The following is a 140,105-nucleotide window of genomic DNA, read 5'->3' on the forward strand; positions in this document are numbered from 1 at the left end:
TGCCATTTCCCCCAGTTCTTTTCTGACTGTTTTTTTGGGTGCCTATTCTGACTAACCACTGGGTGAACTCCTGTCCTTATGCCAGAGATTGACCTGGCAGGCTCAGAAAGACTGAATGGGCCAACCCCGATTGGAAATGTGGCACCTCGCCCTTACGGCCATTCAGCCGGTCACAGCGGCCCTGCCAGAGTACCCTTCAACTTCACAGGCAACTCCTGCTTCTCATCCTCCATCAGCCGCAGCTGGAGCTCCAACAAGTCCTTGTCTCCAGGTCCTGTGTCCCAGCCACCAGTTCCTGTCCTCCAGCCCCCCCCTGCCCACACCCATCCTGCTTCACCTTGGCCATCCAACTGGTCCTCATCCTTGGATCTGGCCAATTATGCATCTGCTATATCTTCATTCCCAGAAGACATCATTTTGGTACAGGGTCTGAATCACCCTCCAAAGACCTGGGAAGGGTCTCCAAACAGGCCCTCTGAATGATACACAGCAGCTCACCGAACTGCCAGTGGACCCAGTCTGTGACATCATCCGTATGTAGGACTCAGTGCTAGTGGCTGTGTTGTTCCTTTCCACATTCCTCCACTCCGTGAAGGAACCATGGAAGACACCAGCACAGCTGTAGTCGACATCGTGCCCTTTGGAGAACCTGTACCAGGTCCAGGAGAAGACACATTCCTGGTGTTTCATCTGCAGCTGAACTCGGTTATTGTTGGGTTGGCACGGGGTCAGGCACAGAAGAAACACACCATCCTGGTTGAGATGAAGACCATGGCAAGGAGGGTCTACACAGCAATGGAACTGGACCGCCACATGTCCAGCTACGAGGCAACCATGGTGTCTTCCTGGAGGAGGATTCCTCAGATGAAGAGAGACAGCACAGTGGGCCCCAGACACAGGGACTGTGGCTGCAGATGACTTCCCTGCTCTAAGGGAGCAGCCACATCCCTCTTGGGCAGTCCCTGGGGTTCCTCAAGAGCAAGAGCCAGGGCAGAGAGAAGTCACCCATTAGAAAGGAGGAGTGCATGGCTTCAACAAAAGTCCAGACAGGCTGAATGGGGAGTTTTCCGTGAAACACCACACTGACTTAATTAGTCAGCTTTGCTGACTTAGAGCTGACTATAAATGAGAGCAGACAGAACCTGTCCTTCATGGCAGATAGCAAGCATTGTTCTCCACATTCTCTCATTTTGTTAAAATTAATTGGTATCTGGATTTCTGGCCTGTTTACTGGACATTCTTTCAGAAACTCTGCCTGACTTGAAACTCCGGACACACACAAGAGCCATGGCTCTTGACCTGAACTGACAATTCTTAAGGTAACTCAGACACTGGGCATTTGTGGGGAGGGGCTCCAATTAAAACCAGTTTATCTAGGAAAACCTTCCTGATGACAGGCCCCACCTGGATGCAGAACCCATGTGTATGAAAGCATAGATGACCACTTGAAGAAATCAGTTACAGGTAAGCAAGCTGACCTTACGTGCTTTCTTCCATGCTTACAGATAAAGAGAAGCTAAAAGACATGATCGCAGATCTGTGCACCCTCGCTCGCAAGGGTCAACTCACTGCTCCAGCCTGCCAGGAGGTGCCTCTGATCGATTACCAAATTGCTGTGAAGGCTTCGATGAAGCCATTTGTGTCAGCTAAGCAGATCCTCCGCATGTAGAAGGTGTCCCATGGGAAAAGTGTATGCAGCTCGTTAAGGTGGATTTCCATTCCTGCTGTGGCTCGATTGCTTCCAGGACTAGAGAACCGAATTGCTACAAAGTCCCCTTCCCTGTGGCTCAGCAGATTGACTTCAGAAGGAAAACTGTGGTGGGGGACCGGGGGGGGGGGGGCAGCTGCAGACACTGAATGTACAAATAGGATCACAGTCAAATGATAATGATGTTGTGGGAGATTAAGAACTTTGTTTCTGCACAACCAGGGAATGCTTGTGAGTTTCAGTGCAAAAGGTGAGATGACAGACCACCTTTCACGACCTGCCTTGAGCCGTTCTGCATCCTGGCCACCTTTTCAGTAGAGAAGCTGCAGAAATGGTGCTCTGTGTGTGCACTCCGAATGCCCAGCGCCAACGCTCCCGTGACCTCCTCACCTCTTTTCTGATAATTTATTTATTTTATTTATTAAAACATTTTTATGCCGCCCCATTCGCCGAAGCCTCGGGGCGGCTTACAACAAAAAAATAAAATAACATTTTAAAATACATACAATAAAATACAAATATATAATATAAAACATACACTATAAAACAAGCCGCCCTGGCCAAATAAAATTCAATAATATTAACATTTAAAATACTGCTTAAATAAAAAGGTCTTCGCCTGGCGCCGAAAAACAAATAACGACGGCGCCAGGCGGACCTCTCTGGGGAGCGCATTCCATAACTTAGGCGCCACCGCAGAGAAAGCCCTCCTCCGAGTAACCACCCTCCTAACTTCTTCCATGGAGGGCTCCCGGAGAAGGGCCTCTCCCGCCGATCTCAGGGGGCGGCTGGGCATATAAGGATGTAAGCGCTCCTTCAGGTAACCAGGACCCAAGCCGTTTAGGGCTTTATAGGTCATAACCAACACCTTGAATTGGGCCCGGACTTCAATGGGAAGCCAGTGAAGCTGACGGAGAACTGGAGTCATGTGAACATAACGTCCAGTCCCCGTCAGCAGCCTGGCAGCTCTATTTTGGACCAATTGAAGTATCCGGACCGTCTTCAAGGGTAGCCCCACGTAGAGCGCGTTACAGAAGTCCAAACGGGAAGTCACCAACGCATGTGTCACTGTCGCAAGGCAGTCATTCTCCAGATAGGGGCGCAGCTGATGAATTAGCCGAAGCTGGAGGAAAGCGCTCCTCGCCACTGCTGTTACCTGAGCTTCCAGTGAAAGCTCTGGGTCGAGGAGCACTCCCAAGCTGCGGACCTTGTCCCTAAGAGGGAGTGCAACCCCATTCAGGACAAGGTTCAATTCACCCTCTCCGAAGCCCGATCCGCCAACCAACAGGACCTCCGTCTTGTCTGGATTGAGCTTCAGTTTATTGGCCCTCATCCAGCCCATTACCTCGGCCAGGCACCGGTTCAGCACAGCCACTGCCTCACCTGGATTGGTGGAAAACGAGAGGTAGAGCTGGGTATCATCAGCGTACTGATGGTTCCGCAGCCCACACCTCCTGATGACCTCTCCCAGCGGTTTCATGTATATGTTGAACAGCAAAGGGGACAAAATGGACCCCTGCGGTACTCCATGGCATAGCTGCCATGGTGCAGAGCCATAGTCCCCCAGCACCACCTTCTGGAACCGGCCATTGAGATAGGAGCGGAACCACTGCAAAGCAGTGCCTCCAACCCCCAATCCCGCAAGCCTATCCAGAAGGATACCATGGTCGATGGTATCGAAAGCCGCTGAGAGGTCCAGCAGAACCAACAGGGACGCACTCCCCCTGTCCTTCTCCCTGCACAGGTCATCATACAGGGCGACCAAGGCAGATTCAGTACCGTACCCGGGTCTGAAGCCGGACTGCAATGGGTCCAGATAATCAGTTTCATCCAAGAGTGCTTGGAGTTGTCCCGCCACCACTCGTTCTAACACCTTGCCCAGAAACGGTATGTTGGCCACTGGTCTATAATTAGTGGCCATCTCTGGATCCAGTGACGCCTTCTTCAGGACCGGTCGGACTACCGCCTCCTTCAAAGGGGCAGGCACCCGACCCTCCCTCAGAGAAGCGTTAACCACTTCCAAGATCCAGGTTCCAATCCCGCGCTTGGAATCATTTATTAACCAAGACGGGCAAGGGTCCAAAAAGCAAGTGGTTGGACGTACTCGCCCAAGCACCTTGTCCACATCATCGGGCCGCAATAACTGAAATTCATCCAATAAATCTGGACCAGACGGCAGCGTTGGTGTCTCCTTTGAAACCTCTGAATCAATAGTGGTGTCCAGCTCGTGACGAATCTGAGCGATTTTCTCCCTGAAATGCCTGGCAAAGTCGTCACAGCGGGCCTTTGAGGGTGGAATCAGGTCTTCCTTTGGACCTGGACGGACCAGGCCTTGCACCACTCGAAAGAGCTCCGCCGGACGGCATTGTGAGGAGGCAATGGAAGCGGAAAAGAATCTCTTTTTTGCCGCCCTCACCGCCACAGCATAGGCCCGATAGTGGGCTCGTAAGTGTGTTCGGTCAGATTCATCTCGTGATTTCCTCCACCTACGCTCTAGTCGTCTCCCAACCTGCTTCATCGCCCTCAATTCAGGAGTATACCAAGGGGAAGAGCGGGCTCTGCCCGGTGGGAGAGGACGCTTAGGAGCGATCGTGTCTACAGCCCTGGTCATCTCCCCATTCCACAGTTCGACCAGAGCCTCGACAGGAGCACCCATCTTGTCAGCCGGAAACTCCCCCAGGGCCTTCAGGAATCCTTCTGGATCCATCCGGCTCCGGGGGCGGACCCACATAATCGGGTCCGCACCCTTACAGAGGGAGAAGTCGCTCTCGAGCATAAACCTCACCAGGAAGTGGTGAGCATAAACCTCACCAGGATAATAGAGGGCTTCCACATGGGGTGGAGGTATTTGGTGCTGGACATGGAAGTGGATCACTTTCCTAGCAGGCTTTCCCTCTTGTGCACAACTAATTTATATGTAGCAGCCTTCCCTGACCTGGTGCCCTCCAGTTGCTTTGGACTTCATCTTTCATTAGCTTTAGCTAGCATATCCAGGTTAGGAATCCAGGGAGTGCCAGGGTGGGGAAGGTGCTATCAGAAATCTGCATTTGGCTTTTTATTTTAATTTTTTGTAAAATTTAACAAAACAAATCTGCTTTTGCTATAAATTGGAGGGTTAAGGTACTACTATGTAATATTTCCCTCATGTTAGGCTTTTGATGTACAGACTATAAAAACATGTGAATTTTCTACGGGTCCTTCCCCTCCCATTAAACTCAAGGCCACTTCCTGCCCTACAAGAGTACTCTGACCAATCAGAGTCACTATTGTGACTGTAAATCATCATACTGTACGCGTTCAGTTCACATAACCTGCTCCCGAATAGATACTCAGGCATTCCTCCGCATGCTTCAAGCATGCATCTGTCACAGCAATGCTTGCTGTCAAGCAAGATATGCCTAAATAAACTGGATGTAATTAAAATGGAGATGATTTAATGCCATAAGCTGTCATGTGCAGGGCAGATCTGGCAGGCGCTCCCAGGGACCGTGAGGCTCATCTGGTCGGCCACTTACTGGCTTATCACACCTTTTAATGTAGAATATTTGTCTGTTAGGAGTGGGTTACCTACCATGATGAAGCTGTATTCAGCCCAGGGTTTTTCCCTGAAGTAGCCAGCTTTCAGGTGAGTTTCCAGGTGGCTGTTGTGGGGAGTTCTGTGGGTTGAGGGAGAACCTTGCCAGACCAGATGCAGCCTGCGGGCCTCCAGAGCCCTCTTTCCATTCTGTGTATAATGCACAGAAAGGAAGGGTTTCGAATTGGTTATTCATACAAGATGGCTGTAACTGAAATAAGGGCAAATTGTATTTGACTGCAGACCTGTTCTCGCAGAACCATGTAATGGCCATTGAAATGCCAATAATTTTCATTTCCAATAAAAATTCTCTGGCTCTGATCAGTGATGGTGTTTTTGCTTGGGCTTAGTAATAAGATACGGCACTCTTGAAGCCATTCGGTTCCATAGTGTTGCTGTATGAGCCTCGAATACATTTCATGGTTCTGCTTTCATCATTTGTGTGGTGCTTTTAGGCATTGGATGCAAATCGTGTGACGAGTGGGGGCACATGCACACAATGTAACCTGCTGTACTCATCCTTGACAAAGATACCGGCGCATGAGTTCATTGTAATGAGAGGGTCGATCAATCCCACGCAGATTGGATTCCACATTCAGGCCCACAGAGAAATTTGGCCTTTAATTGAGTGACAAATTAATTTAATTGTCCTAGAAAAATTAGCTATAATTTCTGTAACCCAACAAGTATTCATTGATGGATCAGTCAATTTCATCATCCTACAGTACTTAGAGGCTTGTCTAGCTGTAAATATAAGAACAAGAAAGGGAGGCATGTTCACCTCTGTCATCTCTGAGCCCTCTGTCTTTTGAGCCACCATCTCTTAAGACGGTGAAGTATATCAAGTATGATTCCTTGAAGTATTTTTGTTCTGCTCATCAGCCAAAAAGACTCCCAGAGCAGCTTACATACAACCAGTACAACAGGACAGTCCCTGCCAGCAGGCTTACAATCTAAAACTCAGAGTGTAAGAAAAGAGGGGTGGAGGAAGGAAGAGGGAGGAAGTAAGTCTTTCAATAAAGCTGATGGAATGGGGCTGCTTCTCCCTCTCCTCTCCCTCAGGAAGGCCCCCTGGAATAGGAGGTACCCAGGCTGTAGCAGGCAACACCCTAGCTGCATCCTTCCTTTTCTCACACTGGAAAGAGGGACTGTTCCAGGATGGTGTTTGCTATATGGGGTGAGGGTGCAGCGTCATAATGAGTGCTGAATACTATAAATACTTTTGAAAATCTGCCTGCTGAATCAGTAGATCTAACAAACCAGTTCAAGGCAGCAGTCACAATCTCACGTGCAGATAGAAACCAATCCAACAGCAACGCTTAGAGTTGTAGGACTTTGGTCTAAAGATGCATAGGACTGTGACCTCAATCCTGCAGCTGTAATTTGTCTACTATGCACTCTTCCATCCTTTCTCTTTCAAATTTGCAATGTATGGCTGTGAAAGTTGGACCATAAGGAAGGCTGAGCAGCAAAGAATTGAGGCCTTTGAATTGCGGTGCTGGAGGAGACTCCTGCGAGTCCCTTGGACCGCAAGGCGATCAAACCGGTCAGTCCTAGAGGAGACCAACCCTGACTGCTCTTTAGAAGGCCAGATACTGAAGATGAAACTCAAATACTTTGGCCACCTAATGAGAAGGAAGGACTCCCTGGAGAAAAGCCTAATGCTGGGAACAATAGATGGCAAAAGAAGGAGGGGACGGCAGAGGATGAGGTGGCTGGATGGAGTCACTGAAGCAGTTGGTGTGAGCTTGGATGGACTCCGGGGGATGGGGGAGGACAGGAGAGCCTGGAGGAATGTTGTCCGTGGGGTCATGATGGGTTGGGCACAACTTTGTGACTAAAACTCTTTCAAGTAGAATGTAAGATACTGCCTTTTATCTATACAACAATCTTAGCCAACTAACTCGGGATTGCCTGCTTTGACCGGGGGGGGGGGGGGGGGGTCTTCAGCAAAGTAGTGTCCTGTCCAATCCTTTTAGCTACCAAGCCCAAGAATTGATGCCTGGGAGCCCACACACAGACCCACTACTCTACCACTGAAGTTCGGCTTCTTTCTCAAGAGGAGAGATTACCAATACCAGGTTGTCCAGTATACATGATGAGCTGGAAGTAGCACTTTACTTAAAAGGATAGTGCGTGCCTCAATTTTTTTCCTGCCTGGAGAGTTTGCAGTCTGCTTTCTCTTACTGCTGATAATGGAAGAACTTTCCTCTGTCAATTCAGCAGGTGAGCTGAGGTGCTTGTGCTCTCATTCTGAGCTAAGGCTCAGCATACGCTCGAAAAAACTGCTCCTGCTAAGATAGTTGGCATCATGGCATGCAAGGTAAGTTAGAAGTTCTCCACTGCAGGTCATAAAAAAGAGACCACCAGCTGCAAAAAAGAAGACAAGTTAGTACACAAGTCTTAAGGCTAGCCTCCCCCTATCAGCCATCTTGGCTGGGGATGAAGGGACTTGCAGTCCAACACAGCTGGAGGGTGTGAGGTTGAGCAAAGCCTTTTTCCCTGGAAAAAAAGAAGCAGTTCTGCCCTTTCTTTTATTTAGACTCGTTTGCTCCTGGGGAGGAAAGCTATGGCAAATCTAGACAAGATACTAAAAAGCAGAGACATCAACCTTCTGACAAAACTGCATATAGTCAAGGCCATGGTTTTCCCAGTTGCAATGTATGGCTGCGAAAGTGAGACCATGAGGAAGGCTGAGCACCGAAGAATTGGGGCCTTTGAATTGTGGTGCTGGAGGAGACTCCTGCAAGTCCCTTGGACCGCAAGGCAATCAAGCCGGTCAGTCCCAGAGGAGACCAACCCTGACTGCTCTTTAGAAGGCCAGTTACTGAAGATGAAACTCAAGTACTTTGGCCACCTAATGAGAAGGAAGGACTCCCTGGAGAAGAGTCTAATGCTGGGAACAATGGATGGCAAAAGAAGAAGGGGACGGCAGAGAATGAGGTGGCTGGATGGAGTCACTGAAGCAGTCAGTGTGAGCTTAAGTGGACTCGGGATGGTGGAGGATAGGAACGCCTGGAGGAATGTTGTCCATGGGGTTGTGATGGGTCGGGCACGACTTCTCGACTAACAACAACAAATTATCACAAAGCGATCGCTCTTTGGCTTGCTTCATGGCGGCATCAAGAGGCCAAATCAGAGGGGTTGCAACAAACACTTCAGGCTCTCTCCAGAAAATGAAGAGAAGTGGTAGGCCCCGCAAGTGTCCTTCCTGTACCAGTAGCCTGGACTGTGAGTTTCCAGTGATGCAAATTGGGATGACGTGGAATATTCCAGTAATCGTGCCACTCTTCTTAATAAGAGTGATTTTGTTTTTGCTGACCTTGCCGAAAAAAAGAAAAACTTACCAAGTGCCAACCACCATTGCCAAACCAGAGGAAATTCTTTCATCACTGGGGGAAAAAAATCAGAAAAGTTTGAAATAGCACAGCTATGCTGCAAGGGTTACTTGTTAATAAGGAAGCTCCACGAGCGGACTGGCACATGTGAGTGTTTCATCGTCTTTTCTGCTCGTGTATTAGAGGACCCAAGGCACACTCTGGAACTGTGCTTTGCTCTGCTGGCAAAAATGGCCATCTTTGAGATGGGCGGTGGGAGGAATTGCACGGTTGTGTGATGACCACACAATGTACTTCTAAGCAGCAGAGCTGAACATTGTATGGAGAAGGGCAGAAGATCTTGCAAGGGATCTGATCCAATTCTAATTTAGACCAGGACCACCTGAATTACTTGCCAAAAGAAAAGAAAACCTCCCCCACAAGCGTGTTTTTGGCAGACTCAACACTGTGGCTTGGTTTTTAGTTAGGCCTCCTGTACCTGATGGTGGAGCTTTTGGATGTATGGGACGTGAACATAAGAATAGTCCCACTGGATCAGACCGAAGGTCCATTTAGGGAGGTTCCTCTTTCCCCCAGTAGCTAATTGGCTTCCTCCTTCACAAGTCCATGCACCCTTTCATCCCTGTGGGGGGTTTTCATCAAAAAATCTATTCCCCAGTGTTGCAATTTGCTCCCAAAGGTGCTGTTTCCTGCCGTGGGGGGGTGTTATATGGGGCAATTAGGCACAGCGGGGAGGAAGAACTCTGAATCAGGTAATACTGGGAGCAGGGCAAAGGGACCGTTCCAATTCCTGGTTTAGTGGAGCCCTTGGGCAAGATGATTGTGATAGCCCCATTTTTTTCCTCAGCACTATTAATGTTGCCTCTCCGTCTGGCTCCAGTGCACAACAGCTCCCATAAAGAGAGGAAGAGGCAGGGCCCGGTAGCTCCATGGATTGGCAGTGGGGGCCTTGGCAGATACCCAAAGGTGCTGACCTCCAGCATTTACCCTGCAGCCACCAAGGATTGGCGTCCACTGGCTCCAGCTTCTCTCCTTGCCTTCCAGGGGGGCCGAAATCCTTTCACATGCTGACTGGGCTACTGAAGCGAGTGGCTAGTGCACTGTTCAGGCATGGCAGATCCAATCAGCCTGGCTCATCTTATCATGTGCAAGTCCATCCATCTTCCTGCAACTGCCCCCCATTCCTTGCTTGACTCATCAATCATCTCTTAATTTGCCCATCTTCTTGTACCCATTCACCTCAATCTTGGAGCACAGAGGATCGCCTCCCTTTAAATTGTGAGCCGAAGGGAGGGAGGGAGGGAGGGAGGGAGAGCAAGCAGTGCTTTTGCAACTGAAGCAGCTGCCATTTATCATGCTCCAGCCAGTGCAAACACAAATCATGCCCATGTTGGAGACTGATACCAGGTCCCTAATCAGAAACTACACGGCAAGTGGGCTTGGAAAAAACACGGTCCTTTCCACTCAAGCCCGAGTGTTGGCCACCTCAGCCCCATTTAGCAGAATTGCTTCGTTTATGAATAAGCAATTAGTCTTTCCACAACCCCCCACCTGCCAGCAACCTGAAGGAGGGGCGACTGTAGCTCTCAAAGGGGGGGTGGGGGGGGGCAACGACATAAGTGATGGGTCTCTCTTGTTCTGGTCCATTAGCACCAGTGGGCTGCAGATGGCGATGCCTGTCTTTGCAGCAGTGGCATTACAAGAGAGATGGAAACGGCTTTCCTGTTATCATTGGTTCCAAGATGGGCAGAAAGGAAGAATGGTTCCACATGGCCCTGGGATTAATGGGACAGAACAACAGCGGAGGCAGAGGGAGCAGAAGCAGCTGCAAAAGCAATTGAAAGCTGTTTCAGAGCAACTTTTTCTTCCATGGTAATGTTCATATTTGCTTTAAAGCTGTTTCTGATTTTGAGCTGTCTGGATCATTAGGTTGTGTTCTGGAGTGGGGGAGGTGGTGGCATTCAGTGGCTGTGGGGAGAAGGGGCAGGGCTGGTTGAATCGTCCTGGTGGATCATTCCCTAGCTGTGCCACATCAGCAAAGGCAGGCAGTGTTAAATACTTCCCTAGAGGAGAGGAGCAAAACCTCAGCCAAATCTAGCTTATCTGGGTCCTAATCAGCTACTCCCACACTTCCCAAAGACCTGATCCCTATCCCTGATCATTGATTGCTTGGTATTTTCACATTTTTTGTTCCATGTTCACAAAGGATGAAGAAATGCCTCTTTGTTACTGGCAGTTTTAATCCAAAGGAAGCTGGGTTTTGGCCCTGTCGTCTTTGCCTTTGTTCCCACCCAGCACTGGTCTAGTGTGCATACTTGGTTTAGCATTGTTTGTCCATCTATGGGAGAATGCATTCCTGGTTTTGTGCCAGCCTGTGGCCAAGGAATTCAGCTAATATGTCAAGAGTTCAGCTTTCTCCAGAGGGTGGGTTCTCAGCACTCATGGAAACCATGCTGGAGGGGTGCTGTGTATACCTGGAGCTCTCTGGGACGCATCGGCAGGCATGTCTGTGTGCACAGCTGATGAACCTTGAATAAAATAATTCATGTAGCAATCCTGTACCTAAAATAGCCGGCACCTGTGTATTCTGTTGCCCACTCTGCCACCCCCTTTCGGGGTAGGAAGGCATCTTGTTTACGACTTCATAGATCTGAGCGCATCCACTTCCAGTGTCTCCAAGTTCTTGTGCACCTTCAGGGACAAATACTGCCCTGCTTCTGCACAGCATCAGACAATGGGAAGATACTCGCTGTGTAGCCAGCAAGGTATGTCCAGGATATGCAGAAAGCAGAGCTCCAGATGTTTTGGACTTCAGTTCCTAGAAGTCTCTGCCAAAATGGGCAAAGTTCAGAAATGCTGGGAGTTAAAATCCAAAACATGTAGGGCTCTACCTTCTGACCACCTGGGGTTCAAGAAATCAGTTTTTGTTTCCTAAATTCATTCATTTTCAGTGCTACAGAACAACATTCACTTTGGTGCTTCTGAGTAGCTGCTGTCTTCATTTCCCAAACACTGGATTTTTCCAGGGCATTTCATACATCAAAAGCAGCACCCTGCACCCCGGAATATTGCAGTATGCAGGGGATTCTAGGAAAAGAAAATCTGGACTGCCAGTGCAAGTCACCAGTGAATTCTACGCTTGCTCTGCTGGCAAGGAATTCATCACCAAATGACTCGTAATGGTGGTTTTTCTCACAAAATAAATACATGCCTTAATGATCATACAGGTTGGCCACTTGCCGAGAGTCCGAGACATGGGCCGCAGAATAATAGGCATGAGCACTAGGACCCGGGCACCTAAGCCAGGGTCCAAACATCAGTCCTAGCCAAGTCCAGTAACCCAACATCAGAGCCAGGAGTAGCAGAGGCACAAGACAAAGTACAGTCCACAAGCCACTCATGTAGTCAACGCAAGCAGGAGCAGGAGACTGGGGCAGGAACTTAGCAACAACCAGGAAGCAAGACACACCACAGCAAGTCAGGGAAGCCCCATTGCTGCTGCAGCTTCTGGAGGGAAGAGCCAGTTCCGACATCGCTCTTCCTCCAGAGAGGGTGTGCATGATGGTCCTGGCAGCTGCAATAGACTGTGGGAATATGCCTAACTACCAGGGCCGTTATTCCTGCACTCATCCAGCAGGTGGAGCCCTGAGGCTGCCTCAGATCCTGACACCACCATGAGAAGTGCAGGATCTTGCTGTTAACCTATAAAGTCCCAGCTTCTTGGGACCAGGATAACAAGCAGATAGCATTCCAGACTTGCATGTTAATTAAGAGGAGGTCCTGCTGGTGGTGCTGTGGCCAGCAGACTGCCATCTCACAGCGGTCAGGAAGCAGGCCTTCTTTGTGGTGGCACCCAATTTATGAAATAGTTTCCCCATTTCCATTAGGGGGCACCAACTGAATTGTACTCCAAGCATCAAAGACCCATTTCTTTACCCAGGCCTTCTCTGACAGAATGTGCCCCCAATCTTTCTGTTATTATGGTGTGCTTTGAATTGGTTTGAATGCTTTTATTCACATTTTAGACTAATGCCTTAGCAATGTGTGGGCTTTAATTGTAGCTTAACATATACTACAACTCGTTTTGTTGACTCCTTGAGAGATATGCTCAAATATCTTAGCTGTATGTAAATCAGTCAAATCGTAAATCAATATGTACATAAGGAATTTGTTTTGTAGCCGATGAAAACTGAGTGGTGCGGAGGATGGAACGATGGTACGGCAGCAAATGATGGGCTTACGGTGAAAACACATCACAGGAGGCGAGGACAACCGGGGAGCTAATGCATGGTTGTTCCTGCTTTTTGTTCAGCCGGAGTCTGTGCTGCAGTGCCCAGAGGCGCCCGTGTGCCAGAGACACGCTTCTCGGCCCCCAGCACGCTCCCTGTTTTTTTTTCCATCCTTGCACAGTTTGCTCTGCTACAAATCAAGGGCTGCCCTCCAAAGCCATCTTTCTCCTTAGGAGCAACATTCCCAGGTACTTAGCTTCTTGGGCAAGCTGCTTTCTTTTCATCTCACTGTTCCCCTTCTGGGAAATGAATGTTTCGCGACCGAAATAGCTCCTAAAGGGTAGCTGTTTTGTGAGGGCATCCTTTGCTTCGATGTTGGGAGATTGCACCCTCCCGAATCAGACACCCTTCTGTGTAAACAAGCATTTAAATTGGGGGCCTTTCTACAAAGCTTTCTCAGGCTGTGCCCGCTCTCTCCCCAGCGTGTTGCTTTCAAAAATTCCCTGATGCTTCTCAGCAAGCACAACTCATTCAGCTGAATCCAGGAGTTCCTTCATGTTGTTGTGTCCATGATGCTCTATTGAGCTTCCAGAATTTTGCCCAAACCCAAAAATGTGGGGGAGGGCTTCCCGCCTAAAGTCCTCAACTGCAGAAGTTTCTGGAACTGCGTGTGACGTGCAAGGACCACAAAGAAAAATGTCAAGAGAGTATTTGGCTGTGAGGCGCTTTTACCAGACTTCTGCCAAGCAGCAATGCAGTTGACCCATGGATACTGGTCAGGCACTACAAACTGGATGTCCGGACCTGAGAAGATCACACTGTTGCCCAAGCAGCCCTTCAAAGCTGCAGTGATGACACTTCACCCTCCTCCAGAAAGTCGGTTTCTGACGCGTGTGTACGAGTATGTGTGATGCACAGGGACCACAAAGAAGAAAGACAGGTGGCTTAGCTAGATTGTGGCTCAAGTGGTCATCAGCGCATTGAGTCTGTGCGCTCGAGTTCCATGTTGGTACCGATGTCATCTGTGGCACCGGTGTTGAGGTCTGCCACAACTTTGACACCAAGGCTTCCTCTTGGTTCCAAGGCCACCCCAGGTGGTCTTGGGGGAATGGGTGGGAACTTGCTATGGTCCTATATGCCAGGATGGTGAAAGAGCCACAATTTCTCAGCTATAGGTGCTTCCCAGGTTGAGGTTCCATGTGGGTGCAAAGCCCAGACGTGTGAAGCCTCAGATGAAAACTTGAGGAACTACATTATAAATAAGCAATCTGTCTTTGCAGGGCAGGTTACAATAGAGCAGGGCAATGAGGGGACTGTTTGTTCCGTATAAAAGCCACCTGTCGGCATCATGGTCTCTGGGCAGCCATTACAATATTGCAGCCCACATTACAACCTTTTCTGGGTGGACATTGCTCCAATGAGCAAGTATTTCAGCCTGTTAAAATCTAAACTGGAGATTAGCCTGTCCATGAAGATGGCTGTTGGGAGCATTTGCCTTTTCTGGCTTAAAGATCCCTCCCATTTGGTGTGACTGGCTTGAACTCACCTGCACAGGTCAGCAGGACATGGGCCAAGGTGACGGTGATGGCGTAATCCCAGATCCACCATCTCAACAGCAGGGCAAAGAGGAGGCCACTAATGAAAAAGGTGATCTCCATGGCAAGTACATTTGCTAGGGAAGTGGGAGAAGGAACGAATGTTTAAATGAGGCAGAGTCAAGAAAGAGCGTATATGCAATATATATACAAATTAGAGTATTAGATCTCATTAGTCCCCGCCCCCCCCCATCTGTGAAAGACTGGCGCATGCATGCCCTTAGGAAACAGGGCAGTGGGCAAATTGAACTTCCAGGAGATTATATAATTAGGTAACATTTCTGTCTCTGACAATCCATTAACAATCTTGGCTGCTCCGCTGGGACATTTAGCTTGACATTTTCTGCACCAGGATGGGAAGTTGTTGTTTTTTTTCCGTCAAGAGCATTTGAGGGGCAGAGCCCAAGTGTCCAGGGGTGGGGCCACTATTGCTGCCTTCCCCTTTTGGCTTTCTTCCCAAGCAGTGGGCTGCTAGAAAGAGGACAAGTTTGTGCGACCAGCTGCTTTTTATGGCTCGAAAAGGGCTTTTGGAATTGGGCTAGGAGGTTCCAGAGGTTCCTCCCGCAACCCCCAACCCCCATCACCGCCCCATCTTTGCTGGCTAGGAGGAGCTATCCAGGACATTGAATGAGAGTGATTTTAGGGTTCCACATCTGCCTGCAAAGCAAGCGCTGTATCGCTCCGCCATGGCTCTTCCTCCATATCTGGTTGGAAATAGTGTAAAGTGTACTTTCGACTTATAAGCTACCCCAATGTGGAGGCCGCTAGACTTCAGCTCCCATCAGCCCCAGTCCTTGGCTGGGGGTGGTAGGAATTATAGTCCAAAACATGCGGAAGACACCAAACTGGGGAGGCTGCTCTAGGCAGCATTCACTCCTTTTTAGTTTAGCAGATTTTTCATTCCTCTGTGCCTCCCAAACCTCCTCAGCCAAGAAAAGGGCAGCTTTTTCTTTATGAGCTTTAAAAAAATTCTCTCCGGAAAGTCTGCTCACCCAGATAGCTGGAATTTGAGAAAGATGGCTCTGTTTTAAATCCAAAAGGGATCAGCATGCCAAAGGAATTGATCCTAGAAAGAAGAGAGTAGAACCTGACGTTAAAATGACCACAGAGGTCCCACTCATGGGTTTCTCCACCCGGATTCCCGTTCCCCTTCCAGTGAGCTTCCAGGATGCTTGACAACCCCGTCTTGGTGCATCCGTGCAAAGGCCTGTGTAGGACGGCTGTCTCCCAATCCACTTGCTTCGCATCACGCACAATTTGGGGCACCAGGAGCAGGCCTCCCCTGATTTGCCCTTTCTAAACGGAAAGGGTCCAACGTTGCAAGCCTTCCTCACAGCAGAGGAATCCTCTGCTTAAACTTAAACAGGGAAGAGGGCTGCCACTCTCCATAAGCTCCAGCAGTCACCTCATCTTCTGCTTAAGCTTGCACAGATCTTCCCCTGGGTGCTCTTTTCTGCATCTTCTCCAGCTCTACCATATCTATCTGGAATTGCAGAGACCAGAACTGTATACAAAGCATAGACAACCTGCCTGCGGGCCAAAATCTGCCCCTACACACCTTCTCCTAATTTTTATTTTTTAAAACAGTTTTCTATTCTTTAACCAGCAACTCCAGTTGCGCCAAAGCCAGCAGAGAACCTCTGATTGTTGGCCTCTAATTCTCCCTCATTCTCCCTCTGGACAGGTCCCTTGTTCATTTGATGAGCCATGCCTACCCGTGGTGTCGATTTAATGTTCATGCCCTAAACAGTTTTCCAAATGTTGCCCACAGACCCCAAAGGTCGCTGGCCCCCGTTGCAGACACACTTCTTGGTATGGTTGCACCTTAAATTTATACAAAGGCATAATGGTATTGGCAGTTTCATCGTTCAATTCTTTTCCTAATGATCCCTAACATGCAATTTGCCTTTTGTACTGCTGCAGAGCACTGGTTCATTGTGCATTTAATGTGTCATATAGTTTGGCCCTTTGCAGGTGGCCTTAGGAAAGTCTCTCTCTTAGCTTCTGCAAATCCACTGGCAGGAGTGGAAATTTGCAGTGACTTATGCTAGCAGGTTTTGTAAACAAAGAAGGTAATCTAGTGAAACACACTAAATACTTCAGTGCCCTGATCATTTCCATGTTTACTCAAAAATAAGTCCCACTACTAAACTCACCAGTAGTTGCATATGAAGGATTACTTATTTTAGGATTGTCTGTTGTTTTGATTGATTTTATTCATATCCCTTCCTTTTATCAGCATTTATTTCATTGCTGTGCTGCCCAATGGCTGAACCTCGGAGTGGTTTACAAACATTCACAAAAGCAATACAAAAATGCCATAAAATCTTATCCAAAATGCAAACTTTTTCAGCCAAAAAAAAAGCTTAGAATGCAGTGAAACACTTCCAGGATGGGCCATCTCCTTGAGGCCCTGAATATCCCTCTATGTCTTTAAAGGCCTGGTATGAAGAGCTGTCTTAACCTGGTGCCAAAAAGATGAAAAGATGGAGATGGGTGGACCTCAGTGTGGAGATCATTTTATAAATGAGGGGCCACTACAGAGAAACCCCTCCCTCTTCTCACCCTGCAGGCTTTCCATTAAGTTGGCACTCAGAGAAGGACCCTGAATGTTGAATGTAATTCCCAGGTAGATTGTAGTGGGGAGAGGAGCTCCATCAGGTACTGTAGACCTAAACCATATAAGCCTTTATTGGCTAAAACCAGCACTTTGAATTGAGCTCAGAAGCTACTGTATACATTAGCAAACTTTCACAGAATCTGCACAGCTTGAAAAATGTTGGCCTGCTCCAGCACCCATACTCGGATTTATCTGAATCCATTGTGAATTCCTCTGACATCCCTACTCCAAACTGCAACATTTTGTTATAGGCACCATTTGTTTCATGCTATTGTGATTTATCATCATTTCAGCCCATGTACACAGTCTGTGTATTGCATTTCTTTCCTTGCCACCAAGTTTGTCAGGCAGAGCAACCCTGTAACCTTGAAAATTTAGTCTGCTCCTCCCTGGACAGTCCGAATGTGCAAAATTATTACAGATCACTGCTGCCTTGCCAGACTAGGCAGTTAACCAAGAGCAGGGCTCCAGCTGGGGAATCATAAATCCATCTATCATGGGTGGATTATTGTTCCAATCCTAAATATATTTACTTGAGAGTTAGTCTCATTCATCTCAGTGGCCTTGCATTTCCGAGTTCAGGGGTTTAGGAACACATTCTTAAAAGGTGAAAGTCTCATGAGATTTTCTGGATTGCCCCACTTCAGATTGTGGAGAGGAAGGCATGGCTTTTTCAAACACAGCCTGTAAGCTAGAGTTTGCATGAGTCAGGCAGTGGTCCTGCTTACAAAGGAATAATTGAAGGGATGGGGCAGAGGCAGGGCAGATTCCACTTGCTGCTTCATTGGTTGACTGAATATCATTTTTTTAAACATCTGGAAAAATGGCTTTTGTTAAGAGGTCTTCAGAACAGATCCCAGGAACAGGCTGTCAGGGGTACCTTGTAATAGCAGAGAAGTAAGAAGAAATTAAAATAAATGGCCAACATTGCAATTAGCTACCATGCCGGAACCATTGCTGCACAGTAGAGTGGAAAAGGACATTCCCCGTGGGAACTCAAGTGGGAAGGCGGAACGCTCCTGGGAAACGCGCGCTGCAGCAGCTGCGGATAACATCTATGGTTCAAGGCAAGCGGCCTCACCTGAACGCTCCATAGCAAATGCTCCCGGTCATGTAATACACTGTGTAGAAAATGAGGAGACCCAGCAATGTATGAAGAATGATGACCTGGCAATAGAAGCAAGAGAAAGGAATGAAATGCCCCCCGAGGATCAGCACAGATCTGACATCTGCTGCATTGGTGTTTTCCATTTCTGCTGAGAAAGTTCGGCAATGCCTACCTCAGGGATGAGCGCTGGCCATTGTTTCCAGAAAACTTGGTACCGTGGTAGCTGGCAAAAAGAGTGAAGGGGAGATGGGCTGGAGGTGCCCATTAAGTACATCCTGACAGTTAGGACCCCTAGGCATGGAATGGGCTTCCACAGGAGGTGGTTGAAGCCCCATCAGTGAGGGTGTTCAAGGATAGGCTGGCCATGCATGTGGTACGCATGTCAGGAGCAGGAGCCAGCTGGAGCCGGGGGTCAGACTAGATGGCCTGGGAGACCCTGTCTGACTCACTCAGTTTCTATGTTTCTATTAAGACTGTTCCCAACCCTACAGAACTTAGGGGGTTTCTTGGACATGCAGACAGTTAGAAGTGGCCGTGTGCCCTCTTTTGCAGATGACAGCCCTGTATTTGGAGGGCTGCCAGAAGCCCTTCTTCTGCTTGAAGTGTCCACTGCTTTATGGGCTTTCTGCCTTTCAGAGAAGCAGATAATAAATAAATACATTGCAGCTTAAACATAGGAGACCCTAAGAACTGTTTCCAGCTGAAAAATAAGAGCCCCTACGTACTGTTGGCCTTCAGCACTTACTGTCCGAAGAGGCATGCACATGGGTCATCTGGCCAGGCCCTGTCTGTCAAGATGATGATGATGATGATGATGATGATGATGATGATGATGATAACATTTCTATTTCTATATTTCTAAGATGTACAGGCATTTCTCAATGTGCAGCTCAACATAGCCTAGGCACACGTATGCACACCCTTTCCCTCGTTTTGCAGTGGAGCATTTCCTCTGCTTTGGGAAATGGACCTGCAAGGGAGGAGGAGGTCGGGCTCTGATATGGGGAAGGCTGGAGATGGGGGCTTGCTTGGCATTTGCCAGGAGCGGGACACAGGTAACTTTTAGGAGAACTGGAGGGGTACCAGGTTAGGGAACTATAGTTTCCATGCTGCTTCCAAGGGAGCAATGCTCCGAGGCATTGTAGGGAAATTAAGTGGGCTTGTTGCAAGAGCCTAATGTGGCTTGGTGCCCTGCCGGCGGGTGGAACACGTGGTGGGCAGGACAGGCATCTGGGAGAGGCTTTGCCAGCTGCCCAGACAGCACCAGTCACAGCGGATTGGCTCCCTTTCCAGCACCTCTGTCTATAAAAGTTCACATCTACTTCCGAGAATCCACAGACTGGGGCGTCTAACACAAAACAGTTTTGTTGCTATAATTCACAGTTGTGGCACCCCATCTATGGAAATGACTTCCCAGAGAGATTCATCAAGTGCCATCCTTGTACATATCCCGGTATCAGGATAAGATGTTTTTATTTAAGGAGCATTTTAATTGTTGATTATTTTAATTGTAATTTGATTTTCATTATATTTTAATGTAAATTTTAGTTTTCTTAATTATGACATTTGAGATAATTCCAATCTGTTGTTAAACTATTATTTGGTGTTCCTGCTATGGTGCTATGTTATATTATTTGGTTTTAACTGTCTAAATTGTGCTTAACTGTGTTATATATGATGTTTTATGTTGTTGTTTTATTATGTAAGCCACCTCTATTATGTAGAGAGCCATGTGGTTACAAGACGGTACACAAAGTGTCATATAAATATTTTCTTTAAACTCTTTAAAAAAAAACAACCCTGCCTACAGAGGTGCAGAAAAAATTGATCAAAGTCAACCAGTAAATACACATACTCGTATTTTGTCCAGTGAAAAGCACCGAGGCTGAAGGAGAAGCAATTGGCACGCAGCCAGCTAAGGCAAAATTATTCTCCCACTGTGCTGGAGAATCCACATTTTAGCACCAGCAATCCTTCTACAAGCCCCCAAGGAGCAGGTGGCACGCTGGCTCTCTGCTTGACTGCCAAGTCCGCCTGCCACTGGTTTCATCCCTGACTCGGCTTTGCTTCCCATCCACAGAGGATGTCTAACCCCTGAGGACTTTACCTTGACGGTTGATGCATGGTTGCCTTGCAAGATCATGGGTAGGTAAGCTTCATAACAGCGAAGGAAATATTTCATGGAGCGCAGTCAAAGCCTGCACAAGACAGCTAGAGATTAAGACATCAGCTGCCTGCCAGAGGCCAAGATAAGGGTCAGCAAAGGAGAGCGTGGGGGAAGGGAGAAGGGAAGACGCCTGCGTCAGTTCCTCGACTGGCAAAGCCGGGTGGAATATCAGCTTTTGAAGGGGTAGATGGTGGCATCCCAGCAGTGATTCGCACAGGCTCCTGCAGCTGTCGCCAGATGCAGCTGGTGCTATTTCAACAGCTTTGACAAAATTCTTCTAAATTGGCTAAACCTGCTTCTTGGCTATCCAGTGTTACAGATCACATCCCACTATGGGGGGGATGGCTAAAATGCCTGGAATAACATTCGAAACAACCTTATGGAATGGAAGTGTAGCCTGAATTGTTGAAAATGAAATCATCCCACAGAGATAAATGCAAGGTAAGGTTCTCCTTGGAAGCGCGTGCAAAATCAAAGGTGCAGGCAACCGGTGGCTTGGAAGCAGCACCTGTGAAAAAGATCTCAGGACTGCCATCGCTTATGAGCAGAATACAAGTCTGCAGCATGATGCTCCCGGAAAAATGCAAAATGCAATTGTAGGTTGCACTACTAGAACTATTTCCCCCAAATGCCAAGAAATAGCTCCACTTTATTCTATCCTAAATAAACCTCATCTGGAAAACTGTCCAGATCTAAGCAATTCAGTTTAAGGAGGACAGCAACTGAAGATATTAAAAACAAGCACTATAAGGAAAGATTGTAGGAATTGGATGCATGGGGCATGAAGAAGAAAAGATTGAAGTGGACATGGCTGCATTCTTTGAATACGTGAAGGGTCGCCACATAGAAGAGGGCAAAGCTTCTTCTCCGTGGCCCCAAAAGGCAGAACTGAATGTTCTATAAACTTCCTGGCAATAAGAGTTGTTTGGCAGCTGGACCTGTTGCCTGAAAGTGGATGTTTCTCCTTTGCTGAAGGGCCACAAGCAGTAACCGGTCAGGCCGCCCCCACGTCTGTGGTTCTTTGAGCCTGCTCTGGAATAGGCCTGCTTCAGTCACTCAGGTTTTGAAGGCAACCATGCAACACCTTCATCAAATTGTTGTCGTCCTGTGTTTCCCCCCTGCTGCTTCTGTGCTTTCTCAGGCCATAGAAAATCTGAATTTACAATGAAAAAAAGAAAATCCACCTGGTACATTGCTACCAGGTGGATATCACATTAGTACTATTTGCCCTTTTTGGCAGGAGAATGTGGCTTTAATGTGTAGAATCATGCTTCTATCACATGCTGCCCTTCTAGGTTGTTTCTTCCTCTTCCTCTGGTCAGTGCCCTTTTACTCCTATTTCTACTGAAAACAAAACTAGAGGGTTTTTTTAACATGAAGTAATAGTCTAATAATATTGAATTTGTTTTTTAAAAGCACTGGGGTTCAATTTTTATATGATTTTAAAAACTGGTCACCAAAATGATTCAATTTCCTCCCGTTCACAACTATGTCATGGCCACTGGTGCACACAGAACCTAAAGGATTATATAATGTCAAATGTCACTTGCAGTGTCCCTTAATGATGCATGTCACTTACAAGGAAAGAACAAGGACTAAGTGGCCTTGTGGACTGGAAGGATGGAAGTGGGTTATTCCATGCATTTGAGGACACGGCCACCCAGGGCACTGCTGTCCTTTCCCAGATCCTTCAGCCTGCTGTGAGCTGAGCTTCCTCCTTTGAGCATTCTACTGACCCAAAAGCATAAATCAACCAGGACAGTTCTCTGAGCATGCACAGAGCAATTTGTTGAACCCAATCTAGTAATCACCTCCAGGAACCCTCCTCATGAGCATGCCTGAGCCCCATCCGTTTCTGAGGGGTCTTCTGAAAGTGAGGGTCCTCTCCATGCACCGATCCTCTAATTGGGTGATGCCTTATCATGGGGTCAAAAGCCGCAGCTGCCTGGTCTGCTTCTGAGAAACTCCCATGTCTATGCTCTCCTCCCACCTGCTGTATATTTTGAATATCCCCTGCCTGCCTGCCGGGTCTGGCCTTGAGATAAGCATGTCCACCTCTTCCATCTCCGTGTGATGGCATGGCCCATCTTCCCCAGCTCCCCTTTGATCTGCTTTACATTCCAATTCTGATGAATCCCAGCCAGCAGTCGTTGAGAACAAGTGCCCAAAGCAGCCAGCCTGCACACTCCAAGGTGTGCGGCCAAGGTGTCAGGGTGATGCTCACGAAACTACGAAACACAGCTGCGCATGGATAGCCAGCTGCCCCGAGTCCCTCCCAGCGGGCAGCCACTTTCCCCCTGCCCTAAAGGCTGTGGCTGAGATCACTGCAGCCTCTCCTTCTCCAGCCCTTCTTGGAGGCCAGCTAAGGTCACATAGCGTTTGCAGTGCAGCATAAAATCCGCTGCCTACATTTTGACTTTTGCCTTTTGCCAGTCATTTCTTTACTTGATGGGGAAAGGAATAAAATGGAGGAAACATCATTAGTTAGAAAAATAGGTCCCTGGCTTTGTAGTTAATGAAACTTGGTAGCCTGCAGCCTTATAGAAGATAGAATCTTCCTACCATAGGAAGAAAACAGTTATTCCACCAGGTCTGTCATTTTTTTTGAATACACGGCATTGCTTCTCCCGCCACTTGCAAAATGCACACTGTTTCAAGCACATCAGCAAAGAGCACAGCAGTCAGTGTTTGGTCAGGATCCTGCACTGTGAATGCGTACGTTTCATTGGAGAAGGAAAGGTTAGCTCCTGTGGCTTATTTTCCCAGCCATAGTCATGGGCTGCATAATTATGCTCACTGGGTGTGGCTTCTTGTATCACCCAAATTATATGTATTAGATTTATATTCCTCTTTTTATTTTTTGAAAGAACTTAGAGTGGCTTACATCATTTCATTCTCATGTGCCTCTAGCAACCCTCCAAACTGTACAAGCTGCTGATCGGTTATAAAAGCATCTTGTACAGAATCCATCTTGGTAGGCCCTTTGGAGGCTACCTATAGGCCACATGTATTTCCTGTATGTCTGAATAAACTAAGTGTTCTTCTGATTGTACACCTCTAGAAGACTCTCTTCAGAAATTTTTTCCATTCTTGTCAGGGAAAAAGGGGCTATTCGAATTCCCAGATTTGAGACAGAGCTCTGATCTTGCAACTGGAAACTGGAGCTCTGCCCACCCAGCCCTTGCAGAAGGCGCAGATGAAACTAATCCAGCTGTTCTCCAAGTTTGGGAAAACTACCTCGGAGAGGTGGAGAGGGGACATGTCAGAGGTAGGGTGGGGAAGAGACTGGAGAGGCCAGGAGACAAGGTATCCTGCAGCTATTTCCACCTCCTTCTCTCCCCCTCCAAGATGCTTTAGCAAAATGCAGGCGAGAGAAGAGGGAGGTGGAGGTAAGCTCCCGCTGCCCCTCTCGCTTTGCACTGGATGCCCGCAAGTCCACAAGTTCTGGGGCATCACCGCAGGATTGCACCTAACTGCATCTTCATCAAAAGTATTCTCCAGCTTCCACCCTTTGTAAGGAAGAAGAAAAAGAAATCAGAAATGTTTAAGGGAACAATAGTGCACAAAGAATCCAAAATGTACTTAAAGACCTTCAATTTGTTGTTGTCAGTAAGTATAAGGCTTAGAAACATCATTGCTTCGCCTAAAGCATTATAAAACATCTATTTTATCGTGAAGAAATGTAATGATTAAAAACCGCTCTTCAGGTGCTTGAACAAAGCATCTGGGTTGATTTAGAGGATTGCTGAAGGTTTTATCACAATGCTGTTCATTGTTAAGAGGTGATTTTTATAACGATAATAATGTTGCTATCTGTTAATGCAGGACATTGTCCATTAACATTGTAAAGGAAGAATGCAGAAAACATTGAAAGCCTTTGTATCAGTTCAGCTTTTGTCTGCTCACTGAAGGAGGACTAGGGATGTATGGATTTTGTTATATCCGTTCAATCTGTGTTTTGTAGCTTGTCAGGCATCTTTCACTCATTAACAAAATTCGATTTTTCTCAGTCTTGTGTTTGCCCTGGAAAACGCAAACTTACATGAATGAGGACATCTAAAAATGTACATTTGTGTAAATCTCCCCCCACAATTTGCATTTTAGTACTTCAGCTTACCAGGCAAAAGGCATATTTTCAGTTGTGATTCTTTTAAAATTGTTTAGATTTTTAATATTTTTGTACTATATTTGCATACAATGCCAGAAAGTAAAATAATGGTCCACAAATCCATAGATCTGCACGAGTTATCAAAAGCCAGTCCAGTGCAGAATGCACAGACCGATCCATAAAAATCCCAACATCTGGATCTGTGGCAGACGGTCCTGTAGGAATTGGTTTTCTGGGAAAAAGTTGGTGAAAGCGCCATCTAGTCTAGCATTCTAAGAGCTTGCACTTAAGCTGTAATCCTATGCAAACACCTGGTGTAAAACCCAATGAACAAAGGGCTACATATATGATTGCACTGTTAGTACCTGATTTCTGGGGTCCATAAAATCTTCCCAAGTCACTTTTTCAATACTTTTAAGAGGAGTCCTGCTTTGGTCTTTCCCTCCCTTCCTACTGACTCTATCAATAAACAGAGAAAGCCTGCAGGTTTTTCTCTGACACGGCAGAGATGTAACACCGTCTTAATGTAATCAATTGTTAATACAAGGGATCTCATTTACTCAATAGTTTATTTCCATTCACTGACATACTGTAAGAGTGTTTCCAGACCAGGCCTTTATGGTACCATCATTCCGCCCCATTCCACAATTTTACAGAGGTCTACATGTCATTACCTTTCCCCACTTATTTCATCTTTTTTTCTTATCACAGAAGTTCCATTAAGGAAAAAAAGATGGACTAGCTCCACAAAGCCTCCCGATAGATAAGAATTAAGAACTATCCAAGTGGAATACACATAAGCACACTGACCTCACAAATGAATTATTTAACCTCTAGTGAGCAGTAGCACATGCAGGTTTTGGAATGCGTAACCTATGAAAGAAAGCTCTACTGAGTGCACATAACATAACTTATTTCATTATAAACACATGTCATTTTATTATTTATTATTTATTTAATTTCTCTACCACCCCATAGCTAAAATTCTATGGGCAGTTTACAACAGTAGTAGCATATTAAAAACATCATTTTAAAAACTTATCATGCAAAATTTAAAACCAAATTTAAAACAGATTAAAAAAAAGAAATACAATATTATTATGTTTGTAAATCAATGTATTTTTTGTATTTTTGTATTTAATGGTAATTTATTATGTTCTATTGTATTTCAATGTATTTTATTGTGTTGTAAGCCGCCCCGAGGCTTCAGCAAGGGGCGGCATAGAAATGTTATAATAATAATAATAATAATAATAATAATAATAATAATAATAATAAGAAAACCTGGAGTCCTGTTTAGCAACAGCAAGCCCCACTAAACTAATTGAATACCCTGCAGCAGAGGATGGTCTTTACCTGCTACCAGAAAGATAGTAAGGTTGGTGCCATGGAGGAGTTTGTTCCACAACTGAGAAGCCACCACTGAAAAGGCCCTTCTCCTTGTTCCCACCAACTGAGCCTCCCTTGGAGCTGTCATTCAAAGGCATGCCCCACGCCTGACTGTCGTGCTAGGGCAGATGGCGTTTGAAAGAGATACTTCATCATGAATTATGGTTCCAAGCCCTGTAGGGCTTTATAGGTTAAAACCAGCACCTTGAATTGGGCTTGGAAGGATGTAGGCAGCCAGTGCAAGCAAGCCAGAATTGGTGTTACATGCTCAGGCAGTCTGATCCTTATTAGGCTGCCTAATTTTGCACAAGCTGCAACTTTCGAACAGTTTTCAAGGTAGGTCCAGGCAGAGTTCTTTGCAGTTATCTAGCTTAGAGATCACCAGAGCATAGGCAACTGATAGCAGGCTATCTCCATCTGATGGGGCATAGCTGAACCACCAGCACAAGCTGGTAGAAAGTGCTTCAAAGCCACCTGGGCCTCAAATGACAAATACGGCTCATGGAGCATCTCCAAGCTACAAACCTGCTCCTTCAAAGGGAGTACAACTCTATCTGAAATAGGCCGAATTTCCTCCATCTGGATAGAAAAACCACCCACTAATAGCATTCCATTATTATTATGTGAAACAACCTCTTCTATTTTAAATGGAAGGACAATGGATTTTTTTTTCAAATAAAAGCCATAGGGAATGCATTTTTGGATATATAGTCAAAGCACAAGTACACACGGAATTAAGCAAATTAAGTATTTTCCGTAACAGAGGGAAAGGCAGCTACACCTGTCGAATTTCTGTCTTGCATCCCCTCCCACCCCTTATAAAGGCACCGATCAAAAACACAAAGATGGTGCAAAAAAGGGAGAAATATTGTGAGTGCCTCCTGGGGTGGAGCACATGCCCTGCCCCAGGTGCGTTTCGACTGTAACTCCCATCAGCCCCATGCAAAATAGCCAGTGGAGAAGGCCGGTGAGAGTGGCAAGCGACCCCACGTGCTCCCACGAAAATGGACACATGCGGTACGTCCCCTTTAAGAGGCGCCGCCTCCGCCCGGAGCGGAAAGGCGAGCGAACTTTGAAAGCGTCGCAGCAAAGCATTTCGGGCCCGCCCGCCGCCGCCGTCATGTGACGCCCTGCGTCAGCGCGCACGCGCCTACGTGCGTATGCTACGCCAGCGAGAGAGCGAGCGCCCGCTGCTGCCCGCCCCCGGCGCCCAGTCCGGCAGTGCGTGAATCCGTCGCTTGCAGCAGCGGCCGTCTCGTCGTCGTCCGCGGCGCGGGGTTGTGGGCCCCCGCGGGTTGTGGGGGGAGATGCCTCGGGTCTACATCGGGCGACTCAGTTACCAGGCCCGGGAGCGGGACGTGGAGCGCTTCTTTAAGGGCTACGGGAAAATCCTCGAAGTGGATCTCAAGAACGGGTGAGGCGTGCCGGCTTCCCTCCCCCGGCCCGGCCCAGTCTGGCCCGGCCCGGCCCGGCCCGGCCCTGGCATCATCCCTCGCTTCCTCCTGTCAGCGCGGCCTGCCTTCACGGCGCATGCGCGCCCTTTCTCTGTCCTTTCCCGCGCGCTTTTCTCCCCCCCCCCACCTCCTTCCTGCTGGGTGGGCCTCAGGCTCTTGGGGTGGGGGCAGGCCCCTCTTTTCCTGGTCTGCATGCGGCCGGCGACCCCCTTTCTCCCCCGTCAGGGCTGGTCAGTTCAGAGAGGCCTGGTGTTCAGGACAGCCCGGCACCTGGAAGTTCTTTCTCCCCGCCCTGATTCCTAGGTCTACCATGTGGTAGAACAGGCGCTCTGCATCTGCGGGAATGAAAAGTTGCTGCTCCGCAGGGCTGTCACCCTTATCCTGAGTTCCTTTTCCCAGAGCTATCCCATACGTCCTGAGGGATGTGGGGGCTGGAAGTAGGTCTTGTAGCTGAGGTCTGGAATATAGTGAAGCCCTCTTGTTATCATCGAAAAGGGGTTTCTGGAAAGCAGAAGCATTGGTTCAACGATCTCAGACAGAAGTATTTTGCAAACCTTGGTGGTGATGTCAGAATTTGAACCCTGGGCCTCCCATATGCAAGCACATTCTCTGCCATAGTGTTACAACCATTATAGTGCCATTTTCTAACTACAGATATACCTGCCACACGATGCTGTTCTGAGCTTAACTTAGCCAGGGGATGATTGTCAGAATTTGGGGTTTTGATCAGGGGGACCCTATTTTGATTTCCTGGGACTTTTTGGCATGCATTCCACTGCTGAGTGAAGGGTCTTTCTTCTGACAGAGCATTTCAATGTGAAGATAGAATTTCAGATAATTTTTGGTAACTAAAGCAATGCACATTGAATAATTAGCAAGCCCAGTTTTGTATCATTGAATTTTCTCTCTTGTAAGGCTATGTTGGTGTGAGATTGAGGCTGCAATTTGAAGTGTTATTTTACATTATTTTAAGATGTAATGGTAAGTAACGTCAGGCCAAAAAGCAATTCATACATTCATTAAGAAATAATAAAGTACACCTGGGACATAAACACCATTAAACTCTGTGGAACTTCCTACTGAATAGATAGGCTTAGGACTGCTGTGATTTTCAGCACAACTCTTGGGGGTTTTTTAACTTGGAAATAAACTCAGTTGAGTTCAGTGTGACCTATTCTCATGTAAGCATACATTAGATTGCAATTACAGAACATTTAAAAAGCCCATGCATTTCTGGGAGACTGAAAGCAGCTTACAAAGTCTCAGTTGAAAAGTTCCTACTGTAAATGAACACACTGAATGTTTTTGCACACTGATGCAAGGAGTACATGTTTCTCTGTTTTGATTAACTGGGCAAAGGGGGAGTCCATAGCAAAGGCTGGTTAATATAGGGATTCTTTCTTAAACTGCAGTGTGTATCCCACAATATATGAGCATTCACATTTTCAAATGAGTCCTTTTGTACTATATATGGGAGGGTGTGATCTTCAAAAGGCCTACAAGTAATTCCACATTGGTTTCCCAGTTGCCAGTTGGTGCAACATGGATTGTAAAACCCTAACCGTTTATACATTGATGGCTCTTAATTGGCTGTGATCTGCTGAGCTTCATACTACCAAATTGTACTACGGAAGTTCTTGGGACCATGGTGGAAAAGTTGCTGAGCAAGAAGAGATTTTGTGGAGTATGTTGTAAATGCTACATTTGGAATAAGAAAAGTGTTGAAAATAAAAATCCAAATGGCATCACAATCTAGTTATTCCACAAGGATGTCTCAGAGTTGGAAAAGGTACGAAAAGTGGAAACAAAAATAGTCATAGGTTTAGAACACTTTTAGAAGGAAAGCTTTAGTTCAAAAGAAGATCAACCAAGAGAGAACATGATGGAGGTTTATTAAAAAATATATATAAAACATGGAGAAAAGGAGTTTTTTTCTGATTGCTGCACAATACTTAATGAAACTCAGATCAATCACATTTAAGGTGAATGAGTCTATTGGGACCATTATAGCTTAAAGTAGATCAGAACCTCCACATAAACTTTGATTACCAATGCTGGGAGCAAATGAGATGGTCATCTTTTTGTCTAGCTTTAGAGTGACAGCTATTGAAAGCAGAATGAGAGAGGGACATTGGTCCGATCCAGCAGGAGAGTATATGTATTCTGTGTTGAAGAGGGGAGGTTTCCAGTGAAAAGTAAAGGCAGCATTTTGGAGCATCTAATTGGGATGCACGTAGCAAATTACAAACAGCCTATGAAGGGTGGGAGGAGTGCATGAGCAAAGGAGACTCCATGCTCCTTCCATAGTTGACTGACCATCAAGTCAACTAGATGGTCAGTTTCCACTGTCTAGCTGAGGCAACTGGGAGTGTGAGGGAAGGAGGCTGAGGTGCTACCCTGATACTTCATATCGTGGTACTGCTGGTCTCCCTTCTCTGTCCCTGGAACATCCCCTAATCTCTGCCCAGAGGTCACTCTGAGTATGGAGCCCTGGCTCTGACCACATTCAGAGCTCTGAAAAAGCCTGTCACAGTCCAAAGGGTGTTTGGTGGCATAGGATTGTGCTGCCCTTTACTTTACTTTGATGCCAGGCAAAGTCATGTGTAGATTGAGCACTAAGGAGTTGGGTCTGTAGTTCATGTATTTCAAAGCAGTTCATAATATAAGCTGAGAAAGTGAACAGTCGCTATGGTTTAAGGGTTTATAGTAGGGGTGTACAACATCCAGCTAATGTCTCTTCGCTCCATTTGCTGTCAGAAGTCATTGTTGTGGCAGCAAAAAGGGATCTGTTTTTCTCCTTGAAGAAAAACAAGTGGGTTGCCTCCAAATTACAGCACAGCAGCAGAAAATAATCAGTTTGTCTGTTTTTTAATAGAAAATAGAAGCAAAGCATTGTACATAGCAATGGTAAAGATGGGAAACCTGGTCACTTTTGCAAACAAATATTTTTTTTAATTGTAAGCTGAGTATAAGTTCAGTGAATGTGGATTCATCTGGACACTAGTATATCCATCCCCTGTCCTTTGGTTAGAGTTGTGTACTTTTAAGGAATGATGCAAACATGTTTGGAGGTTTAGGAAGGGGGAGTTTGTGCAGGCCTCATAATTTCTAAGTCTGAGCAACAAGCTTAAAAACTGTTTGCTATGTTTGTGGTTGGGAAATAATTTTTCTCGTAATCACAATGGCTGGCCAGTGGCTTAAGACATTAGTTTTGTCTGCCTAGTAATGTTGATGGAACTCACTTTGCACATTTCTCTGATTATCAATGTTTTCCTATCTTACAAACACATTTTTGATGCAGAGTACTTCTAATTTTGTTCTGTGGCACCTTGAGATACCATTCTTGGCACAGCGAATCCTGTCTCAAGGGTGGGAGTAAAAGATGAACTCTAGGGATTGCCAAATGGCAAAGTTGGTCTCACTTTGAAAGTACAATGCAGGTGTTATTTTGTATTTGCTGGCCATGTCTGGACAGCAGGATAAATTGTGGGAGATGGAGCTTGGAAGCTTTTGCATTTTGATTAACTATGTTGTGTTGTCTCGAGCAGCAGGCTGCAGTTGCACTAATTATGTCTAACTTTCAACCAGCTAACTGCAGGCTGGGCTCTGAAGCTGACTTGATGAGTTTAGCTGTAATTCTGGATCCAAATGATGTAGCAAGGGATGGATAACTACACATGGAAGTGAAAGCCTCAGTTTCTCATTGACCACATGGGAAGAGACAGCATGCAAGCCTGAGGCTTGCTGCTGCTCATGCATACCATATTTAAGCCATGGTTTGGAGAAGTGACGTGAGCTCATGGTGTGTGAATGCATTCTCTAGTTTGAGCATGTATTGACAAGGTAATCTTTAAACAGCATATTTTAATTTAGCATAGATCTAAGATTGCAACTTAATTTGTTTCAGTTTATATCTTTCAATGCTTTAATAATCGGGTCAATCTTCAGGTATAGAATAGTAATTGCATTCCACTTTTTTGGAGAATAGTTTATTAGCTTTTATTTGCTCTAGTCTCCTTAATTATTTTAGTAGTGCTTAGCAAATGATTATTAACTCAGATGATATGCTGCAGGAAGAGCATGCTTATATTCCAGTTATGTCATATTAAGCTATGTATTTTATTAAATACATTTAGTCTTTTTTTAATAAAGGTTTTGTCCATCTTAGGTCTCATTTATTTTGGATTTAGGATTTCATAAGATTAGTGAGGGTGATAATTAGTTCACACAGAGGGAAGGTAATGACAGACGAAACAAAAGAAAGTAGTGTTAAAGTATATATGAGGTCACAGGACTAACACATTGAAAGAAGCAATTTATGACAGACCGAGTTCCATACAACTGATTGATACCTAACAGCATTCCCCACTTAGTGGTGTGGGGGTATCATTTGTTGGAAGCTTCTTATTTTTCCATGCTTGTAATTGCTTGGTTGAACTGACTTTTAATCTCATGTCAGCCATTCTAAATCCACTGCCATGCAGATGTTTGTGCTGTGGCTTCCAGAATCCCTGACCATTGAGGCTGGTGAGAATTGAAGTCCAAAGCATCTGATGATCACCAGGTTGATGTACAGTGCTCTCAGCTAAAGAAATAATGCCCCTAAGAGCAAACTTGAGGGTGATTGCCCATCTGTCTTTCCTCATTCATAAGTGAGGTCTGAGAACTGAGCAACTGGGTACTGTTCTCTGTCTCAATGGGTTCAGAGGCTGTTAGAGTAAAATGAGAGAAGGCACATTGAACTCTTTGGAGGAAAAGCAAGATGTAGATGCATCAGGTGAGTTAAGAGTGAGTGAAAACCAGCTGTGGCACAGCTTCTTCCCCCTCAGAATTGCCTCATTAAGAACAATTTCATCTGTTTATTGTAACATTTGTTATTTTATAAAGACTTGCTACTTGAATTCACTTGTTTTAATCCACCCTCTTAGTTCCCGTGGCAGGGCCTGTGTTTTTAAATAACTTCTACCCAGTGCTGTGGAGAGCTGTAGACACCTCACAGATAATAAGATTCCTGGACTGCACCACTTGAGATTACAGGTGTAGGCCTTGGATACTTCCTTATTAAGCTCCTTGCACACAGATAAGTACACAACAGGCTAACTCTTGTTGATATGCCAGTTATGTAATTGAAGGGAAGTTATTTCAAAGAATATGTTCATATGTGGTCCGTGTCTTGGAAAATTACTGTTTATTGTTGGTATGAAGAAGGCCTACCTCTGAGCTGGTGAAGTAAGAGCACAGTTATAGATTTTAAAATGAGCAGGTTTTGCTGCCGGTATAGAGTTGGCAAAATAAGGGATCCCTTTTAAACCATCATTTGCTATTGTTGACTCTTTCCCTCATGCCCGTATGTAATGCATGAAACTGATGGCAGCAGCTGTAGTTATATGGAAATTGAGTGTCTGGAGGAGCAGGTTCTTCCATTCTTTGAAGGCTCAATTTGCCTTGACAGGGAAGGTAATGAGTCACTCACATTATAGCTGAAGATGCAAAATCTCTGAAAATTTTGAGAATGTAGAAAAGCCTCGTTCAGTTTTTGGAAAACAGTGCAAACACTTGGGGAAATTGAAACACATGCAATAATTATTTATCAAACTTAAACTTATTTTACTACTATTGTAAAAGAAAATGCATTGATATAGTTAGTGTACAAAATTATGCTGTTCAGCATAGTTGTACCTTCTAAAAAGAAATTTTATAATTATATGATTTGTCTGTCTTTTAGAGTAATAACTCACCCAAGATAGTTGAGAGAAATGGTTCTTATGCATGCTTAAAACTCATTCTCTCTAATAAAGTTTCCTCCCATATATTATAAATTATATATTTAACATTATAAAATTTTGTTTTCTTCTAGCAAAATTGCAAAGTGCTCTGCCCTATATTGTTAACATAAGCACATAAGTCTTGGCTTTTGCTCTCTGTACAGTAGGAAAAAATAAAAGTTGAAAATAGAAACCACGTGTTTTTCCTAGACAAAAGAAAGTAGTGTTTGAATATAAACAGTTGTGCATTATTGTTGTATTAAAGATTAGAAGCATATTTGGATACCAGCTTAAACACTGAACTCCACAGAATATATTGTAATTATTCTCAAACAGTGTAGGTCTTCATACTATTAATTTTGAGTGATTAAAGCTTTGTTTAAGCATTTCACGCATTCAAAGGTACAATATTTCATTGGAGGTGAGAGGTTTTCAGCGTTCTCTAAAATGTCCATAATTTTTTCTGTTAGAACTTTGTTTTAAAAACTTTAGGGAAAATTAGGGGAGGGGGTGGAATGTGGCACCTTTTTTATGATGTTTTATCCTAGTGTTCCTCCCAGGTTTTCATATAAGTGTAGCTCATGCTTGCAAAAGGCACATCCCCTGTTAGACATAAGAATGCCCCCCATTTAGTCAAATAAACATTTGTTGCCCTAAAAGTCTGCTGGTTACCTTGAAATGTAAAAGTTGTGCTTCACCCTGCTTCTCTCTCTCTCTTCCAGAAAAAGAAGCAGCCTTGCCTCCAAATGCAACACAACTATGTTTTAATGGCTGTATGCGTAGGCTCACTCATATTTTCAACCTTAAACTTACTGTTCCTATAACAATAACAACAACTATCATCATCATCATCATCAACATCGATGCATTTTATTTCTGTCCTGCACTTCTCTTCCTCTCTATTTTATCCTCACAATAAAAACCCTGTGAGGTAGCTTAGTCTGAGAATCTGTGACTGGCCCAAAGTCACTCAACAAGCTTCATGAGTGAGGTTCAGAACCTGGATCTCCTGAGTCTCAGTCCACCATTCTAAACCAGTATACCACACTAGCACTCTCGACTTGAGAGACAAGGCAGACATGTGTGCAGGTGCTAATCAGCTGTTCTTTTTCCCCAACCCTATAACGAACAAAGAAAGGAAAGGCGGACTGGCAGATGTATTCATGACCACCTGTATTTCTGCACTAAGTATCTTGGTGGGGCTATAAGATGACTAGCAGCTATAGGTCCTTCAGGGTCCCAGTTGCAGGGAGGGTACGACAAGAAGCTATCCAAGCACTCAGCTGAGTTTTTCCAGACTCCTGTTCCCCATTCTGGACTCCCCCCACTGTCCCGAACAGTACACCACAACCCTCTTTGGTGGCAGTAGCCATAGCCCCACCTGTCTACTTCTTTGCTTCAGGAACAGCTCTGAAAAACATAAACCTCAACTCCTTCCAGCCTTAACCTGAAAGTATGAAGAAAGCCAGATGAGACCACTGGCACTGCCTTAGAGGTTAGCAATTCCCAGAATATCTTGCTATCTGCTTTGCTACTGCCCTTTTCCTCCTCTTCAGGGCCCAGAAAATAATAGCCAAAAAGTTCAGAAGGCAATTGCAGAGCTTCCCTAAGGTAAAGGAGAGGACAGGAGCAATGTGGAAAAAGCTCTGGGTAAGAGCCAAAGCATGCATGATTTGTTCAAGTGATGGGCAAGCAATCTTGTTTGTGACTTACGGCTCAATCTTAAGATGGGGAAAAAGCCCCACTTGGAGTTGTAGGGTTAGTCTGTGTGAAAATCATAAACAGGGTTATTGTACTAAATGCTAAGGCCAGAAGCTCATTTTCTTACTTAAGTACTTAGAGCCTCTTAGTTGTTTCCCACAGGCAAGTTATATGCCTAATCTTGGATTTCAAAGGAAAATCTTACAATTGTAACATCCTATAATTCTTCTAGTATTAGGGATTTTCTTCAGGGTTGGGTATGAAATATCTATATACCATTTCTCATCTAATTAAAAATATTTCGCCATTTCCCACCCAGTATTCATGGTCCCTCACTGTTTGAAATGTACATTGTTGTGTGTTTACTGTTTCCTCACTCTAAAATAGGTAGGCTAATATACGCATTGTGTCATAAGGTAGAAGTGCAGTTTCAGGGCCTTCCACTTAGTGATTTCTTAAGCTGTAAATTCTGTTATAATCTACTTTTTTGCGTAAGAGTTTCTTGATAGTCTTGTCTATGTGGAAGTGGTAGCAGCTATCCTTTCACCATGCCTTTGGTGCCACCATGCTCTCCGGTTTGCCCATGGAGAGAGATACTTGCTGAAGCTCCTAGCTCCCACTTGCACAGTCTGTAAAGGCACATGACAATGTGAACCTGCTGACATGGTTGATTCTGGAGCAGTTTTTGTCTACCCCTAGGTATGGCTTTGTTGAGTTTGATGATGTGCGTGATGCTGATGACGCTGTTTATGAGCTAAATGGCAAAGATCTTTGTGGGGAGCGTGTAATAGTTGAGCATGCCCGGGGCCCTCGCCGCGACAGCAGTTACGGTTCTGGACGCAGTAAGCACTCCCATACCATTGTATCGGTGACTTTTTTTCTATTTTAAAATACAGCATTTAAACAGTAATTTAAAGAAAAAAATGTAAAGTTTGACTATTGTTTTTTAAAATTAAAGTAATATTATTTAGTTGTTAAATGTTTTCAAATTTTTTAAATGTAATTAAGTAAATGAGTTTTAATTTTCATTATTTTATTTTGTCAATATATGAATGGTTTATTTGTAATGTGATTGTTTAACATAGACTTAACAAAGACCTCAATGTTTCAATTAAGAGTCCTTTGAGGCTAAGATGACTGCCTGTTCCATTTGCTGACCCTGGGTTGCCTTTCCATGAGTGGCTCTTTGACCTTTGTGGCCCTTGGCTGACCAAAAAAAGGAAGCCATGTGACGACCGCAACCTTTTCCCATTAGACCTGGGTGGTGAGGACCCCAAGGGTTAGAGACAGATGTGATTAAACTGAAATAGGTGCCTGAAAATCTTTATTCATATCAGATATTCAGAAAACTTTAAATCAATGTAAGTAACATTAGTAACTGCCTAAAGTGATTTGGTTATGTTGTTTTCAAAAATGTTAATTTCTTAAACTTAAATTAGTTGCATGTTCAATTTTAAAAGTAATTATAAAATATACAGTCTTGTAATTATGTGTTAATATTTAATTACATATATATAGGGACCTTTTTAATGTTTTGATATTAATATAAAAAATTAAATGTGGAGGATGTAGTTTTAGACTAATGGGTGGTGGGTGGATTAAATGTATTTACTGACAATTGGGTAGACTAGTTTTTATTTTATTTTTTTTTCGGGGGTGTAGATTAACCCCTGGCTCCACTACCTTGGCTGAAGTATTGCATCTGCTTATCGCCTCTAAAGGTGGATATGGTTATAGAAGAAGTGGACGAGATAAGTACGGTCCTCCGACCCGTACTGAATACAGATTGATCGTTGAAAATCTGTCAAGCCGTTGCAGTTGGCAGGATTTGAAGGTATGCAACCCCTGTGCCTCCGCCAATCACGATAAAGGTTTGGAAATGTAAATGTGGGTCTCTTAAGTCCAGCTCTTGCCCTAACCCTGTCCATAATTCCGCTACTGTTTGAACTCATAATGCGATGTACTAAGCACATTGTAGAAGAACGAGCAATGAACATGAGGCTTAAAGCCTATGCAGTTTTTTTATGATATGTGATTAAATATTTTACTACTTCTCAAGCTTTACACGCTTAAATACGGCAAAGTTGCTTTTGAAGTAATGCAGAGGCCTGAGAAGCTGCCTAAAACAACCAATTTGTTTAAAAATATTGAGAGATTATTTCCTCTGTTTCCTTGCTGCAGTGGCTTGCCCCCTGTTTAGCATTGGATCACTCCTTGTGAAGGCACTGGGCCAAATGGTGCTCTGCAGTGGCCTAGGCCTCTAGTCACAACTAGTTTTACAAGAGGGCCACTTTGAGGAGATGAAGGGTGATGGGCCAGACCTCCCCCATGCCCCAAACTGGGATGCAGAAGGATGTGCACAGAGAATGAGAGAGGTAAAAAGCTTCACTCTGCAAGTCTTTGTTGAATTGCTTGAGCTAAGTAAATGCCGAAGCAGAGATGATAAAATCTCATCCCCTTAGCATATGGTGTCTCCAAATTTCTAAACAGTATTCTTGTGTCAGAATTATTTTTTCTAAAATAAGGAATGTAGTATTTAATATAAACAGTTCTTGTGGACTATAATAAACATCTGGAGATAATCAATTTCTTGATTGTACAAAACTGCTCAAGAGAAGAAAATGAGGGGGATGGTTATGAATTGTGACTGCTCAGAGTTCACAAAATACAATACAAATAAAATTCTAACTTAGCCCAAAATAGTGAATGATTCTAGCACATGGAAGTTTAAGTAATAGTCCATATAAAGTCCCCTACCATAACAGAATAGAATGCCAGGCATTAGCACCAGATATTTTTATTTATTAATTTATTGGATTTATATCCTGCTTTTTTCTTATGAACTCAAAGCGGCTTAATCATTATCTTGCTCCTGTTCTCAACAACCCTGTGAGGTAGGTTGGGCTGAGAGTCTATGACTGGCCCAAAGTCACCCAGTTGGCTCCATGGCTGAGCAGGTCTAGAACCCAGATTGCCTGAGTCCCAGTCTCACATTCTTAACCCCTATACCACACTGGCTCTCAGGTTATGTTGCAGATTATAATGTTGCGTTAGTTGGAGTCCATGGTAACTTCAGACAGACTTGACAAGTAAAAGTGAGCATGATCTAAAGATCTGTAATACAAGAAGAAATGTGAAAAATGGGACGTTGGGAATGAGAGGTCCAGAGGATTTTTTTTCTGCTTTCCCTGTTGAAAAAAACTAAATTTGGGTGAGCTTAAAAAGCCTCTGTTGAATATTTTCTCTTTTGGAATGAGTGAAACACTTTCAAAGACAATGTTTTAGGTTTTTGATGCAAGTCAGACTAGAGAGTAATAATTCCTATGTATGCTGTAGGCAAATACAGTAAAATCTTAGATTTATTTCTGTACCTATAGGATGCTGCCATCTTCATGAGAAGAGCATGCAGGGTCTTCATTTTCTTACCTATTGTATGCTTTCTTGTGACATTTGAATCTAATAGGGAAATAAGAGAAACAAATATCCTGCATCTGCTTTTCCTTACGCAAAACCAAGGCAGCAGTCTAGTACACATGTGTCTGGGAGTCAGACTCATTGAACTCTTGTATATAGATACAGGATTGCATTTAAACTCCCACTGAGTGGTTCTTAATTCTAGATAAACATGCATAAGATATTTTCATACATTTAATAAATAGGCCAAATAAGATGCTTTATATACTGAATAATTAATAGTGCATTTCAGTCACAACAGTTGTTAAAACAGTTTTAAAAGTTTAGAGTGATAAGAAAGTAAGTATGACATGCAGTGAGGCTTTTCTGGTAGTGGGATAGCCAATTACTTTTACCCCTCACTTCAACATTTCCAGACTTCCATTTCCTCTAGACACAAAAACCTTGTTGAAGATAAACAATTCTGGGTCTAGTCAGTGCAGTTTGTCAGTCCGTGTCACCTTGAGTTTCATGATGGGAAAATGGTGGGATATAAATATAACAAATTAAAACGCAATACAGATGAGAAATTGTGCAGATTTTAAAATGCTACATGAATTAATAGTAATGTCAAGCTAGTTAATCTTGGTGGTAGTTCCATATACAAAAGTAATCTTTACTATCTCCATTTTCTCTTAAGAGTTTATATTTGCCTATGATGCAATCTTTCTTTTATTCTGAGTGTCTAGTCTTTGTGCCACCTGAATTTCTTAAACTTCTGTCTTTGTTTCCCACAAAGGCCTTTTGGTCTCTTTTTGTGGCCTTCTCCATCACATATTCATGCTTAACCTTTCTTCTCTACTAAATCAATCTGTCTTACATCTTTCCCATGATTGCTGGTGATTTAGCACTGTGTGCCTTATATTTTATACCACGATTTAGACTTGTTTTCTGCACAGTCATCTGCTTTGCTCTTTCTGCAAGCTGAATATTCTCATTTTTAGCAAAACTTTCAGTTGACCATGGCAACTAGAAATGTGTGTGTCTGAGAGTGAAGCAAGATGGCATTGGTAAACTAAACTGTTGCAGACACGCACGCGCACACACACGCACGCGCACACACAGAGCCCACTTTTCATTTGCAGCCTATAACAAGATGAGAACAGGCAGCATCAGAATGAAAGCATCAAGGTATTCAAACACATGCTCTGTCCTCTCCTAGGATTATATGCGTCAGGCAGGTGAAGTGACGTATGCTGACGCACACAAAGGGAGAAAAAATGAAGGTGTGATTGAGTTCAAATCCTATTCTGACATGAAAAGAGCCCTTGAAAAACTGGATGGGACAGAAGTAAATGGTAGAAAGATAAGGCTGGTAGAAGACAGGCCTGGGTCCAGGCGCCGCCGCTCATATTCCCGAAGTCGAACTCATTCAAGGTAGGTCTGTTCATAGCAAAATAGTTGGGTATATTGCTCTCACATGGATGACTTGTGGGATCCATGGCATGTTACAGATTGTGATGTTGTCTTCATAGTCTAGATTGCTTTCATGGAAATAGAGAAGGATTCAGATGTAATTCTGGACTATGGCTTTGGTGTGGCATGATTGGGCAGTCATTGCTTCAGGCTTATAGATGTTAAATCTCTGTGTCCTAGCTTAGCTGAAAGCACAATTTGGCTAGTTATTGTATTTGTGCTATCTGGAAGAATACATATGTGACAGCAAGGACATTCTTCTCCTGGCCTGGATTTTACCTGCTCTGCTTCCTGTTCTCATTTCGGGGGCGGGGGGGGGAGTATTTCTGGGGAGGGCTTGAAGCCAAGGTAGCCAGAACTACCTTGGCATAGTTCTGACATTGGCATAGGAGGAGGACTTGTCCATCAGTTGGGCGCCTGAGGGATGAGCTGTTGTGACAGAAGGAGCAACCTTGTCCTCCAGTGACTGGGACATTTTCTAATCCATGTCTGAATTTGGCATTGGGGAAAGAGTGGCTTTCAAGGGGAAGTTGCTTTCCAGGCAGAACATGGGGTAGATAAATCAAGTGCAGGTTGAGGAAGACAGGTCCTTCATTCAAGGATGGAAGGTCTGCATGTTGAAAGCCCATCCCAGGTAGACAACTTGCAAAGAGCTCGTGTGTTTGCAAGTTACCTTTGACCATGTAAACCATTCTGACAACTTTAGTGCTGAAAAGTGGAACTTTCTCAATAAATGGACTATGTTGTGCTCCTGTCTTCTCATCTTGGCCTGCCTGCAAGAGCACAGTTTGTGTAGGTTAGTTTGTTTGTTTGTGTTGAATAGTTTCTTCATAGTTTGTCCATTTAGAATCTAAATCCGGGATGCAGCCTTAGAAGGGCTGTAGCTGAGTCCCAGAGGACGTGCTTTGCCTGAAGAAGGTTTCAGTTTGAACATTTGGCATTTCCTGGTAGGTCTGGAAGAGCTAGATGTGCATCCTGCCTGAAGCCCTGCAGAGTTAAGTCCTGTTACAAGCTACATGGTCTAGTTGCCTGATTGACATAAGGCAGCTTCCTATGTTGGCGTTCACAGCTTCAAGAAAAAGCTACCTATGGTTTGACTGAAGCCACGATCAGAGGCATGGATTTGAACATGCATGGGAAACAGGGACACACAAATAAGCCACCTGGAGGCTTCTGGTTGCTCATTTATGTAAAATGAGTTTGATTTTGTATCTTAACCACTCCAGAGACGTGGGAGGCTTTACAGCTGTAGGACAGAAGAGCAGCAACAGGCCTGAAAGATGCAGATATGCAGGGCAGCTATGGACTAATTATATCCTCAGCATACTAGTCTATCCCCTCCTTAGTTTTCTCTATAAAAACTACTGCATAGGACATTTTTTGGACATTTTTGTTGTTTGTGCAGTACTTCTAACTGAATAGCAGCCTTTCAGAATTCCTTGATTTGTCTTGTGCTGTTAATCCAATACAGCAGGATATGAAGCAACACATGCAATCATATCTCCCCACAAGCCCTGCCACTACCTTGTTGCTTGAGTTAGATGAGGCCTTCTGCTTAGGTTGCGTTGCTAGCTAGACTTTCGTTCTATGAGCCTCCCTAGGGAGTTGGAGAGAAACACCAGTGAGGCCAAATTCTGCCCCAGTTGCCCCATAGCGTGTATCTTGGTAGGGCCAAAACGCAGTGCCAGCCTTTGGGCTTTATCGCAAGCGCTTACAGTTCCCCAAGCTTTGTGTTCTGGCACCCCCTTCTTACTGTGTTCCTCTTGCTCTTAGCGCAAAAGCAAGAAGGGAATATTGCAAGCTGACCCTTTTCTTGTGCCTGGGGAGGCTTTGGCAACTAAGAGATCCTTGTTTAGCAAAGTTTTAGAACCTTGGCCTATTTTCTGCAGTGCCCTCACAGCACCTAACAGATACATTTCGTTTTATACTTGGCTGATTAGTGATGACAAAGCAACTCGGGCAGCACGCTTCATCTGCTTCTGCTGACAAAGAATAGTGGGAGGAGAAGCTTTGTACCCCCTTAGTGAGTGGTGTTATGACTGGATAATCAGTTAAGCAGTACTCTTTCCTCCTCTGTGTTTTGTTTCATTTTGCTTTTGAAGGATTCTTGTAAACCTAAATCTGTCCTCTTCACTTGAACTGCTTGCATCTGTGCTTACAGCTCCTGTGTGTTTGTGTAGCACCTTCGGGGAGTGTAGGTTTCTTTCTCTGACATAGAGAAACTTGGCACAGATTGAGGGAGCTTGTACTGTTTTGTCCAGCTTTTTGGAAATACATAGAGAGCTGTAGCACCTAGACCATATTCCTTGGGAAGTAGCAGATACTTTCTACTCTTTTTATGCATTTGCTAGGCCATGTTCCATGATGGTCCCAAAACCCATAGAAACATAAATGCAGTAGCAATTTTTTTTCTTTTTACTTTCAGGTCTCGTTCTCGAAGCAGACACTCCCGTAAAAGCAGGAGCCGTAGTGGCAGTAGCAAAAGCAGTCATTCAAAGAGCAGATCACGATCCAGGTACAGAGAACTCACAATTGCTTAATAACCAAATATATTTAATGCAGAATCAGTGTTATTTAAGATTCATATTAGCAAGAATTCTGAGGTGTCTTGCTGCACACTTTCATCCATAATCTAAGGCAGTGGGTTCACAATTTTATCAAGCCCCTCTTCTGCTTTGTTGCAAAAAAATAACCAAGTTGCTTGTTGTACAGTCACTTTATAATACAGACAAATCAAAAGTTCCTGGTTATTAGGGTGGATATTTTTCTGTTTTGTTTGTCTTGGAAACCTAGACAACTGATGCTTTAAGGAAGTCACTTATTTTTCCAGAAATCCAGACCCTGGTAACATTCTAATTAGTATTAAAACCTAGTTTCTGATCTGTTGCTGTGGTTCTTTTGTTACCGCCTTTAGCAGGAAATACAAGTTGCTAACTGCTGTGAGTGTTGCTTAATATTTTAATACACAATTGAAGCTGCAGTTTGTAAATTGTGAGCAGGCACTGAATTTCTTACAGGTAAGTATGCAAGGAAGAACATACGAAGTATTTGAATCAGTTACTTCAGTTGTCAGACTTCATAACCTTATGTTTGAGTTTTGTAAAGTAGTCTCTTGAATTGCAGAGGCTGTATTTTAATACTGCCAATAATTACAAGAAAATTTATAGAGCTCCTATGCCATTTCTTTGTGCCTGTCAGGTCTGGATCCCATTCCAGAAGCAAGAGTCGCAGTCGAAGCAAAAGTCATAGCAGAGGCCAAAAGGAAAAAAGCAGGAGTCCAAGTAAAGATGATAAAAGCAGGAGCCGCAGCAGAAGTGCGGAGAAATCCCGAAGTAAAAGTAAAGACAAGGCAGAGGAAGTGGTTCAGAATGATGATGATGTCCGTGCAAAGAGCAGAAGTCCCAGCAAGGAAAAGAGTAAGAGTAAAAGCAGGAGTAGGAGTGGGAGTAAAGAGAGAGCAGAGGAGGAGGAGAGGGGGAGTGTGAGGGGCAATAGGAGTAAAGAGAGAGAAAAGAGTGCCAGCAAGGCCAGGAGCAGGAGCAAAGAGAGGAGCAGGAGCCGTAGCAAAGATAAGAGGAAAGGTAGGAAGAGAAGCAGGGAAGCGAGCAGGAGCAGGAGCAGAAGTCGCAGTAGGAGTGAGAGAAGCAAGAGGCGAAATAAACGCGACAGCAAGTCTAGCAACAAGAAGAAGAAAAGAGAAGACCAAGAGCATTCCAGGTCTAGGTCTAGATCCAGATCTCGCTCCAAGGAAAAGGAGCATATAAAAGCGGAACCGGACACGAAGGAAGTGAAAGGCGAGGGTGAGGAAATGGACACCAGTGGTCAATCCCGGTCAAGGTCAAACTCCAAGTCCAAAAATATCAAATCAGAATCTCGCTCCAGATCCAAATCGGTTTCAAAAACAAGGTCCCGATCCAAGTCTAGATCGAGGTCTGCCTCTAGATCACATTCCCGATCTAGATCAAGGTCTCGTTCCAGATCCTAAACTTGCTGCAACCACACTTAGAGCTCTATGAGAAGTCTTTTGTACATGTTTGGTAGTTGTAGCACAAGTGATTGGAGTAGAACACATGTCACTGCTGTACATTTTTAATACCCCCAATGGTGTGTCTGTATGTGTTCAGTCCAGTGCTCCCTCTCTGTTGCACGTTCTGGTGCTAGAGGCTGAGAACTTCATCTGAACACCGCACATCAATCTGGATTTCCAGAATAGCCATAGAGAATGAGCACTGCATTTTGATGGGCTTCTAAGATTGGAATGATGACTCCTAGGTAGGTATGGTAACTTCAACAATTTGCCCTTAAATTGATGCCCTTTGATGTATGCCATTTAGTGAAAAGTGCAAAGTCTTAAATTTCATATTACTTTTTCGTTTCATATTTTGGACTTGCAGAGTTTGTGAATAGCACAGTCAGGAAAATATATACCTACAGTAAACCATAGGAAGGGAAGGAAGAAAAAGTAGAGTTCCACATTCTGGTATTGTGACAATATCCTTGTTTTATATTTTTTTATTTTTCCCCGTCTTGCAAAGTACAGTGACCCCTGTTTCCATTAAATTTGAATAAAGACTATTTTTGCTTGACCACATGTTGTAATGGTTTTAAGTTATGCTCATTTGTCCCTTACAGAGATGCCTATGAGTCTCAAAAGCTTCGTCAGGAAAACTCGGGATAATAAGAAATGTTAAAATCATGGCACCTGTCTCTTTGGGCAGGATCTGCACCAAGCAGTACATGCCAACAGGTCATATTAGAAGGCTAGAGCAGGCACATGAGGTCATTGTAGGAAATCAGCAAGTGTTCTGTCTCCTAGTTATTAGTTCTAGTACAAAGCAAGGTCAGTCTTGTATAAGCCTAAGGTCTGCCTGCCTTGGTATATAAATAAGTGGGTGCTGCAAGGCACCCACATAGCTTGATCTCCATCAAAACAGCAAACTTCCTTGATACGCCCCACAATTATTTGACACCATTTTGAGAAAATTCACTAGCAGTGAACAATGCTAAAAAGCTGTTTACAGGCTTCCATGCTTAATCATACAGCATCAGGATAAGCAAGAATCATCTCTTGATGAGTATAATACAGCCAATATGGCAGGAGGCGTGTCAAGCATGGTCCCTGAAGCTTTTAGTGCACTTGTTGAAATGGAGCAGCTCTCAGGGGTATTTGATCTTATTTGTCGGTGAATGCATTGAATCGTACACGGACAGATTACTCAGTATACCATCAGAGAAGCAGCTGTTCCTACAGGCAGAGCCCTCTGCAAGCATTTTGATGACACAGCAGCTGGGAATGTGGAACGCCCAGACAATAAACTCCTCAAGCGTCAACCAATATGGTGTTTCCTTTTATTCATTAAAATATTTCTATGCCATCTTTCTGTCAATGGTGATCCACAATATAAAGGCTTTTTTATAGTGGTTACTCTCAGAACCACTATCACCATTATCACTGAGAATTCATGGAAGACAGGAGAAGTGCCAGATGACTGGAGAAGGGCTACTGTTGTCCCTGTATACAAGAAAGAAAAAGAGATGAACCTGAGAACTATAGACCAGTGGGTCTGACATCAATCCCTGGAAAAATTGTAGGGCAAATTATAAAACAGTCTCCAAGCACCTTGAAGACAATGCATAATTACTAGAAGCCAACATGGATTTCTCAAGACCAAATTCTGCCGGACTAATCTAATGTCACGTTTTTAACTGGGTAACCTCCCAAATGGACTGTGGGAATGCTGTGGACATAACCTATCGAAACTTGAGCAAAGCCTTCAACAAAGTGTTCCATGACATCCTGATTAGCTCACTCTTTGCTAGTTTGATAGTGTAACCATTAGGTGTATCCACAATTGGCTGCAGAAAGATAATTAAATTTGCAGATGCCACAAGGCTGGGCAGAATAGCAAATGCCCTGGAAGACAGAGATAAGATACAGGGTGATCTCCATAGGTTAGAATCCTGGGCAAGGAACAACAAAATGAAATTCGGTAGAGACAAATGCCAAGTCCTTCATTTAGGAACAAGAAACCAAATGCAGCACTACAAGATGGGGAATACTTGGCTCAACAAATAGTGCAAAGGAGAAGGATCTTGGGGTTACTGTAGATCATGACCTAAATAGGTGCCAACAATTTATAGGATTTTGCAACTTTTTGATGCAGTTGCAAAAAAGACAAATTTTATTTTGGACTGCATAGGCAGAAGTATCACTTCCAAAACATGTGAAGTACTAAGTTCTTCTATACTCAGTACGAGTCATATCTCACCTGGAGTACTGTGTCCAATTCTAGGCACCTAAGTTTAAGAAAGATGCAGAAAGGGTACAGAGGAGGGCAACAAAGATGATTCAGGGATGGGAGACAAAGCCCTATGAGGAAAGACTGAGAACTAGGCATATTCAGCCTCAAGAGGACTGAGGCGTGACACAATCACACTGCAAATCCCTGGAAGGCTGCCACAAAGGACAAGCTCTCTGTTCATTCATTTCAGATTGCAGGACACTGAGTAACGGATTTACATTAAACCGGATTTAGACTAGATATCAGGAAGAATTTCCTCCCTGTCAGAGCAGTATGACAGTACCTGTTACCTGGATAAGTAGTGTCTCCCTCATTAAACAACTTCAGACAGCATCTGGGCAATTATCTGAATAGAATTGTGTATCTTAATGATTGCAACAGCAGGGGGTTGGACCTGATGGCCTTCTGGTTCCTTCCAACTCTTCTATGATTCTAAAATATAGAATCAAACACCAGATTTTAATCCAGGAAATAATACAACTTAAAATGAACAAGAACAAATTAATACTCATTCTAACAGTCATAGAAAAACTAAGCCAAATAATGCCTTCACTAGTCAGCAGTGAAGGGCCCAATCTCATCTCTGAGAAGAGAATTCTATAGGTGGGATGCTCCCACAGAAAAAGCCCTATCCTGTGTTCCCACCAATCTCACCTCATTTAGTGATGGCTCATAGAGCAGTGATTTCCCTCTGTGCTCAGAGGATCTCGGCAAAGAGGGAAAACAGACAGAGCTGCTCTTTCCAGCTTCTCTGGGAAACATCAAAAGACTTATAATGGTGCAATCCTTTGCAGGTTTGGATTGGAAGAAGTTCTACAAGTTTTGATAAATGCCTGACTAGGGAATGCTTTGAGTGGTAGGACCCTCTTCCCTCTAAACATTCATAGGATTTAAAGAAGAAAACCATGTGAGAACCCCAAACCAGAAAATACAAATAGTTAACGAGATAGACTTTCCATACAAATATCTCTTTGGCTGCAGTTGCAGTAGTGGTTGTCCTGACTCTGTGAGCTTGACTTTTCTTTTAAAGGAAAAGTTCCTTTTTCATTTTAATTCTCCCCCACCCCCAAGGACAGAACAAAGCACTGATGGAAGCAGAGCAAAAAGGCTGGCCTGGTGCTTACCTGCTAATCCTCTGGATGTGTATGCCCTTCACATCAATGGAATTTTTAATCTCTCCAAAATTGAGGGTGAGATGAGAGCATGGAAAAAGGTAGACCTGCCTGAGTGCCCTAAAAAGTGTAGGGCACTTACACCTCCACCTCCAAGGGCCTCCACCTTTCTGCCTTTTATGCCATTCATGCTTTCACTTTCCTCCATTGCCACAAAGCAGTGAAATAAAGGACGGTATTAGCAGCGCCAATCTCCGAGCAGGATTTAGCACATAAAAGGCTTTGTTCATGTAAAGATTCCACAGAAGGGTTTTTTAAAAACCCACAATCATTTTCCTCTCTCTTGGCTCTTCTGCAATATGCAGCAAAGCTATTCAAAGCACCTTTCCCACCCACACAACTGCTCTCCTACAGGTTCATTTGGGTCCCCCGACAGAAGTTATCTGCATGCCCATGCCCTGTGCACAACTTTATTCTGTTCCAGGATTGCACTGAAATGATTTTGGATGCAAATTAATCTCTTTGATACTCAGAGCATCAGTCTGGCCTGGACCAAAAAAGAACCAGCTCTCCATTTTTTCCATTGAGGGGTTTGTCGGTCCAATAGTGATTCATTCACCTGGGTCCCACCCGGGTTCCTGCAGGACTGTCCAGTCTTTTCTCAGCATACACCCCCACTACTCATGAGTGGTGTTGGAGGAGGGCTGCTAGAGCATGGGACCCCGATTCTCTGAGCTGCCCCGATGGCCATGATCTCCCTCAGTACAAGCCTTTCCTCTGAACTTTATAGGTAATCACCTATAAAGCCCTTAATGGCTTGGGACCTGGATACCTATAGGAATGCCTGCGTCCATATTTGCCCTCCCGCCCCTTGAGATCTGCAACAGAGGCCCTCCTCCGGGAGAGATATCAGGAAGCAAAGTACCCGGAGGAGGGCCTTCTCTGCAGTGGCGCCCCATCTGTGGAATGCGCTCCCCAGAGAGGTCCGCCTGGCACCGTCGTTATTTGTTTTTCAGCACCAGGCTAAGACCTTTTTATTCAAACAATATTTTAACAATGTTTAATATTTATAGGTTTTAATTGTGCAGCCAGGGTGTTTCCGGGTTTTAATTGTATTTGTATCGTATTTATTTATTTCTGTGAGCCATCCCGAGGCTATATAGCAAGGGGATGGCATACAAAAACTTTAAACAAACAAACAAACAAACTCCGCAGCCCTGCCTTTAGTAGGAAGGTTTAGGATTCACTGTCTTAGTTGACAAATTGGGAATGTAGCATGAAGATCGTAGCCTTTAAACTAGAGGAAAGAGCGCCACCTTTCCTTCCACAGCTTGCTCATTTCAGTACTGAGTCCAGAGTTCAAAACTGTAGCAGCATTACTATCATCTGGCTTCAGAGTCCTGTCCAGACAATTGTGGCATTTGTGTCTTGAAGCATTATAGCCAGTGAGGCCTTGACAACTGGAAAAGCAGGCATCTTGGTTGCTCACTTATCAAACACGATGTGAGCCGTGCTTGTCTCTCATTTCCGCCAAGCTGGGCCAGACCCTTGGAGTAAGCAGAAGCTAGTCTGCTTACACAAAGACCTTGAGTGAACAGCAGTGTCTGAATTTGGGGCAAAGTAATGTATGAGTTTGCAGCTTGGCCTGACTTGATCACTACCTTGCGTGTGTGTGGAGCTCCTCAGATACACAGTCTGCTTTTTGGAGCGGACCTGCTTTTTGCATGATCCATGTGGCCGGATCCTGGTGGGTGCACAGTCCAGGGCTTTGCGCTAGAGTAAAATTAACAGATGTGGGAGGAAGATTGGCGCCTGTTACCAACGTTATATTCTTTTTGGTGCCGGGCCGAAAAAAAATTATTTTCTCATTATTTTAATGCTTAATTGATTTTAACTGGGGTTTTAGTACATTAATGGTCGGATGCTGTGAGGTTTGTTTTATTCTACTTAATTATTGTAAGCCGTCCCAAGGCGGGATAGAAACGCTTTTAATTAATAAATTATAAGATAGGGAGGCGCTTAACCTTTTTTGCCTTATGGCACCTTAAAGACTCACAAATTTGCTGTAGCATAATACACTCGCATGGACTGAAAACTGTACAGGAAGGTTTTGTAAAATGTTGCTTTCCTTGTAACTAGAAAAAAGGTGCTTGCAAAAGCAAAAGTACAGGCACACTGAAGATCTGTGTTGCATCTGATCCTAGACCAGCTTGGGTGGGAGAGAGCACCCTTCCTGCTCTTCCCTTGATTTTCTGCCTCAAGTTTTTTTCTGAAATCACATTCCTCCTCTCCCTTATCCTTACATACCTTTTGACAAATACGGGGTGGTCTTAGGAGTAAGGGGTTCATTTAAAGACCAGAGTATGCACACTCTCCAGAGGCTGCTGCAACTGCCTCAGAGCTTATGAAAATCACGCAAAACCAGCAAAGCTCTTTAAAAAAAAAAAAATCATTAATGATTATTTTACCATTGGGGAAGGGGAAAGGTGCTTGCAGGATTTTCTGTCTCATAGGCCAAAACAACTGGCTTTGAGCACAATTGTGCTGCTGCTCTGCCTCAGGCACCCAGAACGCTTGGGGCCAGCACTGGATGTGTCCAAAAAGGCCTGTGGAGTGGAGGGCTCCATCCCTGCTGTTGTGATTCTTTATGGTGGGGGAGTGATTTGCTCAGAAGTAAATCCCAGTATGTTCCGTGAGATATTCCATGCTCCCTAGCAATTCTACAAATTTGAAGTCAGCAAGCACAAGTTATTATTATTATTACATTATTACATTTCTATGCCGCCCCTTGCCGAAGCCTCGGGGCGGTTATTTTGGACTGCAGTCCATTCTGCATGGCCAGTGTGCCCTGCTCAGCATTCATTCATTCATTCATTCATTCATTCATTCATTCAACTTATATGCTGTTATAACTAGTCCGAAGTCTCAGTGAATTACAGCAATTTATATAAAATAACGTTATAAAATCAACATCCAATAAAGCAGAGAATATGCAGCGGAGGGGGCAAATCTCAATTAGGTATCGAATATCAAGGATGCAATTAATCAGTAGACGTTTTGAGTGCCATATAGCTTCGGCTGGCCCCAGGCACTGCGTCTTTCCCACCTAGATTTGGGCCTGAGAGACCAAGGGAGCGTGTGGCTGCCTGGAGAATACGGTTCAGGCAAACACAATTTGTGACATTGTGTAGTTTTGTTGTGAAAGCAAGCAAGAAGTTAATTAGCTTGCTTTCTATAAAATGTAAATTATAGTACTTATGCTTATGTCTATTTATGCACATATATTTGCATATGTAATTAAATATATGCAAATTGTGGGGGGCTGAGCCTGAGATCTTTGGGATGCCTTACATTGCCTCTGTCCCCGTCTGCTTGTTTGTCATGTTGTAGTGAACAGCGCTTTAGCTCTTACATTTGGACTGTCAATCAAGAAGTTAATTTGCTTTAATTGTATGCACTGTGATAAAAACTATGGATACACAGAACTAAAAAAAGAGAAAAACCATCAAGAAATAGGCTCTATAGTTTTGTAGGTAAAGTTATCTTTAAACTGCTGTAAGTGTGGATGTTTTCCTGCATTCAAACATTTTGTCATCTCCTTAGAGAGGACAAGTACTGTCAGGTGTTAAAGTTTGATTCTTATTTCAGTTTCCCTGCTGTCCTGCCCATGATTGCAGGATGGTAAACATTTATTTATTTATTTCATACCACCGATCATCTGAAACTCTTGGGACAGTATATATCAATACCTAAAACAGAGTAAAGCTTTTCCTAGGGTGGCCATCTGTCCTCTTTTATAGAGGATAGTCCTTTGTTTGAAGGACTGTCAGATAACTGTTTTGAAGGCATCTTCTGGCCAAGCCCAGGTTCAAGAGAAAGAACTGTCAAAAGGAATAGGTAAGAAGTGAAGCTGTTCATCAACAGCAGAGTGAGCAGGGCCTACACATCACTCGATCACTTTTATTTATTTATTTAAAACATTTCTAACCTGTCTTTATCCAAAACGGATCTCAAGACAGCTTACACACCAGAAATGTAACAGCACATTAAAATACAAATATAGTATGTGAAATATACAATAGAATAATTCCAATTATATGATAAAACAATCAGCCCTTAAAATACTGGGTAAATAAAAAGATTTTGGCCTGGTGCCCAAATGAATAAAGCATCTGTGCCAGGCACATCTTTCTGGGGAGAAGGTCCCAAAGCCAGGGTGCTATTTATTTAGAGTTTTTGTATGCCGTCCCAACGCTTAACGCCTCAGGATGGCTTACATAAATAGACCTACCAAAAAGGCCCTTCTCCAGATAGCCTCTCTTCCAACTTCCAAGAGGCCTCCCAAAGCTGGATCTCAGTGGAAGATCTTAAGGCTTGGGCAGGAAGGAGACGTTCCGTCAAATCATAGAATTCCACACTGTGGCAAGATGCAGTGCACTTCTATTTCAATTATTTCTAAATGTGCACCTATACCTATGCAAATTACATGTAAATCAGTGGCCTCTTCAGTCCTCCTTTTGGGTGATGACATCCACTTTTTTGGTGATTCCTAAGGGGCCACTCAAGCTTTGGCATCCTGCTGCAGAATTCCATTCTGCTCCTGAAATTCCCCGCTGCCTGTCCAAATATTATTATGCAAGTTTTCATTATGGTGGGATCATCTGCCCAGGCTGTAGCTAAAACATTAAACTAAAACTGAAGGAATAGCCCTGTGTGTGTGTGTGTGGGGGGGGGGGGTAAATACCTCATTAATGAGCTAAGCCAGTTTACCCCAACATAGTGCTGAATCATAACTTCCATCATCCCCAGCCAGAGCATTTTTGCAGAATGCTTTGATGACACATCAAGAGTCAGCAATAGCCTTGCAGAGCCCCTAGGCTCGCCTGGGGTACAAGGCACTGGGAAGTCTCAACTGGCTGCAACAATACTATGTCAGTGCTATGTAAATTATTTATTTTATTTATTTATTTAAAACATTTCTATGCTGCCCCCATCACAACAAAGCCTCGGGGCGGCTCACAAAGAATACATAAATACATACATAAATAATGATAACATAACAATTAGAAAAAATCGTTTAAAAACCCCCAGTGCATTCTCGGCTAAAAATTGTAAAATCCTAATTAATTCAATAATTTAACAATTACGTCAGTAAATCAAGTTAATTTACTTTGTCAACTGTGCCCACAGCAAATTATTCCCCTTTCTTGCATCCCCTCCAGCGGTCCCTATTTTCTGATGGTTGTCCTTGCAATTGCCCCTATTTCAGCTCCTTAGTTTGCCTCATGGGTACATCTGGATAAAATGCCCAGACTAGGTGCTGGAGCTGGAAATCCTCATCATCTCCAGCTTGTTTTTCAACAGGTGGTAGTGAAGTGAGGGACTTTCACAGAAGCTTAATCAGAAACCAAATATGCCTTTTTAAAAGGTGTGCAAAGAGGGTATTATTATTAGTTTACTTGTAGTTGTGTTCTAATTTCAGAACTGAGAGATGGAAGTGAGCAGAAATAGAACAGTTTTGTGACAAACATTTATTATGGAATTAGGGAAGTCACAGCAACAAAGAAACAGCAACTGGAAACAGTGCATTGTTTTACTTTGCTATCTTAAGTTCATCAGTCTTTTGAGGACAGAAATGGATATCCGTAAGCTGCCCGGCGAGCGGGTACAGCATATCTACATAATAGCAGATTTTAGTTTACCACATTGAATGTGCTCTTACAAAAATGTGGGGTAAAGATCTATTACATATATACATTCAACAGAACAATGCCTTGATCATTGTCTGAAAGCAGAACCAGCTCTAGCTTCGAGCGGGCTCTTGGCAAGTTGCCCTCGCTGGATGCCCCTTGACTTACCCAGAACTGATGAACAGCCACACTCCAACCTGCACCGAGCAGATGGTGTCCAGGAATTGCCATTTTAATTTCCCACAGCACCGCAGAAAATTAAGATGGTTTCTCTTTGACTGAGCTATTGTCTTTCTCTGAAGAGGGACATAACTGGGTAAGCTAGGCATCCTACTTAATTTTTTAAAGAGGCAGCAGAAGACAGACCTTTCTTAGATGGCATTCCCTCTTCGATGCGCTGTGCAGTCCTTGCAGTTGTCCATCAACAGGCACATCACCATGTCGCTCATCCCAAATACAGTGACACAACTGGCATTCCTATTGGAGGAATACCTATTCTTTCTCCATTGGCAGTGACACACACCTGTGTGCACACACAGGGCTCCAGTGGGCGCTGTCTGCTCATTTCCTCTTCGCTGGCATTGCACAGGTGGCCACCCTAAGCTCAAGGCAGGCCTCAGGGCGAGGCCCTGCCAGTTGCCTGTGGGTGCTGCCTGCCGAAGTGGGTCGGGCACAAGATGCAAACCTTGCTCCACGACTGATCACTGCTGTGAGAATAGGAGTGGTTCAAACAGTGCCCATTTTCCTCTCTGGAGAGGCTGATGGCCACAGAAACAAAGAGGGGAAACAAACGTCCCTCACCAAAGAATTTCCTAATCAAAAAGGTGGGAAAAGAGGACACAGATTTGTACAAAATTTGCATGTGCTCATTTATATGCATACATGCAAATTTGGGAAAGATATCACCATTTAATAGATTATGAGGTGTGATCAAAAATATGGTGAATGTTTAAATTAAAAAAAATTACAGTAAAGGACACATTGCCATTAATCCCTCTCAAAATACTCACTCTCACTTCGAACACACTTATCCCACTGTTCTGGAAGTCCTGTTTTGTGTCCTTAGTTGCGCTGTTGTGGTTTCCTCGATGTCCTGAATCAATTGAAAACGCTTAGCTTTCATGGTCATTTTGACTTTGGGAACAAGCAGGAAGTAGTACAGTGTCAGATCCGGTGAATAAAATGGATGAGGACACACCGTAATATTTTTATTTGGCAGAAATTGCTGTACCAGAAGGAATGTGTATTTTGAATCGATTGCGGACATCATGGCAGCCATGGCAGCACCACTAAACACTCACAAAAGAGGACTTCCATAAAGTGGCAAGAACGGGGGAAGAAGTGTGTTCGAAGCGAGGGGGAGTATTTTGACGGGGATTAATGGCAATGTGTCTTGTACTGTAATAATTAAAAAACCACTCACTGTATTTTTGGATCACACCATGTACATCCCCTTCTAGTGGGGAAGACTGTGACCAGGTAACTTGTGAGCTTGCCTGCTTGGAGGGGTGGCCATATGGCCTGCTTGACCGAGGGTTAGTTAGTCTTCTAACTAACTGGAAGGCTGACAGGCAGTCCTCTATTTTAAGGTGTTCCCTATTTGAGGAGCTGTCCAGTCCAAGTCTAGCTTACAGATACAGGCCCTCAAAAGGAGAGAACAGCTGGGATTTTGACTTTGCCCAGCAATGTTGAGAGTCAGCCTAGCCTGGGCAGGCGCACAGGTGACTTGGTCATATAAGGTGACATGCATTTGTATTTATAGCCATTAGTTCTATAATTTTATATATACCTATAAATATATCTCTGTAAATTATGCAAACCTGTGCTCTTTTTTCAACGATTCATTTCCCCTTCTGGGGATGAGTAAGTGTCGCTGTACTAATCAGTCTGCTCTCTGGGTGGTGCCTGTTTATGGGCAACTTCACGGCCCCTTCTGGCTCCCTTTTGTTAGAGTATATTATCTTTAAACCAAGTTTGGACTAGACAGTTCTTCAGAGAGCTGTCCCTTGAAAATTAAGGTGTATAGCTAACCAGTCTAAATTCAATCTTGTTCTTATATTAAGCATAAAACTGGTGTACCTCTTTTTATCGGACCAGGCTGGAAAAATAGAGGAACGGACTGCCAGTGGCTCCCCAGTGCTTCCTGGAAAGCAAGCGCCTTGGAAGGTATTTGCATCTGCCTGTTTATGTATTCCAAATCCCTGAGCCTATAAACAACCTGTGATAAGAATTTAATGGCTTCTTTATAAAGAGATGCAAAGCACACACGTTATCTCTTGGCTTCAAAATTCCCTCTTTGAAAAAAAATTGCTTGAGAAACTACTTTCCTGAAAGGGCAGAAAGGCACAGCAGCATGACTGTGGCAGAGAATAAAAGGATTTCTTTCTCTCCACCCCCACCCCCACCCCTTGGCAAAGAAGAGCAAATCTAGAAGAAGCCGGGGAGAAAGGAAATAATAATTTTGCTCCTATATCCACCTACTGGGTCCTTAATCTGCATTTAAAAGAATGTATGAATATGTATCTTGTGCAACCTGTGCCTTCCAAAGCGCCAAGTAAAACTTTGTTGTGGAATGATGATGATGATGATGTGTGTGATTATGCTTTGGGGGGAAACCCTTCAAATTAATTGCCTTAAGGTCTTGAATTCAACTGGTGGCAGTGATCAGAATTACTTTCTTCCGTACAGAAATATGTCTAATCAGTTCTATGGGAGAGCTAGGCTGAACAGCCATTTCAGTGCACAAAGATTGCTGCTATAGAAGCCACCTATTTGGGACTAGTCCTGGGTTCTTCCCATCAACCACAGCAGATCTTAAGCAGAGGGCTCAGTGCAGTTGCAGTGCTGAACTGGAACCAACATGGATTAATTAAGAATAAGTCACATCAAATTGACCTAATCTCATTTTTGATTCACAACCTAAATGGACAGCAGGAATGCCGTGGACGTAATTTACCTACACTTTAAACTATGCCCTCTATTTGAAGGGCTGTCCTGCCCAATTCTGCAATTAACACTTGAATAGGCAGGCACACAGCTCAGCAGGTTGCAGTCTCCCACATTGTCATGGGGTTTACTGCATCTAAATCATAATTAATACTTCTAAATGTGCATCTGGAGAGACGCATTGGTATGTGCACATTTTACACAGATCACTGCCCTCTTTTGCCTTTTGTGGGTGGGTGGGTGGTGGCGATGATGCATTTCCTCCTTTGTGGAGATTCGTAAGGGACTGCCCTAGAGTCCAGGGTTAGATGGGCAAATAGTCTGGCCTGGAAGAGAGCATCTTCCCATGCGAACGGCAGCCCAGGTCCTTCTCCATTTACAGAAAACACTTCAAAAACATAGCCCAGCCACGCCATTTTTGTTTTACAGTTTGCAAACTTTCCAGTAGAGTTTCCATATTCCATGGCTTGAACTGAATCTGTAATTCTGCTTTGGAACAGTTGTGCAGAATATACTCTTCTGTCGAGTGTAAAGCCAAACTATGGTTTCTATTTGATGCAATGGGTCAGTAGGAAACAGTCTGGATCCCACCTGGAACATATTTAAATAAGACTGCAATCCTAAATCCATTTACTTGGCAGTAAGCTTTATTGAACTCAAATTTATTTAGTAGGCATGCCCAGGACCGCATTGAAGCTTTATATCAGATTCAATGGGCGGGAGAGGCCCTTCTCCTGGAACCCTCCGTGAAGGAAATTAGGAGGGTGAGTACTCGGAGGAGGGCTTTCTCTGCGTTGGCGCCCAATCTATGGAATGCGCTCCCCAGAGAGGTCCGCCTGGCACCGTCGTTATTTGTTTTTCGGCACCAGGTGAAGACCTTTTTATTCAAATGTCATTTTAACTGTTAATAGTATTTATTTATTTTATTATTTGGCCAGGGCGACTTATTTTATACTGTTAATTTATATTATTTTAATTGAAGTTATTTATGTTCGTGAGCCGCCCCGAGGCTTCGGCGAATGGGGCGGCATAGAAATTTTCTAAATAAAATAAATAAAAAATATCATTTAGCAAGTCATCCTAGATTCTCTGAGCAGAGCCTCTGATTGCCACAGGTCAGAAGTGGAGCTTGCAGTATTTTTCTTGCATCATGGAGGGGCCATGTACAGCCAGCAGACACACGTTGCCCAGTCTCCCGTCACAGAGGAAACTCCTGCAGATGTTTCTGAAGTGACCGGGCAAGGCCAAGACCATGGCTCAGACATTGCAGGAAAAGCTGCAGCCTCAGAGGGAATTTTGGGGGGTTTTCCCCCCTGAACAGTCCTTGATGCTGAGATGCTGTCTAGGGATACATCTCTGAAGCATTTACATTTATTTAAATGTGGCTATATAGGTAGGGGGAGTATCATGCACGTACTCACATGGGGTGCAGGGAGATGTACGAACAGTTGAATCATGGTCCCAACATCAAATCAAACATGCAGATTAGGTAGAAGATGTGCTTGTTTTCGGTGAATTTTAATAGCAGGTTTAAATGTATCTCACTGCGGCAATCAAGCCTATTTTATATGTACTTCAGTTGAACCATTTAACTTCTCACTTTTATTCCTTTGACCCTATTTCATTTAAATTGTTACAGCTCCAGGCTATATTTTCCTTTCTGTGTGTGTCTCTTACAACCCCAAGCAGTGAGTTCACTTTATTGAAAAAATACTAGTTTTGTTTTAAAATTCAAACATAACTGAAGAATAACACATTTCTCACTATGGAGGTAGACAGTTTTAACCAATGGATAGATTAAAAAATACTGTGCATTAAATCTGGCAAGGCGATCATTATGGTATACTAGAGCTTCTGGTTGATAAGAGCTCCAGGATATACTGAAAAGCCCTGCATGGATACATAGCACAGGGAATGGCAGTAGATAAACCATTTCCCCCCAAACCATCTGTTTCATAATCAGATGAGTTGGACTATAGCAAAGCTTAACCTCACAAATGACATATAATACTGCAGAATGTTAACATGTAATAAACCCTTGCACATAGTGATCAGGAGAGCTTCCAGAGAGGATTCGAGGAGCACTACTAAAAGGCATTGCTCCCTATTTTCTCTTTGTTTGGTCTTTTGTTTTCCTGGTAATAAAAACAAAGAAAGAACCTATGGGGAAAACATGAGAGGGTAACAAATCAACAATGACACTGCCTAAACAGCCTGAAGTGGCATGGCGATCACTTGATAAAAGTTCTGTCTGAAGGTCCCTTTAAGGTCCTAAAACCATCACTTGTCCGTTGCTACTTTAAAGAACAGATGAGAATATCTTACAAGGTACTTGTACAAAATTTATTTATTTATTTAGTAAAACATTTTATGCCGCCCCATTCGCCTCGGGGCAGCTTACAACAATTAGTTAAATAATTATAATTAAAAATATAAACATTAAAATAAAATACATACAATATAAAATGGTTCACAATCGGGGTTAATTTTATCATCGTAACAGCTTGATGTTATTTTCATTTCAATACTAAATCATCATTCCGCTCAGAAATGAAGGCCTGGATGAAGGTCTGGAAGACTGCTGGAATGTGCTCCTTACTGGCTGTCTAGCCCTACCGGGAGCCAAACCACTTCATTCTACTCCAAGGGACGCATGACACCCATTGCAAGATGTCGGTTGGTTTACAGGGTGATTTTGCAGGAAAATCAGCTGCCTCGATTTTCTGAGGCTGTACTATAAATCACCAGAAGTGGTGGGATCAAAGTTGAATTCTCAATTCACTGAAGCACAGGTATCACAAACTAGAAATGTTAACTGGGGTGACTCCTATTATATAATTGAAGGCTACAGACATTATGCTATCAGGAGTACTAAGGGTGAAAATCCTGTGATCAAAATTCAACATTTTACTTCAAAAAGCAGTGGGGAGGGGGGAGAGGGCAAAGGTTGTCATACAGACCATAAGAGGATAAAATCCAATAATGCTATTACCCTAGGAAAAAATAAAATGCCACTTTCTATTATAGTTTTGGTAACAAGAGCCAAGGGAAATACAAAAGGAGTTTGGAACATGAATTTTAAACTTTAACTTTAAACATTTAGCGGGGTAATCATTTTGGCCTGCAACCTTATGCTCTTTGCATAAACATACAGATTGTGCTGTTAAGTTTATGACTGCAACATTCAAAGAATATCTATCTTAAAATAGGAATAATTTATTGTGACATAAACTTTCAGTGGGTAGCTTAGTGGAAGGCTGCTGCTTTGCATCTCGAAGGTCCAGGTTTAATCCCTGGCACCTTCAGGTAGGATTAGACATCCTGGGAAGTTGCTGACACTGTTGACAGCTAGATGGGACAATGTTCTGGGCCAGCACATGGCAGCTACCTATAACTAGAGTCCATTTAACCAGATGCATGAAGTGTCTTCTAGTTCCTGAAAGCTAATGCTAAAATCAATCTGCTGGTCTTTTAATATGCAACGAAAGTGTTTGTGCCCCCAGCCCCTACCCAATAAATCAGTGAGACTCAGGAAGGCTTCTAAAAAAAGGCAAAAAAGCAGCCATTTATTTTAATTATTTTTCAGATGTATTGTAGTATCCAAAGTTAGTCATATGTACTGTGGACCCACTGAAATGCGTGACACTAGGTTAGTCCGGTGCAGTGGTTAAGAGCATGGGACTGGGACTCAGGGGATCCGGGTTCAAGTCCCTGCTCGGCCATGGAGCCAACTGGGTGACTTTGGGCCAGTCACAGACTCTCAGCCCAAGCTACCTCACAGGGTTGTTGTTGTGGGGATAAGACCAAGAGAATGATATAAGCTTCTCTGAGTCCTTTAAAAAAAAGAAAAAGACAGGATATAAATCTAATAAAATTAATTAAGTCCCATTCATTTCACTGGGTACACTATGTAGCACTAACATGGAATATTACCCATACTAATTTCATAACCAGGCGTGGTGCCAAGTTTTGGAGGGGGGACTTGGCCAATTGTCGCTCTGCCATAGCAGTACCCTTATTCTGGGTTAATGGTGTCAGTGAGATTCGGGTCCACATTCGTTCCTCAGGTGCTGATGCTGTTCTGTAACTTCTGATGGATGCTTCTGATTATGTATTATCCACTTCCAAGGATTCATTCATTTATATCATTTTTATAAAAATAAGATTAATAATACAATATTAACCTGAAGTTAAAAAGGAAGAATCAAACAAGATGAAACAGCTGGTAAAAAAAAAATCTGAAATACTGCTTTGTCCAATTCCCTGGTCACCCTGAAGCCAAACAGATTTATTGTGGCATAAACTTTCCGCAGCTTAAAGCAGCTGTTCGTCTAATGCGCACTAACATAAAGGGACCGGCTCCTTCTGGCTTTTCCTCTGCCAGAACTGTTTCCAATCTCAGCTGCTTGTTTTAAGAACCTGAAGAAGTTAAGAAGTGCTACCTGACTTTCCATCCCGTCCGCAATTCAGTGCGTCTTTTACATTGCTACCCTGCATTGCCAGAGGCTGCCTCTCTCTCTGTATAAATAATTGCGGCTCGGGAAAAAAAAAAAAGATTTAGGGAGCAAATACCCATATTTAGACAGAAAAAAGTCCTCCATCTCCCAGCATCCCCTGGTCAGTGCAAACTCGAGCAGGATCGGGCCCTCGAATGCAGCCACGAGCTGCGAAACGAGCCGGGAGAGCGTCCGCCGCTTCCAGGAACTTGCCCCCTCCGAAGCGCGCTTCCTCGGAAGGAAAGCAAAGGAGGGCTTGCTCCCGCGTGCAGCGCTTGAGGGGGCAGCCCTCTGAGAGCTGCCGGGCGCCCCTGCGCCTCCGCAGCCGTCCCGCTCGCCTCCCTCCCGGGCGCAGCAACTTCCCGCAAAGAAGCAGCAAAGAAGCCGCGGCCCTGCGCCGCCGCCGCCGCCGCCGCCGCGCACGTCCCTCCAGGAGGCCCGCCAATGGGCGCGCTCCTTTCCTTCGGGCGCACGCCCCTCCCCTCCGCCCTCCGCGCTCCTTCGGCTCCCTTAGAAGCCCGCCGGAACGGCCCGCGCCCCAGTTATTCCGCGCATGCGCGCTGGGCGCTCCGAGCGCCGGGGGTTTAAAAAAAATAAAAAACAATTGTGCGAGTTTAAAGGAGAAGAATCCGGCGCGGGGGAGGTGAGTGGAAAGTGCGTGCGGGCGCCGCGGGCGCGGGGCGCGGGGCGGAGGGCGCCGAGGCGCGCGCCCTGCCGCCTCCTCCGCGCAGTCCCGGCAGGGGGAGTTGAGCGGGGGGCGCCGAGTACCCCGCCGCCCCTCGTTCCCCACTTCGCGGCTGCTCTCCCTTCGCTTGCGCTGCACGCACCGTTAGGCGGCGCTTCCCCCGCCATTTTGGGACAGCAGTGTGGGGGTCCCCTGGAGGGCGCCCCCCAGCGCCGTGCGGGGAGCGTGGGTGGGCAGGCGAGGCACCCCGTCGGCGGCGGGCTGCTTTCTTCGGGAGTCCCGGCGATGCCCTCCTCCTCCCCGCTTCCCCGAAGTCTGCGCCCCCGAAGTCGGCCGGGGAAGTTTGAGGGACGCGTCAAGTTCTTCTCGCTGCCCCCGCGCCGCCCCCGACACCCCATAACGCGCCATCGCCTCCTCCCCTGTTCCCCGAGGGGGCTGGGATGGCTTCCCTGCCTGTCTTCGCGCCCCCCCCCACTTTTTTTTTTTATTAACAAAGCCCGCGATGCTGGGGGTGGGGGGATCTTTCTCTGCTTTGGCAAAAGGAAAAAAGGGCAAGAAAAAGACCCCGGTGACACCTTAAAGTAAGGGATGGGGGAAATTGTAGCTCTTCCCAAGTTGGGCTCTGATGAAGCGCAGCTCCGCAGGGGCCCTGTTTGTCTGCTTCTGCAAAAGCAGGAATCGGAGGAAGCGAAACTGGTGGCATCTTGACGTGGTCGTCCTCCAGGTGTTGTCGGAACTGAACTCTCATCGGTCCCAGCTAATATGTCCAGTGGTTAGGGAGAGTGGGAATTGGAGTCCAAGGGGATTTAAAGATCCACAGGTTCCCCATCGCTCTTCCTTAAAAGCTGCAATCCTGTAAAATCTATAATATAGAGAGATAGATACTAGATGCTAACTTGGGACTAATCCTCACTGTGGGACACTTAGGTTTGAGTACACATATGTTTGCATGGTAAAACTGCAGTCCTGTGTACTTGGGAGTGGAACACCTTGGGCTTAATAGGACTTAACTTCTGAATAGATGTGCCTAAGATTTCCCTGTTGTGACAGAAGGTTTCATGGACCGGTGCTTACTTCGTAAGCTATTATAGTCAGATTCTGTCTCCTCTTACATGTACATGCAAAATATAGGTGGAGAGAGAAGTGGACTTCTGTGTGCATTGTATTGTTTATACCTCTCTCTGTATAACAGAGAAATGTATTTCTTGCATTTCATGATACAATGGTCCCAGGGTTTACAAAGTTATCTCTGCACCTTAGAAAAGGGAAGCCGTTTTATTCCAGGTCAGACTGAGTCTGTCTGGCACAGTGCTGTCTACTCTGACAGGCAGCAACTTGTTAGACTCTTGGGCTGAAGTATTTACCATCAATTGCTTTTTGAACCTTTATAGTAGAGATGCTGGAATTTGAAACCTGAAATCTCCTATGTGTAAAGCCTGTGGTCTGCCTTACAGAACTGGCCCTTTCCCTTTTGTGTATGTGTAAAATGTATATGCAAGGGAGGGGGCACATGTAAATTGTGGGGCCAAATGCATAGCTTATTGCAATGCAGAACACAAAATATATTCACATCACAGACCATATCGCTGACATTTCATGCTTCCCTTCTCCTTATGCTCATATCATCCCCTCTTGATCCTGATGTTCAGGCTAGATTAGCTAATGTTTATGCAGGAAAAGCAGCATCAATCACACATTAGAGAGAGGTACCAGCATACTCAGCAGAGCCTTGATTATAGGAAAGTTCAACCCCCCCTCCCCGATTCTCCTTCCAAGGAGTAACTGCCTCCTCACAAAAAGCTGTAGCGTTACTGTGCATGCTTGCAGAGCATGCATTACTCGATCAGTTGTTAAAATAACAAAAAAGTATTTGCACCAGGGGTTGTACACCAGTCATCCAAAAGGATTGCAGCAGATGAGACAGGTCAGTCCGTATCTACAAAGGTATCACATGGGCAATAGCTAGAGAGATGAAATTTTCAGGAATTTTGGAACCATGGGGAAAACTTTTCTCCCTGTGTGTGTGTGAGGAAAATAAAGACATTTTGTTGCAGGGCAGCATGTGCATCACCTGTATCTGTGACAGGTGATGTTGATACATTTAGGGAGCAATCCTATGCATGTTTAGACAGAAAAAGTCCTATTGAAGCGGGGAGGGGGTGCCCTCTGTAAGTGTGCAGTGAATTGCATCCTTTGAGTGGGCTCTGGTCACTCAAAACTTATGCCATATCAGATAAGTTGGTCTTTAAAGTGCTACAAGATTTTTTAAAAGCATTTCCCTGTCTTCTTAAGTACTTTTCTTTATAAGAAAAGGTACCTGCTATGAGACGAAGGAATTCAACTTGGACTTGGACTTTCTTGTCTGAAGGAAATGCACACATGTTTGTTTATTTATTCATTTAAAACTTTTGCGTACCATCCACTGCCATGTGGTCTCGGGGACGGTCTTACGGTAAAACAAAGTGGAGCACAGCATCCATTCTATACAAGAAAAACCCACCTAAATCTCAATCTTGAGAGGCCTTGAAATACTGGGAAAATAATAAGGTTGGGATGTCTCCTTAAGACTTTTATTGCAGGAGCCCATAACTAGAATAATTTCTGGGTCTATCTAAGCATTTCAACAAAATTGGAAAATTGCAGTACTGGATCAGCATAGGGAATGTCATAAAGTACATATTTTGCATGCGTGTGGTCTCAAGTTCAATCTCCAGCATCTTCACATAGGGCTGGAAAAATTCCTACTGTCAGCCAGTGTCAACAAAGCCAAGCTGGATGGACTAGCAGTCCAAACTCAGTATAACGTAGCTTCCTATGTTCCTATCAGTCACTTTAAGCATTTTTCTCACTTGTTAAACCACTGTGTTCTATGTTCTTTCTGTGCCTCGTATCACGTACTGTTCTGCCTCTGATTTTATAGTTCTGCTAACTTTCTCTTTCCTCAGCAAAGAAAACTTGCATGCACTCTCTCTGTCTACTCCATAGAGCACACACGGGAGCTATTCACACATAAGGCCAAACCAAGCTGCACAGTTACTGTATGGTACGAATCTTACCTTATTTTGTTTTGTTTTATTTATGTTGAAGGGACCTTCCATCCTGTGATCACACATTTGCCAGGCAGCTACTAATGGGGAGCGTCCATGTGCCACCATCGTTCCTCCAAATGGTGGCACATATTCCATCAGCCCTGCTGCTGGGAATCAATCCCAGTGTGCACTGCTCCTGCCTGCCCAGTCGGCCTCTCCCCTTGGCCCACACCTTCCCCTGCACATGTTCTCTGCCAGCCACCATTTTTTTCCTAGCTGCTCCATGGAGCCAATGTCTGCTCTTCGGAGTAGAACAATTGCTCTGCAGGAGTATGAGAGCAGCAGTCCCGTTGTTGCCCATACATAAGCATGTCCACCCACGCCTCTCTCCCTCTTCATTGCACATGTACCCAGTGTTCTCCCACTGCCCCCCATGAGCAGGATTTGCACATGCCGCTTGGCCACCTCCTCCCAGCAGCCCAGCTCATGGAGGGCAGCATCACATGCACCAGTGCGAAGAACAAGAGGGCATGCCCTGTTGGGCAGACTTCCATGATGGTGCCTGTCTGGGCGTGTGACTCGGAAACTCCACCAGCAGACTCGTCTGTCAAGAGGGGGTGTGATGGGGCTTGTGTGGAGTCCCCTGGATAGTTGGAGACAGGGTAGGAGTGAGATACCGGGCAGGAGGCAGTGCAGGAGATACAGGCTCCTTGGGATGTTGTGGTAGCAACGCCCCACTTGCTGCCCGTGTGCTGCTTGAAAGCAGGGCAGCTTCCCGCGGAGGAGGCCAGGGCTTTCCTGTGCCTTGGAAAGGCAGCTCCCTTGCTGGGGCCACTCGAGCTTGGGCAGTGACCAAGCAGGAGCACTGTGCATGGCTGCTCATGTGGTTGCTGCTGCTGGAGACGCTCCCTTTCTTCCCTGTGGGCGCACACTCTCTGATGCCCGCCCACCACACGGCGCACTGCAGTGCCCCATCCTGCTTCATTGCTTTGCGAGATGGGGCATTATGGTGGGATGGGGCATCACTGTGAGGGAAAGCGGGGCATCACGGCAGGCATTGCAGTGGCGGAGCATCAGAGAGTGCACACAGGCAGGGAGGAAAGGGAGTCCTGAGACATCCAGTCCACACCCTGCTTCAACAGTTAGCATGCAGCTGGAGTGTCTGGCCACTGAACTCACTGGTGGAAACGGGAACATTGCGACTGAATTCACAAATTATGGCAAGTAACGGAGTAGTGTGGAAACTTAGAATAGACCATTGGTTCTCTGTGGGGATTCAAAGTAACCAAATATGCCATGGTTCACCATGCTTGCTGAATTATGTGTAATGGCAAGCAATCTCCAGTGTGGTTTGTTGTTATGTGTGAACACAGCCACTCTCTTTGCTCTCTGGACCCCCATTTCTGTTGACCATTTTCCTTTTACCCATCCCATTGCACACATTCTCTTTCTCTGTTCTACACTCTGTCTCTCAGTTCTGCCCATTCTGGTTTTTTTTTTTTAATCCATATCTTGACCTCTGCACATCCTATCTTAATCCTCTCCTGTGTGTTTACTCTCCAGGGAGTAGCAGCCAATTCTGGCTCTTTGACAACCATACCAGTTTGAGACAAGTCTTTTTCATTCACATATTACTTTAAATTGTAGGTGGTCACTTAAAATGCTTTAGGTTTAGACCAAAGAATACAATGTGATTAGTCCGTGGAGAAAGCTGCAAGGGCAACATAGAACATATTACATGCATTCTGTCATCCTCACCTCTGTTGATGGGCCAGATATTTCTAGAAAGAGATGGAATGAGGAGTTTGGAATTCCCCTGTGGGCTGTAGACGTGTAGAGCAGGGACAAGAGGACTCACAGTAATTGAGCTGGGGACAATAGAGCAGTAATGGTTGTTGTTGTTGTTGTTCTTGTTGTTGTTATTATTACATTTTATACTGCCTATAGCCAAAGCTTTCTAGGCAGTTGACAGCAATAGACTCATACACTCAAGTCACCCATCCCACTTCTGCCCAGGCCTGATCCTGCTTATGCAAGCTGAAATGCCATGGGTTCAAATATAGGCAAGCTGTTAGCTCTCAGATTTAGATGCTTTCCTGTTATATGAAGAGAACTTTTCTTCTTTACTTGACTATTTTAATGATTATGGTGAAGTACTTGGGAAGGCATGAAATATGCTATAATATTACTGCTTTATTAAGTAGCCTACTAAAGGCATTGGCTTGGCTAGATTATGACTTTTGGTGGAAGACACTGCCCTTTCTGTGCTTAAATCATCATAATCCCTGTGCTTTAGAATGTCTGTAGAATAGCTGTATAAAAACTTAACCGTGTTTTTACACTCCCTAAATGCACATTTTAAAATGAGTTACTCTGAAGCAATACATAAGACTGAACAGCTGTTTTGTTGCTGCAGTGATTATTAACAGTTATGGAGTTTGTGTTTTTGGCTGAAATCATATATATTTGAAGGCTTTTGTTGTTGTTCTTTATGCTTGAATCATTGCTGCCTTGAAATCACTAGTCATAAGCATAGAGTTAAGTACTGTGGAATCAAACTCTTGATTTCAGTGGAACAGTGTCGGAATACTGATGTGTGTACTCGCTGAAGGACTGAGGCTGCAAAGTCTACACATTTATGGAGGAAGAGGTCTCCTTGAACTCGGTCTTGCCTTTGAGTCAAGGACCCCACAAAAAGGATCCCACAGAAAATCTTTGGTCCCCTGTACATGTATAGAGAGAGAAAGCCTATTGTTGGATCTTACTTTTTGTAAAATTATAGAGGTTTGGACTGAATGAGAGATGAGTTTTTGTGTCCAGTTAACTGTTCTTATATCAGTTTTTTCAGTTACTGAGCAGAAGTGTCAAAGGATTCAGTGGTGCAAACTGCCACGGGTCATCACTTGTGGAGAAGAGATGCTTCCTGTCAGGGGTCTTTCTCTCCTCAGTCTTTATCTATCCTCTCCGCTCAGAACTTAAATAGTTGGGGTTGCTTCAGATTATGTGTAATGCTTCAAACAGGCAAGTAAGACATTGACAAGAGAACATGTGGAAGGTAGTGAACCAGTTCTTGCAAGATAACTGCTACTATAACTCAATGAAAGGTCATGGGAGTCAAGCAAGAGTCATCTCTGTGGGAGAGTCAGTTCCTTCACAGAAATACGTAAGTCTGAACACAAATTCTAACATAAAACAGAATAGTTCCACTTTCTGCAAAAATGTCTTGCTTAAATTATAATTATCCCCGAATCAAGGTGGTAAAAATGGTTTCCATATTTGGCCCCTGAAGGGATTCTTATTTATTTATTTATTTTTCAATGTATTTCCTGCCTTTTTCCTACAAAGGGCTCAAGGCAGCTTACATCTGCTCCTCCATCTTATCCCCACAACAACAACCCTGTGAGGTAGGTTGGACTGAGAGTCTGTGACTGGCCCAAAGTCGCCCAGTTGGCTCCATGGCTGAGCGGGGACTCGAACCCAGATCCTCTGAGTCCCGGTCACATGCTCTTAACCACTACGCCACACTGGCTCTCATCATTTCAGTATAGTTCTTACCAAACGACAGATTGCTTCTCATTTTCTCTGATTATTTATTTATTTGGTTACTTCTGTTGTATGCTGTTCACAGCCATCAGAATGGTTTACCACAAAGATTTTGATTAGCACGAATCTCTGTTGCTATATGAATGATATTGCCACCGCAAGCAGCTATGTTAATTTTAATGGGCTGAATGGTAATGTACAGAAAAGTGCATTATAGTCTGTTGCTGTCATGAACTGTATACATTTTTCTCCTTTCCTCTTGTGGTTTTCATTCTCTTTCACAAGTTCACACTGAAGCTATTCTATTATTTGGACATTTTACTCATCTCTGTGAGCATATGAGGAAATTGTTAGGCTTGCTGGCTGAAAAGAAGGCTTATAGTTCAATAGGCTCAAGCAGAACTTTCAAGAAGTCTGATGTCACTCAGTCTATAACGAATGACATGTTGAAGAAGCAGAGCAAAGGCACTGGTTATATACATCCATATACTATTTTATTGGCTGCCCAAGTCACCCAATACTGGCAAGCTAAGGCTGTAGTGCACCCGAGGGTCATTTTTACACCTGAGGCCAGAGCAACAGAAACCAAACCAGGAATGCCCGCAGCTGATAAGCTCTCTTGGTTGTACAACGAGGAAGGTGTTTGAGTTTTGCTGCCCTGATCTGATCACGCAATGTACCTTACAATAACATTTGGTGTTGTAGAGTGTGATATTATAGCTCACACTCTCCAAATATCTGTAATTCTTATGGGCTTTCTTGGAATGTACAGCCTGCAGGTGTTTAGTAGACTGCAGCCAGCATTTCTGATTAGCAGAAGAGGCTTTTCAAATGAAAATACAGGATTTTGATAAGTGTATTCCCTTTTTCAAATACATTTAAATAATTTAAACGTATATAACCATTTGAAATAGCCTGTGTGTGTTTGTTTATATTTATATGAAAAGTATTACTTTACCTCTCCAGTGTCGCAGGGATTACATCACAGCTACTTCGTTGGTCAAGCTAGAAACAGTGCAGGTAAACTGTGGCGGGAACATTTCCACTGATGTACCTAAGGCGATACTTTAGATCTGCTGGTGTCGTGAAACTAAAGAGGCGAGTGGCCACAAGGGCGAGAGCGGGGCAGGCAGAATGTGGCCAACTTCAGCCAAAACAAAACAAAACAAAGCACAGCCATTCTTGTGCAAAAGCAAGGTGGGCAGGAAGCATGTTTGGAAGACTAATCCTGGAAGCTTCTGCTTCCTAACGAGGCACGTGCTCCCTGTGTGCCTTGTTAGCTGGCAGATTTGTTTGGGGTGTGGGGTTGTTTTGTACACAGACAGCGTGAGTTATTAGGAAGTATAAAAATGTAACAAACAAATAAATTTGGCAGCCGGCCGGGGGGGGGGGGGGCGGTGGGAGGTGCAAGCTGCTGCCTCAGTGCCTGGAAGTTGCTGACTCCCAGTCTAGAGCTTTCGTGTGGCTGCAGCCTCCTTGGATGTCAAGCGAGATTCATCAGTCCCTGAGAAGGCAGCGCACTGTTTGGGGCAATATGTGAAAATGTAGCTGTTTAAGAAGGCCGTTTCAAATTCTTCTGTTCCTTAATTTGGGGTTTAAAAGTTTGCTTGAAATATTGCTGGTTTTGGCTGTTCACCAACTTGAATTTCCTCTCAGGGAAATAGGTGGGATATACAATTTCAAAATAAAATGCATACAGTATATTCATTCTATTTGTATTCAGATAGCAGTATATGGCAGAATAATTATCCATTCTGGTGTTTGATTCTGCCTGGTGTCCTCTGCTAAACACTGCTGACGTGGCACCTCTAGAACAAAGCTTTCAGGGCCAGAAGTAAAGTAAAGAACTTGGAGCCCCTGATCTACAAAGTACAGAGGAGTTTAAACCTGGAATAAAGTGTTGCAGTGTTGGCAGATTATAATTATGTCTTCAGTGCACCAATGGTAGACTTCCGTGACTTCGAATCACAGTAGATGGAGTCTCTGAAGTAGGTGTGAGTTTAAGTGGACTCAGGGAGATGCTGGAGGACAGGAAGGCCCGGAGGAATGCTGTCCATGGGGTCGCAATGGGTCGGATGCAACTTCGCAACTAACAGCAGCAACGAAATCTGTGAAAACACCTCTCCCAGCCTAAACCTACCTGGACATTACACTTAATATCTGAGACTTCCTCTGAATGTCACCTCCAAGGAAATCTCAGAAAGTTGCAGAAGAGGACTTCTAGGTCATGGTCCTTCAGATATGGAACAATCTCTGCACTGAGGGTTGCCATCAAGTCTGCTATCCTTTTGGTACCAGGCAAGGCTGTTTTCTGTGCGAATCATTTAATGGCATTTAAAGTTTTTAAAATGCATATAGCAGTGGTGGGGGTGTGGGGTTATAGCTGCTTTTTTATTTTTAACAGATCTAGTTCAACTGAACTTGTTTTAGTTCAAATTGTTTTATAGTCTTTTTTCAATTTTATATTGAAATATACTGTTTTTATTGTTAGCTGTATACTGTTGTATATTGTTGTACACCATTGTCTATTGTTGTTCTACGATTGTCATTTTATTGCTACATTGTTATTTTTATTTTGTTATTCTGTTGTTGTTAATTGCTGTGTTGTAGAGCATCCTACAGGAATACTTGTGCAGTGTATAAATATAATAAATAAAACTGCCAAGAGAGCTTCAGCTGTTGGGCAGTATAGAAGTGGAATGAATAACAATAACAATAATTATGTTGGTAGAGCAGTTTGTGGCTGTAGTTTAATACAAAGTGTAGCACAGTGCTATGCCCGTTTGGTGCACATAACTGTATTTATTAAGCAGCCTTTAACTCTTTAGTCTTAAAGGCTTATTGTCTGAGTAAAAGAGAAAATCATGTTACTCATGTTACTAATTTGTTTGCATAAGCTTTGTTTCTGAAGTATCTTAGTACATAGATGGTATAATTTTGTTTTTGGAAATGTGAGGTCACCAGTATCCAGCAAAGAGATTTCAGCATTTAAAATATATTAGCATTGAAAAGTCTCACATATATATCTCACCACCAATGTGGTGGCGGGGGGGGGGAGCGCAAGAGTGAGCGAGCGAGCGAGCACACTCGCACACAGTAGAGCAGTACCAAAATAATTGTAAGTCTTACAATTTAGCAACACTGTAATATGTATTAATGGAATGTTCCTCCTACAGCAAGCTGTGTTTATACATCAGTTTGGTCTTGAGATATGAAAACTATGCACCACATTTATCCAGTCCATTAACATTTGCTTATTTCTTATATCTAACTGCTTGTTTCCAATATCTAACTGCCATGGAATCTTCTACCACCTTCTCCTCCACCTATCAGTTTGTCCTCCCTACATCGTTATAATACAGGCTGCTGAACAGATTATTTCTCTTTCATCTGTGGCTGATCCGCATTCCAGTAATGTTTTGGCTATGATAAAGAGAGAGGGGAAGTTTGTTAAAGTGCTTTCATAAATTCAGTCTTTTTGTTGTATGCAGTTTTCACCAAAGTCCTACTATAAGTGCCTGTTGGTAACAGTAACTTAAACTAAATTTTTCAGGAGAAATGCTAAAATTTCTGTTACATCTGTTGTTGTCATTTAGCCCTGTAGGGGAATTTCTATGGATGTAACCAGTTATCACCATCAAGTGGGCAGTCTCTGTAGGTATTATGCAGTTGTCTAAGCTGGAATGATTGTGACTAGTGGGAAACAATAATTTTGCCTAGCCTTCTTCATGCCCCACATTGGGCGCCAAAACTGTTACCGGACTGTGCCAGTCAACAGCTGGGGCAAACCCCGGGTGGACCCCAGACCTGAAGCCAAACAGAGCCTGAGACAAGACTTAGAGCCAAAACCAGCTTTATTCTAGTGCACTATAGAATCAAGGGAGACAAAAGGGGACATTCAGCCCAAAGCAGTGTCTCAAAAGTTGCACCCGGTACATGCGTTTTATACCTAGGTAACCAATTAGGTCACCTAATGCACATCTAATACATTGATACATCAATGTATGCACCCCCTCCCGTGCTGGAGAAAGAGTCCTTCCTTCTGTCAAGGACCAGACATTTCCCATGTCTATTTCTTACCTGCTCGAGATTCACACAGGCTTGCCATGTTCTTCCTCCCTGCACATTTGCAACTTTCATGGCAGCTAGAACCAGTGTCCACTGTCCCTTTGATTGCTGTATTCAAGGTCAGGCTAGCGTGTTAGCTGTGGGTTACACAAAGTTCATTTTGTTCTTATCCCCCCTCCCTTCTGGGACAGTATAACTGTGGTGTTTTTACTATGTGGCCTTCCTCTGGCCAACTACTTTTGGGGCCTTTCTCTAGCCAATTACTTTTGGGGTGTTTTGGGGTGCTGCAATTGGCAACAATAGTGGATCATAACTTGATTGTTTCTTCTAGTGCTTGTTCTTTCACTGGTTCAGTTTCTGTATTGTATATGGCTAGGGTTCTTATGGATGCTTTCACTATTGAACACGTCATGTGTGCAGTGCAGTATAGAATTCTGTGTGCAATTAGCCTCTGCAGTTCCAAGCATCTGAAAAGGCCACTTACTTACTAAATAACTCTGACTAAAGCAACTATAATTAGTCCTTTGAATGTAGATAACTGCTGTGTAATCATAAAATTCCTCCTTCTCGGTAAGGGAGGATTGTAGTCTCTCAGCGTCAGGTAGTTTTGGAGGAAATGCATTGCATACACCCATTCTAGTTTGGGCTCTGACCCAAGGTTTATGTTAGAAACTGCTTTAGTCACCCTATTTGATGACTTGTGCCAAGGATTGGATGTGGGGTTGCTTAGTTCTCCTGGACCTCTCAGAAACATTTGTCATTAGTCTCATTCTACTGTTCTGACTGTCTAGCTTGGTATTATGGTCACGGTATTACACTGGCTCCAGTCCTTCCTTTATAGTTAGTACCAGAAGGTGGTTCTGGGTGATTTCTCTTCCTCCCCATTGTCTCTGGCTTGTGAGGTGCCACAGAGTTCCTTTTTTTCTCCCAGGTTTGTTATCTGTATAAAGCTACTAGTTGAAAGTCACTTGGAAGCCTAGACTTCAAGTATTGCCAGTTGAAGATGGCAATCAGCTCTACCTTGCTTTTCTACTAACAATCCAACAGAGGTGGTAGAATTCTTGAACAAACGTCTTGATATGATACAGCTTCTAGAGTCAGTATGGGTATGGCTACCGCACTTGAAAAAATTTTGAAAATTGCCACTCAGTCAGTAGGGTGTCTGGAGGTAAAACTTCTACCCAGTATTTTTTAGATGTTGTGTTTTTCAGCCATGAAAAGGATGTCTTGGCTTTCTAGAAGCAAAATGTGACATTCAGTTACACTAGCAGCCCTTTCTTGGAGAAGTGTGCTGTTCCCTGACTAGCGTGTAATTTTCTACCAATGATTCTCTCATTTTGGGGAGGTAGAAGCTGTTGTGATTAGGAAAAGGGTGCGGGGAGCAGAATAGCACAGAAAATGAGTTTGTGCGGTTGTTGAAAAGGCATGTTATTAATTTCAGATAGCACGTTCTGCTCTTTGATAAGCAACTCTACTGAGGCATTAAAGAAGAAAGCATGTTGTTTACAGGCAGGGTAGTCTTCCACAGGTTTTACAAAGGAAATTTTATTCCTTGTTTGAGGCAAGCTAATCTTGGATAGAGGGGGCAACTGGCTTAAGATACTTGTTACTTCTGTTTGGGGTTAAAAAACAAAAACAAAAAACCCTCCTGGCTTTGTGGAAGAGAATGGAGGAAAGGTAAGAGAATGGGAGCAAGATTAAGGGTGATTTTATGAAACCCAGTGGAGTGTAATTCATGCAGAAAACTTGGAGCATTTTATAGATTAGAAAAGGGAACATAGAGCAAATCCCATTAAAAATGCCTTTATCTTTCCAATAGCAGGCTGTTGTCTTTAAAGAACAGTCATTCTATCAAAATATTCTCTTCTAGAAGGTGCAGGCTTTATTTCAATATATTGCCCTTGACAGAAGGAAAGGGCAGGGCAGGGCAGGGCAGGGAAAAAGAAAGGTAACTTAATTAGTAAAACATAGCGAGGATGTGAGCTTTTCTACTATTGCATAAAGGTGACTAATGAGAAGAGTCAGGATCATGTGCTGGTTTGAGTGTTCAGCTGGGAACCTGTGAGGTTCTAGACCTTACTTGGCCATGAAGTTCATTTGGTGACTTTGGGCCAGTCACTCACGTTAAGCCTAACCTACCTCACAGGGTTGTTGTGAGGTTAAACTAGAGCTATGTAAGCTATTGCAGGTTCCTAACAAAAGAAAAAAGGAGGGATGTAATATAGTGTAAATAGTTGCTTGCATAGCTATACATTGAACTAGTATGTCAAATCACCATTGCTAAGCTGGAAAAGTGCAGGTCTGCAGTTAGATGGGGTGACCCCATGTGGAAATGGGGCAGGGGGTTAGATTCAGTGGCCTTAAAGATCCCTTCCAACTCTCCTTCTGTTCTGTTCTGATAATAATAATTAACATAGCTAATTATTGTTATGTACTGATGGGATGTACTGATGAATATCAGCCAACACATGAAGCAGGACATACTTTTGACTTCATCTTTCCTTCAAGCTGTGAAAAGAGTATTCTGAAAATTGGGTAGGGGTGTCCCAAGTAACCCCATTTTCATGGTCAGACCTGAAGTTTGAACTCAGTATTTTCCTTCTGAGGGTGCATTTGTATGATCGACCTGCTCTTCTTTGCAGCAAGGAAATGCTTGAAAGATTTCCCTGTCCAGATGGGCAGGAAAGGGCAGGAAGGCACTCTTTGGAGGCTTCCCTCATTCTCCTTTCACTTCCTCCTTGTGATGATGCTTTTCCTCCCTCTCTCTTCTTTCACTTTCTCTCTCTCAATGGTAATGACACTTTCCTGCAGTAATTAAAAAAAAAAAAAACTAATAGGCTTTATGGCAGTTCATTCGTAAATGCAGGTTGTTTGTAACTCAGATGTTCGTAACTTGGGGACTGCCTGAAATTGAAATGTATATTTTTTGGACTTAACAATTTTAATTATATTTCTAATATTTCATTCGTTCCATAAAGGCTGCTTATGTGTTTATATTATCTTCTATGTTTTGTCAAAATCTCATCTATAAAAGAAGTCCTAAGTTTAATCAGTGCCCAAATTGTATCATTTCAAGTTTATTATTAACAGCAGCAGCAGTATTGCATTGTATTGGTAAAGGCAGCTCATATATATATATATATAAATTAAAATAGTAAAAATAAACTTTAAGCTAACTTTAAGCAATATCTCTCTATTATTTGTAGAACTAGTGTTACAAATGGTAGGGGTCATGTACCCATTAAAGCTGATAGAGGAAGAGAGAGATCTGGAGTTTTGCAAGTTTGGGTCTGTTTTACTTAGTATACAGGGCTGAGACAGCCAACCTAGAGGTAGGATAAAGCTGGAAGCCTGAGTAGATAGATGAGGTCACTTCCAAAAGGCGATCCAAAGGTTATGCTGATGTGGATAGTGAAGCAAGTAGCAGGACTGCAAACCTAAGAAACTAGATAAAGAAGTGCAGAGTGAAGAATGGTGTGGTTTGCTTTGTTGCAGAGACAAGGGATAGGAAAAATAGGTGAATAATTGTAGTGAGGGAGAGTGAGACAAGGCAAAGAGCCAAGAAAGTGATGGGCTTGAGGAAATTGACACTGTGGCTTCGTGCAACCCAGCATCCCAAAAAAGCATAGCTTGAGTCCACCAAGGCTTATGACTTACATTCCTAGATATTTCACTCAAGGATTGGTGGGATTGTAGAAGAGAATTGTTTTATGGATCGTCTCCACATTTTTAAATTTTATTTCTCATTTTTTATTGTTAGTCAAATTGAATATTCTCTACAAAAGAAAGTCTAGGAATTTAAGAAGGAATATCACTGATATGAGAAATAAGAAAGGTACATTATTTTGGTAGCAGAATTGTGGATAGAGGACTGAGGTGCAGCAAGAGCAGAGCAGGCAGGAAAAGGACTTCCTGTTCAGTATTGAACATATTCAGGATGGACTTATCCAAGCAGAAGTGTCTGGAAGGCACTTGGAGATGTGGAATTGTAAGGAGGAAGAATGTCAGGCATGTAGTGGTAGAGCCAGCATAAGATCAACTAGAGACGGATAGCATGCAGGGACAGAACATACGCGTAGTCACAACTGAGAGAAGGAATTTCCACATATGAAAATACTAAAGGAGTGGTATAACAGATTGTTTATCATTGCGTGCCCTTAAAATATCAATTTCTTTTTGTTAGAGGAGCAAGCAGCTGCAGTGTTTGCACTGAATGGGATATAAGGAAACAGAGGCAGATGGTTTATACCAAGAGTCATTGTTTGTCTGCTTAGCCCAATATTGCCTGCCTTAACAGGCAGTGCCTCTCTAGGGTCTTAGAGAGGGTTTCTCCACCAGTAGCTACCTGATCCTTTTGGCTGGAGATGTCTAGAATTAAGTTTGAATTCTGTGTTCTGTCACTGAGTTATGGCTGTTATCCAGGAACAAACAACGTTGGATTTTTGGGCTGTGGGCTTGTACATTGTTGTTTACCAAACAGAGCAGGAATCTTTGCACCCTGCCCTGCAAAGGGAGAGAACAGGATTAAAGAAGGTGGAACATAAATACACATATGCTGACAGTTGAGCAAATGGTGATGCTTAGATAGCCAAAGGTGTAAAATAAAAGTACGAAGCCAACCAAATAAGCTCAATAGTACTGAAGTTCCAAGTGGGATCTTCTGGAACCAGAAGCTAGAGCCCAACAGCTGTGGGGGATGATAAATATTGCCATATTCTGTGGCATGTATATAGATATTATACCCACAGTGCAGAAAAGCAGTTGTTAACTCAAGGTATTTGGGTCAGTACTCATGCTACATAGAAGCAGACTCCGCGGTTTACCACTGCATGTACACTCAATGGAAATTACATCCAATTCTGTAGCTCCCTGAATGCTATGACTATATGATGCACCTGCTTGTAAAAAGAGATTAGTGTAATTTGAAGTTTCAACAAATTTAATTCAGATGTTAACATTTCAATTAAAAAAAATTCTACCTTAACATTGCACAAGCAAATGGATTGGATTGTTGATCCAGGATAAAATATAAACAACTTCCGTAAGTACTGTTAGATTATGCTGTTTTATATTCTTACACGAGACAATTGCAAAAGCATAAAAGGCAAAGTGCCGTGAAAGATCAGCAGGGAGAGTAGCTTTAGAGCCTATATCAAAATAGTAGTGCTCCTGGAATCTTTGTAAATAGCAAATGAGTAAGATTTTATTTGAGGGTGGTGCTGAGCTATTGTTCATGCAGCTTTTCAAAGAGGTTTCAACTCTTCTATGTTTATTTTACTTTTTTAGGAGTTTAGCTCCTACTCAAATTCACACCTTACATTGAAGTTAGTGTAAAATGAAACTAAGGCACTGACAGAAGTCCTGGTTACAATAGCAGGATTTCACAGTATTTGTCTTTCTGCCCATTGGAAGTTACAGAGGCAACTGGGGATGCCTTTTGAAATTAAAAACGGAAAGTAGCGTGCCTAACCACATAGTTGGCGTTGCTGTTACTAGAGGCTATTCAGTGGCTACTTGGCGGGACTGCCTAATTGGGTCTGTACAAAGGGATTAACAAAAAGATTCCCTAAGCAGTTTGAATTGTGTGTGGCTGTTTAGACCAAAGAACTTTTCACTCTCAAAAGGTGCTTAAAAAAAAAGTGGAATGAGGTTCTTCACGAAGCCACCCCAAGAGTTAGTTGACAGTCTTCCTTCCTGAAGGCAGCCTGTTCCCACTGGCTGGTGGTGGCATGGAATGGAATGTCAATGGGCAGCCTCATACATAATGACAGCCCACTTTGTGAGTCCACTGAAGCAACTCATTTTGCCTCCAACAGATGATTGGCATTGCCATGGGTTCCTCCCTCCTTTCCCCTGGCTCTCCAGCCAGTAACTCTGCAGACTTGGGAACTAAAGCAATCTTTTCTCATCTCCTTACCATGATTATGAGTCTTTTTTCACTTGCCACAGATTTTGATGCCTTTACCCTCCTTTTTTTTTTTTTTTTTTTTTCAGAGAACACTTTTTGCAATTTCCAAGTTGGCAGCCTTTGACAGCCCAACCAGAGTGCCCTGCTGGCTTTTTGAAGGGGTTTTCCTTGGTTCACCCCCTTTTGCAATCCCAGTGTGCACAAATATTAATTTTGTTTTTGGATGTTTGCAGTTGCATTTACACAAGTGTTCACTTTCAGGGGTGCACTGGGCAGCCACTCCTAAGCGGTGTCCTGGAGGAAACTGCAAGAGAATTCATGGCTCTGCTTTACTTTGACAGCTGTATATACATTAAAAATTAATTGAGGTACAAATTAATGTTTAAAAATAGATGGCAGGCCAGTGGTGGTCTCCCCAATGTGCCACTTGGTACAGAAAAGATAAAAGAGGGGGAAGGGGAAAAGATGAGAACGGAGGTGGTAAGAGAAAAAGGGCTCGTGTTTATAGCAGGAGACACTGAGTCCGTGGCGTCTTTGTGTTGCTCGGGTGTCAGTGGGATGGCTGACGCCAGGGGGGGCCATGGGGGCTCGGCATGAGTGGCAAGGGGTTTTTACTACTCTTGCCAAGTGGCTTGCCAGCTACAATAGGGTTGGTGTCATGGATCTGGATAACATGACAACTCTTTGTTTACTACAGTGCCTAGAATAAGCCATGGGTTGTCAACATGACTTACAGAACAGTAGAGTTGGAAGGGGCCAGAACGCCATCAAGTCCAACCCCTGTTGTTAGACTTGTTGAATTCCAGGTTCTCATGACATAACAACCCATGTATTGTCATCCATGATTGTTGTGTTGTGCAGACCCAGTCAATATTACCTTGCCTCACATAATTTGCAAAAAAATTCCTTTGCAAATTGATTTTTTCCCATCAGTTTTATATATAGTTACACAATCACTGTGGCTAGCTAGCGACTGCTGGGAGTTGTAAGGCATTTTTCTGTCTAAACATGCATAGGATTGCACTCTCAGTTAAGCTTCTGAATATAGTAATATAGTTATTACTACAATAATCCAGCAAGAATTCCCATCACAGTATAGTTGCAGAGGCCTTTTTTCTGTACAATGAAACAGCTATTAGAAAGGTGAGTAGAAAGATGGCTGGACCTCCTGCTGCCTCTACGCACATCATAATTAGCTCCTTCAACTTTAAAATTCACATTTGTGTAAATTCGCTTAAGTGCTTGTTTTGCTCATAGAAGAATTTCAAATATTAAATCAATATCTTTAAAATTCCAAGAGCTAATATACGCTAATATATGCCCCACCTATGGAATGCGCTCCCCAGAGAGGTCCACCTGGCGCCATCATTTGTTTTTCGGCGTCAGGCCAAGACCTTTTTATTTAAACGTCATTTTAATTGTTAGCTTTATTTATTGATTTTATATCTTAGGCCAGGATGTCTCCAATTATATTGTTTTTATATGTTTAATATGTATTTATTTATTGTTGTGAGCCGCCCCGAGGCTTCAGCGAATGGGGCAGCATAGAAGCTTACTAAACAAACAAACTTTGTATGTACAAACTTCTGCTCCCACAAAAAGATGAAAACTGGTGACCTCTGCTGTGAGGACCAGAACCTAAATATGCTGATGGTTAACAAAAGCTGAATCTCAGTCATTTTGTTTCTTTAATCAAAATGAAGATGTGCTTCACTGAAGGCTAACATTTTTCTCCATGAATGCATCTCCCCAACCCCAAAAGCACAATCACCACTCTTAAGTGGTTCATGACTTCTAAGCGACTGGCCTGTTGATTCTGTGCCTTTTGTTTTGTTTTGTTTTGTTTTGTTTTGTTTTCAAGCCTAGTTTTGTTTCTTAACATTAAAAAAAATCAAAGAGTAAGCTGAAAGATGGAACAGAATCTCTCGGAGAAAAAACCAGCCATCGCCCAGACTGCAGACTTCGATGTAATGGGTGCCTTAGACTGGAAAGACGGCATTGCTACCTTGCCGGGTAGCAACATACAAGTAAGGAAAAAAAACATAAGGAATAGGGTAAAGAAAGGCTCTAAGTTAGTAAGAGTTTCCAAATGTTCTTTTGTCAGGGGAGAGAAAAGATCTGTGAAATGTGTTGCCCTCTGACATGAATTGCAGTTTAGTGAGAAAAAGCAAAAAGCATGAGATGCTGTCATGAAAACATTTTGTTAGGATTTCTGGATGCCTGCTTATTTAGCTATTTGTTCTTTCCTGCTGCACAGTGAATTTGGAGGCAAGATGTTTGCTAAGAAGAGCTTTCATGCTTCAAAACAACTAGTTTCGCCTGTTTTCAGTCGCACAAACAAGTACACTTTATTCAGGAGAATAATGAAATAATTTTGTGAAATCTTAAGCCCTAAAACTTTATTCGTGTCAGCCACAGGCCTTAGCATATAGAATAAAAACATACAATAATTTTGTAGACGAGAGAAAATCTTTTGTCTGTAGTCCTGAACCCTTACTTTGCTCTGAAGTCTGAAACTACAGCAAAAGGTTTTTGCTATCTTGTCCTTTGGACTTATTGGCGCTCAGGTCCCCCTGCAGCATGTTTCCTTACATATCTGTGCATTTTTAAGCAAACTTGGAACTTGTTCTGCATGCCAGTGGCGAACAGGAACAGCAGAGGAGTGCATGATGACAATGGGAAGGAGAGCAAATACTCTGTGGCTGGTTGTGTATGTCAGAGAAGCTGGCTGGAAAAATGATTTTGCCTGTGTGATACAGGAAGAGTTAACCTCTGTATCTAATTCAGCATCTTTTTCCACAAGGAAGTTTGGTTGGAATGCCCTTTTTAAATCCATACATTTTCATTAGACACTGGTCTGCATTCTGCTTGCTAATTCTGCTCTCCATAATGTTATTTTTTAAATGCATTAACTACTTTCTTTTATAAAAATGGCTTGTGCTATCCATTATTGATATGATCTATGACCCTAAGAACTTTGCTGTTAATGAAGTAATACAGTGTGCATTTTCCTCATCTCTGATGTCTTCTCCCCTTTCCACTTTTGCATTCAGGAGTAGGTGACATAGCACCATATGTTATTTCAAGGATGGTTTAAATTCTTAACACATCTCTCTCTTCAGACATGAATGACAGGTAATATCAAGTCAGCTATTGAAAACACAGAAAATAATGTCACTATTGGCCTAAATGTTTCAAAGACAGTTTACATGCCTCAAAATACTGTAATAAAATATCTCAACATTATTATAAAATCCTACCTAGCGTGTAGTATCAGTTTGCTTTTAATGACACGCAATAACTGTACTGAAGCTAACTCCTTAACCTACCTGCATGAGGCTGATTCAGGGCAACGGTCCATCTAGGTTAGAGTTCTGCTCACATGGTAGCCAACCAGCTGACCATGGGAAACCCGTAACCAGAATAACATTCACGCGCCCAAGTTCTCCAGCAACTGGATACATAGGCATACTGCCTCTAACAGCAGATGTGGCATATGACCATCAGGACTAGTAGGCATTGATAGCCTTCTCCTTCATGACCGTGTTTAATCCTCCTTTAAAGCCATCCAAAGTAGAGGCCATCACTATGCCTTGTGGGAGTGGATTGAGCAATTAAACAATGTGCTGTGTGAAGAACTATTTTCTTGTATCTGTCCCGAATACCCCACCGGGAGGCTTCATGAGATGACCCTGGGGTCTAGCACTGTAAGAAAGGGAAAATGTGTTTCTGTATCCACTTTCTCCATACCATGCATAATTTATACACCTCTGTTATCTCTCTTTACACACCTTTTTTCTCTGTTAAACAACGCCAGATGCAACTTGTCTTCTTATGGGAGTTGTTCCAGCCCCTTCATCATGTTAATTGCCTATTTCTGTTTCCAAGGAATAGCCTTCTGTTGTTGTTGTTCCTTTAGAAAAGCAAAACATAGTTGTGCTAATACGCAATTATTAATCAACAGGTTGGCTGGGTAACATTTTTCCCAAAGATGCAAATACTGGTATGTTGACCTAAGATGAGGATGAATAAATTTTATTGCAAAACAAATGTTAGCACACTATTTAGTTTTTATAAAGTCCTCAAGAATAAATAAGCCCAAAACAAATCTTCCCTCACTTTCTGGGGGTTTTCATTCTTACGATTTTTCCAGCCTTCGTTCACATATTTTAAAGTATTGACTGCCCTCCATAACTGGGGAATCTATCAGTACTTGTGGATGCAAATGCCGTGTAGTAAATGTATATACTGTGAGACATATCCTGTCGAAATGCTTCGCTTTGAGTCCCATTGATTTAATTTGGATAGTTAGGCGCAAGTCTAAAACTCTCACTTCAAAATTCTAAGGATTTAACACTGACTGGATTGTGTCATGTCAGGAGGTGGATGTAGTTGTTGACTAATTGTGGCAGATACCAGTTAAGAGTTATAAGGGTCTGAGGAGGAGCGTACAATGAAAGATGCAGCAGAAATATTTGCTAACACCTTGTACTTTGCTGTTCTCACAAGCTAAAGAATGCCCTGGTCATTTATAAAGTGTGTGGAGACATTTTCTTTTTAGACTGCATATGCTCTTTTGGAGGACCGTGCTGTAAGAGCATGGCAGGAAGGGAGAGCCAGCTTGGCCTGCTGAGGCACCAGATATGTGTTTTCCTCTTTTTGAATTTTTATTTGGCACTATGAGAGAGTGCTCACACTTTCTCAAATAAAATCTACAGTTTTAACCATTTAATCCTGTGCACGTAATAATTCCCTGTGGCATTTGTGTAAGTCTCATAGGTCCGCTTCATGTGGTTTCTGTATGAATGTTGAAGTACCCTTTTCATCTGTGTTCCTGCTGAAGGGTCAGTGCCCAAGCAATTTATTATTCTTTTATTTAATTCATTTATATACTGCCTGATGGCTGAGGCTCTCTGGGCAGTTATAGTTGTCTGTACAGTATTTACTGCAATGTTCTTCATTAATTGCATTTTGACTTCAATCTACCTCTTTTTGGTGAGCCCTGTACACTGTCGTTCTTCCTTCCAAAGCATATTTGCAATATTTTGTGTTGTATGTTTACTTCCTTCACTTTTTCCCCCTCACAGTTTCGTTTAAGTGAATTTGGAACACTGGAACTCATTACAGAAGTTGAAGCAAAAGCTGCAAAAGCTTTCTCTGCCTCAGTAAATACCAATTCATCTGTCCTTAACTTGTCTACTGCTCCCAATACCAAAACTACCTGTGATTACAAAGGTGAGCCTTAAACTGAAGGATAGAATACATGCACAATCATGAGACTGATTAAACCCACACAGTGATGTGTTTTCAGGTATGATTTGTACAGTATACTTGTTGGATTCATTTAGTGGTTTGTGAGTCAATGAAATAGCTTCTTGATTATCTGTTTTAGATAGTAGTTACTCATTCAGCATTGTGGTCATGGTTTATATAAGAAACTAAATCGAATGGGCAGGCCACCTTGAGCTTTGGAATATTGTGGTTTACACACAATTGTCTTGATTTTATCCATTTCTTCTCACCATCTGGGATATTATGTGGTATGTTAATATCAACAACCCTGATTAGATGTTTGAAGGAATGTATCAGCACTTAAGTTTTCTTGGGTGCGCTCCTCCTTGGTTCAGACCTTGGTGTGTTGAACCAGCAAAGTGTGAAAGGAAGTTCTGTTTGTCTGGCTAGGACATGAGCAGATCTCTCAGTGCGATCACAGGCCCTGCTTTCATTCTGAGAGTTTTAATTGGGATCAAGGGAATGTAAGCAGAATTCCTTTTTGGAGCATGTCGATTTCACAAAGCAAGTTCCAGACTGAGTGGGTTGGGACCAGCATGCATGGCCCTATGCTACTTTGAGCATTCATCTGGTTTCTTGAATGTCCGAACAGGGCCAATTTTTATTAGTAAACTTAATGCTGTCATTGGAAAGGGGGCGATTAGTTGGTCAAATCTTGGTCTACTTCAGGGGGCTCAAACTCAACTTACCTGGGGGCCGCTGGAAGTAGAGTCTGGGTGAGGCTGGGCCGCATCAAGTATTCCACCACCGTGGTGGTGGTGGGCCTCTCATCCGGAGGCTGGCCCGGGCGCCTCTGGCGCTTTGAAGGCTGCAGGGCCCCTCCCCGTGCCCCACCCGCCCTGGCAATTGGCCCGCGGGCCGCGAGTTTGAGACCCCTGGTCTACTTCTTAGTGGTCTTACACTTGTAATACATTGCTACAGCCTCTCAATATATCTAAATATATCTAGACATGGGGATGACAGAGGAATCTGCAGCAAATTGAAAATGAGTTCAGATTTCTATGAATCTGACTTTCACATGCAGCAGACCAACTTTTCCTGAATCATGTAGATATTGTGGACTTGCAGACCAGTGTTTCTCTTTTGGGGGAAGGAATTATACTAATTTGCTTTTGCATAAATGTGCTAATCCAAATACTTAAGGCACATTGGTGCTCATTTCCATTAATGCAGATTAGTGCATTTCTGCAAGTGCAAATGACATGTGAATTAACATAAGTAGAATGACATTCTGGTTTAAACAATCTGATTCTGTCACTGAGGGAATGACAGATTGAATGGCACCTGACTATACAAAACAAATGAAATAGATTCAACCAAAGCTATAAGCACACTGTTTTAAAACCATTTCCCTAAACATAGGTTCTCTCCTCCAGCACACAAGGCCAACTGGTCTTGGACTTTCTCCAAGATTTCTGTTTAATTTCCTGGCTTGTAGTAGGAGACAGTTCTTTGAAGCTCTCATGCTGCATGCGAAGAACATCTTTAAAAGATGAAGTGAGAAGATGCTGGAGGAGGAGGAGGTTAGCCTGTCTCTCACACAAGCCGACCATGCAGTAGAACTGCCAAACACCACCTTCCCACCCCAGGATTTTCACCTGACACCACTGAAAGTCCAGGGAAAGCAACTGGGCTACAGGCCTTCTGTTGCTGCTGCACAGTCCACTCCAGGAGGCATTCTGGTCATGACTGGCCCGTTGCCACTACAGCAGTGGCCCCAGTTGGCTTCTGTGCCTGTTGCCCCACAGGTATGCACACTAGGAAGGCAGCTTTAAACACGTCTCCCTCCCTCCCTCCTAGCATGCCAAGGAGAGCTGGGCCTGCCCCCAAGGGAAGTGAATTAAAGTGCGCCTTGCCCAGCTAGCAGTATCTGCCTTCATCACTTCCCAGTGCAATCTGTAAGCATCCCCACTTGCCCCTAGCAATTGGGGCAAAGGCACAGGCAAGGAGAGGGACGGCAGCAGCACTCCTGGCAGCAGATAGTGCCAGTATCGGGTCATAGATCAAGGTGATAGAGGGCAGAGGGTATAGGACCAAGACATGATCCCTATTCTCGTATTGCTCCAGGAACTCCATGGCTTGTGATCCCATTGATGAGAGGAAGCTTCATAAGGTTGGCAAGCAGAGGCAGCGGGAGGATGGCTGTATAACCGCTCGGATTGCTAGGGGCAGCTCTTCGCAGATCCCTGAATCCTAGTTGGTCCAGGAGGGCTGCTCTCTGGAATTCCAAAAGACTTGCAAGGACAAATTCTTGAGACCACAGCAGTGAAATCATCCAGATTGCGGATAAAGATTAGTCCTGTTCAGGCATAATTTATGCATAAAGTCATAGACGTTTGTTTGCATATATTTACATTTGTTAAAATCCAATGCAAGTTCTATTTAGAGTAGACCCATTGAAATGAGAGTCATAAACTAACCTAAGTCCCATGTATTTAAGTGGGTCTATGTTAAATAAGACTTAGTTTGGCTTTTACCCCTTGTTTCTACTAGTTCATTAAAATTTAAGGAATGTGTTACCATGTTATAAAACACTGTAATCCATGTATATGATTAGAATATAGCATATTTCTCCTATTTAAATCTGTGTTCATCATCTTTATTGAGTATCACTTGGGTTATTACATTAATTCAACATTATTTACAGGTAGATAAAAGATAGCTAATATTGCCTAAGTAATAACAAGCAACAGCATAGTGTATATAAATGCCTTATATGTTTAAAAGACATCCTAATTCCTGTGGATATTTTGACAATTAAGGAGATTTGGGGCAGTGAATTTTTTTCTCCGTTTATATGCAAATCTTACAAAAGTGTGAAATATTTTTCTCAGACAGGTGATATATTCTTTAAGTAAATCATCAGATGTTTTAAATCACTCTTTCCTTTCTTGAATGTATCCTTAAGGGATGTGTTTAATGAGATACCAAAAACATCCTTTTATGCCACGATACATTTATTAGTCCTTAAGGTGCTACAAGATTCCTTTGCTGTTTTGCTGCAACTAACTAGCACAACTTCTCCCTCTGGAATTTGTCAATATAGGTGAAGCCATTTTGTAGAATAGGTACCTAGGGACATTATAGTTTCAACAAAATTTCAAATACTATTCATCTTGTCTCAGAAGTTCCTTCATAATTAAAATATCACAGAAGCTGCAGAAGTTTGTTGTTTGGACTTGGGCCTGAGAGACATAACTCTATTCAAATACTGGGTTCATGGTGATTAATTTGCTTGCAGGATGTCATGAAAATTCTCTTAATGGGTAACTAAAAAAATCGAGAGAGCTTCTTGCATAAAAGTATCTGAAGTCTCAAGTAATTTTATTTTTAATTACTCACTGCCAATCTTTTTTTTTCCCCAGAGGTCAGAGGCAGCATTCCCAAATCTGAGCTCCAAACCAGTGAAAATAGCAGGCACCCTGGGCAGATGGACAGCTTTGAGAATTCTCACCAGGACTGTAAAGAGAGGTGGTGACTTGTTTGATCTATATTTCATATACCATATTAGCATCTTTCAAATAGGCTCCCAGAGCACAAATAGAATATGGATTCACCTCTGTTTTGTCTCGGTGTATTAAAAGGGCAAGGATCAGTACCGGTGCTGCAGCCTGCGCTCCAAAGGCTACATTTAAAGAGATGAGAGGTTTCAGGTTCAGAACCTCAGCCTCTCTAACCTCTTTACAAATTTATTTCTGAGAGATTTTTTTACTGAAAGATGGTCCTCAGATCTGATCTTTATGATTCGAAAAAGATATTGCAGTACTGGAAACAGGATAAGAAATAGGCCAAAGAAATTATTCAGTGGCATGTCCTTTGTAGAAGGACTGCAGTAACAAAAGCCCGAGACTGCTAATGGTACATTGATGGTTATGAAAATAATTGAAACTTACTTGATGCTGTGTCAAAATTATCAATAATACCAGTCATGCTCTCAGGCTTGTAACAGAAAGGTAAATAAATGACTCATTAGAGAGGACTGTATAGAATACTCTAGATGGTCTGAATATCAGACTATTCAAATGTTTGGGGATTTTTGAATGAATGGTTTTAAATATCTATTTTTAAACGTTTCATTAATTTCTGACATCACATAATCTGTATATTGTCGACACAAATGTTTCTCACTATACCTTTCATACTCCAGTTTGCATTTTGAGTTACGATGAATGCTGGAACATTGAAATACCCCATAAAATCGATAGGGAAAATAGCAACTTAAAGAACTCAAGGCAGCGTGGTTTATCATTGAAATGTGGGTCGCCCTTAAAATGTCAGGTGTTGTGTTGTGTGAATCCTGCCGACCTAACACACCACGGTTTCATAGCCATAAACAACCCAAACTTAACAACCCGATAACAATGGGTTGTTTGCCATTAACCAAACAATATTTTACAGCGCTGCTTTGTTCACACAGCACAGCAGTCCACTATTCGATGAGAAACCACACTCAACCCAGACTAAACCATGAGTATAGGTTCTTGCGTTGTGCGAACTTACCAAGCGATCTGCTCTGCACAATCAGTGTGACCCACCAGGGCTTACTAAAGTGCCCCTCTTCAGCAAGTGGCAGACCCAGTATGTGCAGGTGGCCATTTTTAATATTTAACCACCGAGAGTGGCCACGGTTTGTCACATAATCTGAACTTGGGCAGCAAACGCTATTTGAGGGCTAAACAGCCCTCAGAATAGCCACGGTCTGCTGTAGGTTATCTGAGGGTTGTTTAACTCTCAAACTCTCAAAATCCGCAGCAGTAAGAGGACCACAAGAACTAAGTGCCCATTATGCCAAGCACCCCTTGAAATAATAGTCTGAAATGACTGTGTAAACTTGGTTAATGGGAAAGGGAGGCAAGTCTCCCTTAGAAAGACGTTCCACTAAATAGGTACTACTACCAAGGTAGCCCTGGAGAGGTTCACACAATCGGGGAAGGAAAAGAGGCCGTGGAGGTTTCTTTTCTCTACTCCATGCCTGCCCTTTGCGTTCCACCTTATTTCTGTGTCAGGCACAGAAGGCTGAAAAAGTCCCTGTGACATTTTTCATTCCCTGACAGCATGAATCCAGCTACTGTCTTCTGAAGCCCTGCACTGTGCATCCGATAGGTGAGGAGACTTTGGAGCAGGGCTTCAGAACAGTGTCGGTATGAGCGGCTGGGTCCATTTGGGAAAAAATGAGCATTAAGGCATCCTAGCCAAAGACTTTCCAAACCATTATGCCAGCTTTTCAAACCATCAAATCTGACACATTTCTCAGTTGCTAAGTGGCTGGAATGTCAGCACATGTGGATGCTTTGCATTTATTTTGAGTTACGTCTCTTGATAGAGCCTCTAAGGCTAATCCAAGCGACTATGGGAAACGGACAAGTGGCAGCCAGGTCTTTGAAACTGATAGACCCTCCAAGCGGCTTCGGAAGAAGAGAAAGTTGCTTTTGGATTCTGAGGATGAGGAAGAAAATGCAGAAGATGACGAGGTAACAGAATATACATTGTTAAGTTGAAATTGTAGCCAGGAAGTGAAACAGTAACCAGGTGCATTTTGTCAACCTTTTTGAATTGGAGATCCAGTTTCTGAAATTTTGCATTCAGAAAATGCTGTGATGCTGGAAACCTTAAAAAGGCAATTTTGGGGGATATTCACTGAATGATAGGGTTATGCATCCTAAGGGCACGATTCAATATAGATGCAACCCTCCAATTTCATAGGAGAATGGGTATCCTATGTAGAGCGGAAAGAGTGAGGCAAAAGTCACCTCTGCACTCCCCCTGCTCTGCAAAACACTGCACCTCAGAGTACGAGAGAAAGTGGCTGAGGCACCACCAGGATATACTGTATTCTGGCAGTGCTAGTCTCTTCCCCTTCCTCACCCGCAAAAGCCTGTCTCCAAAGTAGCAGCCTCAGAGAAACAGCCTGCACTGTACTTCCTGTGCCAGCTGCAAGTGGGCAGGATTGGTGCTCCAATCTCTAGCTATCAGGCCGGTACTATTTTCCAGCTTTGCAGCTGGGCAACTATGCAGTTCTGTGGCTTTCTGCCGAGGTGGTTCACAGTTTAGAAGAGAAAAGTTATTTTTACAAAAGTATGAGAATACCGTTCATATCTGTGAAGATGTCCACGTATTTTCATTTAATTCTTAAAATATATCTGTCTCCAGGAAAAGAATAAATTGAATTTGAAAAACCGTAGGAGTGCTAAACCAGTTAAGCAAGGTAAGCTGAGGACCTGATCTTTCACGACTTAAAGCTGAAAAGCTGCTATAAAATGGATGATTATGCAACTCAGAATTTTGGGACAATGAAGCCCATAATATATCCAGGCTAGTAGAATTAATAGATACAAATAACATCCTACCAACTTGATCCCTGTTTTATGTATTGATTATTAGAATACTTCAAAGCTCTTAGAGCATTTCTTCCAGCACCTCTGTTGTCCTCTTTTGTACAGCAAGCTAAGTTTGTGATCCTCTGCTCACTTGCATAGGCACACACCCCACTGAACTCTCTTTTGAATTACTGAACATACTCACTGAACTTACTTCTGAGCTGATGCAGGAGACTTGCATCCCGTGGCCTTAAGAATAAAATCAAAAGAATCTACTTGCTGGTGTTTTCAACTTTCTCGTCTCTCAAAATGGCGGCACCCATGAGGAGGGCAGCCCGAGAAAAGCCAGGCCCAGACAGAGAAAACTGGGTGCCAGTAGCAGCAGACAGACAGACAATTCACAAATGGGGGCTGGTGTGAAAACAGCAGAGGAAGCGGAAGGTGGCAGTGGCTACCCCAGCCAGCGCAGGCCTCTCTCTTCACATGGTGGACTACAACTGGCCAGGGCGACTTCTTTTATATTTCTTTTATTTTTTTTATATTGTTAATTTTAATTTTATATTGTTATTTTTGTATCTTATTGTATTTTATTGTGTTGTAAGCCGCCCCGAGGCTTCGGCAAGGGGCGGCATAGAAATGTTTTAATAAATAAATAAATAAAATAAAACTGCCCATGAGGACAACCCAACTCTTCCAAACTTGCCCTCAGAAATGGCAGCGTTGACGAACTCTCCCCAAGACCTTCTAGCAGTGCCAGCAAGCGGCTTGTCTACAAGTACCAGCCCAGGAAAAAGCCAAAATAATGCACAAACTGCTGGGCAGGAAGAGCAGCGGGTGGGACAGCTCTGGCCAAGTCTCTTCCAGTAGCTCCAGCAAGCTCCAGCAATTTTATTTATTAAAAATGTTTTAATAAATAAATAAATAAATAAATAAAGCCGCCATACAAAGCCCATGCTGCCTCGAAAGACTTCTCCTCAGCCTCCTCCTCCCACACCCCTCCCTCCCTCCCCTTTCTAGTTTTCCCTGACAGCATTCACAGCCGTGTTACAGCAGTGCATGGTGGGCACCGATGGACACCCGCTTTGTCTCTTCTGCTTGGGAGACGACCGCAGGATACACTCACGCCCCCATAGTGCCAGGCTTTTGCTAAGCAGACAAGGAAGAACTGGGCAGGACGCCTTCGCCAGGAAATGTAGCCAAGGGCACTGCAGGCTGTTCTCTTAATATGTACTCTAGGAACAGGATCGTGACATTATAGTTGCAGTTGTTCTTGAAAACTGCTATCCAGCTGCAAGGAAAGGGAGTGTTAGTGTTTTGATTTCTAGTTAAATGTGGCACGTAGAACATCGTGTCCATGGGACTCTGCTCATCCCTGTGTTCTCCTGTCTTTGATTCCTCAGCTGTTCCTGGAAAGAAACATGTGTGGAATTGGATCTCATACTTAGAAGAAGAGCAGATGCCAGCAGCCCCACTCAAACTCTTTAAAGAGGTTGGCACCCTCTTGACTGTTCTCTTTGTTTTGGTAATGTGAAAACGTAACTCCTTTGTGCCATATTGTCATGGTCAGATCACCTCCTGGTGAGGTTTGTGCTCGAGAGCGGCCTCTCCCTCTATAAGAGTGCGGACCCGATTGTATGGGCCCGCCCCCGGAGCCGGATGGATCCGGATGGATTCCTGGGGGCCCTGGGGGAGTTTCCGGCTGACAAGACTGGTGCTCCTGTCGAGGCTCTGGTCGAACTGTGGAACGGAGAGATGACCAGGGCTGTGGACGCGATCGCTCCTAAGCGTCCTCTCCCACCGGGCAGAGTCCGCTCTTCCCCTTGGTATACACCTGAATTACGGGCGATGAAGCGAGTTGGGAGACGGCTAGAGCGTAGGTGGAGGAAATCACGGGATGAATCTGACCGAACACACTTGAGAGCCCACTATCGGGCCTATGCTGTGGCGGTGAAGGCGGCGAAAAAAGTTTTTTTCTGCTTCCATTGCCTCCTCACAATGCCGTCCAGCGGAGCTTTTTCGAGTGGTGCAAGGCCTGGTTCGCCCGGGTCCTAAGGAAGATCCGATGCCTCCCTCAAAGGCCCGCTGTGACGACTTTGCCAGGCATTTCAGGGAGAAAATCGCTCAGATTCGTCACGAGCTGGACTCCACTAATGAATCAGAGGTCTCTGAGGAGTCGCCAATGCCACCGTCTGGTCCAAAATTACTGGAGGAATTTCAATTATTGCGGCCCAATGATGTGGACAAGGTGCTTGGAAGAGTACGTCCCACCACTTGCCTATTGGATCCTTGCCCGTCTTGGTTAATAAATAACTCCAAGCACGGGATTGGGACCTGGATTTTGGAAGTGGTTAACGCTTCTCTGAGGGAGGGTCGAGTGCCTGCCCCTTTAAAGGAGGCGGTAATACGACCGGTCCTGAAGAAAGCGTCACTGGATCCAGAGATGGCCACTAACTATAGACCTGTGGCCAACATCCCGTTTCTGGGCAAGGTGCTGGAGCGAGTGGTGGCGGGACAACTCCAAGCACTCTTGGAGGAAACTGATTATCTGGATCCTTTTCAGTCCGGCTTCAGACCCGGGTACAGTACTGAATCTGCCTTGGTTGCCCTGTACGACGACCTGTGCAGGGAGAAGGACAGAGGGAGTACATCCCTGTTGATTCTTCTGGACCTCTCGGCGGCTTTCGATACCATCGACCATGGTATCCTTCTGGACAGACTTGCGGGATTGGGGGTTGGAGGCACTGCTCTGCAGTGGTTCCGCTCCTATCTCGACGGTCGATTCCAGAAGGTAGTGCTGGGGGACCATGTCTCTACGTCATGGCAGCTATGCCATGGTGTACCACAGGGCTCCATTCTATCCCCTCTGCTATTTAACATCTATATGAAACCGCTGGGAGAGGTCATCAGGAGGTGTGGGCTGCGGAATCATCAATACGCTGATGATACCCAGCTTTACCTCTCATTCTCCACTAACCCAGATGAGGCAGTGGCTGTGCTGAACCGGTGCTTGACCGAGGTAAGGGAATGGTTGAGGGCCAATGAACTGAAACTCAACCCAGACAAGACAGAGGTCCTGTTGGTTGGCGGATCGGGTTTCGGAGAGGGTGGATTTGACCTGGTCCTGAATGGTGCAACACTCCCTCTTAGGGATAAGGTCCGCAGCTTAGGAGTACTCCTCGACCCGGAGCTTTCTTTGGAAGCTCAGGTGACAGCGGTGGCGAGGAACGCCTTCCTTCAGCTTCGGCTGATTAATCAGCTGCGCCCCACCTGGAGTACGACTGCCTGGCGACAGTGACACACGCGCTGGTGACTTCCCGCCTAGACTTCTGTAACGCGCTTTACGTGGGGCTTCCCCTGAAGACAGTCCGAACACTTCAATTAGTGCAAAATAGAGCTGCCAGGTTGCTGACGGGGACGGGGCGTTATGCTCACATGACTCCAGTCCTCCGTCAGCTCCACTGGCTTCCCATTGAAGCCCGGGCCCAATTCAAGGTGTTGATTATGACCTACAAAGCCCTAAACGGCTTGGGTCCTGGCTACCTGAACGAGCGCTTACGTCCGTATATGCCCGACCACCCTTTGAGATCTGCGGGAGAGTCCCTTCTCCGGGAACCCTCCATGAAAGAAATTAGGAGAGTAAGTACCCGGAGGAGGGCTTTCTCTGCGGTGGCGCCCAACCTATGGAATTCACTCCCCAAAGAGGTCCGCCTGGCACCGTCGTTACTGGTTTTTCGGCGCCAGGTAAAGACCTTTTTATTTAAACATCATTTCAATTGTTAAAACATATGATCTGGCCAGGGCAACTTCTTCTTCCTTCTCTTTCTCCTCCTATATTTTTATTTTATACTGATAATTTTAATTTTGTATTTGTAAATCAATGTATTTTTTGTATTGTTATATTTAATGGTAATTTATTATGTTCTATTGTATTTCAATGTATTTTATCATGTTGTAAGCCGCCCCGAGGTTTCGGCAAGGGGCGGCATAGAAATGCTATAATAATAATAATAATAATAATAATAATAATAATATTTCCTGGCACAGAATCTTGGGAGTGGCAGGGCAGCCGGGGGACACGAGCCAAGCCCTGCTATGTCATGGTTTGTGTGGTAGGTACAGCAGAAGCCTAGAGATCCTAGTCGTGCAAGATCTCTGCTTAGGGGAAGAACCAGAATTAGCATTTTTAATTTTATGCTGTTGCAACAGAGTGACAAAGAATGGGTTAATCGAAATGCTAAGGAGAATGGGCCCAACCTCTATTCCCCTCCCCTTGTTCCAGAGCTGTAATATACAAGGACATCGATAAGACAGGACTGCAAGTTGCAAGCTAATCTGTGAACGCTTGTAAAGCAGCAGGAAAAAATAATTCTACAAGAAAAAACAATCCCTTTTGCACAATTCAGAAACATCAAAAATGAAAAAATGAATTAAATTAATTGTCCCAAAAGGTAACACCAAAGTGGAGGGCAAGAACTCCTGCTTATCAGTGTCATCCTGTCACTGTTACACCTTACGCTGATACTTGTCCTTTCCCTTCCCCCTTTTGATGCTTTCCCAAGTTCCTAAAGCAGCAGTTCAATGGTATGGTGTGATTGGGGTGGGTGTAGTTACTTTGGGTATGGGTACCCCAATTAGTTCGTCCCATTCTTTCCCCTACACCTTCAACAAGGTGTTTTCCCCCCACTAGTCTAAGGTATTTTAAAAAAATTGTTCGCCAGAATTTGCACAAATCTGCAATAATTATTCTGAAAAGGAGCTTCACTGGGGTAGGGGAACCAGCAACTCCCATTTGTCAGCTACTTCCTCTTGCTATTATGCCTTGAATGAACATTTGTCAATTTCTTCCTTCCTTCTGATGCTTTCCTAAGTCCCATTCAGCCATACTCAGTCAGAAAGAGCAGTGGGGACACCCGCAGCAGCTGTAACTACACCCACTTACACTGATTCCTCCATCCCATTCAACTGTGGCTGTCACAGTGCAGGGAAGCATTGAAACGGGAGTGGAAACAGACATGTCCGTTCAAGAAATAACTGCAAAAGGATTCATTGACAGGTGGGAATTATTGCTCCCCCCACCCTTTCCATGTTCCTTTTCTGAGCAATTCCTTCATCTGCAGCTCTCATCCCTTTCAAGGGAAGCACCAAAGTGGAGTAGATAAGATACAAGAAATTTCACAAAGTGTCTGTACTACTGCAAACTAAATATACTTTATGTGTATGTGTGTGTAATACAATCCACATGGTTGTCCACATCATGTGTTATTTGATGCAAGGAAGGAAAAGAACTTTCTTCCCCCACCTTCCCTTCTGTCTCCTCTTTTCTCTTGTTCTCTTATCCCTTTCTCTTCTTTTTCTTTCCTCTCTGACTTCCGTTCCTTCCTCCATTTTCCCTCTGGTTTCTCTTTCTTCTGTCCCCAATTTCTTTCCATCTCTTTCTCCTTTTCCTTCTAGCACCACTTACTTTCCCACCCCCAGCTGTTCTCCCCCACCCACCCCCCACGCAAGCTCTGCTTTCACTCTCTCCCTGTCCCCATGCAATTGAAAGGAGCAAAAATGGTTTCACTGGTACCTGAGCCGGTTCTTGCATCATTGGAGGCCTCTGCTGTGTGCCATCCAAACTAAGAAACTGGTTTAAGCATTCCCTACAAACTAGAAGTGCAAGCTACTATTTTATCCTGGCTTGTAATGCTGGTTTGTAGAGAGGATCAATACTGCTGTTTTTGTAATCTGAACATCTTGGAGAAAGGAGAGTATCAACTGGCACCATGCTTTCTCACTGTGAAAAGCTGTTGGACGAGAGAAGGAGAGAGCAAATGCTACAAGGCAAATGCTGGACTGGGTATGGACAAAAGAGAGTTTAATTGTAAACATTCCTTGTTAGCCATCAGACACAGTTTAATTCTTGTATTTAATTTTGTCCCAGACTCCTGTTTTAATTTGTATCTAAGTGTATGAAATTGCTCAGAGCTAGTATCAGATCTTAGACAGTGACTGTGTAAAACTAGTTTTACCCTTTCAAATGACTTTTTGGCATTTTCAGAATTATCTTCCTTAAAAGTAATCATTGCAAGTGAGGGCACAAGTAGCAATAAATTTCCCTGTGTGCAGGAAGCCAAATCGTAGAGAACGGGACTCCTGCACCCACTGCATCAGATGCTGAACTTAATTCTGCTGATATTTGGAGGGAACAGAGCATCGTGGAGCACTGGGAAGATGTTCATCACATCCATTTTTAATGACAGCTCCGAACTTTTCTCAGTTCTGTCTGTTAAAATCACTTTCTTAGAGGAAGTAAGCATTGGTGTAAAAAAATGTTATTTCACTGGAGTTTCCTTGCCTGAGCTAGGGCCTCAGAGTTGGGTGTTATTAAGGGACTCTTAAGTACAGTTTCATACCTCCTTGTTAGTGTGATACTTAGAAAAAACAGGCAGCTCAGTGCAAAAAGCATGGTTGTTCAGGACCGAAATCCATGGTTTCAATTTCAAATTTGCAACAGTGCACTCATGGTTTGCAACTATTTGTTGGATTACATTTCTCCATCTTCTCAGTACTTAGCTTCTTACATTCATTCTTTTCTCTATTATGAAGTAGCCTTGGTGGTGGAACAGTGCCCATTATGGTGATTTGCCAGTTCAGACATCACTCTAGACTACAGCTAATAAATATCATAGTGTGTCAGTTCAGACATTGCACTAAGTCAAACTGTGTTGTCTGTGCCAAAATACTGCCTTCTTCAATCAAATATACTGGTATATTTAATCCTGATATAAATATATTGGCCCATCTTTTCCATTAAGCACTACCTTTCAGTTAAGGAATGCACTAGACAATGAAGGTTCATTTGTAAATTGTTTTGTCCACAGGCATTGCAGCAAGGGATTACTTGTGTGAGTGTAAATTAATGCTTGTCCTCCATTCTTTCTGCTGCAGTCTCAGTCCTTTCCGCAAAACAAAAATGGTTTCAAAGTTGGAATGAAGCTAGAAGGTCTAGATCCTGAACATCCATCATTATTTTGTGTCCTTTCTGTTGCTGAGGTATGTGCCTGCCTTTGTAATGGAACCAACAGTATTACATGTTACCTGGAGTGGCAGGTGGTTGGGTGGGTAGGGATCAGTAAGCTGGAAGAGAGAGACATAAGGCATATTCTAGATTGGTGAGTCAAAATAATGCCTAAAATTATTTCCATTTAGTTAAAATATCTTGAATGTAGAGAATGCTTGTTAAAGAGAGATCAGCATTTTGCCAATTTTAATAAACAAGTCAAATGACTTCAAGGCTTGAAAAAATGTATTGGCCACCTGAAAGGGTGGTTCAGGTAGGTGGGATGGCTTTGGGCCAGCCATAGGCTCTCAGCCCAAGTACTTCTCAGCAGGGATAAGACTGAGAGCAGAAAGAGGAGAATGGTGTAAATCACTCCGAGTTATTAAAAAAAAGAAAAGCAAAAAGGCACAGTATAAATCAAATAGATAAATACATGCAGTATTAATTTTTCAAAATCAGTAACACTAAATTTCCTCCTGCTTTCAGGTACAAGGGTACAGAATGCGATTACATTTTGATGGTTATTCTGAGTGCTACGATTTTTGGGTTAATGCTGATTCACCAGATATCCATCCTGTTGGCTGGTGTGAAAAAACAGGTCACAAATTGCTTCCTCCTAAAGGTACATACATGTATTTATACCTTAGATTATTAACTTTATAAGCCTTGTGTTGATCGAAACCCTGGTCTAATGCTGTGCTGTGCAAATGAGCTTTGAGAACCTCCAGGTTCATGTGCTTCTGTCCTGCTGTTTGTTATTCATGATGCCGCCATAAGGAAAGGATTGGAAGCATTCACTTCCCAGTTTGAATTAACTGTTATTTCTCATCATATACAAACTGGGAACTCTGCTTAGTTTGGACTGAAGTTTGCCAGTTTTCGATCAGTGGTTTGTTTGATTCTGATGCTTCAAAATGTAGTTTCAAGTGATCATAAGCTTGTTCTTGAGGGATAAATTGTAGTTAATTAAAAAATGGAAGTGGATGCTTCCAGTCCCCTGCCTATTCCATAAGGGCAGCTCTCATGTAAGGTGCAAATTCTTCCCACATAGTTTCTGTTTCTGAAAAACCAAACTGAATGTAGCAGCCACTGTATAAAACAGTGTTTTTATCTACCAGTCTCTTTCTCTCCCTCTCTCTCTCTAGGTTACAAGGAAGGAGAGTTTAATTGGACTTCTTATCTGAAGAACTGTAAAGCTCAAGCTGCTCCCAAAACTCTTTTCAAGGCCCTGAGCACAGTAAGAGACCATACTGGTTTTTTGAGTCTTTTAAGTTGTATCAAATGTTGTTAAAGCTCTTTTTAAACTGAGATATTGTTGCACTCTTAGAACAGAAGCTAATATCTAAGAAATAGGCAAATCTGAAATAGAAAACCTATTTCGTTTCTCACATAACATTTTGCATAGAGAGTTGTGTGCACACAACAGCCAACTAACCAAGCAAGGAAACAACTTGTCTGAGTTGTGACTATTCACCTGCCCACCTTTCCTTACTTTTCCCCCCCAGGAGACTCAGCACTTGCTTAGTTCCTGATTTAAAAACATCTATTGACACATGCATCTGGTTCAAGCATGTGGCTGCTCATACCAATAAAAACATTCATGTTTCCCATCTGTACTTCACATTTTTTAACAGCTTTGGTTTATTTCTCATTCTACTCTGTCAAGTGGTCTTCTTTGTTCATTTGCATAACACCTTGTCCATGGTGTCAAATCCTATTATTTCAGTAAATTAAAAGGCCATATGTAGCTCTTCCATGCACAGAAGTCTTGTGGAGAAGGAGGGGGGAAAGGAGACCTAGCGTCTCCCTGAATACAAGAATGCTTCATCTGAATTTTCCATTACAAAATGGTCGCCGAAGCCCATTTATCACCCATAAATTGCTGCCAAGAATCAGTAAATCTTTCTGGGGAACTGCCAGGTCCGACGTCTTTCATGTGACTGCATCTGTGGAGCCACTCTGCATGGATAAGTTTCAAAAACCTGAATCAGCCCAGGGCCTTGAGGTTTCAAACTGGGCAATCTTCCTCCGCTTGCTTTTGCCATAGTAGAATGTTCATTGAAGTCTGAATTTAGATCCAAATCTAAAAATAGTTTTGATGTTCTGTGGCTTAAATGTTATACTGGATCATGTAGAAGAAAAGGAATTTTTGGATGTAACCTGGAGCTGGTTGGTTAAGCACACCTTGTTTGACACAGAAGATCATGGACCCTTTCCCTATCATATCCAGTTAAAACCAGTGATCAGGCCCCAGTATCTTATTGTAACTGTACTTTAACTATTTTAAACTGTTTTTAAATACTGTATGCTAATTTTTAATATCATTTTTATTATGGTGTCTCTATGGGTTGCAAAATTAGTGAACCACCCAGAGCATTTTGACTATTGGGTGGTATAGAAATGAAATAAATGAAATGAAATGGTCTTTCAGGATTTGGGAAAGATGTGCTCCTAAGACCCTACAGAGCAGCTACCAATCAGAGTAGATAATGCTAAGTTTACCAATTTATTCAATTTAGCCTCCATTGTAAGGTGAACTTAAAAAATGGTTATTTTGTTCGCTTAACCAGGAAGGATATTAGTGGAGCTGAAATTGGAATAATCTGACTAATACAATATTTTTCCAATTTCTCCTGTCCTCAGCCAGTTACTCCTTCTGGGTTTAGAATGGGAATGAAGTTAGAAGCAGTTGACAAAAAGAATCCATCCTTGATGTGTGTAGCAACCATTGCAGACATGTTGGATAATCGGCTGCTAATTCACTTTGACAACTGGGGTGAAAGTTATGATTACTGGTAAGAAAACGGGGGGAAATGCTTTGGTGTAGTGCTTTGTGGTGTGGACATTGCCCAGAAAGTGCTCAATATAAACTAACTGGGAGTCAATGAGTATTTGGCCAGGTTCCAATTCTGTATTTAAGTTCCTCAGGGCTTATTCACTTCTTAACTTTCTGAAGCGGTGATCCTAAGGACATTTAAACCTGTTGATATCTTGCAGGTTTCCTTTTCTCTCTGAAAATCTAGAGAAAAGCATTGCTTCTGTCATAGCCCCCACCCCGGTCCTCCCACAGGTATCTGAGGGGACACCATGGGAGGGTTGGGTTGCCTCCATACTCCCTGCTATGATTGTAAATTATTTTGGTTCATTGTGGCCTTTTCTCACTTTGAACTTTTTCCCTAGAGATCATGAAAGCTGGATGTAAGACTCCAAAGTGCTCCCGGCTGTCTTCCACTTGGCTCTGATAACCCACTGGTTTTTAAACAATTGGCTATCATCATGGAACATCCCTCTTACCCTATTACTTTCAATTGCACAGTTTCATATCATTTACTAGAAAGAGAGGAAATATATACCTACCTCTAGTTCCAAAATTGGAGAAAAGTTCTACTTTGTGACTTGGAAACTCAGAGTTGACTTCAGCAAATAAAGACCTCGGATTTAGTGTGTCTTCTCAGAAATTAAAGATTAAAAATTCTTTACAAATTATAGCTAGAGGGCTTATCATCATGTTCATTCATTCAAGACATTTCAGACAAGATCTGCACAGTTATAAATAGTTCTCTGTATTTTGATACAGGTGTGATGCTAGTAGCCCGTATATTCGACCGGTTGGTTATTGTCAAGAAACTGGAACTCCCCTAACAACACCAGCTGGTATGTTGTAAAGGCACCATGTTCTGTCGCAGTTAAAATGTTTGGAAAGTCTCCTGTTTCAAGGTGCTATGTAAACTCGGGGGAACAGAAAGGAGAGCATCGCAGAAGTAGCGCCCATTTGCAGGCAGGCTGTGATCCTATGGAGTGTTGGGCAGCATTTGAAGAAGCTCAGCTAAAGTTTCTTAAGTGCAGTTGTGGTTAACAGAGTTGATCAGAATAGGCATGCTTCCTCCCCTCCTCAAGCCCTGCACATCACTCCTTTTCGCGCAAACCACACTTTACAATGACTTCTGAGCTTCTTCCTACCATCTAAACTAGAATTACCAGCCAGGATCAATGTATGGTCGCCATTCTAGTTTGGAGGGCAACCACAAGCCCTCATGTGCCAGTTCAGATGTAATGACATAACCCATGTTTTGGTATTTTATGATAACCAAGCCTATGCTTGTAACTTGCACTGTGCAAATTTACATTGATAAGCAAGTGGTTTAGTTTTTCATTTAAACTGTTGCATGTTCACTTCTCTAATCATGCATTATTTGGTTGATCTGCACTTTCTATGTCTTGTAATTGTACCGGAAGACTTAAGTTATTTCAGAATCTCTTTGCAGAATACAAAGATTTCAAAACATTCTCATGGGAGAAGTACTTGGAAGAAACTGGTTCTCAGCCAGCCCCTGCAAGAGCATTTAAACTGGTTGGTCAATGACCTTTCTGTTTTTATACTGGTGAATCAGAAAATCAAATGCTCTTTTGTACAGCTCTGGGTTTTAGGTGGTGCTGGAGATGGTTGTTAAATAACTGGATGCAAGGCATATTAGAAAACATGCTCTAGATAATGATATGGATTTTTAAAAAATCTTTAAAGTACCAGAATTAATCTAATGCCAGTAAATGGCTTTAGATGTACCAGAATGGGAAATTACTGTCAAAAATATACCTCATCACTTGCATGTTGTTCTGCTCTAGTGCCAGTATGACTGGAACATATTTTCCTGTCTAAACCATATTTTAATGCATTATACTGATTGCCTTTATAAAGTCAAACTTGGGTTGGTTAAAATGCAATTTGTGAGGCAGCAATTCTAAACACACTTGCTGGGTGGTGGTGTCGATAGGTTAGTTTGAAATGGAAGGGTGTGAGTCTGTGAATGTGTATTAGCCTGCTGAACTATAATTTAGTGTTACGACAGAGGTGGGCTACCTGTGGTCCTCCTGATGTTTTGGCCTATAACTCTAATCGATCTCTCACTGTTGGCTATGCTAGCTCAGGCTGATGGGACCTGCCCGTCACAAATTGCACAACCCTGTATTACAGGAACAGGCCAGTCTCCTTATCCTCTTCTGGAGAAGATCAGAAACTCTTCTGGGATTAAATTACCAACGTTTTGCTGTTACATCTAGCTGTAGTTAGTTCATACCATATTCTGAACTATAAGTTAAACGAACCACAGTTTGGCCCAGTTCAAACATCACAATAAACTGTAGCTAGTTTAAAATAAGTAGCAGATGCTTCCAGTCTGCTCCTCTGTGGGCGACTTGAGCAGATTCATTTTGTAAACCCTAAACTATGGTTTAGCATTACACCAAAGCCAGGCCTTTAATGCTCAGCAATGTTTCCCTGCATTTACTATACATTATCTTACAGCGCCCAGCTCATGGATTCCAAGCTAACATGAAACTAGAAGCTGTAGATAAAAGAAACCCCATGCTCATTAGAGTGGCAACGATAGTCGATAAAGATGACCATCGTGTCAAGGTATGTTCTCCTTTCAAACAAGTCACAGTGTTGCTCTAAAATTACTCCCGACTGGAAAGATGAAAATGAGATCTGATAGCTGAAACATAGTGCATTACATTTAAGCTTTCTGAAAAACAAGCACCTTCAGGAGTAATATAGCAGGTTGATCTTTCTCTCTCTGTATGAATTGCAAGACTTCTGCTCAGTATTGCTGGATGCTATTGTAATGTCTCTTATAGTGGAATGACATTTGCCAAATTGATTTTTCTTCCCCTTGAGCAATTTCTCTGCATGAATCTAACATAAATTTGCCATGTTAGCACTCTCATACCTTGAGGGTGACTTGCAAAGGAAAGCTAAACATCAGGCCAAGCTCAGATTTTTATGCTGAATGTCGCTACTTGCTATTCTTTAATAAGCACATAAACACATTAACTTGGCATTCAGCTTATTGTATAAAATGGGGGTTTGTCATCTAGAAAGTTTGACAATCTCTGTAAGTTCACAGAACAGGTGAGCCAGCCGTGAGCTTTCCCCAGTGTTCTTTAGTCGCTTGCTCAGTTCTTATTTAGCAGGATTAGATTTAGAATGTTAGTACCTGGGTCAACGTGACGATCCGTAAACCAGTAATCTGTCTCTGAGTGTACCTAATGCAAGATGCTGTGGCAGAAGGCAAGAAGGGGCCAGGAAACCAACAGCATCACGTTGCTTGTTCCAAGCCTATAAGAGTCTGCAGTGGGCTTTTGTTGTAGTTTAAATAATAACCATTGATAATCCTATCGGCTACACAGCTGCACAGTTCTCAGTAGCTGTGTATACCCAGTTATTCCATTCTTTATCTTTGTCAAGAAGGTGCTTCTAGTTGAAGTCGTATGTTTTGAATTATGGATATATGTATGTTGAAATTCAAGGCAACACTTTCAGTTGATATCGAAACCAACAGTAAATGGGAGTGAGTTTCAAAGGCGAAAACAAAAAGGGGGAAAACCTGTGGGGAGAAGGAAGGAAAAAAGTTAGGAACTTCTCCTGCTGAACTCTGCTGCTAAACTCCTCTTTGCTCTCCTTGTTCACTCACTTCCTGGGAGCTTGACTGCTTGTGTCCCCGAGTCCCTAGACCCGCTGGGGCAACTTCCTCTGGTCTGCTCAGTTAGGAGGCAGGAACCAAAATGTGCTTGCCAGGACCCTGCAACTTCCTCAAGAAGTCAACTCTTGTATCTCACAGTGTTCCTTCAAAATGAAGCACAATGGCTAAAAGGGAGTTTCTTGCTCCACTTTCCAGCCGAAAGCTGAAGCTCGGATGTGGTGTGGGGTTGTCCTTAGCATTGTTCTGTGCAGAAGCCAGCATGCTTACCCCAACCCTAACCCTAACCAGATGGAGCACATTTTGGCTCCAGAGACAGTTTCTAAGTATCTTAAGACAGAGGTAGTTTTATTTAATCAGGAAAGCACAGAAAATCACTAGCTTTTCTTGTGCCTGTAACATTCCCCCAAATTTGCCCATATGGTTTGAAGGCCATGTTCTCTGCTCAGAAATGAATGCACTGAAGGCAGCAACAACCAATCTTTACAACTTTAACTCAGGTGTAGATGTGGGCATAGATCAGAGCTAAGTGATCATGAAGTGCCATGTTAATGATGACACTGAGGGCATTCCCTGTCATAACGTTTCATCCACAGGAACTTTCCCTGAAAGTTCTTGTCCAGGCACTTTCCCTAAAATATCCACATGGTTGTTCATCAGGATCTTTGCAAGCTTGTTTTCTTGAAGGAATGTATGGGTCCACAATTTGGGCGTGGGCTGTATCTGTTGCCAGCGGGCCATAGCTCACTGGCAAAACACCTACTCAGAAAGCAGAAGATCCCAAGATCAGTTCCCAAGATCTCTGAGTGTTGCTGGGAAAGATATCTGTCTTAAACCCTGGAGATCTGCCTCTAGTCAGTGTAGAGAGTGCCGAGCTAGATGAAGTCACAGTTTTGGGATAAGGCAGCCTCCTATCTTCCTGTGGTGTCCTATGCAACTAGGATTCTTTGTTTCATTCAGCCGCATTTCACTCAACTTTTCTTCATAAGCACGATCAAATATTTTAGCCCTTGCCCTCGTTCCTGAGGAATTCTGCAAGTTTAAATGCCTCTTAGCAAGTAAACAAGGAAAGTTTACTTGCCCCCTCAATTTTTCTTTTTTCCATATGCCTTGCCTCTTGTTTAGATACATTTTGATGGATGGGACAATATCTTTGACTTCTGGGTTGATGCGGATAGTCCAGACATTCATCCCATGGGCTGGTGTGCGAAAACTGGACATTCCTTACAGCTTCCACCAGGTGAGAGGAGAAGTCAGATGTCTGCTTTCCATGCCTAACTTCTGAAATAAGGCTTTGAAATAAGAGTACTGCTGAACAAATTTTGTTTTTCTAGGGACTGCAGATCCATCAGGGGCAGTAAGCCAGGCATGCCCTACTCCTGCTTGCCAAGGATTAGGTCATGTTAGAGGACCCAGATATGGAACGCATTACACGTACGTGAGTCTCAGAATTACGGAGTAATTCCCACTGGGTTGTAAGGGATTTGTGTATCAGTTGTCTAGCACCTGTTTTTGAAATTATGCAGCTTTGGTGAGTTGTGAATATGAATGTTTTAGCTCTAAAACACTGGCTTGTAGCTCCCTCTTGTGCCTTCTACTTGGCTTCACCAACACACTTAATATTGGCACTGTAGAAAAGTTTGATCGAAACGTGGGGAAAATCTGGTTCTGTTTTTTTAGAATCCCAAGGTCTGCTCTCACATCTGTGCCAACAGTTAGAGAAAGCTGCCTCAGAAAAATATCTCTCACCTTTCCCTGTCCTTTGGGAAAGACTAAAAACCCTGGCGAGCTGAAACAGTTCAGAATAGCTCTCTGTCTTAGGAGGGGAATTGTCTGGCCTTGCTATTTTATTTGTTTTAATATTCCAGTGTTTATTAGCAGAGAAGCAGTCGATTCTTAAATTGTTCCTCCTGCAATAAACACCATGAGATTTTAAACATTTTTAAATGAGTCAGCTGAGAGACAAAGGCAGGACTCTCTCTTTCAGGCAAGGAGGTGTTTCTGCTCTTTGTAGATTTAGGGTGTACCAGTGCTCTTAGGGCACAATTCTGTACTTGTTTAGACAGAAAAAAAGTTCTCCTCTTCTCAGTGTCCCTCCAGCCAGGTATGCTGGTTTTTTCTAAATATGCGAAAGATTGTGTCTTTAGAGTATTCAAATATTTGGTAGGCTGTTAATTCACTCGTGAGCGTTGAAGATCTTCATGTTGTTCATCAGCGGATGTGGATGAGCGCATACCTTTCAAGGAGGTTGCCTGACATGGAAAAGGCACATGCATCCTTTCCCCACCCTGCTTGTCCTCAGTCAGAACAAACAGTGAATCAGGAACAAGTCCTTGCTGTGTGTGGCCTTGTACCTGCAAATGTGAGGACTTTGCGTGTGTGACGTTGCTTGACGCATTTTCTGGCGACAAGGAACTAAGGCTATTGGTTGTGTGCATACACAACTCTCTCTGGCGCCGTTCTAAAATGGGCTGAAACAAAGCGGTGTTGTGGGATGTTCGCAGATAAAATGGCGGGCTGAAGAGTGAGTTTCTTGGGGATGCATATCGCAAAGGCCAGGTGGAGAAATTTGATGCACAGTTGACATGGATTCCTTGCCTCGCATCTTGGTTTCTACTTAGTTGTCACCTCACTATAAAGGGAAACACATGGCCTCTTCCTTATAAGTGGCTAGATTCTGAAAGGCCTCTAAGGTGCTGCTCCCTCTTTTGGACTACTCCAGAGTCCTGGTGGTGGGTTGCCTATTAGATTGTTTCCCCATGGGAAGGTCAACGGGCTTTCATGTAGTAGCTCAGGGCACCGGAAGCTCTTTATGTGGTGGAGCAAACATGCCTGAAATGGTGCATGTATGTAGTGCTGAATTACTGATTTTCTATATCTGTTCCATTTATGTACTGTTCCATGGCAAAACTTTCTGAGTTAAATTAAATTACAAGCTCTTTGAATTTAAAAAAAAAAGATTTTCAGCTGCCGCCTGAAAGCAAGTAGGAAACATTCTAAGTGAACCTGTCTGAGCACAGGGTGCCATGGTAGACATACCACCACCAAATGTTCTAAATTTTAGTTACCTGCTACACTTTAGGTGGAGAGACATTTCATCTCTACCAATATTGGAGATGGGAATATATGGAAAGAATGGCAAGACTGCGGAAGTCAAAACCAGCATTTTGAATTGGTCTAGGAAAATAAAAACTGCTCACCAATTCAGATCTTCTAGGACCAGTAGTACCTTGACCATGATAGCCTGAGCAGGTGGTGTCAGCTAATCTGACATGTAGATGGGCCTTGAGAATCTTGGATTCTCTCTTTATGGAAATGGAACTCCTGTTCTTGGTTTTCAAGAAGGTAGCAAAACAAATACCCTCCCAGAGATGATGGCTAGAATTTATCTTGCAGTTATGGGCCAGTTCATATCCCCGACTGCTTTATTGCTTCCTTTTTAATGCCCAGTCCCTTCCATTCAATTATTCTTGTTGACCCTCCGTACACCCTGCGTTTAGCTAGCTTTCTTTACTTTCCCCTTTTGCTGAATTACGTGCAAGAATTTGCTTTCCTTTGCATTGCTCCAAGCTCATTCAGTACTCACTGTTACTGAACAGCAAAGTCATTTTGGCAGCTGACTTCCTTCCTTCCTTCTTTGCCTGGAAACTGCCTCTCTCTGCAAAATTTCTGTTTGAGCCTGTGGCTGCTGAACATTTGATTTGCTTCCCAAAGCCTTTAGCCCACATCCCTGCCATTCATTGCCCCTGCAGAGTTGCTCTATTATGCTCGCATGCTTAGTTAGTATAGCCCTCCGAGGAGAAAGTTGGAACGATTAGATTGCATAATATTTTTCTTGGGGAAATATTTTTCTGCTTTTGGTGCAGGTTAGTTGGCTGCCCGTACTCTGAAATCAATCGCAACCGCGAGAGTTCCTTACCAGATCGCCTCGGTGGAGAAAAACCTTCGCCCAGTGCCAGTGTACCAAGGCCCAAGAAGCCTGAGACTTCTGCCTCACTTGTGGGCCTGCCGGAAGACTCTCCACAGTCTAGGTATCATTTTAGATCTCTTGAATAACCTTCAGCTCCTTTATTCAATTTAATTTGTGCTAGTGGTGACGCTGCAGTATATTTTTCCACTTGCCTGCTTTTCTTTCTTACCTGCTCTAAAGTTTGGCAAAATGTCAATATATTATAATGCACATAAAAAGAGAGAGAGCCGGTGTGGTGCAGTGGTTAAGGGTAGGGGAGTCAGACTAAGCCATGGAGCCAACTGGGTGACTTGGGCCAGTTTACACACTCTCAGCCCAACCTACCTCACAGGGTTGTTGTTGTGGAGAGAAGATTCAGAGTAAGAAGAGAATTATGTAAACTGCTTTGAGATTGTTGTAAAAAAAAAAAGGCAGGATATAAATCCAATGGATGAATGATTTAGCCTGGGCTTCCCGAGCATGACAGTCACTGAACGCTGCCACAGTGCAGCCCCTGCCCCAGCCACCATACTACTTTAATTACCCCAGAGGTTCCCTGGGGAAATCAGGATAGCGAGGTTGCCGGCGCCTGGGCCAGCACTCCATTTTGGAGAATATCCAGCCGCCCCGGAAATAAGAAAAAAGAAACTCCTTCCCTCAGGCAGCTGTCAAGTTCCCAGCGGTGGGCGGAAGACAGTGTGGGTGAGGGCTGTGCAGTGTCTTTGGGGCCAAGAAAAACAGCAGGGGGTGCAGCTGTGGTACGGGGGCGGGCAGGGGGTCGCATGGTTGGGGCTTGGGCGGGCAGCAGGAAATACAGCGCTGAGCAACTGGGGGATGGTGAACGGCTGAGGGATGAGTTGGAGAGAGAAGGGAGAGAGAATGTTTGGAAGTGGCCTGTATGGATACTGGTATTATTATTTTTTTAGTAGGAGGTCATCCACACATGACGGGGAGAGGTCGGGGCGAAGCAGTGTACACAGTCTGTCTGAGCAGTCAGAGACCAGCCAGGAGAAGTGCTGGACTGAAGGGGAATCATCTGCTGTTGCCAAAATCAGAGCAAAGGGGTAAGCAAGCTGTTCAGTGTGTCAAACTATTTCTCACTTCCAGTCGCTAAATTGAAAGTAAAGAAAGAACAGGGGGCATAGATGGCCATTACAGCTTTGACAATGATTACCGAGAATTAAATTCTTGGAGTTCATGAAGGATGAACTCCTATAGGACAGGTACAGGATGATGGAGTGCTTCCATCTTGGAGTTCTCCATCCAAAGCTTTGCAGGGTTGGGAAGAAGGACAGAAGCTTTTTTTTTTTTAGCCTTTCTGTCCTCTAGCTCACCCACTTTCCTCTGGATGAGGACAGGAACAGAGAGGCTTGTGAATCCAGCTTATCCATTCCCTCAGCCCACTCATGGCTTCCCCGCTTTCTTCTTCCAGAGTCCAAGCTCCAACCTTAGGGGAAGAACCACTGTGGAGCTTTCTGCAGCGACTGCTGCTTGGTGGTGGGGGGAAATCCCCAGCATCCTGTGTCCCCTCAGATATTTAGGAGCTGCAGGATTGTTTTTTTCAATGTGTTATATCTGAATGGGTTGAAGAACAGTTCAAATTTGTGGAATCTATCCCCAGATAATTTCTTTTAAATTTACTGTCTTAACTTGCATGATCCTGAACTTAGGACCCCAAACTGAAACCGAATCTCACCTTTTTGGTTTCAGGGGTATTACATAAGTGAAGCTGTTGCAGTGCACAGTTTAGAGTCTCATGCCTTCTTAAAGACTAATACATGCATTGCGGCATTAGTTTTTTGGCTGATAAGCCCCACTTCATCAAATACTGGATAAATACAAGCAAGTAGCTGTATTACACAGACACTTATGCCACAATAAATCTGTTAGTCTTTAAGATACCCTGATCCTCATTTTTAAAAATAATGATTCTACTTCATGACTAAAATTCTCTTTGGAGAAGCAATTTTTTCTCTCATGTGTACTTAGTTTCCATAACACCCAAATTTATGCTTTTCAGGAATGGTTGTTCACATAGCTATATAAAGCTTCAGCTAGTGAAGCAGGATGCTGTTGAAAGAGGTTAGTTGATTTATGTTTGTCCTAACTGAAATGTAGATTTCTTAGCTTTGTGTTTTTGAGCATGTGCTGAATTGGGTTTTTCTGTGATAAGCTAAAACCTACTCATAGGTATGTTAGCTGCAGTTTAGATTTCTTTTCTCTCCTCTTACAGTAACATCAAAATGATTGTGAGCCACCCCAAGGCTTCGGCGAATGGGGTAGCATAGAAGTCCTCTACATAAATAAAAATGAATTTTAGGTTATTGTATCGAGATCAGATTACTTTCTGGAGATCCATTTGAAAGTGAATGTTCTTTCTGTTTCTGCTGACCATTAGTATATCAGTTGTGATTCCCAGAGAAAGTTGTCTTCAGGTCTGCAATCGATCTGTTTAATTCAGAAAAATCCTACATGTTTGTGTTTAGTAAGACAAATGGGATCCACTACAAAATGTTGCAATGCAACTCTACCCTTCGAAAGGCCCTCTTTGGGGCTCCAATCACCCTGAAGAGCAACCTGATGCAGCCTTTCTAAGATATAATAAGGCCACACACCTTCTCCCTTGACAATACCTTAAATTCTCCTGGAGATCTCTTGCTTCTGGAGGCCACTGATCATCAATCCGCTGGCTTCAGATTAATGTTCCTTATTGAGATCACACTTTGAGATTTTTTGACATAGCTCCTATAAATCATGTTCTTGCCCCATAAGCATGCTGAGATATTTATTTATTTTCTGTATTGGCCAGTAGCTGAAGTTCTCTGGGTGGTTTACAACAGCACCTTAAAAATACAGTATAAAATACGCCTTGTTAAAACATTGGTTGTTGCTTTCTGTTGGAAGATCTCAGGTTTGTATTTAAATTATGTAACATATGTTAAGTGCAGCAAACTGAAGAATCAGTTCACTTGTCTCTGAAGGCTTATTTCCCAGTTCAGATGTGTGTAGATATTAGGGTTACTCTTGAGTAACCCTGCGTCATTATTGAAGTAGGGGAACTAGGAATGAACTTGTGTATTTCTCCGGTTGTTCATTCCTTGCCCTCCTGCAAGCAGTAAAGTCTCGTTCTTCCTTTTATGCACTAGGTGTCGCTAGAGGCCTTTCCTGTGATCATAACTAGAAAGGTCCCCATGTTTAGAGATCACCTTCTTTTTGTCTGTGTGTCCTGGTGGAGCAGGGGCGCAGCAAACAATATTAGCCCATGTTGTTAACCTAAGGCATTTTGCTATGCTATATTGATCAGCGGGTCCAGTTCTAGATAGCCAGCAACAGCTTCTGACTGCACCATGACACAGCAATAACCAAATGATCCAGTATATGTCGAGGGGGCAGAGATGGGATGCAAAGAGATGTTTTCTTTTTCTTAATGCCTCAGTTGTTTGACAAATGGCAGCAGATACAAACATCTGGAAGAAGCTGCCGGCCTTCCTGACCTTGGAGTCTTTTCTCCTGGGTGGGGGCCAGTGTCTGTCGTTATCTGGCATGCAGAGTGCTCTTAGTGAGCTGGGAAACAGACTGTAAGCTGGAATGGTGCCATTAATTTCCACCCGAAGATGCAGTTACCCAGCCACCTCCTCCCTAGCCATAGGATGCTGGCAACTCCTCCTATATATATATTAGCATTGGGACATCTCTTCCCCAAGACCAGTTATAACAACACAGGGCTTTCTTCTGTACCTTTTCTGGGAGGGATGCTCTGAGCAGAGGCAGTCCAGGGAATAAACTGCCTGCACTTCCAAACTGCACCTGACCAAGGGCTGAGTCATCTGTCTTCTTTTTCATCCCCCTCCTCCCCAGACACAGCATTTGCTCTGCAGCAGGCCCTCCACCAGTCTGTCTTCATGCCTTCTCTCTCCACAAACCCTACCCATCGCCTTCATCTCTGCTGGGAACAACACTGCAAGCTGCTGCCAGAGGTCTCAGGCCTCACTGCCAAGAATGTGGCCAAATGGAGTGTGGAAGAGGTAAGTTGCACTACCGGCTTTTTCCTGTCTAATTGCAAATAATTTTAACTCCGCGGTAGTGATGCTTCTCTCTCACTGCTGTGGCTCAGTCTGGGGGCGGGAGCAGCTCAGCCTGTAGTTTGGCTCAAGTCGTGGAACAGAGAGATGTGCATCCATCCCTCTGTGCAGCCGCACCACCTTTACCAGCAGCCCCCTTTGGGGCCTCTCCCGGCAAGAGCCTTTTCCGTGCGTGCTTCTGCTGCTGACTCACTTTACCTTGCAGTTGTCCTGCCTGGCTGTGTCACCAAACATCCTCACAGTGTGGCAGGATTTCTTACGGAGGGACTGATTCTGCCATGGCTGTGATTTCACAGTCAAATCATACATTGTGCAAGGCAGGTCGTTTCCTCCACAGTCAAGGGGTTGCGTGACACAGCATATCTGTGGTTGTGTGCTACACATCAGCTTTTGCATTAATTGTTTCTGGAGTCAGAAATGCCACGGTGCAGACTGAGACAGGCGTGATTCTGCTTGAGTTCCCGAGAGTGGCTGTGTGAGTGGATTGAATTCGGGCTGTCACTTAGCCCTGTTTTGGAAACTTAGACTGTGTACAATTTTAAGTGGTTATGCTGTTTTGAGAGAGGTTTTGTATTCATAAAATGGTTTTATGCTTGACAGTTTGAAAAGGATTGATAATCTGATGTCAACATCATGAGGCTGGCGTTGCAAAATTTTTTGAGTGAAGTTTTATGTGACTGGCAGAAAAACAAGAGTCTGCTGCTGCTTCTGTCGTCATCGTTGTTGTCATCCTCAGGAGCATATAATTCCATCTTCTGCTGGCTCCTTTTGGACATAATGGTCAATTCTGGTTTAGCATTACACGACCAAGATGATATTGTGCATCTCCCACAGCCTGTCATGGCCAGGAGCGGGAGAGCAAATGCTTTCGCTTCCATTTTCAGTTAACAATCACTTAGCATTCCGTCTGAACTCAAACTCAACCTTAACTTATTAAAACAAGCCAGTGTCATAAAATACAGTGGCCATGCTGACCGGGGATAATGAGAATTGTCCTCCAATGCATCTAGAGGGCACTGGGCTGGGGAAAGTTACTCAAAACTAACTACAATTTGTCTAGACTGAGCTGCATAGGCTCTCACTGAAATATTCACACCTTTGATTTCTCGCTGTTTTGTTGTGTTACAACCAGGAAGTTGACTAGACTTGTCATTGTTATGACTTGATATACACATGAAGCTCAAAACTGTGAAGATACAAGATTTTTTTTTTTAATTGTGGCATCAAGTTAAAGAAAGAAAAATAAACTGAAGTTCCAGGTTATAACACAATGAAATGGGGGAACGTTAAAAGATGATGAACAGCTTCTGCAAGACTCTGTAATGCTAAGCTGTGGTTAGTTAAAGAAAGGAACATATCTCTGAGCTCCTAACAATTGCACTGAAGAGCAGATCATCTTGGTTTCAGGATCTGGGAACCTTGGTTTCAGGATCTGGGCTGCTCTGATGGCCAGAACCAGAGCAACCACCCCAAAATTTGCAGAATCAGTCCCAGGCCCTGCTGAAACTCTCGGTCTATTGGCAAGCCCCAGCCAGGACTCCTGGAGGAAGAGCTGCCCAAGAGCTGGCCTCAGCAACTTAGCTCCTCCTGTCTGTCCAGCACCTGCTCCTGGTGACTGCCTTGGGTGCCCCTGCTTGCTGCCATGCCTGCATCCTACCCGGCCTTTCTGCTGTGTCTCCTGCCTGGCCAGGTTGCCTCAGCAGCACAGGTTGAGTTGCTTGCTGTTGCGCCTGCCTCTTGCCTGGCCTGTCCTGCCTCCATGTTGCCTCAGTAATGCAGGGCTTCTTGGTTCCGGTCCTGCCTCTTGCCTGGCCTTTGCCGCATCTGGCTCGTGCTGTCTCGGGTATCCTGCTGTGCTGCATCTCCTGCCCCGTGAACCTGTCCAAGCTGCCTGCACCTCTGCTTGTCCTCCTGGTTCTCAACCCTCGGCTCCTTCCTGACCATGTCCTTGTCCTGTCCTCACGGATTCCTCTGGTTTGTAGCCTCGGCTGCACCATGACTATGTTTTGGACTTTCCATTGGGCTTTTGTCTTGCTTGCAATTCCTTTGCCCTGGTCTTGGTGCCTCTGTTGATCTTGCCTCTGGTCGCCCACGACCCGGTCGCTCGCCTTGATATTCAGGCACTGGTTCATTTGCCGCTACACCTCAGTTTTGCATGTTTGATTGAACACGGTCCCCGAGGCAGACCACTGATCCGTCTGTCTCCTCTGCCTGGCAGTATTTCTAGAGGGCGTTCTCAGACTTGGTATTTGAGGTCTTTGCAGACTGGAAGGTGTGTGTGTTGCTGGACTGCAGCTCCTGCAGGCCAGACTGACATAGCCAGTGATGAGCAACGTTGGGAGCTACAGTCCCAGAGCGTCTGGTGGGCCACATGTCCCCCGCACCTATGATACGTGCCGCTAGGGGCGGACATGGCTGTGCACAGGTCGGGATGCCTGAATTTTGACACAGCAGGACACTGAAGCAGACATGCACATCTGTCAGAGTTGGATATTTCCCCCTCTCCCCATCTGAGTGGTGCCATTCCCACTGGCACACCTAAGCATGCCCCTGCCGTGGTGCATTCCCCCCCGCCCCCCCCCCAAGGATCAGTCCACTGTATTCCCCTGAAGGGAGTATTCTCTTAGCTGGAGCCTTACTCTTGCAGTACTGATGCATTATTGATGGATTTAACTTTATGGGCAAGCTGCAATCTCTTTTAATGTTAACAAACTCAGGGGGAAATCATATTTTTTCCTACAACTGTTTGAAAGATCATGGAAGTTCTTTGCTGCTGCCTTTTCATTTTTGGACAGTCACAATACTGCCTGATCACAGCTGCACTACAGTCCTGGGTTTGTGGATTGTTTTCTGTGAAGTAGCAATTACTTTTTCATTAAAATGGCTTAATATTAACCAGGAGGCCCCTTTGCCAGACAATAGGTGTATCAATCACCTATTCTTTAATTAGCTATAATGGAAAAATGGAAGCAGGCCAATTTCTCACAAAACGAATTGGCAGAATCGCATTTTTGCCTCCTGTCTTGAGTTGTACAAGGGGTAGAGACTTGATTCAGTTTCTAATAAAAGCTGGAAATCCAGAGATGGTGGCTTCTTCAGGAGAGGAACTCCCCACCACCCCTGTTCATGAACACTTGTTTAGATATGCCCCATGTAGAGCATGGAGAGCCAGTGTGGTGCAGTGGATTAGAGCACGGGACTGGGACTCAGGCGATCTGGGTTCGAGTCCCCGCTCAGCCATGGAGCCAACTGGGTGACTCTGGGCCAGTCGCAGACTCTCAGCCTGACATACCTCACAGGGTTGTTGTTGTGGGGATAAGATGGAGGAGGAGAATGATGTAAGCTGCCTTGAGCCCTTTGTAGGAAAAAGGCAGGATATAAATTGAAAAATAAATAAATAAAATGTAGAATGCTCCCTGCAGGTGGAAAACTAGCAAACCAAATTGGATATCGAGTTAAAAGCTTTCTTCCTTGAATGGTATATATTTATGTTATTTACATGGAGTTTTTTGTTTTGCATGGGGGAGCATTCAAAAGGGCCATATACCTTCCATCTGCAAATTGAAATGATACATTCAGCGCTCCTACCTCATTCTGCATGTGTAGACGAGGCCAGTTAGTCCTGGCTTAGTTGCTTCTCAGGCTCAAATGTATTCTTTCTAAACCCCTCCTTGCTATATACCTCGTTGTCCCACAGCCAGCCTGAATTGTCATTACTACAAGCACTTACAACCCAAGACAAGTGCCCCCAACATTTCCTGTGACCAAGCAAGGGACCCAGAAGTATCGCTGTTGGACTGTGTACAGCCCCAAAGTAGCAGTCAAACACCTTGCATAGTTTGAGCTGGCCTTGCCAAGGCCTCCTTTTCTTCAATGCTACAGTTCTTGCTTCTCACCTGTCTTGCAGTAAAGCTACACATGCCTCTTTCAAACTTTGTGTCAGTGAAAAAGTAGGTATTTACAGTTGCTATCGTAAAGTACTACCTACCACAAGGAAAGAAGAACCTTACATTGAGGATATTTTGTTCAAATGTGTAAAAACTGTTGTCTAAGTAGAAGGACACATTTGTTTTCTTTAGACACTGTTTTCCTTGATGGGTTGCTGATTGCCTCTTTGATTTTTCTGTAATGCATTGTTTAGGTGGTTGGCTTTGTTCAGCGTCTACCTGGTTGCAAGGATCAGGCGGCACTCTTCCGGCAAGAGGTAAGTGGATCCTTTCTGTGTAATGCTAACAGCAGGCTACAGCTCCTTACTGTCTGTTCCTGTGGGATGCAAGGGTGGCCTTTAGAGTGAGTGCAAAACAAACATTCGAAACCACGCAGAAACGTAAGCTGCATTCAGCTCCAAGGGAAGTCCCATTATGCCTTCTGAGCAGGTTAGCATACTCTTGTTCTTGGTACAGTTCTGCGTTCATTCCATTGGAGGGAGATATTGTATAGAGCATTGAGGTCCTGCTCCTGACCATTGGAAATCTTATTTAGCTACCAGATGAACTTCAGAAATTTTATGATCCATTGCCTGTAAACCTCTAAACCTATCTTTGAAGAATAAGGTTTAGAAACTTGTTTCACTTCTTTTAAAAAATGAAAATGGAGATTCGCAGGAAGCTGTTCTCTGTCTCTTTTTCTCTTTGTGACTCATGCGGAGTCACAGAATATATGCAACCTGCCTTGTATGGAATATTGCTCTATTAATATGAATATTACTTTGGGTAATATTTAATCTTTATCCTAGCTAGTTGGTGTAGCATACCGGATTCCCTCAACCGTTTTGATTGATTTGCATTTGAGAGGTGGAAGAGGTAAAAATGAATTATTCTACTGGGCCATCCAAACACTTTTCAAAGTGGGAGCTTTTATAATGTTTCAACATTATAAGGAACAAGTAAAAAACTAAGTTAGTATTCCTTATCCATGTAGAGCTGGCCTTCAAAAGCTACGAAGTTGATTCATTAACATTTTATTCACTCTGCATCTTCCAGTAGGATCCATATTACTTCACCGGTGCTCAAATCACTCTTATCAGGTGATCCTTTCCAGTACCTATGGAATTCAACGTGGCCTCCTGCTATACACCTCCCTTCACTCGAACACTCTCATACTTTTGTAGTTCACCTTCTCTTTTATGAGTCCATCACCAGTAAATCACATGTTCCTCCTGCTCTGTAAAACCACATTTAAAATCCATAAGTGTACCTATAGGTTTCACATATATACATAGACAGGTTACACAGACATATAGTTAAGTATTACCTAAACCATCATATTCGTTGCAGTACTAGGCATTGATGTGACCCCTTACAAGTCACTCTTGGAACAGTTTCATTCCTGCTTAATATTTAAAAATTTAAACATACAAACGAATGGCCACTTCACAGTGTTTTCCTTCAAGCAAGCCACGATCCAAGCTGTCCTCCGTCTTTCCCTCTTCAGAAGAAAGTATATTTGATAGACTGAGCCCGTTCCCTGGGAAATGTGAGGTTTTCATCTTGTATGCACATTTCTTCCCTGCCTTCCTACTAAAGTTTGATCATTACCAAGAATTACTATGGTGAACATAGTCCATAAAACCCAATTTAACTTCTCAGCAATTATTACCATCTGTGGAAGCAGAAGAAAACTATTCAGTGTGTTTACAAAGTGAACAAGAAAAAAAATTCCACTAGTAAATTTTTCCATGCCTTAAGTGCCATGGAGGGTCATGTATGACCACGAATTATAACATCTTTTTTCTGTTGATATGTAACTTCAGTGCTCTTTCCTTCGCAACCTGCACTAGGCCATTATAAAAAGAACACTTATCATAATGTTATTATCTTCAAGAAGTCCATGGGAATGGGCCAGGCTATATTTAAGGAATGGGTTATTTTTAAGTGGCCTAAAAATACTACAGCAGTTATACTGTACGTTGGGTAGGACTGGAGAAATGCTCTTGACTTACTTAGCTTTTCGTGGTGCAAAGCAAGAATCAGCTTCCCATAAGGCTTTTACTGACATTCTGTAAAATTCTTTCAGTAGAAAGAACTCAGTAATAAAATGTTTTAGGAATTGCATGCTTTATGGCCCTAGTCCTTAACATTTACAACATTTAGAATCATGAATAGTGGAGTGGGGAGGGGCCAGAGAGGCCAGCCCCTGCTCAGTGCTGGACTCCCAGTTAAACCATCCCTCTCAGAGGGCTGTCCAGTTGCACCCAGAATGCCTCCAGTGTGGGAGAGCCTACAACCCCCCTGATCATGGCGCCATTGCCATAGCACTCTATCAGACAGGAAGGTCTTCCTGATGTTTAGCCGGAACCTGGTGCAGCAGAATAAAGCACAGTTCTAGATGTGCGTTGCAGGTAAACTGCAGCGCCAGCATCTTTGAGAGCCCAGTGGCAATCAGACCCCGAAACACTCAGGGTTCAGTGTCTGTCGTGACTGTTACTGTTCCACCCATAGTGTGGGATGTGCAGTATGTGCAAATATTTGCATACATATATTTTGCGCAGATCTAATGTTCCAGAGGAGCACTGTTTGTCCACATTGCGAGCCAGTGTGGTGTAGTGGTTCAGGTGTGGGACTGGGACTCAGGCGATCCGGGTTCAAGTCCCCGCTCGGCCATAGAGCCAACTGGTTGACTTTGAGCCAGTCCCAGACTCTCAGCCCAACCTACCTCACAGGGTTGTTGTTGTGGGGGTAAGATGAAAAACAGCAGGAAGAGGATGCAGCCGCTTTGAGTTCTTTAAAAAGTAAAGAACAGCTTAGTGTTTCGCAGCCCTCTTGGAAAGATCTTTCTGTACCCTCTCACCTGTTCTAGAAACCAAGAGACAGAAGGATTTGGAGACTTACTGAAGGTTAATGACACAAAAGCTTGGACTTCTAGATTAGGACCTTTGCTGCCCAGCTGCCCTGACTAGTGAAAGGAGCATCCTACTTAACTGTTTGCCAGCTTCCAGCTCTTAAATGCACACCAGAACCCCTTCATCGATCCAGGCAAAGAGATAATCCTCTTTAAATACATTTGCATAAGCTATCATTCTGGGGGCATTAAGCTCTTGACCTTCAGCTGCAGTAGATTGCCACTGCATGTCTATATTGAACAATGATCATAGGGGTATTTTATTAATATTTATATAAGTTCTTACAGAATGAATTTCCATATACTGATGGAAACTTGAGCCAACAACTTGGCCTGGCTCAACCCAACCCAATCACATAACATCAGCTTTTAAATTGGTTGTGTAATTGTTACCAACTTGGGTGTTAAAGGAAAGCGTGTGAAGAGGTTATCCTGCTGTACTTACACTGTTACAAGTCATACAAATGTATGTCAGAATTGTAGCTTTGGCTAAGAAACAAACAGCTTGTTTCTGCAGTATTCGTAAGATAACCACAGCACAACTCGCTGGCAAAGGGAAGTAGCGGTATCACGAGGCAATCAGTAGTTCACTGTAAGCAATAAATCTTCTCCGTATGAAAATAAATATGCATAGGGGGTGAAGAATAAAACAACAGGACTTCGATATCCGGTCACGCCTACAGCCTGCTGCATTCCTCTTCACCGACTCTTTCCAAGGCTAATCATGGAAGCAGCGAGCAGGGCGTGGGCGATGGAGGTAGGACTCCTTGAGCCGCAGAGGAGTGTATGAAGTGGCCTCCTGCTGGGATGACGGTCAGTCCATCCGGCTGAGCACTGTCTCCTCTGGCGGCTGGCGGCTCTTTGGGATCTGGAGATCCGTTTGGCTGGTGCTGCCAGGTATGGGACCTGGGTCCTTCTGTATTGAGGGCATGTGATCTCTTGCTGAGCTCTGGCCCCTGCCCATCATTACGGATAATGTTTTGAAATAGAAGGTTCCCTTCAGAGCGCAGAGTTTGTAACCGTGTCCTCTGGAAAAGACAGGAGTGGCCAGCAAAGGGATGAGGCATAGGGGCAGTCCCCAGGTCATGAACGCCCGGTTGCTGAACAACACATACTTACGAACACACACACCTGGAAATCCCACCTCATCTTTGAGTGGCAGGTGGGCGCCAGGTGAGCTGCGAAGTCAGAATGCGCACCAGGTGGTGAGGAGAAGGAGGAAGGGAAGAATAGGAAGGAACGACGGGAAAGGAGGAAGAGGGAAAAGCCAGTGATCTGCAGAGTCAGAACTAGAAAACAACTCCGGTGGCAACACCTGCCCCCCAAGCAGCGCTATCCAACTTGTCCCTCCAGAGCACCAGTCCAGCCGCTCCAACACCAGTCCCATCCTCATCCAGTTAAAGTTCAGCTTGGAGTTCTCTCAAGAAGTGTCGATCTTTAATAATCTTTTTACCATTTTTGCTCTCTTTATCTATCTGAATGGTACCTTATACCTGTACACATACATGCAGATTTTCTCTCTCTTCAGTACCTGTAGGTACTTTATCATTACCGTATCATCATTATTAAACCGCTGTATTTTGTTTAAGACACTCTAGTGCATATGGAAGTGTTTCTTAAGTATGTTAGATGCTTTTTCTGTATGTTATCTGACTGAACTTAAGGACATTCTCAGGAATTGGAAGTCACCTGTAACCTGGGATGCCTGTGCTGAAGAATGTTTTTTAGGAAAAGGATATACCACCAACAATGTTACTAACTGGGCTATTAATTATCAGTTTCAGTTACTTTCCTTTATTATGGCCATCACCAACATGGTGCCTTTCAGAGGTAGATTACAGTGCCCAGCACCCAGCATGGCTATCTAGGAATGCTGGGGGTTGTAGTCCAACATCTAGAAAACTTTGGGTTAGGGAAAGCTACTTTACTTTGTGCACAGAAGCTGGATTGTGGCAGCCGTCTCACTGACTTAGTTTTTCTGTTTCCATCCACCAGCAGATTGATGGTGAAGCTTTCCTTCTCTTGAACCAGTCAGACATTGTTAAAATTCTTAGCATCAAACTGGGGCCTGCACTGAAAATATACAATGCCATCCTCATGTTCAAGACAGCTGAAGAAGACTGACACAGCTGCTTCAGGACCAGGCTGGGCCAAGAGGGCAGAGCAAGGAAAGGCCTCCCAGGAACAGCTCAGGGGCAGCCAGCCCAGCACCCCTGTTCCTGCGTTCTGAACAGGCTTGACCTCGGAAAGACAACTGCCTAATTCCATTTCAAACTGAATTGGGTAGAATCTCCTGAAAGGATCCTGAAGATGGACAGTCCCTGATGCCACTTGGGATGGATGTGGTGGCTTCCCTTCTAGGAAGAGATTATTATTATTTTTTCTCTAATTGACTTTGGGTATGAATATATTGATCTTTTGTGAAGATCTTGATGACCCTCCAGTTATAAGAGGATTCCCAGGTAGTGCTGTTGGTTGGGAGCCACACTAAGGCTGATTTGATAGTGCCTGAAAGAGTCGCAGTGATCACTGGCATGGGTGCCAGCTTCTGTGTGTGAGAAATCCAGAGGTGCCATTAGGGGAGAAGGGAAGGAGGAGAATCTTCCAAGCCGTGCGACTGAATTACTCTTCAAAGATTTTGTTTCCAGGCTAGTTTTAAAACTTGCTTTCTTTCAGCTGTCCAACTACTGGCAATTCACATTTTTCTCTAGCAGCATTTGGCGGGCTGGGTCAGTTGCAGGAAGGCAGTTCCTTTCCATATATGTCGATTTTCCGGTTATTATACCTGCATTGCAGGCTGTGTAACTGCAGAGTTTAAGACTAAATTAAAGTAGGTTTAATAAGGGTTACTGGAGATGGCTCCAACAGAAAGTAACCCACTAATTTGCGTGGAATAATGGAGCTGTGAAACTAGATAAGCGAATTCTTCGGCCTTCCTGCCCTCCAGCACAAGGTGGAATTGGGGCTTTGGTGCGCATATCCAGCTCTGAAATGATTCTATCAAAAATACTTAGAAAGTAACTAGTTGTTCCACTCAAGAGCTATTTGGCCTTGAACATACTGCTGGTTTATACACCGGTGTACCTAACCTGGATCTCTTAAAAAAAAAAAAAAAAAGAGCTAAGCATAAGTACTGCTTCCCCGTGCCCACCGTTTATTTCATTTGGATTCACATGGGAACTTGCAAAGCCCTATTACAACGAAGGGAGTGGAGGCTGCACTGCAGCAGCATGTGATGCCCTGAGCTTGCAGCCCTCACATTTGCACTGTGCAATGGGCGCGATGAAGGCCCCTCGGGCTTTGGAATGATACCTTCCCACTTTGCCGTGGGGACTACGCTGCGGGAGCTTTGGCTGGAATAGGGAGAGCAGTCTGGCTAGATGGAAAAATGAGGAGGGGACATGCGAAGTGCCAAAATGATATGCGAACAGAGCTATCTGACAGATGTCAGTAAGGATGAAAGATTTTGAAAATAAAAATGATTTGTCTGTGAAGTTGCCCTTATACTGCAGCTTCGTAATAGCCAAGAAGCGTGTATCTCTTGCCGTCCTACATGGAACAACCTGCGCAGTGTCACAGTATTAGAAGGCGGACAAATAGTTCATCCTGCACCCAAGGAAAATATAGCATAACATAGGATCCAGACACACTTTTACATTTGCTCAGAAGTAGAGGAACTTACAGCTCTTGTCTTAAAATGTCACTCTCTTGCACGCACGTCGAAGTGACCCTTAGCACACTGTCCTTGGATGAGACAGACAAGTTTCACTTGTGCCGCTTGCCCATGGAGACCAACTTAAACCAAATCTGTTTATTTAATGGTGGAGTTGATAAGTCTTTCGCTCAAATATGGAAAAGGTTCTTCTGGGTGGCATAATGAAAATACTGCTCTGTTGTTCATGCCCTTTATCACTGGGAAGAAGAACGTGGGCTATTGAATGACACACCTCCTTTTTGTCGTTCGTCAGTGGTGGTGTGTCCTTGTTGAAAAGCACACCTTACACTTACCTTCTAAGCAAATAAGAAACGTGCCTGTGAGGAGCGGCCTTGGGCTTCCAGTTACGTTCCCTTTCATATCGAACCCTACTTTGACCACCCATCTTTCTTCAATAGTCACTATAACCTTCCTCAAAGCAAGGTGACATAAAACTTGTAAATAATGCACAATCCAGGCTGCTGAGTCTGAGCAGTATTGAATAAATCTGCAGAGGCAATATGTTTCATAGCTTTCTATTTTTGTATAAGCAGTTAAGAAGTTTAAGCCTTCTGCGCAAAAGAGCCTTCACTCAAGGTGGGTGATGCAGAGAATCCCGATTAATAACTTGAGAGTCAACAGAAGATGAGATGCCAAGTAGTCTGTTGCGGTAGAATAGAATTTCCCTATATTTATATTGTGTTGGGTAACAGAAACTTTTTAAAAAGTAAGTTTTTAATGTGATAATACAAATTGCCAAATGGCACATTTGTCTCAGCTGTTCTGTACAAATGTCTGGGAGATGAGAAGAAACAATGGACCCCAGTCGTAAAATCCAGCTGTTTCTTCAAAGTCAGATATATGCAAAATACAACTGAAAGTGGCTCATTTATGCACTAAAGCAATTGAGAATTCCTATTCATTGCAGGGCTTGTGGAACCAAGCTTCTTCAGTTTCTCTCTGGGTTCTTGGAACAGTCTCAGACATTACAGTTTAAAAACTGTAAAAATGTTCATACAGACATTGAGAAATGAATGTGTGGTGTTCTCAGAGTCGTTTGAAGAACCTAGGGAAACACAGGAATGCTTCTGCAGGTCGCTCGTGCATTTTATAGCACGAAAGGGTCCCTTGCTAAGAAAAACATGGATGCTACCAAACTGCTCTCAGTGTGATCTGATCAAACGTTGCTAAGTTGTAAAAAGGTATGGGGAAGAAATGTTAATGCAAACTCATCTAATTAGCACTTGCTGAATTCATACAAAAACTAGAATATCCTTCAGTATTCACATTTCTCCAGATTTTGCAATGCATTTCTCCAGTCAAACCATATGCACATTCATGAAATTACGTACATAATGGTATGCATTCGGGAAAGATTGCTTGCAAAAAAATGTGTGCAGCAGGAAGAGATGTGTACAAAAACGCATATGCAGATATTTTAAGAAAAGCATTTGCAAATGGATGCAGGAATGGATTGGAAGGCAGCTCTTGATGATGATGATGATGATGATGATGATGATGATATTAATGATTTCTGTCCTGCCCTCTTAGCCAGAATGGATCTCAGGGCAGATTATGAAGTATATTATAAAACAGCAAATACAGAATAAAGTAAGTAATATTAACATATATAAAAGTAATAAAATCACAATAATCATCATGAAAACACAATAAAAATGTACAATAACCTCAGTTCTTAACCAATGAAAACACAATAAAAAGTAGCACAGAACTATACTATAGTTCTATAGCACTGAACAATTACTATAAAATTCAATAAAATCTTTAAAATTATCTTTAACACTTAAAATATGTGGGAGGAGGCACTCCTTTAGGTATTCTGGCACCAAGCCATTCAGGGCTCTCAGTATGAATGTCAAGACTTTTCATTGGGCCTGGATGTTGTTGCCACATGAATGTCTGACTGCTGCCCAGTCAGACACTGAAATAGAAATTTGGCAAGATGTATCCCGCATGTTGTTCTGCTAACAATTACATTTCAACATCTTGAAATAAATTTGAGGATTATTTTTAACTTAGTGCCTATTTCTTTAGGGCTCAATAGTCAAGTGCCAAACATACCCACCACAAAGGGGCCGCAGGTTCCGAGCCACTTCCGTCTTCCGCGGCCATGCTTCTGCGGTCCTATCAAGTGCAGCCTCGCGGGACCCAAAACCCACATCCTGGTCTAGGCCAAGTGACTGTTCACTCTCCTTTCTAGCTGGTATGTCCCAGAACTCGCGTGCATTGGTTTTGTCTGCTAATATGCAAAACAAGTGATGTGCAGCAGCCTTTCTGCAGCTTGGAGCCCTCTAAATGTGTGCGACTGCAAGTCCCATCATTCCTAAGGCCACGGCTCAGTGGTGGCTTACATGTTTAGCCTGCAGAAGTTCAATCTCAAGTTCCCACTTTCCAGGAAGGACTGGCAAAACAACTCGGAGTGTCGCTGCAAGTCAGTGCCGAGAATACTGAGTAAGACCAATGAGCCCAGCACATCTAGACAATATCGGTTTGGGGAAGGCTGCTAAACAAACCAGAAGCAAAGTTTATGGCATTTAAAGGCATCAGTACATTCAAAGAGTGGAGAATGAAGCAGACAGGATCCAGGGGTACAATTTCTCCAAAAATTAGGAAGAATGTATCACTGTTGGGGTCAGAGGCAGCCCTGAACTTTGCCAGAGAAAAGTAGAAGAAGACCAGGTAACAGGACCGAAAGGGTGGTATTTATATTTAATTATATATTCCTTCTGCTCTGCTGTTGGCCATTGTTCTGCAAAGTTAATCTTTCAACCTATTGTTTAGTTTTTACAACTTCCATATCTATATATAGAATTGAATTAACCCAAATATAGGCTAAACTTTTAGGCCAAAGGCACATTTTTTGTATAGTGAGGTGAATTGATCCCAATTGGTAAAAACACTGAGAAGCTGCAACATTATATCTTAGCCCATTGGGCACGCAAGGAAGGAAGGAACAGGTTGGTTCTCAATTCGTTAATGTTTAGCTTCTGTTGTTTTACAAGGTTTACTCTTACCTAAGTGCTAAAATGGCTTGCAGTTTCTGTAAGAAAACGGTCTGTAAGGACATGGTTTAGATCACATACCTGGAACCTTTACTTTTTAAGCTCATTTGAGTAAGGGAGCAGGAAGTATAGAAAATGCCTTTTTAAAAATTGGTGCTCCTTGATTCAAAGGTTTTCATGTAAGTCAGACTGAGTATTTCTCTTAAAGGGCATCTGTGTTTCTTACTCTTTGTATTAGCCATGGGATCTGTCACTCCATAAGTGACCTCCTTAAAGGACTGTTCTTCATGAGCCAGCAAAGCAAGAGGAGAAGCTTCAGCTCTAAAGATCCCTATAATTTATGCACCGTTTTACCATCCTAACGTTCTTTAAAAAGCTAAGTTTGGATTCTTCCTCTCCCCCTCATGCACACCCCTTTCCTCTCAGCAGGGAATCTTAGTTAAAATTTTCCATGCCATCAAAAACTATCATGCTCGTAATCTGATGGTAGTAGATTTCACCTCTGGGTAATGAATCATATTAGGAGCTGCACAGAAGCTCTCGGTGACAGTGATAGCCGAATCATTGCAAGCAAAGGCAAAAAAATCAGCCCAGGGGATAATCGAGTTTGGCTGCAAGACTTCCTGTGTGCGGCTTCCATGCTCTGTTAAGGGATTTATTCTCAAGAAAGCTTTAAAGTTTTTGACATTCTCTCCATCATGTGATGATGAGCAAGCTTATTTTTAAAATGACCTACTACTTGAATTAGGGGTGCGTGCAAAACAGGAAAGCTCTTGGTAGAATTTTATTTTTAATGTTTGAAATTATTTTTCCTACTGATTAAAAAAAAGCCTTGAAATGTTTGCTATTTTGGAACCTGTGCTTTGCCTTGAAGAGGTAAATAAAATGTGTTGTTTCAAAACACTAACTTTGACTGGACTTTCTCTGTGGGCCTCTCTGGACTTTCCCTTTCCAGTCCTAGGCATCATTATAAGCATCGTCATTGCACTTTTGCCCCAGTATTACCAATGGCCTTTGAGCAAGAAACTCGCACTGTAAGGGTCTGTTACAGCCATTGTTATTTAGTCGCAGTCATGCCCGACCCATCACAACCCCACGGACAACATTCCTCCAGGCTCTCCTGCCCTCCACCAGCCCTCAGAGTCCACCCAAGCCCATACCCAATGACTCCATCCAGCCACCTCATCCTCTGCCGTCCCCTTCCCCTTTTCCCAGCATCAGGCTCTTCTCCAGGGAGTCCCTCCTTCTCATTAGGTAGCCAAAGTATTTGAGTTTCATCTTCAGGATCTGGCCTTCTAAAGAGCAGTCAGGGTTGATCTCCTCTAGGACTGATCGGTTTGATCGCCTTGTGGTCCAAGGGACTCGCAGGAGTCTCCTCCAGCACCACAGTTCATCCCTAGCAACTGTTGCTTGCTATCCTCTTTCTCAGCATGTCATATCCTTGCTCCACTGGCAAAGAGCCAGTGAGCGCATCGATGGTGTGCTCTGCTTACTGGTCCAGCATCTCACCATCGCTGTCATCTACGTAAGCCAGCTCAGAAAGGCGGGTGGCCTGCAGGTTGCAAGGATGACGAGGAGGAGCGCTTGTTAGCCGGCCTCTTCAGGCATCTGGGAGTTTGGCAGATGCCCCGCCTGCCCTCTTTGTACTCCTTGATAGGAAAAGCAGGAATTGGCACCTCGGACTGCTGCTGAACCCCCTGCTCTCCAGAAGAACTCGCCGCCAGCTGCTTGTCCCATGACTCGCTTGGCCAGATGTGCAGCCGTGGTGACCAAGAGCAGCGGCCACTCTTCACTTCTAGGCAGCAGTGAGGATTTGGTCTGCTCAGACAGGAGACTGGGATGGCTTATTATTATTATTATTATTATTATTATTATTATTATTATTATTATTATTATTACATTTCTATGCCGCCCCTTGCCGAAGCCTCGGGGCGGCTTACAACACAATAAAATACATTGAAATACAATAGAACATAATAAATTACCATTAAATACAAAAATACAAAAAATACACTGAGTTACGAACATCATAATATAAAATTAAAATTATCAGTATAAAATAAGTAGATAAATAATATAGGAGGAGAAAAGAGAAGGAAGAAGAAAGTTGCCCTGGCCAGATCATATGTTTTAACAATTGAAATGATGTTTAAATAAAAAGGTCTTTACCTGGCGCCGAAAAACCAGTAACGACGGTGCCAGGCGGACCTCTTTGGGGAGTGAATTCCATAGGTTGGGCGCCACCGCAGAGAAAGCCCTCCTCCGGGTACTTACTCTCCTAATTTCTTTCATGGAGGGTTCCCGGAGAAGGGACTCTCCCGCAGATCTCAAAGGGCAGTTGGGCATATACGGACGTAAGCGCTCGTTCAGGTAGCCAGGACCCAAGCCGTTTAGGGCTTGCCAGACACCTTGATAAGCTTCTCCCCAAGAACCCTGGTGCCTGGCCCTGAAAATCAGCATTAAGTTTCCCTAGCACGCTTGAGCTTTGCATCAGTAATCGCCTCCCAACATTGCAGCATATGGGAATAGAAGGATGTTATAACAAGGATCAGTACACTTAATATACATCACAAAGGGCTAACTTCTGCCTGCTGTATTAATTTATTCCCCAACAGCCTGTCCACTGATTGAATGGGTGTGAACTCGTTTAAGATCCATGGGAACAAAGCTGCCGTCCTGCATTATCAACGCTTCCAAGTATACCTCCACAGCTGCAGGCTGTGCACAATACGACACTTTCATTTTCATGTACGCTCATCTATATGCATGTGCGTTAGAGAAAAGACCGACCTGGCCAGCTCTCACCCTGGGGAGGGAGATGAATCCCCAGAAAATAAAAATCATACTATCTCATGCTAACAAGTATTTAACAAGGAATCCCCCACAGACAATCACAGCTATGGGAAGGGGCTGTAGCTCATTTTTGGCATACAGAAGGTCCTGGGTTCAGACAAGCCTCGCTGGCCAGGGTTGAGATCAAAACCTGAGAAAAACCCATCAGGGTCAACAGCACCGGGCTAGATGAACCAATGGACTGATTCAGTACAGAGTGGCTTCGTACGATCCTGACCCTCACAAATGGTGTCTGTTGTGGTATAAGCAGAAACAGGGCTTGCTCTGATGAATTTGCATGAAAGGATGGCACGGGTTATCCTGAGTCAAATCTCTGCTGGCCATCCCAGTCTTGCCCACTCGCTAGCTCCCCAGTATCTAAGGCAGGGGTCAGCAACCCATGGCTCCGGAGCCGCACGTGGCTCTTGAACCCCCCTGCTGCGGCTCCGTCGCTCAAAGCACGCGCCGGCACAGCTGCCGAAATAGGTGATGATGAGGCATCCAGTCAGGAATGCCCCGCTAGCTAGCTGGTTAAGTAAATTGCTACATTCCTCTGCTATTGTGCAGGGAAAGAGCAGAGCAAGCTTCCTGCATGCTCTCATGTTACTCAGACCCTGCTGAAAAGATTCTCTTTGTCCAGATGTAATCTCCTTCCTCTGAATGATAAAGCTGCGCTTGGGACCTGCCACAATTCACAGCACTTGACTGTTTATCTGCTAACCAGTCACTAAAGGTAACGGTAAAGGTTTCCGCTTGACATTAAGTCCAATCATGCCTGACTCTAGGGGGCAGGGCTCATCTCCGTTTCCTGGCCGAGGGAGCCAGCGTTTGTCCGCAGACAGTCTCCGTGGTCGTGTGGCCGGCGTGACTAAACTCCGAAGTGCACGGAACGCTGTTACCTGCCCACCGAAGTGGTACCTTTTTATCTACTTGCATTTGCATGCTTTTGAACTGCCAGGTTGGCAGGAGCTGGGACGGGGCAACGGGAACTCACCCCATTGTGCAGATTCGAACCAGCAACCTTTTGATCAACCAGCACAGCAGTTTGAACCACTGCACCACCTACAGTCCAGTCAGTCACTAAACACACCTATATCTGCGACTTCCCCGGGTAGGCCAACCATGGATAAATCGAAGAAAAGAGAAGTTTCTGAAGAAAACCAAACGTTTAATGATACATGGGTAGATTCATTTGCTTTTACTGCTGACGAACTTATGGGGTTTGCTCTTTAATGCATGCTGCCCTTTAGCACTGACTTTGACTCTTCAGGAAACTGTTCTCCTATTCAAAATATATGAAAGGAGTCCTACTAGTTTATAATGTAAGATTAAAAATAACAGTTTTTAGTGACTGAGCAAGAGCTGCAGCTAAATCATAATGAAGATATACATAGCATTAAGGTAAAAACCGATATACGCAGTGTTATCTTCATTTTAGATGTTAAAAGGGTTTTGCGGCTCCCGGTGTTTTCTTTTGTGTGGGAAAGGGGTCCAAATGGCTCTTTGAGTGTTAAAGGTTGCCGATCCCTGATCTAAGGTGAGGGTAGACAGCTTGTGCCCCTCTAAATGTTTTGGTCTACAACTCCCATCACCTGTAGCCAGCACAGCTGATGGTGAGGGATGTTGGAAGTTGTACCAAGTACCAGCTCATTGAAGTCTTGCATTGGGTCTTCACGGTTCATTCAACACACAACGTGCCCACAATACACAACATGGCATGTGTCAAGTGCCCATCTGGGTATTCCAACCATGGCAGGCAGGTGCCATGTCTTGCTGTCCCATGACAGGTGAACCCCATGGAACCTGTTGACCATGTGAGGGCTGTATAAGCCAAGGTTGTCAGGTTTGCAGAACATGATGAGCGGAGACCCATCTGCTTTGTCTTGAAGATCCAAAGGGGCGCCCAGCACAAATGCGTACTGCAGACATTGTGGCTTAAATGAAATGCAATGGGCAGCAGAGATGATGTGAACCAGCCCGTTGGGTTGTGGATTCTTTAATTAAAGATCTGTGTAAAAAAAGAAAGGTCTGAAAAATCCCAGTGCATCAGTATTAAATAAAAAGGACAATTTACCCTTCCTATAAGTGAAGGATCTTGGCTTCAGATCAAAACACAATATTATCAGTTTTATACAAAGGCTTTCTTATATCTTTTTTTAAATGCACAGGCAATTTTATATTTCCCTTATAAAATTTAGATGAGAGTATTATGTAACTCTCACAGGGAGAGATTTCCCTCCTCATTTTAATTCCTTTTAATACTGCAGCAATGTTATTATCTCAAAGCAAGTTCTCCTTCCACCCTCCTCTTTTAAGTTTCACTGAACCTTAGTTATGGAACAAAGTGCTAATTATCAACTTTTAAATATTTCATTTCCCTTTAGACAGATACACCTATTCAGTGCACTGAAGAACTCAAACAAAAGCGTATGAAAATGATTTAGTGGAATTAAGAATCTCCATTTTGGTAGCATTCCGAGGCAGGCTAGCTCCAGGTTCCAAGGACTTTACAGCAGACTTCTACAAGCTGGTGCTCCGCATGATGTGTGTTGGACTGCAGTTCCCATCATCCTCTGTCAGCTTGGCACATCTGGAACAGAAAGAGGCTGTTGTACGGGAACAACAAAGTTTTATGGTCACCCCACTTGGAGTGATTCAGGCTTGGTTCACTTTGGAAGGAGATCCGTTCAGCCTTACTGGCATTTTCTAATTTTTGGGTTTGTTCACAAATATACAGGTTGGCTACAGATGAAAACAAGCAGAAGCCCTCTAACACAGGGATGCCAAGCTTTTCAACCTAAGGACTGGACTCCATCTTGGAGAAACTCTTGAAGGCCACATTCCAGTGGTGGAGGAGCGAAAGGTAGAAGGGGCATGGTAGAACTCACTGCTTGAGCTCTTGGAGGCACAAAACCCAGGAGAACATCAGCATTTGGTAGTCAGAGGGAAGAGGTATAAGCCACTGCTGGACTTGGACAGTATTGCCCACCAAATCCGAAGGAACTGGCTAGCGTAAAGGGCACAGAGCAGGCCTTGTGACAACCAAACGTTTTCCCCCAATCTCTAGCTCTCCGCATCTGCTGCCTGGAACAACTGCCTCACTTAGCCTGAAAGTAGGGGCAGGATGGTAAACTGGCAAGGATTTCTGGCCCCGAATCATTTAGCAGCAACAGCACAATTTCTTCCCACTCTCCGGAGAGGATGCTGAAATGCAGAAAAACCATGGCAATCGGGAGTGGATTTTGGGGTGGAAGGATTGTTGCCTCAGTCGTCTGGATTCTCAAATCACATCCCTGTGTTCACTCAGCTGCTGCTCAGAGGGACCCTTTTCTGAATCCTTTGGCACCTGACTTGGGGGTGGGGGTCACCTCAGGATGCCAGCAAGCCTGAAGCCTGTGTCTTCCACCCTAGCTGTATTATCCTTATCAGGATGGAAGGGCAAGAGGAGATGGGGTGGCCATGTGTTTCCTTTTGCAGTGGACAATCCTCTATTTGATGTCTGAAGCTGCCCTCTCCTGGGATGGCTGTCTGTTCCTAACAGCCATAGGAACTGCTTTGTCTCAATCGTTAGGGCTTGAACAGGTAGGCACAAAGGTTTCCAGTCACCATCTTCCCTGAAACAATAACATACACTGTATTTCTATCTAAATTATAATCATTACTATCCATTTTCACCTAGATAAATACATTATCATAAGCAAATTTCATGCAAACCACTGCTCTTTTTTGCCACCCCTCCCCCTTTTGAAGTGACTTATTCCCTCCTTTTGGCAATTCATAAGAGACCCTAGAGGAAGAAAGTTTCCCTTTTCAGGTGTTCCCTAGCTATTTAACAGCTCAGATATGGAGAACCATCATCCATAAGGAAAAGAAGGTACTTGGCAACTGTGCTGGGATTGTTAAGGCTGTCCCACCCCCAGTGCCATCTGCCTTCTCCTGCCCAAACTCTTAAAAGCACTTTCGATGTCCCAGTGCCCAGTTTCAGTGCTTCCTTTGATAGAAAACATTCTGTCCTTGACTTAAGGGAAGCTCTGAAATCCTTCTTGCTCCGGTGGCTGGTCCCATGTACCAGGGAAGGTCATTCTTGCCTGTGCCTTGTGGGTATTTAAACATCTAGTAATTGCTAATTTGCAATCAATCGCTAACTAGTGGCTAATTGCTAATTAGTACCAGCTGCCAAAAGCTACTAGGAAAAAGCTCCCAGTGGGTACATAAGACCTACTTCAGAGTAAGCTTGCATGGGGACTATTTTAAGACCCGGAGAGGGTTTTCAGTACAAGACTTAGGGCTTTCTTGGGCCACTGTTTGGAAACAGGATCCCTCTCAGAGCCCTTGGCAGTAAAGAGAACTTCACACACCCTTTACCAAGAATGCACATTGCACCATAACTATGATTATCCTGGAATCAGGGCTGTAATTAAGATGGGATTTATGGAATCTGGATGTGGCGAAGATTCCAGAATTCCATGTAGCCTGCAAAATGGTTTCGAGCCTTCCTTTCTCCTGTGCTAGGGCCCTGGTTTGTGTCTGCCACTTCAGCTGCACACAGAGTCATTTGCCTGGTAGCAACCCCGCATGGAAGCAAGATGATTTCCCGCTGTCAAGTGCTGGCTTGGCGCTGACGAGAGTCCTTTGAGAGTCTGCTGGGGGTGTACAATCAGAAGCACACCTACAGATTGTTCAGACATACAGGCAGCATGGGGGGGGGGGCGTGTAGGCAGCCCTCAAAGGGACTACCAAGATGGAGTCTGCACACGATGCTTTTATAACCTGTCAGTTACATCAGTGTGGAGGGCGTGGGGGATGCTGGAGGCACACCAGAATAAAAGGACAGAGATTAAGACTATACAAAGAGAGAACTTCTAGGACAGGTAAACCATTAGCATATCTAAGAGTGTACCTCCAAAGGACAGGCAAACATTAGCATTTCTAAGGTGCACTCAGGGAGTAAGACATGCAACATGGTTTCCTGTTCCAATCAGGAATCCCACATTAAGTCTAAGGCTGTTCTTACAGTGTCCGGCTTTTAACACCCATTGTATGGCAAAGCTTTTGCTCTTTTTGTTTTGACAGTGTGCAGTTGGAGAGTTTTATTCCTTTTATTTCATTTCCAGATTAGTTTCTGAAGAAGCAAGCTTCATTTCACTCGAAAATGTGGCATGCCTCTTCAGCATCATCAGGCCCTCTGTAGGCAATGTCAAAGAAATCTTTGGTTACCTAAATCAATATTTCCGATAGCTGTGTTGGGTTTCAGCCACATGTCTCAATCCACAGTCAGCAATTGACATGCAACAGCTAGACGTTTGTATATAAGTCAGGCACAAATTCAGATGTGCAGATTTCTAGCTGTTCAGAATTACTGTGATGGGTTGGTCATCCACAGGTACATAATCAAATGTATAACTATGCACCCCATGGAAAATAATAGCTTTTGCTCACAGGTTGAGATCTAGCCAACAATGCATGGATAGAAGGTCGCTTTTGTGTACAGATCTCCTTCTCCAGATGGAAGCTTTGGTCTTTATTGCTCAGAAACTTATCCCTGGCAAGATTAGCCAATTGAATACAAAAATTCACTGACACAATCCTCAAAAGAATTCAATAGGTATAATATAGCCTGGGGCTGAACTGGACCAAGCAAGCTATTTGCATTTGTTATAAAATATTCCCCATAAGAAGGCAGAGCTCACATAATCGCATTATTGTATTTTCCATAGCACCACAATGCTGACATAATTATATTACAGTTTTTTTAAGGCTATTATATAATTGAAACCATGTCAGGGAAAGCAAGATCTCTTTTCCTTGTGAACATATCCAAGTAGGTCTGGTCAAACTGTTGCCCAGAAAGAAATCTGCAGTTCTTCCTTTTAATGGCATGATTGAAGCAGCCTTTAGAAAACATACTGTTTATTTCTACAAATTTAGTGTCCTACAACTACTAATGCCAAATGTCTATATCACTGAAAATCTTGCATGCTCCTAAACCGAATCAACTGGGTTCAACCAAAGATAACAGTTTTTCCAGTGTTATGAATTCCAGGGCATCCAGGGCGTAGTTCTTTGACTGGTGAGTCCAAAGTCTAAGGTCAGCATCACTGGGGACCTGCCAAGGACCATGTCCTTGGAGGGGCCCCTGCAGCCAATATGGGGAGCCTTCTGGTGAGCATCCTTGCTGCTGTTGGGAAAATTTGGATAAACCCTGTCTGAAAAGCATTACTCCTGTGTGCCTCAAATCCTGTCTACCTTCTCAAAACCAAGCTGTCACTGTTTAAAATGGCATCTCCCCCACCACTCCTTTCTCTCACCTTTAGCTGTGGGCTACAGTAGACAGGCCATTCAGTCCAAATGTACATTGTAAATAGTCATTGTTGGAATTCAGTTTACAAGGAAGTATCTTTTGATAGCCCAGAGGCTCCATGTGCCCTGGCCAATTCAGAATGTCTCAGTCTAGATAAGAGTCTTGAGCTCATGCATAGTTTCTCAGTGGCTTGAATTTGCATATCTGAGCAGACCTGGAGATGGGTTCAAGCTACTGAACTAAAGTGTCAATACAGGCAATTAGAAATATTGTAATCTTATTGTTACTGTGTGATTGACTGACATTTCTTTATCTGTTCTGTATGTGATGACCTCAGAATCTTATTGTAATCTCTGCATTCTGTCATCAATTGCCCTGTACCTGTATGTGACTGGGAGTGTATAAAAACTCTCTAGCTGTGTTGAAGCTTTGCAGCAGAGTTCACCTCTGCCTGCCCGGTAATGCATGCATTATCTTGAGTACCGCGGGAACCTTGGGGTAAATACAATAAAGCCTCAGATGGGCTGCACGCTTGGTCTTTCCCACGAACCCGAGTTTTATTCCCTCTTCTCAAATTGAGATTCCGGGATTCTGACACTGCTTAAGGTGGCCCCGTGTCCTACCTTGAAAAAGACAGCCACCAATTAGAAGGACAGTCTGTTTGAAGGCATCCTCCCTTTCCAAGGGCTGTCCTATCCAAGGCTGGTTTAAAGAGAAAGAAGAGCAGAGCAGGGCCGGAAACCGTCCATCCACCGTTAGCATGTGGAAGGTGGACCTGGTCTATGGTGAGGAGGATTCTTCTCTGATCTAAATGATAGCCAGGTGGCTGGTTCCAGGTGTATGCATACTTACAATAAGTCCATTGTTATCAATGCCATTCAGGTAGTCATGACTAACTTATGACTCAGTCTGGAAACAATCCACTATTTCTAAGGTTATCTCTAGACATAGAATTTATGACAACTTGATTCCCATCTATGCCTTGATGAAACCCCCACACTACCCCAAAGTAGCGGGGGCGGGGGGGGGATTCTCACTGATTTCAGTGCAGTTGGGCTGAAACTGAGGCCAGAGATTAAAGGGCTGCAGGGGGAAAAGAGGGGCAGTTGAGGCAAGGGGGGGGGCGGTTGTAGGAATGCAGTCCTGGGAAAGATTAGTCCCTCTTTCGCTGTCTCCCTTGGTCCAATCCTGCCCTCTCTCTAGCAGCCCCGCGTCAGCTGTTTGCATTTAACACCCAAGCCTGTCAGTTGTTTGCATGCAATCAACACAATGTACAGTTTGACACTGAGAGTGCAGAAGAGTTAGACAGTGCAATATGGAAGCTGTTAAACCTTCAGTTTTCACATTCCAAGGCTGTGCACAGCTAGAACCTGGGCAGGAGCTAGAAAATGATTGCTCCCACGGCCTTCCGAAGTTTACCAAGTTTACAGCCCAGCGGCAGGCCCAAAGCCAGTGCAAGCTGGCCGAACTGCTATCGCTTGCCGGAAGCGCTGGGCCATCTGAGTCACACAAGGGCTGGCAGAAGGCCTGCCACAGAGGCTGGGAGCGGGAGCAGAGCTAGCCCTGCCATACCGCTGCCGTGAGCCAGACATTGGCAGGGCTCCGACAACACAAGAATGGCCTCTCCAGCATCCAGTGTGGGCTGAACATCGCTTGCTGTTGTTTGCTGCTCCCTGGGCGCTTCACAACAATTGAATGCATAGAGGACTATCCTATGTGAAGGAGGACACACAGTGTCCGGGTTCACAGTGTTTTGGGCTGCAAGGGCAGGATGTGATGCTGGGCTGGGGGCTTGCAGGACACGTGCCGCTGCATGCACCCCCCCACACACACACACACTCTGTCCTTGTAGCTGGTGGTGGCAGAGACAGGGGGTCTGAGGATCTCTGGGTGAAGGCATGGAGAACACGGGCAGCAGGGGAACTAGTGCCGGGGGGAGAGGGATTTGCTGGGGGATGGGGCACCCCTGAGAATTTCAGTGCAGGCTTTGGGGGGCTGCATGCTTACTCCAGACTAGACCTTGCCTACCCTTTCTATGTCTGTTGCTGCGGAGGATTAAACATAGGCCTTTCTGTCACCAGTGGCATCATGAAAAGCACTGCAAGAGACCAGACCTTTGGCTTGGCGTGGCTTGGCGTGGCTTGGCTTGGCTTGGCTTGGCAGGAGTGCTGTTACTGCTCTCGTTCTCATGCCATATTCTTTGCACACAGCCCGCCTCTGTGCGACTTGGTTTGACCCAGTTCGGTTCCAGCCTACCAAGTTTTGCTTCTCCTGCTTTGCTTGGCTGTTGGCAGCTTGCCTTCCTTTCATGGGCCAGCTTCACTGAATTCCACATCGTATGTATAAGCAGAGCTGCATTTGCTTTAGCCTGGAGGGTTCGGGGATGCTGGCCATAGCTCTGTTTCCATGGGTCAATACTCCGATCAATACACGGCAAGAGAGGTTCAGAGGCTGGCAAGGCCATTGAACTTCCCTCGCTGACAGAGGATGTTACGATCTCTCACAGGAAGCTGCATTATTCCCGGTCAGAACATTTCTTCAGCCCAGTATTGCCCCCTCTGGCATTTCCACCCTGTCACACTGCCAGATGTTTTGAACTCCAGCTCCTGTCCGTCACGACCCTTGCTTTGGTCAGCTCTCACAGTACTGTCTATTGCACCCCCTCTCGCCAATCAACAGCCTGAGCAAGACTTATCGGCCACTTGGCCAAGGTCTCTCCACTCTGATGAGATGCACCGCATTTCTATTTCAATGATAATAATGATTTTTAAATGTGCATTTGTGTTCACGTGTGCATGCATGTGTGTAAATGCAACTCGCTCTCCTCTTTTAGAGGCATTCATAAATAGCCAGTTTAGGAGATGGTGGATTCCCTGAGGTGAGAAGCCTGAGAGAGTCCTGCCCAAGCGCCCTTAAAAACAGCCTCGTCAATGTCTACGTGGACAGAGTTCTTTGAAGCATCTCATTCCTCTGTTTTTACAATCTCGTTTAAGAAAAAACACCAAGATCGCCAATTTTGGTTGCTGTTGTTTTTTTAAACTGAGCTGGCAAGCTGGACTTAATCACATCAAGGGATTCTGCAAATGAAGGCGGCAAGCAAGTTGGATTTGTAAATCCATTCATTAGGGCTTGCATGTGGGGTTCATTATCTACAAAGAAAACCCAAAGGCTGCCCAAGGTGCTGTGCATGAAAACAGGCAGCTCCGGGCAACGCAAAGCACCATAATTGATGCCATGTGGGACCAGATTGCCTGGCCTGAAATGGGTGGGTGCTTCCTTCACTCCTCTTCACCCAACGCACAGCCTGTGGTTACAGCTCATCCTTTGATCCTTCTTTCTTTGATTTCCCATTATATGAACTTTATTTGATACACTCTTTCTTTCTTTCTTTCTTTCTTTCTTTCTTTCTTTCTTTCTTTCTTTCTTTCTTTCTTTCTCTCTCTCTCTCTCTCTCTCTCTCTCTTCCTTCCTCCTTCCTTCCTTCCTTCCTTCCTTCCTTCCTTCCTTCCTTCCTTCTTCCGTCCTTCCTTCTTTCCTTCCTTCCTTCCTTCCTTCCTTCCTGAAAGGGGTGTTCCTTCCCAGGTGAGCCTCCACTTCACGTGTGGCAAGCTGGAGCAGAACTAGTTGGCAAGAGCTGCTGCTGCTGCTGCTGCTCCCTTTGATTTTAATTCCCCCACAATGTCTCTGGAGCAGCACTGCACTGGAGTTCCAGCAGCCATTTATGAATTGCCCCCAGGGGAGACAGGCAGCACCAAAAAAGGAGGATAAAAGCGGAGATCCATTTGCATAATGTTTGTATATGCTAATTTATATAGGTGCAGCTTTAGAAATCATTACTATAATTTCACTATAAACACAGTACAGTACATCTGGCACATATGGTGGGAATGTAAATACATAAATGAGTTTTAGGAAGTGGTCTATTGAATTTAGTAATTGACGTGGACCCTGGACTAGCATTACTGTCATTATTTAGAGAACAAGTGGGACAAAATACTAAAGATTTGATGACAAATTTATTAACAAGAGTAATAACAGCAAGGAATTGGAAATAAAAGGTGATTATCAAATAGATGACTGGTATGAAGAAGTTTGGAATGTAGCTATTAATGATAAGTTAACTTGCAATATTAAATGGAAAAAGGGGTTGATAAGTGAAAATATTTGGAGACTGTTTATTGAATGTGTCTCAATAAAAGGAAGGGGGTATGAACCATCACAAGAGTCGATGAAGTTCTGGAAGGGAAGTAGGAGTGGGGCAACCTGAATAAATAAACGATCTTACATTAAGTGGAATTATTTGCTGGTCATGGTGGAGATAGCACTGTTATTATTGTATTGTTTAATTATATTTATTAGTAGTGTTTAATCATATTCATTACTAACATATTGGTTGCATTGTTTATGTATGTTCAATTAATAATTTTTTAAAAAGGAAATACAGGGCATACAGTGCTCTTAGTGCCAAAGACAGTGATCAGGCAAACAGTGTGTTGTGCTGTGTCTGATGTGCCGGCCCTGTGGATGGGCCGCTTCAAGGCCTAGCTCTTCCTTTAGATTTGTGTTCATCTTTAAACCAGACCTGGAATGGGCAGCCCTTCCAGCACAGGACTGTTCTCTGTAAGAAAAAGGGGGGCAGAGGTACTGAAGATATTGAAATGGCTGGCCCCCACACAGACCACTGGGATCCAGCCCTGGGAAGAATGGCAGCCTTGATGACTACAGACATATTATGGGGTGGAAGCAGTGCTTGCGGTAGGTCTTTCTGAGGGTTTGTCTTGCAGGTCACCCCCCAGGAGGGCACTTGCCAGATGCTCAGCCTAGATGAGAGCAACTCATGGAGGATAATTCTGTCCATGGTGTCTCCATGCTCTCTGCAGGATTATGGTCCACATGCCTCTTAATACCACTGGCTGGGAAGCAAGACTGCTGCCCCCATGTCCTGCTTGCGGGCTTCCCAGAGACACCTGGCTGACCACTGTGGGAAGCAAGAACCTGGACCAGATGGAGCTTTGGCTGGATCCAGCAGGGTTCTTCCTATCCCAGAGAGATGGAGGTGCTGACCAACTGAGCACATGAACTGGGCGCCACTAAACACTCAAATAGCAGAAAAGTGGCTCAAAGCAGCCCCAGTCTGGTGGCCGGCAGTGGCTTGGACTTCAGCACCCAGCATCCCTGGCAACTGCCCATGCAGGTTGGGAGTCATGGCCAGGCCAGGACCTCTGGAGGGCACCAGCCCGGGAAAAGCACACGCAGAGATGTCCAAGCAGAGCTTTCCTTCAGTGACTAACATGACAACCTTAACTCAGCAATGCTCTCAGGGCAAGCCAGCACAACGGTGGTCAAACAAATGTGATTAATATGGGAGGACTGTGGCAGAGTCAAACATGAGTTGTGTATCCTTTCATTGCAATCATAATTTTGTTTAATGATCTGTGGACTTTCAGTGGAAGTGCCAAATTTAATGAAATGCTTGCTAGACTTTTACCGCTATTGAATTCTGCATTTATAATATTGCAATGCAGAATTAACGTGGCTGGCTCCTGAGGAAAGAACTCACTCCATTTAGGACAGTCATCAAGTGGATGGCAGCCAGCCAGGCAAGCTTGGATTCTGTCAACTTGCCATCTGAGGAAGAGGAAGAAGCTATTGATTGGGTTTCTGCAGGATTCTCTGGAGAGGCATCTAGATCTGAATGAAGAACTAGATACCAGCAAGTACCATGGATTGCTGCATTACAGCCATTAAACTGTTCAGACTAAAACTCAGAGTGTATACACCACCCCACTTGACACTGGAGTCAGCTAACTCAAGGGCATCCAGTGCAATTAGAAAATGGGGGTTCAGGAAATGACCAGGCTCCCTTGTCCATCACCATCTTGGAAAGTTGCTCATCCAGACCAGCAGTACACACTCTGGTGGGCAGCAGCTCTACCTGGGCTCCCACGGAGCTCTTTCTCATCCCCTCTACCTGATCCTTTAAGTGAGGATGCCGGGAATTATGTCTGGACCTCCCAACACGCAAAGTGTGTCCTTTGCTACTGAGCTTCATCCCTACCACACACGACTACTTACTACACGGCCAACTAACTGGGGGCGATTTGCACAAGTGCCCGACCTGAGTGGCGATTCCGGTGTGCCCGACTGCTCTGTCAGTGTTCAGTGCGTGAGGAGGACGCACTTTCCCAGGGCTTGCCCTGCAATAACATTCGCTGTCCAGATGATCAAGGATCCAGACAATTGCTGTATCACGCACACAATCAACTTAATGCATGCTGAACGTGCCGTGGGTGCCGCTTCTGTTTTCAGAGAGGGAAACAAGGTCCTGGTTCTTCCTTGAAAATGACACTGTTGGGATATTCTTTCTCAGGTGCTTCAAGTAACTGGGTAAAGCAACAAAACACCTCTAAATAAAACCTGGTGAGAGCCAATGTAATGCAGTTGGTTGACATAATTTGAAATTCCTTCTGGCCCTCCTCCAGGTGCCTCCCCAGAAGGTACCCACAAGGAAAGGACCCTCTCAGTGGAGGATACTCGTCACCCAATTATGGAATGGTCTCCCCATTGCCAACACTGCAATCCTTCCAGCACCAGGTGAAGGTCATCCTGTTCTTTCAGGTATTAGGAAGCACATGATGACGTTATATTTTGCTCCTAATTTTTCCCCAATTATTGCTTGTTTAAATGTAAGTCCATGTGCCCTGTCTGTTTATATTTGTATGCAGATTTGCATAATATGCATAGTGAATTTGGATGGTTTTTGATGGTTTTTAATCCTGGTAAACTTCCAGAAAGCATCCACAATTATAGAAACATAATAAATAAATGGATCTGTGGCAGCCAAATAACAGAC

General features: G+C 43.9%; 4 protein-coding genes across 14 annotated transcripts in view; 3 read left to right on the forward strand and 1 right to left on the reverse strand.

The window, feature by feature from the left end:
• Nucleotides 1–2,221, forward strand: part of MECR (mitochondrial trans-2-enoyl-CoA reductase) — an 18,036-nt gene extending 15,815 nt beyond the window's left edge. The window contains exon 9 of the mRNA XM_044435272.1: nt 1,506–2,221. Within this exon, the coding sequence (XP_044291207.1) occupies nt 1,506–1,669 (164 nt within the window). The 3' untranslated portion in view covers nt 1,670–2,221. The remainder of the gene's footprint in view (nt 1–1,505) is intronic.
• A 5,146-nt stretch (nt 2,222–7,367) lies between these two features.
• LOC123026079 (transmembrane protein 244-like) lies at nt 7,368–20,374 on the reverse strand. Of its 5 annotated transcripts, XM_044435323.1 has the most exons (6): nt 18,345–18,469; nt 18,146–18,231; nt 15,437–15,510; nt 14,396–14,521; nt 8,630–8,674; nt 7,368–7,652 (listed from the first exon to the last, which is right to left on the reverse strand). In XM_044435323.1, exons 1-6 carry the CDS (start codon nt 18,444–18,446, stop codon nt 7,531–7,533), a joined length of 555 nt encoding a protein of 184 aa, XP_044291258.1. In that variant the 5' UTR covers nt 18,447–18,469; the 3' UTR covers nt 7,368–7,530. The 5 variants fall into 5 exon arrangements, with proteins under 5 accessions (XP_044291258.1, XP_044291259.1, XP_044291257.1 ...); XM_044435324.1 differs by lacking the exon at nt 8,630–8,674; XM_044435322.1 differs by lacking the exons at nt 7,368–7,652; nt 18,345–18,469 and adding an exon at nt 20,280–20,374 and having other exon boundaries at nt 8,336–8,674.
• Nucleotides 20,375–27,035: 6,661 nt separating this feature from the next.
• Nucleotides 27,036–44,211, forward strand: SRSF4 (serine and arginine rich splicing factor 4). Of its 3 annotated transcripts, none has more exons than XM_044434886.1 (6): nt 27,036–27,250; nt 35,456–35,598; nt 36,478–36,590; nt 39,372–39,586; nt 42,051–42,140; nt 42,824–44,211. In XM_044434886.1, exons 1-6 carry the CDS (start codon nt 27,144–27,146, stop codon nt 43,608–43,610), a joined length of 1,455 nt encoding a protein of 484 aa, XP_044290821.1. In that variant the 5' UTR covers nt 27,036–27,143; the 3' UTR covers nt 43,611–44,211. The 3 variants fall into 3 exon arrangements, with proteins under 3 accessions (XP_044290821.1, XP_044290823.1, XP_044290822.1); XM_044434888.1 differs by lacking the exons at nt 27,036–27,250; nt 35,456–35,598 and adding exons at nt 35,673–36,117; nt 36,938–37,131; XM_044434887.1 differs by lacking the exons at nt 27,036–27,250; nt 35,456–35,598 and adding an exon at nt 36,938–37,131 and having other exon boundaries at nt 36,419–36,590.
• A 16,502-nt stretch (nt 44,212–60,713) lies between these two features.
• LOC123025795 (lethal(3)malignant brain tumor-like protein 3) lies at nt 60,714–120,932 on the forward strand. 5 transcript variants are annotated; one of them, XM_044434813.1, is made up of 22 exons: nt 60,797–60,814; nt 79,266–79,431; nt 82,492–82,639; nt 86,062–86,167; nt 88,020–88,167; nt 88,847–88,901; nt 90,414–90,502; nt 95,944–96,048; nt 96,542–96,677; nt 97,201–97,292; nt 98,699–98,850; nt 99,633–99,709; nt 100,321–100,406; nt 101,358–101,468; nt 103,657–103,771; nt 103,866–103,965; nt 106,398–106,562; nt 107,407–107,544; nt 108,501–108,562; nt 110,339–110,505; nt 114,704–114,766; nt 119,401–120,932. In XM_044434813.1, exons 2-22 carry the CDS (start codon nt 79,315–79,317, stop codon nt 119,524–119,526), a joined length of 2,358 nt encoding a protein of 785 aa, XP_044290748.1. In that variant the 5' UTR covers nt 60,797–60,814; nt 79,266–79,314; the 3' UTR covers nt 119,527–120,932. The 5 variants fall into 5 exon arrangements, with proteins under 5 accessions (XP_044290749.1, XP_044290748.1, XP_044290747.1 ...); XM_044434812.1 differs by having other exon boundaries at nt 107,410–107,544; nt 119,398–120,932; XM_044434811.1 differs by having other exon boundaries at nt 60,798–60,814; nt 119,398–120,932.
• Nucleotides 120,933–140,105: the final 19,173 nt, after the last annotated feature.

This window comes from Varanus komodoensis, unplaced genomic scaffold, assembly GCF_004798865.1.
Source record: "Varanus komodoensis strain SLA01 unplaced genomic scaffold, ASM479886v1 scaffold29_1, whole genome shotgun sequence".
Lineage (NCBI taxonomy): Eukaryota > Metazoa > Chordata > Lepidosauria > Squamata > Varanidae > Varanus > Varanus komodoensis.

Excerpts from the sequence above, each read along its gene's own strand:
- LOC123025795 (XM_044434811.1), top strand. The coding sequence starts at position 79,315 with ATGGAACAGAATCTCTCGGAGAAAAAACCAGCCATCGCCCAGACTGCA. Across the intron at positions 88,902-90,413 it reads TGCTAAACCAGTTAAGCAAG|CTGTTCCTGGAAAGAAACAT; the intron begins GTAAGCTGAGGA and ends TTGATTCCTCAG. Across the intron at positions 101,469-103,656 it reads AAGATGACCATCGTGTCAAG|ATACATTTTGATGGATGGGA; the intron begins GTATGTTCTCCT and ends CCTCTTGTTTAG.
- SRSF4 (XM_044434886.1), top strand. The coding sequence starts at position 27,144 with ATGCCTCGGGTCTACATCGGGCGACTCAGTTACCAGGCCCGGGAGCGG. Across the intron at positions 27,251-35,455 it reads GAAGTGGATCTCAAGAACGG|GTATGGCTTTGTTGAGTTTG; the intron begins GTGAGGCGTGCC and ends GTCTACCCCTAG. Across the intron at positions 42,141-42,823 it reads AAGAGCAGATCACGATCCAG|GTCTGGATCCCATTCCAGAA; the intron begins GTACAGAGAACT and ends TGTGCCTGTCAG.
- LOC123026079 (XM_044435321.1), bottom strand. The coding sequence starts at position 18,446 with ATGTACTTAATGGGCACCTCCAGCCCATCTCCCCTTCACTCTTTTTGC. Across the intron at positions 18,232-18,344 it reads GGCCAGCGCTCATCCCTGAG|GTCATCATTCTTCATACATT; the intron begins GTAGGCATTGCC and ends TTCTATTGCCAG. Across the intron at positions 8,675-14,395 it reads TGTCCTGCTGACCTGTGCAG|TGATGAAAGAATTTCCTCTG; the intron begins GTGAGTTCAAGC and ends TTTTTCCCCCAG.